Source organism: Phalacrocorax aristotelis, chromosome 3 (assembly GCF_949628215.1).
Source record: "Phalacrocorax aristotelis chromosome 3, bGulAri2.1, whole genome shotgun sequence".
Lineage (NCBI taxonomy): Eukaryota > Metazoa > Chordata > Aves > Suliformes > Phalacrocoracidae > Phalacrocorax > Phalacrocorax aristotelis.
This window is the reverse complement of record NC_134278.1, coordinates 115526739-115666238: the sequence shown is the minus strand read 5'-3', so window position 1 is coordinate 115666238 and position 139500 is coordinate 115526739. Positions and strand designations below refer to the sequence as shown.

Below are 139500 nucleotides of genomic sequence, written 5' to 3'. Positions count from 1 at the left end.
TCATCTTTGTATGAAATTCCCTCCTCTCTCTTCTGGTGACCTGCCTGCCTTCAGTGCATGCTGTGTCTGCCCAAACCATTGTCTTTTCACAGTAGCCTCTGTGGTTGGAAAGTGCTCTTGTCCACATCCTGCAAGCACATGGACTGCGGCAACAGCAGCTGATGGTTTCCCCCTCAGGCAACAAAGAGGCAGTGGTGAGTCTGGATGTCCAGGCATCATGTCCAGCCTTTGCTGTCTGGTAGACAGCCCAGAGATAGGTAGAGGACTTGAAGTGGACTGGAGGGTATTGTAAGAGTAAGTACGGGAGACACAGGAAGGGAGTTACAGCATTGCGATCCAGTCATTGAAAACCAGGCTTCAATAACTCTGCTGCTCCCAACAGACTTAACTTCACTTACTCAAGCTCATGTCTCAGTGCAACAGCTGCAGCTTTACAGGAGACCATGCTGGTCTTCCTCTTCTAACGAAAATACCCTCAGGCCTGCTTTGAAGTTGGAATTGAACAAATCTTCCTTTAAGCTGCTTTATGTTGCATCTAGTTCAGGCATCAGCAGGAAATTCATCTGCATTGCTGCGTTACTGTGCCAGCAACCAGGAACTGCAGCAGCATCCAAAGGTGAGGTCTTATGTCTCTACCCATGTCACCAACTTGCACAACACCATAAAATGGTACTGTGCCACAACACACAAGGGGCCAAAAGAGACAGAGCGCTTCACTGTTCTGCCCAGGTGACAGGCACTATTCATACAACAGTGTTCTTTATAGGCTTTGCCTGAGCCACACAGAGCCTCCCACAAACAAAGGGGACTAGGCAGATTCTGACATGAAGCACTCAGCATGTAAGGAGACAAAAGAGTGATGGGATCAGAGAGAAAACAAAAAGAAAGCATTTTTTTTAAGATCACAGAACAGGTCAGCAGCATTAGGTAACACAATGCCGTACTAAATACCCAAGTGCAGGTGCGTCCTGTAGGACTCCTTCTGTAGATAATCTAGTCAACTTGAGCAGGTTTTGTTAGAGAAATATTTAGGGAGATGCTCATTGCTTTGATTTGGGCTCACAGGCACATCAAACATAGCATCTGTATATCATTGGAGGTGAAATAAGCAACTGACAGTGTAGAATGGGGCAATCTGTCAAACTCACAAACACCTTTTTTGGGTCCCATTTCTAAGAATAAAAGAAATATTTGTGCAATCACATAAACTGCTAAACATTCTCGCATCGTTATGCTGTTAACTCCCTTCTGTACCAGACGGGAAGGACCATTAGACCTTTTTCCAATCTGATTTTTGATAAGACTCTTTAAGACCCCTGTAAATCTTGTCAGAAAAGGTATTTGGCATTTAAAAAATTGCTTAGGTGAGAGAGGTGGAATGCGGAGTGGTGTTTTATGGAAAGAGCCTGCCCTCACTTTCTGGAGCATTCAGTTCATGTGCTACTACATCTGCCAAGGCAATTCCAGGAGAGATCACCCTGTTGCCCAGTTTCCAAAGCAAATGTCAATTAAAAAAAAAAAATGCAACTTTTCTTCTATTTATCATTCCACTAAAATATTGAGCTGGAATATCGTGAACAGATGCATGGATTTTGCTCTAGTTCTTTGCAGAGCTGTTCACATCAGCATCATTGTTTTGTCAATAGAAATGTAAATCACAGCCGAGCCAGTAGGAAAGGTGAGACATCTAAGATGGCAGGAATCCATTGTTTCAAGCCATTTTCTCAGAAAGCTTTTTCTATTTCTTTTTCTTGACATCTCATAAGTTGTTTTTTGCTATTCTTTTTCTTCCCCAACACATAATTAACTTAATCAGATTTTTTTTTTAAAGGAAGGAACCCAGAGATAGGCTGCAGCCCTTCCCAAGCGCCTGCCTGTCTGGGAGGAATCCGAGTCCCAAATATTGAATGTTCCAGTCTGGCACACTGAATGACACACAAATATCAGTTGTGGTACAAGTGAAATGCTTTGGTGACTCATTGGACAGTGCCTGAGGCTGCTAACAGTTTCGTTGCATCCTATTGTTACATTAGCAGCCCTGTTAAAAAAACAGCCTGAAACTTATCCAGTGTAAAAAAAATGTAATAAACTAATTTAGTGCAGACCTCCTAAGAGTAACAAAACACACCCTAAACCTCCTATTTAAGATGAACCATGTTATTTTTATAAACAAGTAGACATAACTGGCCTTTTTAAGGGTTCAGAATTTGCACCCTGGGGTAGAGAACCACTTAAAAAATGGAAAACTCATTGGGCTTTCTCTGTCTACACTTTATACCAAATTCACTTAGCTGCCTAGGTTTTTCTGTGAGCAGAGACGTTCCCCATCAGATAGCACCACTTTCATCATTTCACCGTGAGGCTCTCCCCACTTTCCCAACGTGGAGATTCCTGGGGAGGAGAAAGGCATTGTTGCAATCACTCAGGGGATCATGCAAGAGCCGGGATGTGAACCTGTGCCTCCTGCTGAGCAGTGGGATCACAGTACCGTCTTCTAAAATGAGAGAACACTCAGGCAATAACCAGGTGGACTACACTCCCTCCACAAAGAGGTGCAAAACACGCTTGTTCAAAAATCCAGAACAAGAGTTTACTGTGGACTACACATGAAAGAGAAGCAAGTTTCTGGTTTAGAGGTTGCTGCTTAAATGACCCAATATGAAATGAAAGAGACTGCCTTTGTCAGAAAGGCAGCAGCAGTGTGTGTGATAATTTTTTTTATTTTAAGGCCAATGAGGGCTACGTAGTTCAAAACAGACCAAAGCACCTCCCCACAAAGCAGGGACTCAGTTATATCCATACTTTACAGAATCTTGTGCTGTGTTGGCAGGTAAAATTAATTTAAATAAGGGAGAGGCATGGTTGGTGTCTGCTTGAGGCTAATGCAATGCTTAAACTTGCACATACGTAAGGAAATATAAGCCTACTGAAGAAATTGCGGAGCTGACACAGCAAGGTGGCTGCAGTCTTGGCTCACGTAGCCAGTGGAAGCTGACGCGCAGTAAGAAGGACATCTGCAAAGGAGTGGGGGATGAAGCGATGTTCACTGGCACGTGGGTGTCTTTCCATACATGGCTTATTCAGTCCATTTATTCCATGTTGGCTGGTGTCACATCTCCCCAGAAGTTTCAGGGCTCTTCTCTGCCCCAGGGTTTCAGAGTGGTTTCAGCTGCAGAGTCACCGTCTACATTCACCAGGCAGCTGCAGCTGCCAGCCTGCAATCAACTGCAGCATCTGTGTCCCTGTCAAACTCCTCCAAAAGCATGGCCAGTCTCTTCATTAAACAGCTTCCCCTTTGGACTGACACAATGTCATTTTTCCTGTGCCTGTCTCTCCCTACCCAGCCAGGGTCCAACCTGCTGCAGCCGGAACAGGGGACCTGGGACCTGGGACAACCTCCAGAGCTGGCACAAAATGGGTGCTGGTTCAAGCAAAGCCAGTGAAAATATTGTAGTTCACACCACATGGAGAGACCCTCCCCCATTACTCTTGAGCTCTGTCCCTTGCTTTATCTGTGCCCCACCTTCTTTCCCATCTCACCGTTTCTTCAACCTCCATCATGGCACAAACCTCCCCAGCTGGCCCATGCTCTCACAAACAGCTCATGTCAGCAGCACCCTGGCCACAGGCTATATTTTTAATTCAAATATTTTTTTGTTTTATTAAAATACTTGCAGTAAATACATTAACTAGGAAGATAGAACAAGTAGGAAACACAAAGTGGTATGGAGAGATTTGACCAGCTATAAATAACAGATAGAATAAACAGAAAACTGCAAATTACAGGCTGCAGTGCTGGGCTTAGCGTGGAGCCAGCACCTGCTACTGGAAGACTTTCACCCGTTTATTTGTTTGCTTTTAAAATAAAAACTGTTTACAATGATGAACACCAGGCTGACAGATTTACGACATTCTGGGAAAATATTACCACTTAATGATCACTCGCAGGTGTTTTTCCTACCTGCTGTGCGGTACTTGCCCAACTCCACATGCCAGAGCCAAGGTAGGGCTTTTGGCACAGAATCCCTTTACCCCAAACCCTTGTGGTGTGCCGGTAGCCTGGGCAGCTGCCTGCAGATTAGCAGGACAGGTCACAGCTCATTAGCTAAGCTTACAGGAGACTTAGGGCGTTTCACAGAAATTAAGTTTGGGAACAGGCGGCGTTAGATGACGGGAGAGCAGGAAGGGCTCTGCCCTTGGGGGTGCACAACAAGAGGGGACCCCAAAAGGCCTGTCAAGGGAAACATGCACTGATGCTATGGATAAGCCTTGGAAACGTTTCTGAGCAGGGGAAAGAAAGGATGCCAAGGCAGAGGCTTGTCCTGAGATGTCCACACAGCCTTCATGGAAAGGCTTCCTGGGCAGCAGGGACAATGCCTCTGAGCAGCCCCAGCACGAGCAGCTGGAAGCACTTATGGGATGCAGAGGCTCAAGCATTTTTTCCCAGGAGAAAAGGTTGTCATGGACAGGAGGGATCACACAGTATGGCTTTCACAGCAGTTGGTCAATGCGTGTGAGCAGCAGGCATGTTCCCACAGACACCTTGATGACTTCTCCTGGACCCAGGCATCTGCTCAAAGACCATTGCCTGCAGCTGCTTCCATGCAGATTAACCCCGCTTTCCCCCAGGTGATAAAAGGATGCACACTTCTCTCAGCTGTGCAAACACCACATCATTTTGAAGGTGACTGCGCTCGCCACAGCCCTGAGACAGTTGCTATGGGTGAGGTGTTTTGGTAAACAGCGTATTTTTAAGTCAAGCCTCTGCCTGAATGAAGAAAAGGCAGGAATTCTTAACCTGACTAATGCTTTGCTGTACATTACTGGATGCTGAATTTCAGCCATTGCTGCAGTTAAGCTCAATACCTTGTTTTTATCTCCCAGAAAATCAGCCTGTCTGGACACAAAGCCGTTAAGAGATGGGGAGCCCCAGACCCCGCCTGCTCTGTTTCGATGTGTGCCAGCACCCCCTGTGCAATGTGCTTCATTTCTTATTTACATTTGCCTGGCTTTAAATTGCAACCCCTGCTGCTTGTTACGCCTCTCTCTGCTAGATTAAAGAGCCCTAAAATGTCACCCTTTCAGTGTTATCACCTGCCCTCTGCTATTACTGCCTCGCAGTAAATAAAAGGGACTTCCCAGTCATTATTTTATACCCCACAATCACAGTGCTTTTTTAGATCAATTAGTTTTCACTCCTCTTATCTGCATTCAAGCCTCACCTCCCTTTCAGTGTTTCCATTGCCAACTCAGGGACCTCTCCTATGTCTCCTCTGACCTCTGGGAGAGGAGCCGAGCTGACTCAAAAGAGGGGCTTGGTAAGAAGACATCCGATCTACTTATGGACCAGCTGACCTAATGTTGAACACAGCCAATGCTTTTGTGCATGTCTGAGCTTCTCACTGAGCATCCTAGGAAGATAACGTGATTGCTTGCCTGCCTGTAAAGTTACATCCCCTTTGGCACAATCAGCTTGTACAAGACATGTCAGTTTGCGTGACTTGGTACTTATCTATAAGGACTTTCATCTTCTACCATGTGCCCAATTACCTTTCAATAGGATGCTTTTAACTGAAACCATTTATTTTATACATTCTCCCTTTCTTTCCCAGAATACATAAAAACATCAGGGCAAAATGCTTTCTCCAAACAGCTGCAAAAACTAACTTGACATGGGGTGCTTACTGGATTTTCTTCCTCCCTTTTATAAATCAGTATGGTTTCATTTTGGCAAGAACCCATCCAGTTCCCCAATCACTATTTGATAATACATGGGAACCAGAAATTAATCTTAAGAGGGCCATACCAATTTCATTGCCCAGCTTGAGAAAAGTTTAAACTATCAAGAACACATAGTTAAAAGCACATTGGAAGCCATTGCAGGCCAGTTTGTACTACATGACAGCAAAATGTTTTTTAAGGGCTGGTAGGAAATTGTTTAGCTTTTAAATATAGCTTTTTCAATCCCTGGTATGGCTTTACGAGACAGAGGCAGCATCACTGTTCCCCAAAATATCTTAAACACATGATATTAGAAACAGAGCTTTACTACTTCACTTTGTTTCCTAGTTACCAACAATTTTTTTAGCTTAGTAGTAGAGATGAGCAGTGAAATTTGGCATTCAGACTGCAACTTCATAAAATCTTTTTTTAAAATCTTGTACCTATATATATATATACAACTGTAACAATTACAGTTGCTCGAATAGTCACTCTTTTCAGAAATGTTTCAACTACTAACCTTCATCCTGGACACCCACTCATTTCTGTCCCACGGCCCCCACCAGCCCTGCCCCAGATCCCCCCAGCTCTGCCTCTGCCCCACAGCCCCCTCCAGCCCAGCCCCAGCCCCCTGGCTCTGCCCTACATCCCTTTCCCACCCCAGCCCCATCTGCTGTCGGAGCACTCTCTCTTCTCTCCTCTTACCCTTCCCAGCTCTACCAGTCCCTTTACATTCATCACATTAAAGAAAACATTTCATGGTCCTCTCTTTTATCTCCTTCAGTGAACAGTTAATCAGAAAAAATGCTTTCATGTTGCTAAATCAGGGCCAGTGGGCAAAGCCAGGCTGACAAGAGATATTTTCCTCTGCCACTAACCTGTCCTAAATAGTATTAATTACAGAGGCTGGGCTTTGATTGCTGGAGTGTGGTGGGGCTGGCAAGAGCTCTCTCCTCCCCCTCCACCCCCTCCCACCACAGACCCACACTGCACCTCCCTTACCTGCCTGCCCTTTGCCACGTCCCTGCCCCTCGCTACAGTACAACTGCAAGTGGGATCCACTAGGTCTTCATCTGTGCTGCTCAGACAGCATCTCTGGGAGAGTCAGGTCCCTGGGCTGGAGGCTGGGGTATCTCTGTCCCTGCCTCTGCCACCCCCGTCTACCCAAGGAAATGCTTTTTTTCAGGGCAGGGACTGCTTCTTCCTACATGTTTCAGAGAACCTGAAAGAAGAGCTGGGAGGCAACTCAAGAGACATCACCCCATCCATCATTTCTCAGCCTGAAGACTGTGGGCCTCAAGTGGTCTTTCAGATATCAAAGGGACTGCAAAGTGACTGCAGACAATTTGGGGGGACAAGCACACCCATCCTCGCACATGCCAGAAAAGGAGAAAAGATAGCCGGCAGTGGAAATAGAAGGCAAAGAGAGGGCAACACGGTACAACTCAGCTCTCTGCGCAGAGGTCCAAAGGTGTTTATTGCTCTTTCAAAGAAAAAAAGGTCAAGAAACACCAGGCCAGTCTAGCCCTGCAAAGATGAGCAGTGCCCATCTCTGTGCATCTCCACTGATATTGTGAAGGAAATTACAGGAGCTGGACATGGCTTGAAGGCTTTGCTCAAGCCTAATGCTGTGTCCCTCTCTGTGTTGGCAGTAGCAGCTCCCAGGTCTCCCAGGTGCGGGGTGGCAACCTCGCATCACACCAGCAGCATCAGCCAACAGCTGGTTAGCAATTCTGCTGAACCGCCTTTCTGCAAATTATCAAAACAGGCCAAATCCCCAGACACATGAATCATGGCTGAAACATGGCTGCTCTTTAAAGGTAGAATACCACTAACTGCTTTCCCCGTCCCTCTCTGAGCTGAGCAGGGGTTTATGAAAGTGACCACAGGAGGAATCTCCACAGTGTTCACTCTCTGTTTCAGAGACCTTTCCTTGGGATGGGTGGCACAGCCGGGTGCCTGAGTCAAGAAGTGGTTTAAGGTGACAATTAAGGTGACTGTCCCTGGTGACCCATGGTGACAAGCTCTGCTCCCATGCAGCTGGTGGGCAGTATGGTGTGAGCACAGCACTCCAGGCAACAGGCAGCTCCAGACTCACGACAAAAATTGGCTGGAGCAGCCAGGGAGGCCAACACTTTAAAATGTTTTTTTCTTTGTTTTAAGTGTTTGCTGCTATATACCAAGACCTGTTTCTCCAGCCAGCACCCCAGTGTGGTTATAGCTGCCTTTCCACCACATAAATGCCCTTGGTGTGAGCTGAACTCTGTGCTCTTTGCAAGTCAGGATCCCCTCTTCCCATCCTATGGTACTGTAGACCCCAGGTCCTTCCTCTTCCTCTGTGAGGCAACTGGTTTCCACAGGCTTACCCTGCCTCCCGAGCTGATGCTTCGCTCTACTCTGCACAAGCACAGAGAGAAGCAGAAGCAGTAGATCTACTCTATTTTGCCCCAGTCCACATTTTGATCTTCTATATGCTCTTTCAAAGTAGACACACACCTGGTCTTCCCAGACAGCAACAACAGGCTGGAGTCTTCACCAGGGCAAACAAGAACAGGGCCTTGGAGGCCCGCTGTCACAGTCTAACCACTTAGTCCTGTTTGCTCTAAAGAGCAAAGGATTCGAGAAGTGGGAAAACACCTAGGGTGGTCAAGGCCCAACAACCAAAGTCAGGTAAACCTTGATATACCAGTAGGTTGCATGGACCTAGCTACTCAAGGCAGGTTTAATCCAAGTTCTTTGGGAACGTGGTCCTTTGGACTATCTGGATCTCTATGGCAAAAGATCTCATGCTTATCAATAGCTTCATTCACACCTTCAAATTGAAGTGCAGCAGTTACAGGATGAAATACACAAGTAAGTAACCCAACCAGGCAGTTGTCCCCCTGCTATTCTTTTTGATATTCAAATGTATTTTAAGCTGACAGTGGTGTATTTACATCATACAGTACAGCAGTTACACGCAAACCCCTGGAAGAGCTGTTGGCTAGGAGGGCAGAAAAGAGCCTAGGGGATAAGCACATTTTCAGCCAACATACAGCAGTGAAGAAAGCTAAGGCTTGAGTTGCCATTGCTGAGTTTAGAGTTAACAACATCTTGATATGAATGACAGTTCAGAGCCCTTGTTGCAGCATACTACAGACCACAAACAATGCGGTTGAAACTTTTTGTATTAGCTTCAAATATTTAGGGTTGTCTTCATTGCCAGAAAGACACAAAACTTTTCTTTTTTTTTTTTATTTTTTCCCTTTTTACAGTAAAATGTAGAAGATAAGAATGGCCGGCTTGGATCAAATTAAGTCTCCATCTAGCCCAATGTTTTCTGGTGGGCCAGTTTTGGTTACTTCTGAGAGAAAGGCAAGAAGCTTTGCAGCAGTCGGATAATGTGCTTGCCAAAAGAGTTTCTATCTTAGAAGTTGTCTCTCCTGCTTAGAAGTTGTCTTCTGCCTTGAGGCAGGATGGTTTGTGTCCAAAGCTACTTGATTTGACTTTGTTCTTTGTTTGTTTTCAGTTCTTCAGGCTGTCACTATGAATAATGGGTCTTCGGTGCTGGAACACAATTCTCAGACAAATATTGGCTTCCGTGGTAAATTCCAGGGCTGCTGAATTGCAGAATAAATCTTCCCTCCATTGAGTGGGTGGCTGGTATCTTTGGGGAAGGTAGAGGGTGCCGGTACAGCACCTCCCAGTCAGTCCACAGAAGGTTATATTTCCTCACTGAAGTTCTGCATGTGGAGGGCCAGGCCATCTTACAGCCTAAGCAATGAGCTGGGCCTGCTTGAAGCTCTCCTGAGCTCCACTCTTGGAAATCTGCTGCCACATGGTGGCATCCACTCTCTCTTCCTGGCCCTAGGAATCCTCCTTGGCTTCCAAGAGGTAGCATATGTGGAAAGAGCACTTCTAAGCTCTGTATTGTAACTACCCCACTGAGTTTCCAGGGACCTGTTCTGGAGCTGCTAGAAGCTTTTCCAAGAGCATTATTTCCTGTTTGGAGCTATACAAAAGCATTATGGATGCTGGCAAAAATTCTGAGAGGATCTCAGGTGCTTTGGGGTCAGTGTGTACAATTTGTAGATGAAAGACCTTTACCAAACCTGACGGCACTAGAAGTATTTTCATGAAGCAGACCAAGGGCTGCATCTGCCTGCTTGCATTTCTGTTCTGTAGCAGTTGCAAGGGCAGCACCACACACAGAAGGAAACTATCGAGAACATTCCTGTTCCCGATAGAGACTGAAAAGCAGTTGTCACAAGAGCTGGTGGAGAGCATCAGTATCTCTGGTGGTATGCAGCACTGTGAGTTCTCAAGGCTGTATTTAATTTCTTGAGGCCCACAGGTTGCTTTGTCCTCAGTCACGCAGCCACATGCAGTTCAGAGAGGATACATTTACAAGGCAGCTGCTCAAAATAAGGCTGGTTGCTTCCTTCCAGATGGAAGGTTGCACCTGTGGATGGAAAACCCATGGGAAGTGCCCTGGGGCCACCTTTTCTTTGGGGACCCTGAGGCAGTATGCTCAGAGCCTGCTGTTCCCACCATGCTGCTGGGTACACTACTGGAAATGGCAGCTTTAATCAGCAGGCTTGCCTGGCTGGGAAATACAAGGAGCCCTCCAGCTGAAGAGGGAAGGTGGCAGGGTAATGGACCTGCCCAATGGGTCACCTAGGTAGGGCCACTTGGTTTGCAAAGGACTGTGGGGAACCTGGGCCAAACCAACAATGCCCTGAGTCTGGAGACAGAAGTCTGACATCTGGAGTTGACAGCATTCCCTCTCTCCTCCATGTCAAGACAAAGTTGAAGTCCATTCAGCAGCACCTCCTGGATGCATGAAAAATAAAGTTTCTGTGAGGATGGCTAGTTACCATGGACCTTCTTCCTATGTCATCACATCCCATGCCCAGTGGCAAAAGCCACACCTCTTTCCTCTTCCAGCTTTGCCCCTGCTGTGGTCCTCCAGCAGTGACAATAATGCAGGGCAGCATGCTAGGCTCCATCAGAGGGGAGCAGCGCAGGATGGACATGGTGACACTGGGAGCAGTAAAGCCTGAGAATAAAGATGAGAAGGTATGACCCCCAGCTAGGGAGAGGGACTGTCCAAGAAGCAGAACGGGGAGGGGGAAAAGGAATAAGGGTGCTGTGGACAACGTATTAGGAAACTCTGTGCCATGGTAAGATCTGTTGGCAGGACACTGCTGCCCAGAGGCACTTAGTACTCAAGCTTGCAGAGCAGGGATTCAAGAGAGCATCTCTCCAGTGGGCCAAGAGGACATCTTCATGACACATAACAGAGCTGCCCCATCTCCTGCCTCTGCTGTTCCTCAGCTGCCCGAGCTGTAGGGGAGGAAGAGGTGGCCAGGGAAGGGGATTTTGTAAATGTTGACACAAAATAAGCAGCAAAGCTGTTGCAAGCTCAGCCACTGTCATTCCATATGGTTTGGTGTCCTGTGGCAGTATGTGCAGATAGGAAGGAGGCTTTGAGATCACCAGTATCCAGCTGTTGAGCATGTGGGTCCCGGGAAGAGCCCTGTGTCCATGCTACAGCCTGTGCGGCTGCAAGCAAGCCCACTCATCTTCAGCTGTGTTTCTCTTCCTCTCCTGATGGAGACTGGCTAGCCCTCTGCCCCAGATCCTCTCTCCTCATTGCTGTTCTCTGCCCTTGCTTGCTGCATCTTGTTTCATGGAAGAGGATTCACTGTGTGGGTCAGAGACCACGTCTGTGCCCTGGGGGGGTCCTGTTCTGCCTGGGAGACCTCAGATATTGGGGTAACCAGTCTAGGTAATTAATAGCAGTGGAAGGTGCTGCAAAAGTGCTAGGGCTGATTAGACACGCCACAGCAGAGGCTTTGGGTGAACACATCAAAGGAGGTCTCCCTTTCATCTCGCTGCTCCGAGCAAACGGCTCTGAAGCATCTCTTCCAAGGACAATACAGGGGAGAACTCTAATAACCTTACAGTGTGGAGCCCTGCCAGCGCTCCCAGCAGCCGCTCTGGTGGCGGCTAAAGGGGCGCCTTCTCTGCTTCCACCCTAATTGCCCTTAATTGGCTCCTGCCTGCTGGCAGCAGAATGGCAAGGGCTGTCCAAGGATCACTGCGCCGGAGTGACAACGTTTGGAGAAGGATCGCCTGCCTCTGCCTTGCCCCACCTCCCTCCTGCTCTCCCCCACCCAGAAGAGCAATACAATAACCTTCCAAAGTATGAGATTTTCTGTCTCTGTGTGACTTTTTCTTTCCAGGCCCTGCTCCCTGCTTCTCTGGAGGAGGCTTTTTTGGGCAGCCAGGGCAGGGGAGCAGTGCAGGGTCTGTGTCCTGAACCCAGAGGGTTGTGTGCACAGTGGCACAGAGCTGAGGGGGATATAAACGTTTTCCCTTCATGTAGAACTGAGACCATCTTGTGCAAGAGCACACATCAGTGCAATGAACCCTGCTGACCTGCTGCTTGACAGGGCTGCCTGTGCAGGTGACCAGAGCTTTGAGGTCCCCCATGCAGAAATAGTGTCCTGGGGGACTCAGCCTGTCCCATCCCACTCAAAATCGCATTTTCTCTAGGGAGAGGTGCCACTGTCCTGGGGCAGCCAGGTGGGAATAGGACTGCATCCCAGGGTAACCTCCTGGCTATGGCTTGCACTGTTTTCCCTGGGGAGTGGAGAGGAGGCAGAGAGGGGACCTTTCTGCCCCTGCTTCAAGTCCCAGCACTGGGTGAGGGCACGTGGAGCAGAGGGCCCCTGCTGCCCCCTTCCCCTGAAAGGGTTCTCCGGGACACACTGGCCCTCGGTGCATCTGGCTCCGGTTTCCTGTGGCAGACCTCCCTGCGCTTTCCCCTCTCCACTTGACACCCGCACAAACCGTTCCCTTGTGCCAACAGGAGGGTGGGAAGCCGCAACATGAAAAGCACCTTGAAGGCCCAACCGGGCACATCCCTGCCAGGCTGCCTCCCCACTCCAGCTCCCAGCCAGGACAAACTCTTGCTGCAGCAGCAAAATATAGCCAAGCATCTTCCTGGACTCTCGTGGTTGCCCGCATCCCAGCCAGGGCCAGATGTCCGCAGGCAGTAGGCATCACATGAGCGACATGCTCAGCAGTGAGCTGGCAGGGGCACGGGAAGGCAAACATGACACAAATCCAATTCTGATGGAGGGAGCTGCGATGTCTTTCCCACTGAGGTTATTTTTAAACTGTTTATCAAAGGCTTGCTGCTCTTGGCAGTGGGGTGGTGGGCTATTTTTGGATGCCTGCTTCACCTCTCCACAGAGATGGGCTGGCATAGGCTCATCCCTTCTTTTGCCTGGCACCCTCAGGCCTTCTGAGGTCTCTGAGGTTTGCCCTGCTAAGGTCACTGCTGTATGCTTACTCACATGCTGAGGGGCTTTTTAAGCAGGAGGTCTGAGGTCGGGCACAGCCTCATAATCAGTCCTTATTAGCAAAACTCCTCTCATCCTTTCCTGCTATCAGTGGTGACACAGTTGCTTGGGTGTGGGCAAAATGCACGTTTTCAACTGCTATGGTCCTTCAGGAGGGTGACATTTGTCCTGACCAAAGCCTGGCACTCTGGAGCTTTGCATTCAAGTGATGTCCCTGCTACTGGCTCCCCACTTGCTGCCATCATGTCACTTTGCCAGTCTAGAAGAGCAAGGCCATATTTCCCTGCTCCACGGGGTGGCTGGGACAAGTAATTGGGGCAGGATGACTGAAAACTCAACACTGTCCTCACAGGGCTCCTTCTGTGTGGATGGGTGAAGGACATGACAAGTTCTACTGAAGTGCAACATTGGGAAAGGTGGTCAGGTAAGATGGGGCTCCAAGCAGTTGCAGGGATACAATAAGGATGCATGAAAGCACAGCAGCTGTGTGTTGGAGTCAGTGAAAACGCAGACTAAAATGGCAATGCAAAGCAAGCCATCAGGCTTTGAGGTTAATAATAGGCTGCCTCAGTCCTGACTGTGTAGAAGAAAATCAGTCCTTAAAAGAAGCTCACTGGCACAGTGCTTGGCCCTTACATAGATATCCACAGGAGTCCGAAAAAATGACTGGGCTCATTACTGACCCAGAGCCAGAAGTATGGCTTGAGATACTCTGGGCTCACATAAAGAAATCAGCGCTGTCCACACTGTCCTTGTAGTACCGGGGGAAAGTCTTGTTTCCCAAGAAGTTTCCCAAGAACATCAACAAAATCAGAGATTTCCTTTTGCTAACAAAGCACAAATCTTCTGCTGAAGTAAGATTGTCTACATTCAAATATGACGTTGGAGAGCCAAAGGTGTGTGCAGGCCAGGAGAAACTCCTCCAGGAATAAGGACAGAAGAAAGCCAGTGCTGGCATGCGCAAGATTTTGGACTCAAAGAGAATGGACATGTCTTTTCTTACAGGAGGTGACTGGATGAAAAGGGGAATACCACTTTCCTTTAAAATTGGCAGGGCTGGCTAGATATCCTTCAAGATATACAAGCACACACAATTGTACGCTCCAGCCCTGAAAGTTACTGGACAGACAGATTTCCCTGAAATGGGAGACTGGTGGGAATCTAAAAGCCTCATCAGCACATGCACAGGAGAAAATGAGGGGGAGCCCATTGTCACCTGTGACAACAGTCACCCCTGTGGCCTAGCTGGTCACCATCTCCTTGGACAAGATACTCAGAGAGCGCTGATAATGCTGGGAGGAGGAGGTGGGAGATCAACAGCAAAGAGCTCAGGGGGAAAACCCCTGGGTAAAGAACAAAGGGGTAAATGGCAAAGGAGGAACATGGGTGAGGGAAGGGAGAGCGCCCCCATGTTGAGGACACACAGCTATATCTAACAGCACCCACCAGTGCTAGTGTGCATGTAAGACAGCTGTGCCAGCACAAGGCAATGTGTCTGGGGAAACAGTCATTCACATTTCTAAGCAAGTTAGGAATAAAATGGGCAGGGTCACTAGCCAACTCCTGCAGACATGCACCAGGGGAGGTGACCACAGCATGTGGCTGGCTGCAGGAGCCAGCACTTTAAGCATGGCCATGGCAAATCTGCTGGGACGGACGTGCTCATGGAGTGAATCTTTTGGGTGCATTGGGGCTGCTGGCACAAGAAAACGCTGGCGTGAGGCCTTGCTGAGGCGAGTTGCCCCCTGACATCTGTGGGCATGTGGATGTGAGCAGACATTCCCGTGGTGAGTAAAGGTTATGCCATGTAGCACAGTAAGACAGGAACGTTCACCATGAGAGAGTCCAAAGGAAAAATCGTGCCCTTGGCCATTCCTCTTACGAACAGGGAGGGAGTGACTATGAACAATAGGATGATTGGGAAGTCTAGGGCAGTGACCACAAGAACCTGGAGCCTGCCTAGATGAGGGCTGAGTTCACTGTTCCCAGTTAGAGACCTCAAGCAGACAGACTTTTTGGGAGGGGAAGAAGGGGTGGGGGGGAGGGGGAGAAAAAAAATATAGCACCAAATGTGCTATTGCTGTGAGCAAGATTTACAGGTTAATGAAAGCAAAACTCATCCTGCCACTCTGAAGATCCCCCTCACACCTGGAGTCAGCTCACCTGGTGGCCTTCTGCCATGGGCCACCTACCAAAGAGAGATGGAGGAAAATGCATCAGAGGGCTTTGCACAGCACTGTGACTAAGAATCTGCCGTAGGACCTTTGTCTTTCTGGGGACATGACAATACAGGAGTAGGTTTCCCCAGTATCAGTGCAAAAACCTCAGGCTGGAAAAGCCCTGGGTTAGAAAGCTGGGGGAGAAAGGACTTGGTGCAAGCTGGAAAAGAGCCAGGGATCTGAAGAAACGTTGGGGAGATGGGCATCATTTCAGCCGTCACAGGGAACACTAACAGACATGAATGCAAGCAACCTCTGCACACTATGTCCAGAAGCATCCTGGTGTCTCCACACCTAGAGAGGTCCCTTTTTTTCCTCCCTCCTTCCTTTAAGCTCTCCACACCAGACAACATACAGGCCCTGCAAGCTTCATCTGACAATGTTTGTGCCACAGAGCTCCTTGTCACCAGCCACTGCTGTGTTCTGTACAGTCTCCTGATGGTTTCACCACATAACCCAAAGCCTGGCCCGGACTACCCAGCCCTGTGTGTCAAAGCAGGACTCTGAGGTGACACAGGGAAGGAGGAGAGGAGAAGTGACAGCTTAGTTCATGTTGGAGAGGCCCAGGGGTCCCAGCCCCACCAGGCAGCAGTACCCCTCTGCTTTGGGCAGCGGGAGCAGGGACCAAGACACACTCCCAGGCACAGCAGCTGCTCAGAGAGCTCCCTGCCTGGCATGGAGGTTGTCCTCTCCTCCTTTGTGGCATGAACAAAGAGCAGAGGGAGGGAAGGAAGTGACTTTTCTGGAAGCGATTGTGGCAGTGGGATGAGCACCCCTCTCTTTCCAGACAGATGGAGGAATGACACCCCCAGCTTTCCTCCTGGCCTTTCTTGCCTCCCATTCACTGCTGACATCCCCTCTTTCTCCCCCCTTTCCCTCGCCTTCTGCAGTTTGTGAAACTGGGAGAGAGGAAAAATAGAAGGGAAAAAAAGAGAGAGAGAGAGAGAGAGGGAGGAAGCGGATCCGGGGCACTGGCTGGCAGGCAGACAAGGAGTGCTGCAGGGGCGGCTGGGAGCCCAGGACGCGCAGCCGCTGCCAGGGCCTTCTGGGCTGTGGGGCATGTACGTGCGGTCAGCAACGTGCGAGCCGGTGTGTGCCGGGGGCCGGGAGGCACGCGCTGCTGAGCCAACGGCCCGGGCTGGCAGCCGGTGCACCCGTCAGCTGAGGCTCCCTGCACGCAGCCCCCATCAGCTGGCAGGCAGCAGGGCGGGTGACTGGCGACTGACAGCTCATCCTTGGCCTCCCCGTGCCCGGCCAGCCCCAGCGGGGGCTGCACCTGCCCCAAGGGCAGCACGTGCCACCCCGCACATGTCCAGCAGCCCCACCGATGGCCGGTGCCATCCAGGTAATCACAAGTTTCCAAGCAGGCGGGTATGCTTTTCTGTCACAACAGCCCACCTGCCATTTTTGATCTAAGAAAGAGCAATCGTGACCTCTGTCCCAAGGCCACATGCCTCTTCCTGCTGGCTCACGGGTGATGCCTTGCTGTGGATCACGCTGCTGCTGCTCCGTTCTGCCCGTGTCAGCAGTTTCAGAATGCTTCCCAGCCCAGTGCATCTCCCTCACCCTTGAGGAGTCCACAGAGCACTGAGGCTCACTCCCTCCACTCAAGCCCCTGTAACCTGGCCACACTCCTGCACCCCCTTTGGGAGCATCCTGCTGTACTCCCATTTCTTACCCACCAACTCAGGAGCAAAAAGAGGTCTCACTTGTACCCCCCCGCTCAAAAGTGTCTCCCCAGATGCACCTAAAATTCATATTCCACACTCAGACACAATTTCCCCTGCATTCATATCAAATTCACACAAAGGGGAAGGGAAGGGAAGGGAAGGGAAGGGAAGGGAAGGGAAGGGAAGGGAAGGGAAGGGAAGGGAAGGGAAGGGAAGGGAAGGGAAGGGAAGGGAAGGGAAGGGAAGGGAAGGGAAGGGAAGGGAAGGGAAGGGAAGGGAAGGGAAGGGAAGGGAAGGGAAGGGAAGGGAAGGGAAGGGAAGGGAAGGGAAGGGAAGGGAAGGGGCAGACACACTGGAGCATTTTCTAAGACGTGGTTTCTTCAGGTACACCTGTGTGCGTTATGTCATGGGCCAGCTGGCAGTGAACTAAGTCTCAGTCTTCTCCTCCTCACCTCCTGAAAATGAACGAGGTTTCCAGCTGTTTTGTAGACCAGAGAACAGTCTCCAGAGCTGGAGGTGTGCTGAACCTATGAGTCAGCAGCTGTCGGTAAGGGTTACACACACGTGGGTGACACCACTGGGGTAGGAAAGTCCCTGTAATATCACGCACTGGACAATAGGCACGTAGTAACTTGGCTACTCAAACCCATCTTTGGCGTGACTAAGAATATATCACCACTGCAACCAAGGTGTCACTACGTCCCAGAGAGCACGTACAATTTCACCTCTCTGGGGACGTAGTAGCAGCACAGCTATGCATGGATAGACCCCACAGCAGCCTCTGTGGGTCACACCTTTTGTGCCAGTGGCTGTCAGCTGCATTTCACTGCCATCTGCACCTGTATTTGCTCACTTTTGGTATATCCAACCCATTTCAACTGCTCCTCAGAGTAAAGCAGACCTGCTGAAATCCCCTGAGAAAGATGTTCACCCCACAGCAGACAAACCCAGAGGGAAGTGGTAGCACATGGGGCTGTGGGGAATGGCTGGTGCCTTTTTGGGGTACTGAGATGCTCCTGGGCAGCAGGTTTCTTCCTTTGCTTGGTGTCACTTGCAGAACAGCCCAGCAGGGCATTACTGCAGAGTCCCAGCCAGCTCTTTGCATGGGAAACATGAAAAAGGCTGCAGGCAGGGAGAGGCAAACATCATGGGGAGGCAGGAACACTAGCTTTTGAGCTCACACCAGTTGTGCTTGTATTTTATTCATTTCTCAGTTATTCACTGTAGCAGGCCACTATCTAGCCTCTGGTTATCAGAGGTCAAAAGCATTAAAGAGCATTAAGTGTATAAGCAGGCCTGACACGTAACTACTGCTGCATGAAGGCAGCACTTTTCATCTTCATGTCCTTACCGCAGGTTGCTAGTCCAGCCCCAGGCCCCTGGTTCTGCCCCTGCCCCTTGCTCCTGCCCTGCAGCATGCCTGAAAGCCATTTAACATATTGCATATACAGCGGATTTGTAATTTATACTCCCAGCAAAATATTACCTTTCGGGGGGGGTGTTGCCAAATAATAATCTAGGTTTTCTTGAAGCAGATGAGTAATTACACATCTATAAAACTGGATAAAGCTAGATTGGCCATGGGCTTCCATCACACCCCTTAAATAAAGGAGGCAGATGAGGCAGATCTAATCACGTCCTTCACTCACCCCATTGTGCAGACTGCCTTTGCAGTGTTTGCAGAGGAGGGTGGGCCTTTGATCCAGGTAGCCTGAGGTGAGCAGCTAAGATGGGTAGAGATGCAAACAAAGTCCATGCCCCTGGGTCCAAACCAACCCTAGAGAGCTCTCCAAACATGGGAGCTGTTCAGTGTTGTGCTTCTAGAGGAAAGGCATCTTGGCCTGTTGGCCAAGGCATGGCAACATCCAACAAAGCATGTTGGACTTCATTTCAAACCACTGAGCTCAGCACTGGGATGACGTGACAACCTCTTTGCCCCCACGGGCTAAGTGAAAGACCTTGCTCTCCCATACATCTCTGCCTGTCCCATGCCAGGTGGTGGCTGGCTGCAGAAAGCTTTCCAGCTCTGTGCCCAGCACACTCCCTCCCTTCCCTGCTCAAGCTGTTGAAGATGGGCACCACCAGCATTTCCTTCCTCAGCCTCTTCGTCATGAAGAGCATGACCAGGTGAGCTCAAAGCCTGTGTCAGCAGCAGCAGAGGAAGCGGGAAGTTCCCACTCCAATATCCAAGAGCCTGTGGCACGTGGGCAATGTTGGTCACTGCAGAGACTAGTTTCTGGTGTCTGTGGAGCAAATTCAGCGGCGCGTTGCTGAGACAGGAAAGCGGAACTGCAAAGAACCTGCACTCCCATGTTCTCCAAGATCCAGTTCTTTGACAGTTTTGTGTTTTTCACCCTTCATGGCAGAAAAGGTGGGCGCTTACACCAAGTGGATGTAAGAGGAGGTTTGGTTCTTCCTTTCTGCCTCTGGAAACCAGTCAGACATAACTCTACTGGGAGCTTTACACCTGAAGGCAGGTGAAGGGATGTGGGTCTTGCTGACAACACAGAAAAAGGAGATGCAAAAGATGCCAAGGTTGTCAGTCCAGCCAGGTGAGGGGGGCAGATCCCCACCTGCTGTCAGCTATCGTGTCTCCCCCATTGCCAGCAGCCCTTTAGCAGGCACAGGCCTTCCCCGGGGCAGTGTTGCTGGGAGGCTGCTGTTTGCCGTAGGAAATGGGAGCAGCAGCTTCTCTGACTCTGTCTGTGTGGAGACCTCAGCCAGAGCATTGTGCTCCAGGCTTATCGCCTGCCCCGCTGTTTTCCTGCTTTTCCCAGGGGATAACTGAGAAGAATAGAAGGGAAGAAGCTGCTCAAAGGCAATTACCTGGGACAGAGACTGCCTCCATGGTTGCCCAGCCTCTAGACATGGATCCCAAATGAGCAACAAATTAATAGATGTGTAAATTCAAAACAGAGCTGAGAAGGGAGATGAATGGATGGGAATTACCAGCATTCCGAAAACTGAGGAGACATCCAGGCCCTGAAAAGCAAACATAGAAAAGAAGCAGGAAATGCAAAAGCAGCCAGGTCTCTGCACTGAAATCCCTAACGCAAGGAGGGAGACTGAAGGAAATTATGAAGCCGAGCTGGCACACTGGGAAACAACCTAGCCCCGCCATGTACTGCCAGCACTGCTTTGGGGGAGCTTAGCACCGAAGCACTCTGTTTGGGAAATACTGCTCTGGAAATAGCCCGCTTGGTAGTGAGATCATTCATTCTTCTCAGCTGGAAACCTGACCCTGTCACCAAACTTATTTTCCAGACTAGAAGCTGACGTTCATGGAAAACTTAGGCCCCAAGGGCCAAATAGTGAGATCCCGAGCTTGTCGGTGCTGGGGTTCAACACCTTGGCAGGCTGCACAGAGATCTCAGAAGTCTCTCTGGCCTTGTTACAGCCTGGCTGATGGCTCTGTTGGGGAAGAGGAACACAGCCAGCATGACTTGGTGGCTAGTCACGCTCCGCATACCATGACCAGCTCCCAGGCAGCCCGTGGGCTGGCTAACCTTGAGTTTGCATGGAGTGCTCACTGGCTGGTCTTCAAACATATTTTACAGGGCCCAAAGCCTGGCAGTAAGTGGCAAGGGCATAAGAGGGCTCAAATACCTGGTTTGATATTAGGCATCCTGGCTGCTATTAAAGGGAGTTAACTCCTCCTGGATCTCCAGCAGCGGGAGGGGACATGCTTTTGGAAGTCTTTTCTGGCTCCAAGCATCACATGAATGAGTGCGGATATGTCAAACACTTTCAGTCATGGCTTTTGTCACGGAGTCATGACTCTGCCAAACCACCATCCTACTTCTGAGGTTTTGGGCAACTTCCACAGCGCCATGCCGGGGATATGAGCCATTGCGTCGGCAGGGCACACCCCCACCCCAGCTCTGCACTACCTGCCATCCATACTGCTTCGGCTGCTTTTCCATAAGCAATCGGCCCCGATCCAAAGAAAACAGCAGCAGCAATGCCATGCCATTGCAACCACCTGCAGGAAAGCCAGGCCTGCTGCAGGCAAGCAGCCTTCATGGTGCTCAGAGGGAGGCTGGGCATGCTCCAGGCCCTGTGCCTAATGTTTGCCGTGACACCCAGATAATATTTCTGTGCACTGGCAGGTGCTCACCTCACTTTGTCTGGGGCGGTATTTGAGTGTGTGGTGAAGGTGTGAATTCTACTGTTTCAGGCACTGTGGAGCACTTGAGGGACAGCCAGGGCTGCAGGCATCTCCCCTGCCTCCAGCCTTGGTTGCAGGCAAGCTCCTGAAAAGCCCTCGCCTCCCTGCCTTGCCTTCTCTGCAAAAAGCACCAGCCTGGGAATACAGATCAGCCCCAGAACCACCTGGCTGCTTCACTCTCAGGCACCCCAAGGGGAACCAAGGGAAGATGCTCCTGAGGAGGAGCCAAATTTGGAGAGTCAGGAGCACACCAGTTGGGAGGCTGGAAGGAACCAAAATGCCAGGTGTCCGGATGCAGTGGTGACCCTGCAGGGGCGAGAGTCCCTGCTCCCATTGGCAGTGAATAACCATTATCCAAGCTGCCTACAAAGGCTGCTGCCTGTGGGCAGACGTGATTGCAGGCACAGCCTCAGCTCCCGCGTTTGTGGGAACCGGGCGGAAACCCTCCTGGTTTCTCCTGGGCTCGGCTCAGCTGCGCTGGGAGATTTGCATTGGCAGCGGGGCGGCAGGGAAGCTTGCCCGCCCCTTGCCCCCACGCTGTCAGTGTCCTGCCAGTGCCGGCAGCCTTTCGCCTCTGTGAACTTTTTGTCTCTCATGTGAAAGAGGACCATTTTTCAAAGGAATCATTTAAATATTGGCATCTTAATTAGGAGTGGGTAAATGGAATGAGGAGCCGTACCTTTGACTTGGAAGCACACCTTTGCCCATGCATTCCTCTCTTGCTTATAGGCACCCCTCTCCACCACAAAGTCGCCAGGCTCTCAGCTGGCCGAGCCCCTCAATCCACCCTGGCAGCCTGCACTGTGCCCGCAGCCCCCCACTGCCCTCAGCCCAGCTGCCCGTTACACATGGCTGGGTCAGTGCCCCCTCTGTCCCCTCTCCCAGCCTCCTGCTGTTCTCCCAACCCTAGGACCCTGCCCCCTTCCTGCTCCCTCCCAGCCACCCCTTGCTCCTGACCCTCATGTCACCTATAGCTGCAACAGCTATTCAGCCTATATCCATTATTAAATGAAGAATTCTCTGTGAAGCAGCGGAAAAGCCCCGGCTGTACAATGCAGACAGAGTGAAAAGGGAAGGCTGTTAACACTACTTGGAAAGGGGCCTGCATTTGACAACAAACACAGCCAAGTTTCGAGCTCCTTGCTAATTAGTCTGTTAGCTATATGAGCAGAGAAAGCTTCTCACCATCCAGCGCTGCTCAGCTCTCGCGCTTCAGCCCCGTCACCTCAGGAATCCCCTGCCCCATCTCTGTGGTGCGGTGCTACGTAGGCATCACACCAGCGGCTGCCTGGCCACTCGCCTGCGCCTTGACGGGAGAGCCAGCCGGAGACAGTTCCTCACCACCGATTTTCTCTAAGGGACAAAAGCTACTTAAAAAATGGAGCCAAAGCCCCAGGTGCTGCTGGGATGCTGGGCTGCAGAAGCAGAGGGCACCCTGCAGTAACCCACAGATCTGTGCACCCACAGGATGGACACCTCCAACATGATGGCTCTGGCAGGAGCTACTGGGAACAGTCCTATGAAGATGGTGCAGGGGACAGCCTGTCCCCCTGCCACCTCCCGGCCACGATTGGGTGCCAGCAGAGCCAGCAGCCCAGGGAAGAGGTCACTCCCTGGTATGCCTTTGAGTGGGCAGTGAGCAAAACCATCGCTGTTCCCGCCAGTGCATGAACCCACATGCCTCTGCACACCCAGCCTTTTAGCCCCTTTCTGGCAACCCAGCAGAGCCCCAGTGCTTCAGCAGCAGCTGGGGAGCATCTGTCTCTCTGTCTGTCTGTCCATCCATCCATCCATCCATCTGTCTGTCTGTCTGTCCGGGGAATGGGTTAAACAGCCCGTGCCCCACCCTGTGAGGCCAGCCTCGGCTTCCAGGCATGGAAGGGAGAGGCTTACAGCTGGGGCTTATTACGGGGCAGCCATAAAGAGGGTGGAGGCGCTTCCTCCCACACTGATCAGAGAAGCTTTGCAACTGTGTGCCCTGGAGCCAAGGGATGAAGTCCAGGGCTTGTTTACCACCTCCAGTGAAACGGGAATTTTGTCCACGCCAAGGAGAAAGCTGGCTAATCCCACCAAGAAGCAATGTGTTATGTGCTCTCCAAAGCGAGGGGACCACTTGATGACCACCTGGTCTGCTTTGGCTGATTTCTACAAATCAGGAGGGCCTGGTTCAGCTGGCCTGCCTTAAGATATTTATTCATCTAATATTGCCTGCACCAGGAGATGAGAGGGTATACTGTGTTCCCAAACCTTTTATTGAGGATCTCCTGCTGACAGAGCCTGTTGATAAGCCATGGGGACATATGCATCTCTGTTGCCTGAAAACATGGAGCTGCAGCAGCAAAAGGACCAATTCACTCCTGCCCTGTGCAGGACTTTCAGAAATCAAGGGAAAAGAAGAGGCAGCCTTTCTGACTTGGTCACAGTGCACTGAGGGATTGACACTAAAGTCTCCAGATGCTGAGCTCTCTCCACTCAGACTGTCCAAAAGACATGGAGAAATTTAGCTAAATCCTAAGGGATGCACTAATAGCAGAGGAACTAAGCAGCAGCCATTTTGTCCTGGGGATGGCATGTTGCCTGGCCATCAACAGACAAATGGAAACCCACAGACCAAGGGATGCCGGAAGCACGGCCTTTTCCCTTGGAACGATGAGGAGCTCCACATGAAAAATGGATGACTCACTCTCCCGAGCACCACATTCAGATGTGGAGGGGAGGAGGTTGTGGTACTCCTCCAAGCTCAGTCCCCAGAACAAACTTGCCAGATACCAAAATGAGATATTATGAGATATTTGGCTGGTGTGGCTGGTCTCCCTGCTTCACATCCTTGAGCAGCAAAGCTGTGCTAGCTGGTAGAAGTAGAAATCAATAGTGTAGACATAACCCCCTTTGGTTTCCAGTGAAAGCTGGGAATGTCTGGAGGGCCAGTTGTAGCTTCTGAGGCTTTCTGGGATGGTCATGTACCTCTTCACCCAGCAGAACTGAACCAACTGCTGGGGCAGTTTCATCTTGGCTGAGCAGGACAGCCGGAGAAGGTACTTTCCAAAATCTGAGCTGTGTTACCCACTGTGACCCCTTTCTCCACCCGCCCAAGCGCAGGGGGTTTTGTACTCCCTGTGGGATGGCCTTATCAAATGCTCTTAAGCTGCAGTATGAAGTCTTGGAGGAAGCTATTCCCCTTGGTTTCATCCTGCACAGTTACACAGGGGCAATTCAGCCAAGGAGTTTGGAAGCATTTTTTATTAATGGGTCATGAGATCACTGAGGTCACTCATCTGTGAAATCACTGATGAGCAGAAAATGGATCATTGGCCTCAGGTCCTTGAAAATCATATAAACCTGTGGGGAATGCCTCCGTTCCAACCCTCATCTGCTCTTGACAAATGTTTATACCACAGTGGCCTCTCTCATCTCAGTGCTGTAATCCAGGCAACGGTTAGCCCTTTCATTGCCAATGCCTCCTTTAGTGTGTGTGGTAGGTTGCCTTTCCATTTCAGTGAGGCTTAGGGTCTAGATTTTTCCATGCAGCCTACACCCAGCCTCTGCGAACACGCTTACCCTCTGGCAGAGGCACCCATTTGCTTGAGCATTTGAGTTTGAAGGGGCAGTTTGTAAGCTTCAGCATGGGGCTGGACCAGCAGAGCCATAAGACTATGGCACCAGGTCTGTGTGAAAAGGAAGGTAGCTCAGGTCTGCTCTGAACAGCTTTCTGCAGAAGTCTGGCACAGCTCTGAAGGGCTCCTGTAGGTTTGCTTTCCCACTGACCCCCTGGAGGACTTTCCAGCTTCAGTGTGTTCTCCTGAAGGACTGCTGCAAGGTCTAGTGGAGACTAGGTCCTCTTTCTCCTGCTGTCATGAAAGGTCATTCCAGAACTGATGTTTACTCTATGCTTGCAGCTTACCCTGGATTAGTGGTTTAACTTCAGCCACAACAAATGGAGGCTTCATCCACCACTTCTCCAAATCTTTACATGTTATCTAGCCAGCACCAGATGAGGGACCCATTCAGGAAGTCTTCTCATCTGATTCTTGTAGACAGGAAAGATGTAATGAGCCTTTCTGTAATGAGCCAGTTCTGCAGAGTTAGGAGCCTCTACAGTGCAACTAAACCACTGCATTTCCCAGCAAGAAGCAATAGCAGCCCACTGTCCTCCATCTGCTGAGGGGTAGGGTCGTCTGAATGGAGAGTTAAGCTTCATCTGGACAACTGAGAGCTTGCTGGTGTTGTGCCATGTATCCTGTGAGGCTATCCACTTTTTGAAACAGGGAATATGGTGTGGTGTCTGGACAACACGGCAATGTGAGGAGCATCACTGTTCATTGATTGTCAGCTATGCCCTTCTTGTCGGTCTTAAAAGACCAACTCACTCCTGGAACTGCATGGCTGCACCTTACCATGTAACAGTGCATGACCAAAACCAGGGCACCTGAAATGTCATCTAGATGTATCTCTGCCAAGGAGGGATACCACTATCTAACCATGCCTGACACATATTTGTAATACCTTGCTTTTGGATATTTCTGGAAGAGGAGGTTGTGTGGTCTCTGCAAGGGACTCTGTCCTCTGTCTTAAGAGGACAGGAGCACTTAAGGGCTTAAGGAGCTGAAAAGTTTTTCTGGATGTCTAGCCTTATGTCTCCTGGACATGAAGAATAATCCATTCTGTTCCTTTTTCAGACACTTTTTTAAAATTTGAAGGTTGTAACGTTTCCCCTTCCCTCTTCTCATAAGCAGATAAAACAAATGCAGTTCTTTCAATCTTTATTCATAGGTCATGGTTGCTAGGGTGCTGATCATCTTCCATGGACTCTAATAGGTGTAAGATTTTATTGAACTGCATTGCCCAAAACTGGATACCTCCAGAAAGTATGAGGCTTTCCTAATGCTGCATAAATTAGAATGATTGCAGCACACATGGTGCTTGTGACACTCTTGTTTATATGGCCTAGTAGGGACGTTTGGTTTTCTTTGCATCATGTGTGTTGTCAAGCCACTCAGCAATGTTACTCATCACAACAATGACACCCATGTCCTTTTCTGAAGGCCTTGTTGCCCCCTTGTATATGCATACAGCAAATTATCCTGCTGTGGCTTGCATCTGCCCTTATGAATTGCATCCTGTTTATATCCATTTCACCAACATCACAATCTGCCTGAACTCCCACCCTGATCTCCAAAGTGCCTGCAACCACCATGTGGCCAAACGTTGGCAGCAAAGGTAATATGCATCTTTGAAACCAACACCCAGACTGATCATGTAAGTAGCTCACAGCATTAGAGCCAGGATACACCTTCCTCATCTCCTGCAGCCTTGCCCTTCAACCCTGTTGTAGAAGGAAATTAGGCTGTTGCCAAATCCGTGTTGTCTCTTACTTTTCACCTTGCTATCTTGATCAGTCTTAGAAATAGAACATCTGCTCCAGGGCCCTTGCTGGCGCTGAAGACAGCCTGGTAGGTCTGCTGTCCTGTGGCTCCACCTCCTTTACTCCTTTAAGAACAGGTACCTTCACTCTGCCTTTTTTCCGTAATGATCTGGAACGTCACCCCTTCTTCACAAGATAATTACTACCACATTTGAGACCATTTCAGCCAGTATTTCAGCAGGGCAGGCTAATCTGAAAGGAAGGGGGAGAGACTCATCTGAGGTCACCGGCCAAAGGATGAGGGAAGTAGCGCTTCTGCCCCAGCCAGGGGGCACGAGGCTCCAACCTCTCTGCCCAGCTCAGAGACCCACAGGTGCAAGTCCAGCACCTCCCGCAGTGTGAGAAGGATACGTGAGCCTGCAGACAGCATCCTGCAACATCTGGCCTGTTTACATAGCAGGGAGCTTTTGTTAACATCAGGAGGTTAGCCAATGAAGGGAAATTTTACAATTGCACCACACAGTTCTGTTGACTCAAAAGGAAGAGTTAGCTTCAAAGCAAAACAGACTCCACGTAGCCAGGCTCACGTAGTCTGGCCAGCTGCACAATGAGGCGTTTCAGTGGAGGGCTGGGAGGCTGCTGGATGGATGCACAACATTCACACGGGGCAGATAGTGGCTCTCGCTAGGCAGCTGGCAAACGGGCAGCTCCCGGGAGCCAGAGAGCGCCTTGGGAAAGGGGCAGGCAGAGGGGGAAACAAAGGCTGCTGGGTGACTGCGGGGAGGCTCTGGGTGCAATGCTGACATCCTCTCCGTCAGGCAGGAGCTGGCAGCTGCCTCTGGGTACCCGGGAAGGGATGGGGGACGAATGGGCTGCTGAGTTCCCAGGCCCCATGGGGGATGCGACAGCAGTTGCACAAAGTGCAGTTCTGCGCATCAGTGAAGGGGGCTGCCCCAGCATTGTGCCCCCTGCCCCAACTGTGCTATTTTCCATTTCTTTTCCCAGACAGGAGCAACCCAATTCTTTGGCAAACCCTTTTGCCTTGTCCATACCTTTAGCTATGAATGAATTAATTCTTTGCCCCACTTTTTGGTCCAGCAGTTTTCCCAGCCGGGCAGTGAGAAAGGCAGGCGGGGAAAGTGCTACACCCACCTCTCCCTCGCTTCTCCCCTGCCTGCCGCAGAGCCAGGCAGTCCTGCATGCCGTTAATTACAGGGGACGGAAATGCCCTGTGCCCGATATCCGGTGGGGCTGAGTGATGACAGCTCACTAATCATTTCCAGAATTTGTGACTTGAATTAAAGGGCTGGGTTCTCCTTCGGCGAGTGTGGGTAGGGCAGCTGGGGGAAGGGAACGGCCCCTGTTCGGGTAGGGAAGAGATGAAGCTGTGCAGGATACTGCTGCGCTGCTGGAGCAATTCAGGCACTGGCCAGCTGAGAGGTGATTTATGAGCCTATGGGACAGCCACAGATATCCTGTGGGACACCTTATGATAACGAGCAGTTACAGTTTTGCCAGATGCCAGCCTTCCTCCCCATCTATCACACGCAGCACCTCTGCTTCCAGCATCCGCATGGTCCTCCACACCTTCTTAGGCTCCTGAGAGAGAGCAGGTCCTGCCTCCACTCTGCCAGCCCTACCAGGCGATCAATGCTGCCTGCTTGCCTGCTTTCGCAACAAGCACCTGCATGTTCTCTCCCTTCTCACCCACTTGTGCCTGGGAAAGGCTTCCCACACACCTTCTCCAAACCACTTTCTTGACCATGGTGCTGGAGAGCGTAGGGAGCCCAGCCATTTGCTTTATTCCAGCTGGGGACTCACCCCGCTGGATTCCCTGGTGCGCCCCACCTCCCTGGTGGCTGCTTGGCTGCCTGCTGTGGGAGATGTACATCCTTGGGAAGGAGCCATCTTTTGTAGTTTTGTGGCTCAGCAGGACCAAGCAGCACCCCAGAGACCCTGCTTGCATGAGGAGTGCTTGGTCAAAAATGGTCCCATTAGCTCCTGTACTGCAGACACAAGGTGTGGCCCAGGGCTGCAGGACACCAAAGGCAGCAAAGCCTTTCATTCATGTCACCAAGAGACAAGCACTCCAGAAAAGAAATAAGTCTGTGCTTGCTGACCTGGCTCATTGGCCTGAAGCCTCTCGTCCAAAAGAAGCCCTGGGAGGGCCTCTGAGATGCTGCCTTTTCTAAGCACAGATGAGAACTGTTTTCTCCTGGGAACAAGGCACTGCCCCCATTTTCCTCCATGCCCCTTTTAGGGGCTTCTCACATCTTTGCCTAAAGTTACAGGTCTGGGCTATAAGGCAAGGAAGACCCCTGTGGTCTTCCCATACATCTCCACCCTGGGCACAAGCTCTGAAGCTCTTCTGAAGGGAGACTCAGGACAAAGTCACGTGGAGACGTGGAGACGAGCCAGAGTGAGCTGTGAAAAGGGAAGCCAGCAAGAGGGTGGGACGCCCGGAGGACTGCAAAGAGACTTTTAAGTAATTGTGTCAGAGGAAGAAGTGATTGGGCTGTGGAACAGAAATTTAATGAGCTGTCTGCAGGGCATGTGCAGGATAGGCTGGAAGCCTTGGGAGCCTCCTAGAGCTGGGCGGCCAGCTCCTGCAAGAGGGACAGCATATGTAACACCCTTGTGCCAGTGCTACACAAGGAGCTTTGGCAGCAAACCTATATATTTTGGGATAAGCCTCACTGCCTGACTTCCAGATAAGGATTTTACAGAGATTACTTGCTCCCAATTTCAAACTACTGCAGATGTGACATGTTTCCAAGCTTCTGGTGGCCACCTTTCCTCAGCTGCCACAGGTAGGGCTGGGACATCCTTCAGCAGATGTCATCAGTACAGGAAACTCCTTCCCTGCCTAGCCTGCCAAATGCAGGGCATTTGACACCTTTCTGCAGACCCCATCTGCCCTAGCAGGGCAAGGAGTATCTTTGCAGAGAGCCTGGGATGCAATCACAGTCTGGGAGGTCTCTTACTCCTCTTTGCAGCCTTAGAGCTGAGCTCGGTGCCCAGCTAGGATCCACTTTATGAGCCATCACTGTTTGATGTGAAGTCTCCATCCTGAGCCCAGGGCTTGAGATAGATACAATTAACAGATCTGATGAAATAACCAAGATAAAAGAAGGTGTCTGTTGGATGCTGGGCCAAGCCCTGCCCAGGATCATGGCAACGCACACATTTTGGAGAGCAAACATGCATCAGGAGTGGGAATTAATTACCCAGGCTCGTTTATCACTGCTCTCCCTCCCTGCCTCTCACAGAGGCTCACACCCCATCTCAGTGCCAGGCTGCACGTACAGTAGCAGGGCTCTGACTAAGGCTTGCCTAGGGATCCCAGGCAGCGCACTCCCATCTCCACACCCCAGCTGCCTCTGGCCCCACTGGGCTGGGTGCTCACTCCCAAGCCTGGCAGGCAGGGCAAAGCCATGGGGCAAGCCAGGTGGGAGGGTGGCAGCCACCGGCTTGTGCTCTCACCTGTGCCCATGGGGCCTGCTCCGAGTGGGTGCCAGCTTCTTGCAGGTGACCATCAGGGATGCAGCTCGCTGGCTAATGGGCTGAGCAGGGCTGGGGGACGCCGCGGCTCTGGGGCAGTGCTGCTTAGCTTCCAGGAGCAGGATGGTAGTTGCTGAGGGCCAGGGTGATGGTGGGCCTCGGGGCGGGGGGTGGGGTGACGTGGAGAAAAGAAGACCTGGATCAGCCCTTCTCAGACGGAGAGTGAAGCAAGGAGGGACCCCAAGGGCCAAGCAGTGGCACTGCACACCAGGAGTTGGGACAGGCCTGCAGTTGCATCCTGAGGAACAGGGATGCTTGGAAGTCAGGCAGGTTTGCTCCACTCTGACTGCCAGGGCCACACTGAGGGAAGTTTCCCCCTTCCAAAGCCTTTAGTCCTGCTTCAGCATGTCCCTGAGCTCACAGCAGAGCTGGCACACAGGTACCAGAAGAGGACTGTGTGCCTGCGGCAGTGGAGGTGGTGAGGGGTGGGGGAACCCAGCCCAGACCTCCCTGGATGCAGGGCACCTCCCCCAAGCTAGTCCCATCTCCTGGGCCCTCCCCTGGCTCCTGATGGGCTGCATCTCCCGTCACCCCACGGTCGCCTCTTCCACCATTGGCCACCAAGAGCTGAGTCCATCGGTGTTGTTCAGATCAGCTGGTCCCAGGTTGTTCCCCCCAGGGATGCTACTGACGAGCTGGAAACAAAGAAAACCCCATACCACTTCCGCACGCACTCTGAGCACAAAACTGGCTTGTAAGCAAGATGCAGCCACTTTTTTCGGCTTGTTTAGCAGGCAGCACCCTGTGTTCACCCTCCTAGCACCCCACTGAGGGGTTAGGTCAGTACTGAAACAATGAGAAGGTGGTATGTCACCGATGTCTTCTGGCTAAAGAGCCCCACAGCTTTCTGGAACGCTTCATGCTCTGCATGCTTACAAACTTCTGCAAGCACCGGCCACAGTGGGACTGCAGCTTGCAGAATAAGAGGGCTCGGATCTTAAGGAGAACTTGGATGGTGTTAAAATCTTGGGAGACAAAAGACCAGGCTTGGATGTAAAACACTCCAAGGAAGAGAGAAAGCTTGTAACCAGCTCAGGGAGAGCAGCTTGTGGGAGTACAGGGAGCATGCTCCAAGGGATGGCACGGTGCAAGGTCTGCACACACAGAGCAATTCCTGCGTGCAATGAACTCTTGGATCAGGGGCAGGGAAGAGATTCAGACATGAGTCAGATGGGCACTTACTTAAAGGAAGGAAACAGTCCAGAGGACAAACACCAGACAGTCAGGTGGAGAGAACGGCCACCACCTCCTCTCCTGAAATGCTCCTCCAGCCCTCACGTACCACAGGTTCCTTCAAGAGGAACCAGCAGCAGCATCTGGGGGAAGGGATTCACTCCATCTGCCTAGTTCAGATCAACATGGGGGAGCTCCATGATGTGCTGGCTAACAAAACATACAGCAGCCCAGGCACTTACCTTGTGAACGTCTCCTAAAACACCCTGCCCACCACATGCCCCTTGCCCTCCAGTGACATCTGCATGTGGACTCAGCATGGCCACACCAGGCAGCCCAGACTGTGTGTGATATGAGGAGTAGAGACAAAGGACCAAGGCAAGCTGGTGAGCTGCCCTATGCAAAAATTACCACCTTCTCCCCACTCCATGTAAATTTATTGACTCCGTTGGTATCTCCCTCAAACACACATACTGATGGAGAGGATAGGCTCTTGGGCTCATAGGATATTTGTTCCAGAGAGCATATGGGCCATCCTTGCAAATGACACAGCATGCTGCGAAGGACTCTCTATCCATCCTGAAGGAAGTACCCAACCTAGCATTAAATCTAGCTGGCTTGAATGCCAAGAGCAACAAATCTCTGATCCCACAGACTTCAATATGAGTCATTTACCCTCCACACGGAGCCTGGACCATGTCCTTGTCATGACTAACTATTGGCACCACTAGCTCAGAGGTGTCTATATATGTTCTATAGCTACCTAGCTCTGTCCTTTCCTAGAGCAAAGTCATCCCCCTGCACAAACAGCCCTTGGGCCCTGCTGCTAGTGCCCTGCACAGGTCCTGACCCTTCACACTGGCTTGTTGCTGGCCCTTGCCTTGGCTGAGGGCAGCATAGCTGTGTTGTGGGTGCCCCAGTTCTCCCTTCCCTGGTGCTGCAGCCAGTCTGTGGGGACAACGACTCTGTCCCAAGACAATGATGATGGCAGAAGTCCTTATAACACCGCCCACAGGCACTGATGTTAAGCTGGTTGCCACACTCAGTTCATGACCCATAGTGCCTGTTCTTTCTGGGTCCCTGACATTTTGTTTTCCTTAGCACGGCAGACTATACCAAGTGTTGGCTGTTTAAGAACCCTTCCCAGTCAGCACAAGGTTTCCTTGGTCACCCCAGTCCCACCAGCTGATGGGCATCTCACACAATCAATACGCACAGTGTATTTGTGTTCTGGCCCCAGGTTGTGAGCAGGATGAGCACAGGGCTCTTCTCCAGGGTTTGCCTGATGGTTTCACCCTCCTTAGCTGCTGGGAAATAATATTCCATTGGAAAAGTGAAGGAATAAGTACCCTTGTGTCTCCTTGGTGAGCAAATCAACCCCAAGGACACCGACCAGACTGGAAGGCAGAGACACAGGGGACCCCCACAGCTCTTCCAGCTGGCAGAGGAGCAGCACAAGAGATCTCAGTCAAGCCATGACTCCCAAAAGCCTCCTTTTCTCCCCTTGCTTCCCAATACGCCCGCCAATGTCCCCCACTCTCTCTCTCCCTGCCCCTGCAGGTCAGTCTGGCTGTGCTTGCTGCGTGATTCAGTCATTTCCTGACATTCAGCACCGTGCAGGATGACCAAGAGCAGATGTACATAAGCAGAGAAGAGTGGGAGCTCTAACACCACATTGAACAGCACACACTGACAGCGTGTCGGGCAAGGGAAGGGGAAAAAAAAAAAAAAGGGGGGGGGGGGAACCACACACAGCTCAATACTTTCCATGTGCTGCCGCTAAGGAGGAAATCGCCTCCATTTGCTACGTGCAAAGCCGTGTGTCTGCACAGCGGGCCGGGAAGAGAAGGGAGCCTGTTTCCCAGGTGGGGAGGAGGGGCTGCCGGAGGATCTGCAGAAGGGAGGAAGGTGCCTCCCACACCCACGTGGGACAGGGACGACAGGCTGAGCTGCAGGTGGTGGGGGAAATACCAAAGGTCGGGGGCTGTGTTGTAGAAGCGCTTTAGGAGGAGTGCCAGGCTAGGCACTGCCCGGATTTCCCCATCGCCTGGCGGCTAAACAGGCAGGAGAAATCTGGGCGCCTGCTGCGCTGCGCCGCTTTTGGCTCTGCCCAAAGGGAGGCAGCCTGAGGGAAGAGGCAGCAGGGGCTGCCTGGGGTCCCAGTCCTGCCTGCTCTCCCAGCACTGGGGGCTGTGGGAGACCGGTTCCTTATCCAGCACTCAGTCTTGCTTTTTGAGCTGGGGTGCCAGCTGTGCCCCCTCCCCCCCACCCCCAACATGGGGTACCATGTGCTCTCTCTCACCCCTCAAAACAGGTGCAAGGGGAGATGAGGACAAATTTCTCACTGCCCTGTCTCGCTCTGAACAGCATGGGAGGGTGGGACAAAGGCTACGATGTCCCCCTCCCTTCCCATGACTGCAGCTCTGGCCTCTGTGCATGCTGGGGTGCTGCCAGCCTTCAGGGGCAGCTGCCTGCTGCTGTGCCCTGTCCCCTCCCTGGGCTTCCTGCCCACCCGCCTCTGGTAGCCACTGCCCCCACACCTCATCCCAGCTGGCAGCCTCCTCCTGCACCCCCCACCCCTGGCAGCCATCTCTTCTGTGGCAGGAGGGGGGGAAGGATGCTCCTGCACAAGGACCCTGTCGGAGGCGCACCCAGACTGTTGCCTCCAGGACGATGGCAGAGGATGCAGGACTAGAGGGGCACCGAAGCCCCCCAACATTTATAGGGCTTATCCTGTGAGACACTCAGCATTCTCCTCTGGAGCTGAGCACCTTAGAGGATGGGGGTTCCCTCTCTCCAACCACTCCTTCCCCACTCCCACCACCCCGCCAATGCAGCAGCTACCCCTCTTTCACCCACATACTCGTTCCCAGGCTGGTGCCACAGGGTCCATGCTCCTTGTCCTACTCCACAGCACAGCAAGACGTGCTGCAAGTAATCAAAACTCACCCCTCCTTGCCTGCCCCCAATGCCAGGGTGGGTCACCCCACATGCTGGCCTTGCCAGGGCAGAGAAAGCCTCATGCCGGGGGATGGCACCATATTGCCTCCTGCACCCAGACCGGGAAGCAAAGTCCCTGATTAGAAAAGGTCTGACACAATCACCCCTGGTCTTTTCAAGCCAGGGGAAGTCAGTGGACTACGAGATGAGCAAGGTAAGGTTGCAGAGGAGTTAAGCTGGGGACCAGGGCATGAGCCATCCTTCCCCTCCAGCCCCAGGCACCCCAGTGAAAAGCAAGGGGGTCTTTGCTGTGACAGCGACTGTCTTGTGCCTGAGCCCCTGCCTGGCACAGCCCACAGAGTGCATGGGCTTGACATCTCACTGGGAGACTCTCACATCTGAAACATTTCTCCAGCTGTGAGTAGAGACCTCCAGGAAGACTGGGAAAATACCTTCCGCTGTCTCCAGCGTACACCTCGTCTGTAAACTGTAAAGTCAGCCTGGTTCTGCTCCAGCTGCTTAAACGCTGGCCCAGACCCCTCGAGCGCCTTCCCCATTGTAGCTGCAGGCTCCCAGCTGCTGAGGAAGTTACAGCCCTCCCAGCCCCTCGCTGAGAAGCCACTGCTTTGTCCCGATTTGACCTGCATCCCTGGGGCCTTGTCTAATCTCCCTTGCACAGGTGTCCCACAGGTGGGGAACCCTTGGAGTCCACAGATCCACATCCATGCCAGCTAAAACAATCAAGCTTTAGGCCATTGCTGTTCCCTGGGAAAAGACAGGATTAATAGGGCCAAGTGATGGGAAATCCAAATGTACCCTTTCAGAAACTGGGTCTGCTGCAGGAAATGCTAGAGTGGGGGAAGAATATTGTGAAAGCTGGGGGGTCTTCATCAAATTCATCTATCATAAAATGCAGGTAAGCAAGACAGTCTGCTGCACAATGCATACCATTTTGGCTGGTCCACCCCTTTTCTCATAGCCCTGCTCATCCTTGGAAGACCCCATGTGATGGGTGCCATGACCTGTTGCAGATTTTTGTGGGGCACACTGGGGTACAGATCATTTGGCAAAGCCTTCTGTGATACAGAGAGGAGAGCTTCAGACTGATATACCGAAGTCTCCAGCACCCCAGTGAAAGAGGAAGATGGCACTTAAGCTCTCAAAAATATCTTAGTTCACCTCCCGGCCCACAGGACTCTCTGGGGATTATGATGTCTGCAGGATGCCACAGGAATCAGGATCCCGGACAGTCCACCCTGAGGCCCTCCCCAAACTTTTGCAAAGAGCAGAACTTACCTCCAAACACCTCCTCACACATGGGACTCTCCCCGTTGGGATATCTCATAGTTCCCTTGCAAGGTGCCATGGCTGGAAACCTCCTGTGAACCTGCTGCAATGAAGTAGGCTGTCAGGAGTAGGGTCACGAGGTTGTGTTTCTTAGCTCTGCAGCTGCCAGCCAGCTCCCGCAGGAGGGGCTGCCCAGCTCTACGGTGGCTCTACAGGCCATACTCTGTAGAAAAGAGCTGACGGTGTCTACTGAGGAAGGTCTAGTCCATCTATTTGCAGGGCAGATGGCCCCCTCACCACATGGAGAGAGCAGAAGAAGACCCAGAAGCAGCGGAACTGGGTGCAAAGTCATGAGGCAGTGGCTCGGTTTCTCTCAGGTATCAGTGCGGTGCCCAGAGGAGCTAGAAGCCCCCAAGCAAAGCAGGGGGACTTCCAACAGGCACCCCAGCTCATCTTCCAGGAAGGTGTGGGGGGATGACATCTTCTGCTTGCTGGTGGTGAAGGCACAGTGGGGATAATGGCACACCACACTGCCTGGGGGGAAAACAGGTCTGAAGGCGGACATCCCCTTCTACCAGGCATCTCTCCTTCTGTTGGTTTATGAATTTATTTATCGTTTCCCTCCCTCCTCCTCTTCCTCCTCCTTCTGTCCCCCTAATCCATGACAAGGTTCTTAGAGCTAGAAGAGAGGCAAAAACCAGCACAGCTGCAAATTTGATCAGCCACGTGCTGGCAGGCACACACGCACAGCTGGGAGAGGGGAGCATGCTCTCATACACACAAAGTAGCACCAAGAGGAGCATGTGGATGAAGGCCAGCAGAGGCTGGTGACTCACATACCCCAGCCTCCATCAGCTTCAGGCCGAGGAACATCAGCAGATGACCGAGGCTGGCAGGAGACATTGCAATGCCAGAGCTGTGCTGAGCAGCTACTGGCCACCCACGTCAAGGATGGGCAAACTCTCCTGACCTCAGAGGCTGCTCAATACATCTTGATGGCATCCAGATGTAAACCACCGTGCTATCTTCTGTGGATCTGAGTCCAAATATTTATTTCCTTGTCCAGGTCCTGACATGTCCCTCCTCCCTCCTTCCTTTGTCAAAGCTGTCCATACCACCAATGGCAAGAGGTGCTTAAATGGAAGAGAGTGCCTGGTGCCACACAACTGGCAGATGCGCAGAAAGGAAAGTGCAGCTTGCTGCTAGCTGGGCACTGACGGGATGTGAAGAGTCCTTCACATGGCAGAGGTGGGAAGCAAGGAGGCTGCTGGTGTGCAAACTGCAGCTGCTGCACCATGAGCTCTTGCTTTTGGGATATTCTCTCCCCTCCCCAAAACACCTCAGCAACACAGCAGCGCCTGCAATGGCTGCCAGACTGTCCTTGCTCAGAAAGTATTTAGTCTCCCAGAGAGGAAAAAGCATGATTACGGGAGACTCTGGCACCTTTGCCAAGCAAAATCAGTACCTCTGAGGACATGGAGCACCTTTGCAAAGGGCAGCACTGCTCCCCAGCCCTGCCTGCACCCACCGCAGCACCACCACAGCTGGACCAACTTCTTGCCTTCGTCACCTGCAATGGCAGTGGCCAATGCCAGGGCACAGCAGCAGTGCAGGAGAGAGAGGAGGGAAAAGGGCCCTGTGCTGATTCAGCATCCATACCCACCTCTTGTTGCACAGTGCTGCAGCAGGTGGTGCTAACCAGGGACTTCAGGCTTCTTTCATCCTCTTTAATGCCTCCACTGCTGCAGTGCAGCTCTATGCTGTTTGTATGTATGTATGGCCCAGCTATACATCCCAGTGCCAGTCTCCTTGCCAGTTCCTCCCCATCCTGCACAGTGTCACTTTTATTTGGGATGCTGACTCCACAGTTTGAACGAACACAGGCACGCATCAGGTGGGAGACTGCTGAACCACCATTTCATCACACTGCAGAAAAGTGGGAGAGGATCCTGTACGGACCTGAGCCATGGTACAGCCTCACCCAGCCCTGCCTGTCCTTGGAGCCCTCATCTTCTGTGATTTCTTCTTGCACAGCCACACTTCCCAGCACATCAGTCTGTGACGCCTAGCTCCCCTCTCTCCTCCCCTCCTCTCCTTGCTGTGAGGACCACACAGCCTCCCCTTGTGCATGCAGGATGCAACACTGTTCAGAACTGCCATGAGGTGCAAGTTTGAGATAGCTGGAAAGCACTGGTATAAGCTGAGCAACTCTCCTGTGCATAAGCAACCATACCCTGTCCACCCTGAGCTACATCTCCAAACCAAGGCTGGAGCCTGGGTACCACTCGCAAGTTAAAGATTGGGCACTACCATTCTGGCCTGGAGGGAGAAAGAAAGTGAAGGCAGAAAAGAGTGGAAGTTTTAGGGTTTTCTCATACTTCCTTCACCCCAGCAAAGCACGATCTCCACTCCAGCAGCTCTGTGAAAGCAGAGATACAAGGGACAGGCATTGCAGGTAGGTCCACTTCTGCCAAACGCTATAAACATGCTGTCACTCTTCCCATGCCAAGCGCCAGTTTTCAGTCGGTTTTAACTTGGCCATACTTAAACCATTTGGGCAGAACTTAGTCTTGCTGGTTGGCTGCCTAACACTGAACCATCTATACAAATATAGATATAAAATATATAATTTCAGCCAAAATTATTCATCTGCTTCCAAGAACATTGTAAAGGGAAATACTTTGGTTTCTCTTGCTTTTGTTAAAGAGAAATCTGATGACCTTTTCTTTGAAGAGCTCTTGAAGCTGCATGTTTTTGGCATGCAGACTTGAAGTTTGGCAAAAGGAGAAGCAGGGAAGGCCTTTGGTTTAGTCCAGATGCACCCTTTGCTGCCGCCAAACTTAGCTAAGTCTTTGAAATATTCCATTTCACATGTGCTCCATTAAGACAGCCTTATAGTGCTCACCAGCTAAATTCCCTGAAACTTTTTCCCTTTCAGGATGTGCTCCAGCCAGGGGCTGAGCAGGATTTCCAGATAAACAAAGCTGTAGATTGCTGCAATCCAGACCACAAGTCCAGTCCCTCCCTGAGATCAGGCAGCTCCTGCCCCCTCACATTCCCTGTCCTGGCCCAGGCAGCATGAGCAACGCATGCACAGGCAGGTGGAGAAAGGAGCCAACCGGACCGAGAGACATGGCCACAGGAACTGCTGGGAGGATTGAGGATTTGGGATGCGGATCTGGCTGAAGGGAGATTGGACTGAGTCCAGGAGGGGAAAGGAAGGTAAGCCTCCATGAGAAGTCAGCATGAAGAACTGTGACCAACTGAGAGCACAGCACAAGAATACAGAGGATCCTGCAAGGATGCAAGCCTGGAGAAAGCCAAAGTATCCTGGGAACCTGATGAAATGAAGAGCGGGGCAGCAGGAAGGGGGCAGCCAGCTGCTGAGGATCACTAGCACGAAACGAGGCAAGGGGCTGGGCAAAACCAAAAGATCTTGGACAACATCACAGGCAGAGGTGACAGGCAAAAGGTGCGCAGGGAGCATAAGAGCTGACATTTGGGGTGTCAGGACAAGACCACATCTGCAAAGAGTTTTTTTTAACACAAAGCATGGAGGGGAAGCTGCATATCATGGAAATATTACTACAAGGGCTCACCCTAGCAGGGGATGAATCAGTCCTGCACCTTGACATCAGGGTCCTGCCCTGCTAGTGGAAATCAGCAGAGCCCTGCTCTATGTCAGTGTGAGCTGGGGGTCTTGTAGAGGTGTGCAGGCTCCACACTCTGAAGACAGAGGAGGGAATTCATTGGAAAGTAATAAACTGTAAATCGGGACATTGCTTCCAGGAAGGGTGGGACACATCGTGCTTAGTATGGTGCAAATGAAATCCTCCAATGTGGCAGAGGCTCAGAATAGCTCCATTTGTTTATTTATTTTCATTGTGATGCTCTGGTTTTGCTTGGAAGCAGCTGCACTGAAACCTTCGCAGCTCCGAGGTCTCCGACCTCAGCTCCAGCCCAAAGGAAGGCAGAAGATTTGGAGACCATCCAGGCAAACATTTGAAGCTTGTGAGCCTTGCTTTGCACTAGCATTAAGAGCACCCTTCACAGTCATACTTCACTAGCTCTAGGCACCGACACAAAAGTCTCTCCATGGACATTGGCTGGCCTTTCATGGGACCGCTGTTCTCCACGGATGAGCAGTCAACACCACCAGTGTCTACTTTTGCTTTATTCTTCCTTAAGGAGGAAAATTCTCTTACCACTTTCTTAAAAATAAAAAAAAAAAAACCCTAACACAATAAAAAAATGAACTTACACTCACAGATCAGCGATAACGTTTCATTTTTCACCCACAGGAAGCCCAGGCCAAACCCTGCCACTTTTTCTGAGGAAGCACATCTCTTCTTCCTCATTTTATACCTAGGCAAGAGCAGAAAGTTTGCATTCAGGCTGTGTCAGCAGTACGGGGGTGACTCGCCCATCTTCCAGATGGGGTGCCAGCCAGTGACTCATCTGTGATGGAAATCAGGGAGCATGAAGCCGAAGAAGAATGGAGAAAGCAGTGGTCCATGTTATTGGGTGCATCACTCTGCCAGGAGATGTCTTCTTGCGCAGACAGGGTCACAGGCCCTGGCAGACAGGATGGGCAGAGCCGGACCTCAAGCTGTGGGGAAACCTGCAGTGGAGAGTGATTGTGCATGTAAGTGTCCTCAAGAAAGGGAGTGCCTCTGGGCAGCTCTCCACTTAAATACTTCCTATACAGAGCGGCTGGAGATTATCTGTTGGAGCTATTTCTTTGTATTTAATCTCTTATTCTGTTTTAAGAGCAGGTTCTGGATTCTGCAGGGAGCTTTTACTTTCTAACACAAACCTGAACTCATGGAAGCCAGGTAGTTTGGCCAAGTGCACTCCCTCTCCCAGGCCTTGACCCCAAAGCACCGGGGCTGCCTCCTGGTCCCCAGGCCCTGCCTTGCCATGCTCTGCCCTGCCCTGCTGGGTGCTTCCCCATCCTGCCATGCTCTGCCCTACCATGCCAGGCTCCCATCCAGCACTGTGGTCGCATCACCACATTTTGTTAGCAGGGTGCCCTGGCGCACAGTGGGATCTGAAGTCCAGCCAGGGTGATGGGCTTATGAAAGGGCAAGATGGGCATGAGCCACCTGGACTGCAGCTCCCAGCAGACAGAGCAGCATCAAGAAGTTGCAAGCATGACTTTTTTCTTGACAAGTGCTGAGCAGCTGGAGAATGAGCGATGCTCAACCAGCTCTGCGTTTTATCCTCCCTCTCTAGAGGAGGGCCAGGCAGGCATCCGAAGCAGGGTAGTCCTTGGAAACTGCACAGCAGAAGTGGCTTCACAGGAGCATTTGGTGTTGGAAGAAGGACCAGATGAGATTTGGCTGCTGAAGTCCTTCTGCCCTCAACTTCTGCGCAGCCTGCCTCCTGCCAGCTGTTCCTCCCTCTCTTTGCCACAGCACTGCAAGCTTTGGCTAAGCTGAGAGACGAGCCTTTCCAGCCTCAAAGCTAGGACCCTGCCAAGGGGAGCTAGACCTTAACTGAGATCCTTATCCTCACAAATTGATCTGAGAGCTCCTCCAAGGGTCAACGGCACCGTGGAGGAAAAGAGTGCACACCGTCTCTCTCCGTCCTCATCCACAGGTGTCTGCAGTTCTCCGTGACCTCGGGCGTCTGCTCCAGTTTCTGTGGGAGAGACAGCCAGGGCGCTTCCCTGGGCACAAGCAGCTCCCACGCAGCGGGCCAGCGCTTGGTGCCAGGGGATGTGTGTGCAGAGCCAGCCGGAGAAAAAATGTGAGCCTGCTTTCTCTGAGACAGCCAGGGCCAAGCCCAGAGGAAGAGGCGAAGAAAGCCTTTGCTGTCAGAGTCAGGGTTTACAACCAGCTGTAAATGGCCTTGGTCCCTAAAGTTCCCATGGTGACAGTCATGGTGGGAACCAAGCTGTCTCCTCTGTCCCGTGTCCACCAGCCCTTCCCCGGTCAGGGGGTGCAGCTGCCTGGCACAGACCAGGTGAGCGCACCCAGCTCCAACACGTCCTGAGATGGGTAATGAAGTGTGGCCCCAGCTCCAGGGGAGCAGCTGCCAGGGCACCTTGTGTAGCATCCCTCCAGGGCCAGGCTGCAAATGCAGCAGCTTTGGAGTTTGCTGCTTCTCATTCGGCTGAATGTGGGGTTTGGTTTTCACCTCCACTCAGGCTCCAGAAGTCAGAAGGTCAGTGATGACAACAATGGATGGACCAGTTCTTCCTGGGATGCAGACACAGAGCACCTACCCCTGAAGCCAAAGGAAAGCTTTCTGGAGAGAAAGGCTGTTTGCAACCCACAATCTCTGCTATCAGCTCCTCTTGAATTCACCTGCTAGTTTTCTTTGCTGGTGCCTGGCTGACTTGGCTTACAACTCTTCCAAGCACACCATTTTCCCCTGTTTGTTACATCAACTTGCTTATTCAACACATTCACACGGGGGAAAGCCCACTGCAGAGGCACCAGTGTGCAATGCAGACCTAAGTTCTCTCCCAAGGAAGGCTTCCCTTTCACCTGCTGTGACACCATGGGCAAAGCCCTTAATCCTTCTGTACCAAAGATTCCCATGCATTAAAAAAAGACATAGCTCTTCCCCTGCTCTTGTTCTCCTTCCATTGTATTAAAGAAAAATCTCTTTCCTTGTGGGGGTGGATGTATGCTCCACACCCCACCATGGGAGCTGCTCCAGACTCCCTCCAAGTGGGCCTGGTCCCATCAGACTATCCCCAGCATGGACACTGTTGCATGAGGTAATTACCCCAGGCTCCCCATATAGCTGGTAGGAAGAAAAATCACCTTTAGGACTTGATGGAGCTTACCCATTTGAGATGTCTACTTCAGGATGAAACAACTGATGCTGTGTAAGTCCTGCTGGCTGCTCACGAAGCCCAGGACATCTTGGTCACATTAGATGTCTCCACTGCAGAGCCTGGGACGTGGTCAGACAACTTGTGCTGGCCACAGCAGCTGCAGTTTGGACACACAGATGGTGTGCCCCTCGTGAGTGAAAAAGATTACTTTACCCCAGTCATCTTTCTAAGCGTAATTCCTCTTAAGGCAAAAGGCCTTGCCTTGGCTGGTTACAGCATCGCTGTGCAACGAACGTGAGTCACTTCTGTAACAAGCTGAATTACGACTCTTTGCTTGCTGAGTTTAAAACAGAGGAAGGCAGCTTAAGCAAACGGAAGGGGCTAAGCATGTGAAAAATGTTCCCTTTTCAAAACTGCCATTAGCCAATTGAAAATCTTTGTATTTGGGCTGCAAGTCTGTGCCAAGTCTCTGTCTGAGGCTCAGTTCAAACACTCAGGCTATATAATCCCTTCCAGTCTGGGCTCATAATGGAAACACCAACAGACCGTTAAGCACAGCGGTATTGCCAGGTTCTACTATAATTAAACACACACAGGAAAAGGTATAAATAACCAGGTTAAATTAAAGCAGGGGGCTGTGATTGAAGGGATCTCCAGGAAAGCCTGCAGTCTGATTGTGTCTGACCAGTTCAGGGGTGGTCGACCAGGGACCTGGGTTTTGCACCTGGCCCAGGTGAGCCCTCTCCAGCAGATGCTGTATATTAAAGCAAAGTCAACTGGCCATGATCACCTGCAGAGCATGATGCCCCAGCCCCCAGCCCTGTGCTCCTGCCCTCTGTGCCTTGCAAAAAGCCAGGTGAAGGGGAAAACAGGAGCTTCCCTGCCTTCTGAGCCACACTCAGCCTTGCTGGGTTTATTTACCCCACTGGGGTGACTTGTTTCTTTTTTGTCACCTTGTCCTCATTTCCACAACAATCAGATAAGGTGGCCTGAGAAAATTATGATGCAGACACCATAGATGATAGAGAAAAAAAAGCTCAAAATACAAGAAAGAAAGAGCAGCAGAGGGTGCAGAGACTTCTCTTGGGGATATTGGGGATCACTTTATCTGCAGCCTTGGGGTCCTCCAAGGCAAGCACCTCTCTGCAGCATGGAGGTGTTGCAAAGCAGCCAGAGGAGACATAGCAGGTCCCACTCTCTCTGCTCTGCAGGTTGTTACTGCTTCCATGTCCTGGTTGTCTGACAAGAAACCCTGCTGCATGTATATGCTGGGGAAAGGTGGGAAACAGTCCTGGCTGTACCAGCAGACTAGTAAAGCCAGGAAAAAAGTCACTCACAAGCAAAACTTTCCCATGCCAGCCTCCTTCCTTGTGCTGATGGGTGCAAGGAGTAATTTCACCTCAGTGCTGTGGGACCCTCAGGTAAGGCAGTGTGGGCTGCAAGACTCTCAGATGCCACCACACAGTCCCATGCTTGCTCAGGACAGCAGCGCTGGCTCCCGAGCTTTTCAGCAGGATCAGCTGCACGCACACGTCCCTCCTGGTTTTCCTCCTATGACTCCCAGCTTGGTTCGACTGAGTTTTCTGGGCCAGCCCTTCTAAATTTGTACAAGTATCCAAGGAGCTTTAGTAAATAACACAGTAAATATTTGTTTTCAATAGCCCTGACACGAAAAGACAACGAGGCAGCAGCCATGCAGCCACACACAGGGACAAAGCCACGCGTATGACCCTGGGCAGTCGTGGAGCACAGCCTGCATCAGAAAGCTGAGGCTCACTTTTCCCTCTGAAGAAATAACTCCACACGATTAACGTGAAAAAGACCCCCCCTCCACTGAAACCAGATACACACATGCTCTAGCACATATGTGTATTTGTGTATGCTCGTATATTTTTCTGACCGCAGTCATCAAGCATCAAATCTTGCACTTTCCAAAAAAAGAAAACGCTCATTTCCAGCCTGCAAGACTGACTGACCTCAGCCTGTGCTTCCCCAGCTGAGCTAATAATGCTCCCAACCCCCAAAATATGGAGGCAGCTCAGAATGGAAATGTTAAAGAGCCGTAATTCCAGAGGATGTGAATGGCTAATTCTGTACATTCAAATGAAACAGAGGGGAAATATACTGAATGGAGCCCATGTATAAGATCATATGAAATGTAAAAAGACTTGTTGTTCAGCGCACACACTGCCTCTTCAATCTAGTTCTGTTTAAATGCCCATTCTTTTCGTTTGGCATCTCCTTGTCCCTCGATGGCTGAATCAAAAGAGGAGCGAAATAATGACACAAAGATTTTAAAAAACTCAGCCCCAGCTGCAGCAGGGAGAAGCCTGAAGCGAAACGTGAGAGCGTACGGCTCTTTGTTAAGGTTTCCTTGGCTATAGAATATGGTATATGAAACGCCTGGCGGATCCCGTTTGGTCCTATGGAGGGAGAGCTCTTAAGGTGGCTCCCTTGGGTTTGGGGAGGGCTGCGGGAAGGCTTCCCCACATTTGCAGGCAGCAAGCGTCCCACCTGTGGAGACCCCAGGGCCCAGCTGGTTCCCCCTCCAAACACCCTGGGGGTCTGGGGCGCTTTCTCCGCAGATGGTGGGTGGTCCAGGCTGTTTTTTGTCTTTTTCATCATTGTAGCTGCTGCTTTATAGCGGGAAACCAAATTCAGCGCTTCTTCTTGGGAGATGGTTCCGATTTATATAAATTTCAAAAAAACACATATGCTTTTTTCTGCACCTCTGAGGTATTTTGTGCATGCCCATCCCCAGCTGTGGAGCCATGCACACAAGCAGCTATGAGGCATTGGTGCCAGCGGTGCACAGCCCACACTCCCTGGCCACAGCCTTTTCTAAACTGTGCATTTGGAAGCTGATGAAACAGTTGACGCCCTGATGACTGCAGGGACCCCAGTGTCACCAGCCCAGCAGAGCCAGGGCAGAGCCGGGGCAGGGCTGCCTGTTGCCTCCCAATCTCCAGCACACATGTCCATGGGAAATTTAGGCAGGTCCTCGCACCAGGTGCCCCCACCACAACCTCCTTGTAAATGCTGTAATGCCTTTTTGGAGAGGGCATCACCCAGAGCATCCACCATCACCCAGCCACTTGGCCAGTGCCTCCAACAGCAACATCGAAAGACGTGTAAGTGCGTGCCACGGTCACCAGCTCCCCATAGCTGAGCAGCTTTGAGCCATATTGTTTAATCTAAACAAATGTTCTGTGAACCTCAACATAAATTCATTCTCTGCAGGCCACACAGTTTTTCTCTCAGAGGCTCTTCCAGCAGCTGCAGCTGATTTCTGCTCATGCCTAGCATGTCATCCCCAGGACCCCCCACCTTCACGGTCACCAAGGTGGTTCTCAGCGTGTCCCCTCACATACCCCAGCCCTTGGGACATGCTGGGACTGGGGTCTTTCCATGGGTTTCCCATGGGAAAACCCAGTGATGCTCTGAGCTAGCACTGGCCCTGAGGGCCACCTGGATAAGCACAAGTGAAATGAAAATTATTCATTGGCATTGATGGATTCTCTGTATTGAGTATTACTTGGGACAGACTCGGGCTGTGCAGTCCCTGTATGTTGTGCCTACCCTGGGCAGAGGAAGCCTAGATACAGCTCCTGTAGTCCTGCTCCAGCATCTCTCAAAGCTCTTAGCCATGGCCAGGCTGGACCTCCCTGCTCCTGGGCACCCATCATGGGGCCAGCACAAACGAAGTGCCCTACCCAGCCAAGCAGAAGGATGCTTCCCCACAGCAAGGAGCACAGGGCTGCTCTGCTCAGCTCTTTTCCTGGCAGGAGGGCCTTTGCAAACCACTGGGGAGACATTTCCAAAGGCATCAGGTCACTCCAGCGCCCTTGGCTAAATCCCAGAGAGGAGGGGTGCCACAACCTCCACTCTCTCCTGCCAGGGCTGCACCCCAGCCTCGTGTGCTGCCGGCACATCAGGAGACTTTTCACATGCCTGTCCCCAGGGCTGGTGAGGAGGAGCACGTTCCTCCATGGCCACTGAAGCCATCGCATGACGCTCACATGCGTGGCTGCCAGGAGGCTGGCGTGGTGCATGGGAGGACAGCCAGAGTGGCCATGTGATCCCCTCGCTGCTACTCCTGGTCCCTGGGAAGACTGGAGGACTGTCACATGGAGTGAGAATCACCCAGCTGCAGCGTCAAGCCAGGTAAGTCCAGCTGCGGTGACAGCAAACTCCTAATTAGTTCATTGCATCAGACTGGCCAAACACTCACAGTCATTACCAAAGGATGGCCTACGTGCCAGGCAGGGTGTACTCCCCTGATCCCTGCTTCCCAGAATGGGAGCAGGAGAGCCAGACTAGCTCACCCTGGAAAAGCGACACGCTGTGTACTGTGCCCGACAGGCCAACCAACTCCCGCAAACCACATGGGGAAAAAACAACGAGACAAAGTGCCAGGCACGCAGCAAATGGCCTGAGTGTGACTGTCCTACACGGTGAGGTCTCATCCTGCCCCATGCATGGATGTGGAGTGGGTCTCTCACCCACAGCACCAAGGACCAGGGCACAGGATGGTGGGGCACACCAGCTCCCCCATGCTGCTTCTCTGAGCCTGGGGCTGTAGGCAGGCATGACCCACTCCTTTCTGACCGCTTCCTAAGGATGGACATCCAGGTGCATGTTTGGAAGCCCCTCAACACAGCCGTAGCAGGGCGAGCTCCCCATGTGCTCGCTGGCAGCTTTGCAGAGAGGTACTCTGCAAGATTGCCAGCTGGCGGGTCAGAGCCCTGCCACGCACAACCCAATCCCAGCAGCATCGGAGGGCAGCAACACCGCTGCCTCAGAGGTAGCACAGGCAGGTTTGGCAGGGAACTATGTATCTTGGAGCTGCTTTCCCCGCAGCGGTAGCTGGAGCCAATTCTGAATGCTTAGCTGTTTTAATATGCAAACAAAAATCCCTGGATTGTCAGCTCTTCCAAGCAAGGGACTATCCGAGTGCTTGGCAAACACGCAGTGGGGAGCTGTGGCAGCCGAGCAGCAATAGCCAACGCTGGTCACAGGGCGGAGGTGAGAAACTGCAGGCCCAGCCATCATGCTCGCTCTGAAGTTTAGCTGCTCTCCTTCGCTCAAGCCATGCTCACACAGGGTGGCAAGGCATGCCCCGATCCTCCCTGAGCTTGATCCCCATGAAGGTCTGTGCTGCTGGTGGCTTCGAGGCGTTGCAAGGTGCCAAGCCAGGCGGGGACCTCCTGCCAAACATGAGGTGGAAGCACCCACACCACTGCAGGCTCTTCTGTCCTCCTGTACCTGCTTCTGGCCCCAGGACACCTCAACCCGCTGGTTGGAGAGTCCCCCTCTCATCTGCCTTCTGGATGAAGGTTCCTGCAGGATCCAGGATGCCGCTGAAGCATGAACTCCTTTAGGGTGGCACACAGTAACCACCTCCCAGCACACAGCAATCCTACCCAACTGGTTCAGACAAGGAGTAATGAAAAACACTGAAACCACTGTGGGATTTAGGTCAGGCAGGTGCGATCACCCAGACTGGAGTGGGACCAGTGGGCAGGAACCAGTGCCCAATCAGTGCCAAAAGCACTACCAGATCTGCAGGATACCACCCCTGAGGCATAGCTGGCCACACTGGGGGGTCAGTGCTGCAGCACCAGCCTTGTCCATTCCACAAGTAACACGGGTGCTGCTGAGAAATGGGGCCCAGCCGCTGGAAGCACCGTGCTGGGGCTTTCTGCAGGGTCCCTCGCCTATGCTGCAGACTGGCTCTGCTCCTGCGCTGCGGCATGGGGGTGGCACAAGGGTAGGTACCCCCAGCAGGCACCTGATCAATGTGCTGTTTGGAAAACCCATGTTAGGGCTTCCCTCCTGGAGAAGCGCCGCTCTTGGGGGCCTCCTCCAAAGCTCCCGCTGAGCATCTCTGCACCTCAAACGCTCCCCAGAGGGAAACTCAAGCCTCACCAATGCAGGCAGTCAAAGCTGCCTCTGCGGAGGAAATTTTATCCCCCAGGTGGCAGAGTGGGCAGGGTGGATGGGAAAGCAGCGATTCCCTCAGCTTGCTACCTCCAGGGAACAGCAAGGGCTGTCCATGTTGTGCTGCAGGCACAACCCGCACCTGCCCGGGTGTTAGAGGGAAGGCTCTGGGGCTGTGCGCAGTCACTACTACCGCTGTTCTTTCCCCCATCCCACAGCTGTGCCAGGCATGCTAATGTCCCAGTCCCTAGAGTGGGAAATCCCAGCTGCAGCTGGAAGCGACTGACACATGCAGTCCCAGGTGATTCCTCAGAGGCCCCAAAACAAAAAAAAAAAAAAAAAAAGGGGGGTGTGTGTTTCCTCTCCATATCTCAAAGCACTGAGCACTTGTCACCCCTAGCTTCTCTGCCAGCAAACAGCAGGGAGTTACTCAGCTTCTTCTCCCAGCTTTCCCCACCAAAGGGGACCTCTGATGCAATTGGGAGGTCATGGGAGAAGCGGGTGGGAGGCTGTGAACATCCCCAAGGCACAAAGAAGCTGCAGGGGTGGAGGATGTCCTGATATTGCCTTGTGAGGCCAGGCATAGAAATGGGCAGTGGGGAGAAGGGAGTTTGTTGACAGCAAAAGGCAGCTGTGCCCCGCAAAGCCCAGCCTGCTCCCAGACCCACCCCAGGGCTGTCAAAAGCTCTCCAAGGGGTGCATGGAGAGCATCACTGGGACATGCCAAGGCCCAAGATCACAGTCACAGCCTGGTGTAAAACCTATAGGGCCACACTCACTCCAAGCCAGGCTCCACTCGGGGGGCCACCGAGGACCCTGGTGCAGTGGGGTGCTGGTGGGTGCTGGGCGGGAAGTGGGGGGATGCCGGCATCTCCACGAGGACACCTTAAAGTCGGTGCCTGCGGGCTGCCTCCCCGCCGCCCCGCTCCGCTCCTCGCCGCTCCTCGCTGGGAAGCAGCTGACTCGGGGCGGCTGCCAGCGCTGCTGGCTGCTGGATCCGGCCGCTGCAACGTGCAGCCTGACATGTAAACCCGGGCAGGCCTATGCTAATGGCTGGGGGAGGGCGCCTGGCGCAGGGGCGAGGGGGAACGGAGGTGGAGGCCGGAGCCCAGCCAGCAAATTTCCCCCCCCCACCCCTTCTCCATCACCACCTCCCCGCATCCATCTGCCTCCCCTCCTCCTCCTCTTCCTCCTCCATTCATAAAATCCGGACGGCACTGCCATCTACCGTAGCGTGCAACAGCCAGCCTGCCACCCCGCTCGGCCCACGGGCAGCAGCCCCCCCAAGCCCACCGCCCAACCCGTGCCCCTGACCCATGCCCGTGGGTCCCAGCCACGTCGTGAGTCCCCGCCCCCAACAGCACTCCCAAAGCCCCCACCAGACTCCCCACAGAAAGGCAATCCTGTCCTTGACCTTAATGCCAAGTTGGGGTCCCTCCAGCCCCTCACCCCAGCCTCAGGCCTGCCCCAGCTGTATTTGGGGGGGTCTCCTTGCCACCCTCTGGGGCAGCACAGCCAAGAGATGAGTGGTCAGCCCCACTGCTGCTGACCAAGCAGCGAGAAATCAGACAGCAGTTTCCTACCTAATGCTGTCTGGTCTTCCACCCTTAGGAAAATCTTCAGCTCCTGTTTTCAAGCACCTCCTTAAAACCACAAAGTCCTCTCTCAGCACGGGGAGATAGGGGAGATAAAAACCCTGCTTCTCCTGTAACAAGCCATGGCCTGAGGCTTTAAAAAAAAGATGAAAGTAGCATGTGCCCACCAGGAGAAGGGTGAGAGTTAGCCTTCAGCCATAGTCCCTGCTTGGGAAGAAACCCTTCCAGGGCCAGGCAGCTCCCTCCATGAGGAGACACTGAGGGGCAGCCCCTTTCCCCTGGTGATCCCTTTCCAGGTACCCGCTAGTGAGGGCCTGGGCTCCCACCCCCCTCTGCTTACAGTGTGTTGTTCTCCCTCCTCAGCGTGCAATGGGGCAATCCCACGTTTGTTCTTATTCCATGTCCCTTTCCTTACTGTCATCCACAGGAATAGTCTTGTCCCCTCCCACCTCAGGGGACCCTCCCCAATCCCCCATGCCCTTCCTTGCCTCCCTTCCCTCCCCTCGCTAGGGAGGGTTATCCCCAGGCAGCAAAGATGGCAACCCCACACGCCACCGTGAAGCGAGAAGCGCTGCGGCGTGGCCGGGGCTGGACCTCCAGGCTCACAGCTGGGCAAGCAGGAGCAGCCAGCTCCCTGCCCGAGTCTCCCACCAGCAACATCTCAGTTCATACCAGCCTCCCTCTTTGTTCACCAGAGCTCCCCCCAGGACTGAAGCCCCAGGGGACTGGGAGAAGGGGAAGGTGGTGAATTTGGACCAGCCCAACAGAACAACCTGCAGGCGGGTCAGCGTGTACAATGCATGTGCAGGTGGGAGACCTCACGCTTGAAGCTGAATGGGGAGCACTGTCTGAGCATCTCTACAGGGAAGAGAGAGAGGGAGGGAGAGAAGGGAAAAAATACTTGTGAGTGCAGCATTTGCAAAATGAGCTGGCGGTAAATAGCTGGAGGATAGACAGCGTCTCTGTACGTGAGGCACAGCACGGATTGCTGCACCTGAGCGAGGCTGGGCCACTGCTCACTTCGGCATCACACGTCATTTACTGATGCATCCTCCCCAGCCTGCCCTCTCTCTGCACTGGCTCCCCCGCCTCCACCACGAAAATGCAGCGGGAAAAATGGGCTCCCCTGCCAAAACCCGGTGCAACCACAAAACAGAGAGCTGGGAGAGGCACAACTGACCTTGATTCAAGGTCCAGCTCGTGCCTGTACCAGTTCCAGCAGGCATTCAGCAGCACGAACCTCCTGATCCCCTTTTCCCGCTGAGGACCCACAGCCCCCTGAGCTCAGCCTCTCCCCATGCCCCTCCTCAGGCGCTTTCCTCCCCGAGCAACAGCAGCCGTGTTGCCAACACTCCCTGCGCACAAGTGTTGCTCTTGCTATCCAAGTCCCTTTGTTCCCCTCGCTGGGCAGCCTTCCTCTGTATTTCGCAGCGAGAGGCTGAGGCCCAGTACAACTCATCTCGCCTGGGGTGTTCCAGGCAGGAGACCACCTCCCCTCCTCCCCCCGCTGTGAAAGACCAGGCAAAATTCACACAGCACCTGAAAAATGTGGCACACTTCCTACGTGCCGTAGGAAAAGGAGCAGAAGCCACCCTTCCCCTGTAGCAAGGCGCCCTCGGGTATCGGTTACAGCAAAACCAGCCAAGTATTCGCAATTTTCCAAGGCTTCCTCCCGAGGCCCACTGGGTTTGCTGGTCCCACAGGCGTTAGCGAGCGGTCGGCACCCCGTGCTCCGTGGGAAGGCCGGCACCCGCCTGACACCGTGTGGCCGCCGCCCGCCTTGCAGGGACGCGGGGCGTGGGGAGGGGGCCGCAGCCAGCCCGGGGGTGGGGATGGGGATGGGGATGGGGACCGAGTCCGTGGGAAGGAGGGGAAGGCTGCGTGGGCGTGGGCACAGAGGGTCTCGCCCAGACTGACCCTTAGCAGAGCAGGAGCGGGGAGAAATTGCAGACCGAGCGCATGCCTGACTCCTGCCACCCGCCATCCAGGGATAAAATGCTACATACTTTAATAAAGCAGCACACATGTCCCGGCAGTTTCCATAGGTGCCCATGGATTCAGCTCAGCACGTCCAGAAGGAAAAGAATTTTAATTTACTGCTAGCTGATCCCCCAGACCCATATGAGTGCACAAGACCTCTCGCTCTATGGGCAGCGTGTGACAGCAGGGCTGTGCTATGATAATGCCTCAACAGATGAGAGGCCTCTAAGAACATCCATATGGGTTTCAAGCCCCTCAGAGAGTCTTCCTCATTGCACAGCAGGGCCTTTCCCCTGCCCTTCCACAGCTTTGCTCACCTCCTGCCGGAAGACTGAATTCCCACTTCCCAAAGCACAAAGGTTTGGGTCTCTGCAGGGGCTGCAGAGGAGTAAAACCCAGTCACTTGCACCCCACCAACCCCACAGGGTGCCCATTTGCTGCACCCACCTGTGAGGTGTGAGGGTCAGAGCAGCCCTGTATGGCACATGTCCCACACAGGTCGGGGTCGGGGACACGCTCCTGGCAAGAGTTGAAACACCCCAGCACTTCCCACTGCTCAGAGCTGACTCTGTGGCATGCCTGAGGCACCACCAGCAACTACGACACTGGAGGACCCCAGCCTAGGGAAGCTCCAGCAGCAGCTGGGGCTGGGGCTGGCATTCACCCTTCCTGGGGAGGTGGGAGGAATGGCTCCACATGGTGCCCCAGGAGAGTTACTGACCCTCAGCATCTCCTCCTGCAGGGACAGCTGAGGTCTGCCCTCATCCCTGGAAAAGCTGCTGGGATGCTGCGGGCAGGGGGACATGAAGGTGTTTGCTGAGAGGACTTGGATAGCCAAGCCACCTTGGAGCAGGCAGCCCTGGTGCTCACCCAGGTACCCAAGTGAAGACCTGCAACCTTCATGGAAAAGCTTATCTCCATTTAGTAGGGGATCCTTTGGATACCCTTACTTACCTGCCTCCCTTCTCCATTTTACAAACCCCAATGGATGTCCCACCCTTACTACTCTCAGGGCCTTGGAGAGACACCTCCAAATCCCACCAAGAGCTGAGCATGGCCACCAGCTTGGTTCTTCTGTGGGTACATCAGCCATGCCCAGCAAGCCGGTGACCCCTAACCCTGCTGTACTGCTCACAGCATTCACAGCCTCCCCCAGGCATCCCCAGCTCTGCACACTCCTGCAGAGACAGAGACTGTTTCTCATTCCCAGGCCTTCTTGGGGCTGAGCTTGCCCTTGCTGTAGAGCCTGTTGGCAGCAGAGTGGTGCAGCTATCAGCTGCTTTCTCTGCTCCAACTTCAGTTTCTCTAAACTGGCTGCAGTTCGGAGAGATTTTGACATGATACCCTGCCCCAGCACGTCCCTCTGGCCGGACCCCAGCCGGGAGAAACAGAGACATTCAGATGGCGCATTGCAGGGGGACCATTTTAATTAAAAGCGATGCTCTGGTCAGCAGGGCACAGGCTTCTTTAGGGACATTAGGAGGAGGAGTGAGCTGGGTGAGTGACACAGGGGGCAGACATGCCTGCTCAGGGTTAGGTCTGGACTCGACAGCTTTGCAAGGAAAGCAGTAGCAGTAAGCAGCAGGATGAGCTGGTGCTTGCTTCCCATAGGCCTTATCATGGGGTTGGTGCTCCTGGCAATGCTTAACGTACCGTGAAAGCTCAGTGCAAACTGGGGGACTCCCTCCCCCAAACTCAAAGCATTTGCTGCTTCCCAATACCAATCCCTCTCCTGGCAGAGAAGGAGGATGCCTGTGTGCTGTTTAGGGATGTTTGGGGGTACAGGGGCCTCATGCTGGCTCTCCATCTCTGCCAGAAAATAAAGCTAAAAGCTCCAATGGTCCCTTCACCAGGTGGGTTATTGCAGCATGGTGGGGAGCCACCACAGCCACAGCCACAGCCGAGGAGATCCATCACTGCCAGGGATGTGCTAAGAAGACCAGAGATTACTTGCAAGGGGGAGTAGGGTTTGAGGAGGAATTAGGCAAGGGGATTTTTCTTCATGTAGAAGTGTGGGATCCCCAGGGACTGGGAGGCTTGGGAGAGGGTCAAACCCTGGTGTCTATCCTAGGTTAGAGCCTAGTCCGCCCTGGGTAGCTGTGATCCTCCCACCTTCACCCAAGGTTCCTGGGCTGCTCTGGAAAAAATCTCCCAAACACCAAACCACATGGCTCTAAATCACCAGCAATGTGTCTCCCTCCTTACACCTGCCAGGCCTGTTTTCTGCTCCCGGGACAGCAGTGGAAAGCAACAGCTGGGCCCTGCATGCTTCCTGCAGCCATACATCTGGAGGATTCAGAGGTGGAGCAGCCTCCAGCCTGGCACAGAAGCAGCTGCCGTGATGGTGAGCAATGCCACACTCCTCTCCCAGCAAGGACATGTCCCACCACCTCCCTGCCTCAGCTAGCATCAGCCTGGCCACGTGAAACCACAATTATATTTCAGGCAAAGGGAGGAGCATTTCTAGCCCCTCGCTGCCAGGCACTGTGAAGAGCCGTATTTGCCAGTCAATGCCAGTGAGATGGAGGGAGCGTGGCAGGAGGATGGCATGGCATGGAGTTGGGGAAGCTATGCCGCCTGTCCTCAGCAATGCCTGGCGAGACAGCAAGGAAAGTGTGGAGAGCGACTACGTGATACTTCGCAGGGAGAACTGATCTTATTAATAAAAGCTGCTTCTTCCCAAGGTCTTAATAATCTCTCCTGCTGCAGATTATTTACAGCTGTGGAATTTAATACTCCAATGAACAAAGCTCTCTGAAGCAGAGAGGGAGCGAGCGGTCTGTTAACCCTTTTGCCTGGCACCAGGGGCTTTCAGCTTGGGTTTGATGTGTCAATGCAGCTGAGCTACAGGCTGCCACAGCCCGACCAGATCTTAGCACCTATGTGGCCAGCACCCAAGCCAGGCCAATGCTTGGCAGAAAGCCAACCCAAAGCACATTCAAACACCTGGATGGGAAGACCACCTCTTAATTAAAAAGACAAGCCAGTGAGTAGTGCTCGGAGGCAGAGTCCACATAGCCCATGTAGAAAAAAGCAGAACTATCACAGAATTCAGGTGGGATCTGCTATCCTCTCAGTCAGTAAAACCCCGGCTCCTGAAGCGCAAGAAACACAGAGTTCACACACCAACTCATGATTGTCTTGGGATGGTACCCTCTCTATTTCTCATCAGAACCCAGCCTTTCCGCAGTGCCAGAGCGGCCTACACCTGCCCTAAAACCACAATATGTGCCTCCCAGGTTATGCAGCCCCTTTGCTCTTGACTTGCAACACCCCTCCCTACAGTCCCCCTCCTACTCAAATGATGCCAGCTGGCAAGGATCTCTCAGGGCTCTTCCCTGTCCCCCAACCACATCACATAGGAGGAGCTGGAGGTTGTAGAAGGGAGCTCAGCTCAGCGTTTGGTGGCCCAAAATTTGCACGGGACAGCTCACCAGCTCTGCATTTCCCCTTTCTTAAAAGTCTTTAGGTTTCCTCAACTTTCTGTAGAAACACAAGATACCACTTGCCAGCCACCACTCTGCGTCGGCAGGGCCTTTTGCCATTGAGTTTGCCAGCAAGCAACACAGGCTGCTGTGAGCACATTGTGTGGAGACACCAGCAGTGAAGGGAGCCCAGGGAGCAGGGGAAGGACGGATCCTACCCCGCAGAGCCCGACAGATGTTCGGAGACCCTCTCTCGCAGGCAGGAGGCCGGCCTGGCTTCCCTCTTCCCCCTGCCCCAGTGCCCGAGCTGCCAAGCCTCCAGGAGGGAACTGCCTCCATAGGTCTGGGTTTGATGTCCCAGAGGTCCCCATGTCATCAGCTCACCCTGCTGCAGGTGAGGCCTCCTGGGGACCTAATGCCTCCTTCACAAGGCAGAGCTGAGGCAAATCAAGGGCAAAGCTGCAGACTTGTGAGGACAGTTAAACCAGCTATTTACTGCTGTTAGCATCAGGAAACACAGATTGGAGGCTTACTAGAGATGTCTAGGGCCTTCTGGAGAAGGGCCAAGAGCTGAGCATCAACTTCAGGAAACAAGGGCAAAGATAACATCTACCACCCTACCACCTCCTCTCCTCACTTTATCTACCACTCTCAGCAATGACTTTTGTGCCATCAGTGAACTGGAGCCTTTCCCATTACTCTACAGATGCACATGGTGGATCTTGGGCCTTGTTTTGAAGAGGAACGTAGACATGGTTAGGAGCAAAGCTCAGGTGGCTGGGCAGCATGCAACTATTTTCTCTGCTCCAGGCATGCATAAATGTAGAAGGCCAAAAGCTCATCATGCAGAAGTAATAGTCCCTCCTGCAGTGGACATGGGTACCGCCTCCCCAAGCCTCCTGTGCATCCCAGACAGCTTGGACCAGACCATGGGCAAAGTGTAAAAGTCAGGACAAAACAACACCAGGAGGGTCCCAGGCAGGGCTCCCCTAAGGATGGCCTGAAGCATAGTGATAAGAAATGCACTCTGGCCTGTTCAGCTTTTGCCATCCCCAGTGAATCAAGAGCGGTCTGCTGTCGTCAAGTGCCTCCAGGAAGCTGCTGCTGGGCCAGCAGTGTGGGTTGGGCATCAGTCACCCCACTGTATCTCCCCCTGCCCCATCCCAGCATAGGATGCCTGTTTGGGTGAGCAGGACCAGGTTTGGCAGGACTAGGATGTCACGGACCACCTGAGCTCTTCCTACCTCTCAGATGCAGGAGGTAGAACATGCTCCCCAGCAGTACATGCCACCCCTAATGCTCTCTCAACCCACAAAATATTCCTCGTTTCAGAGCTGAGAAGGTACCACCATGATTTCCAATCCCTGTATCACATTGTCCCAGAAATGGGAGGAAGGTTTACTTTTACTTCCTCCAGGGTCAGCCCCCCATCTCACAAGCTAGAGCAACAAATCTGTTAATCTCAAGAGACGCATCTAATACAGGAAACCACATTGGGATGCCATGGTCACTGCTGGGGTCTATCAGAGGAGGAGGTTTGGTTCAGAGTCTGGGCCATATGGACATGGTTGTGAGCTCTCTGATGACCCTCTTTGGCCAGGGGTAGATATCACAGGGTGATGTTAACATAACTGGGAGGTTTTAGCTCTGAAGGGTTGAAGGTCAGCCACCATCCACATTCATACTGGGGAGTTAGAGCAACAGTGAGGACGCCCATCAAAGCATTGCCCTTGGTTTTAGTATGATTCTGTGATTCTGTGATGAGGACAGCCCCAACTGAGGCGACTGCTATGCAAGGGGTAGTAGATGAAAATTTCCTTGGGGTGCCCCAACCCTGCCTCATTCTTTTTTCTGTCCTGCCCTGGTACATCCTGGCAGAAAGAGCAGCTGGTGAGCTCTGAATGCAGCTTCGCCTCCTCTCCCCAACCTCCACAAGCAGCCTGGGGTACAGCTGCTGTAGGTCACCACTGGAAGCACCCTGGTAGCCGGGACAGGATGCCTGCCAAGCCCTTCCCAGAGCTGCAGTCCTTCAGCAGGCTGAGACACTGGCAGAGCTCACCCTATGCCTCCAGGCAAGCAGAAGACTAGCCTCACCATACAGGAGACCAAGGACTACCGCATCCTGGCCTTGGCTGTAGGAAATACTCACCAGTGCCCCCCTCACTCCATACCCAAGTGCTACGAGGCGATAACTATGAAGAGCAGCTCATTTGAGCTGCAGAGCGAGAAAGGTCTGGGTCTTATACCAAGTGACCTTGGATTTGCTTCATAGGCTCTGCCTTGGTCCATGTTGTATCTTGGGGCTTGCGTGTTTATTTTTAAAGAACCACATTAAGTTCACAGAGTTTACAGCCTTCAGACTTTTACAAAGCAAGCTCGTATTACAGATGCCCAGCTGACAGCCTGTCTTTGGTTTCTACACCACATTAACTGGGCACATCAATTCCCACCCTTTTGGGTAGAGTGTGCATACTATTCATACTGAGCATGCTCACCCTAGCTGGCACGGAGGTGAATGTCCAGGTTCATTTTGAGCTGTATTAAGCAATGAAGTTTGCTGGTGACCTGGAGCAATGAATTCCATGGGGCAACTTGTGCTTTGGGTGAAAGGAAAAATGGAAAAAAGCTAATTTTATTTCGTCCACCAGCCTGTTTGATTGTCACCTCTAGTGCACTCTCAGGTTGAATGTATGTGCCTGATGTGCTTTCTCCTCATCCTTCTTTTTATCCTTCTGTCATGAGCCCTCATTAATCTTCCTTCTCTCCAGGCTAGACACTCATGAGCTTTCCAATTCTATTTTCTTGTTAGAGGGTGTATCTGTGACAGGCCTAGGAAAATTCCTATCCTCTACCCCTGACAGCCTCTGAGATAAGCTGGCCAGACCGGCATGCAGTGGCTCACTTGAGGCTCCACCACTGATTTACACAACAGCATTAAGACTACATTCAGTACCGTTCACCACCCCATTTCTTATCCTGGAGAATGGGAGAAACTACTCAGGAAAAAAGTTGACAAGGCTGCACTCGGTGCTAACTCACTCATGGGAGAGCCCTTTGGGCAGCAATCACACAAGCTTTGACCTCAGGGCTCTGTCCTGGCAGTGGTGCCAGCCCCAGCTTTCTCCCCTCATTCCTGGCTCTTCACTGCCTCCAGCCACTCTGGGTTTCCCAGTACAAGTGCCCAGCCCACACAGTCTCCCTGATGAATGCTCTCCCCCTGCCCTTGTCTACCTTGAACAGTAGCTGCAGGATATAAACAACCGAGGCCCTGGGTCCAGCTGTTTCCCGGTCCTCTTTGCTCTCCCTGGGTCATGGGGATCCTAAATGGCACAGCCATGTCCAGAAGAAAAGCAGACAGCTAAGAAAATTACAGCCCTCACTTGCCTCATCAGAAAGGCTTGGCAGGGTCTTCCCCCTGCCTCTCCATGAGTGGCTGGGTGGAAAATGCTGCTCAGTCTGCAAACCCTGCTCAGCGCCTGAGGCTTGGCAAGCCTCTCCCTTAGGGAAGGGGATTTGGCATCTGTCTCTAGGTGAAAGGCCCCAGCAGGGGCTTTCAATGCATTTTGAGTGGTTGTTTTGCATCAGGAGAGTGGCCCAGTTCTGGGCTTCCTGAGAGAGCCAGGCTGTGCCTCTCTGCTGCCCACCCTTGACCCCTGCTTTGCAGGCCCCTGCCATCCATGAGTCAGCATCCCACTGCTGGGCAGGGCATTGTGTCCCTCCTGTCCCTGCCACAAGCAGCTACCAGCCCTGTGGCAGTCACAGCGCTGCATGCAGACCCATCTTTCCATTGATTTCCCTAGCCCAGCTTGCCCTTATCTAAATGGGATGGGGGTTAGATGTGACCCTGCTGCCCCCCACCACTCAACACCCCTCCATGGAGACAGGGCTTAGCCCCAGTCAGAGCTCCCTGGCTCTTGCTGGGTCTTTCCCCAAGGGACCAGGTCAGGCTCCATCGTTCCAAAGTCTCCATCTTCCCCCTCCTCGCTGGCTATGGCTCCACTGCCCTGCTGCAGACCGGTGGCTGGGGAATATGCTGACAGAAGGAGATTTCAGCTCCGGTGTGTCAATCAGGCTTAGGGGCCCACTGCTCCACTGCCAGGCACACCATCACACCCACATTGCCATCTAGCCTCCCGCTCTGGGATGTGCAGCTCACCACCCTCACCCCTGCCAACCAAGCAATGCTCACTTTGGGCCAAAGTCTAGCCTCTGGCTGCATTGCCCCTGGTTCGGCCGGCTGCCTCCCCCTCCTCCCAGCCCCCAAAGTCACTAGCTGCCTCCCCCAGATCTGTGGTCCATCCACCCTGCTGGCACAGGGCCATGAGACAGGGCCGCCTGTCTCCCAGCCTTGGCCTCCAAACAGATGGAAGACATCAGCTCCCTGCTGCATCCCTCCACGATAATCTGTCTCGCCTGCTTCCTTTCGGGGACACCCCTTCTCACGGCCAGCTAATCCCTAGTGTTTGCCTGTCTCTTTCCAGACCCCAGCCCTCACCAGAGAGCCCCACTGCATGTCTTTTTTGGGCAAGCAGCTCCCCAAAGGCTGTCTCTCCCTGTCCATGCAGGATGCCCTAAAAAAAGACCCCTCTCCCCCAATTCCCATGGAAGAATGCCTAGGCACGAAGTCCCCACCATCGCCAGGGGAATAGGTACCCTCTTGGGAGCTTCATCTGACACAAACCCCATATCTAAACACACGGGAACGACACTAACCCAGGGACCCAGTCGGAGCTGACCAGGGAGGCGCATTTGTAATGGGGCAAGAAGACCCTGGGAGGAGGACTCTGTTTTTGGCTTCCCTTTCCCTCTGCAGTGGGTAACAGCTCCCCCAGAGGCTGCACAGGAGAGAATTCCTCCTAAGCACCATCTCACACTGGGAAATTTTCCCATTTACCATATAAAATCATGTTAATGACAGAATAATAAACACAAATAGGGAGCAGGGGAGACTGACCCTCTGGCAGCAGCTGAGGTAGGCAGTGTTTTTGTTTTTCTTCCCTCCTCTGAGGGAATCCTCCTACCAGCCTGCAGCCATTCTTCAAAAAAAGGACACTTAAGAGTTGCTACCCACAGAGGGAATCACATCTGATTTCCTAGCAGGATGGATGCACAAGGAAAAGCCTCCCTTCTGGGGAGATGTCAGTCTCAGGCAGATCCCAAAAAAGGATGCTGCAAGCTGGAGCCCAGGAAACCCAGAAGCTGTTCCTGGGACGTCACCGCCTCACTGTTCAGAAGGCTCTGACACATTCAGACCAGAGCAGGGGCCAGCCTAGAAGTTGAGAAGAAGCAGGTATTGTCCCCTGTGCCAAAACAAAAGAGAGGACCTGGAATACAGGGCTTGCTTGAAAGAGAGAGAGACCAGAGAACGTACATCAGCCTGGGCTGCTGCTAAGGCGCCACCCATCTACTCCTGCCTGCGCAGGCTGTGCCACCAGAGCAGCACCGGGGCACTCGGGCTGACCATCCTGCAGCCATGGCGGGGCCAAATTCAGTGGGACAGGTGCAAGCAGGCTAAGGGCTCATCCACAAGCCAGGCCCTTTCCCCTCGGAGAGATGCTGCTACAGGCAGCGCCTGGAATTTGCCAAGCACAGAGCTGTCACCATGGGCCGAGGATTTCTGCTGAGGCTACCTTCCTCATTAGGGAAAGATGGGTAAAAGCTGCAGGAGATGCTTTATGGGATACGCTTAGCTTAGCTGTCTGCATGTCTGCTTATTAAGCTCCGAGGTTAAGGATTTAGTTCCACATATCAGTTTACTTAGAAATAAAGCATCGCATCCCATTTTAATCTCAAGTATGCTCCATTGTCTTGCCTGCTTCCTCTCGTGCCCTCTCCCCACGACCTCTTCCCCAGCAAAACACTGGAAAGTTATTAGCAAATATTCTGTGAAATATTTAATATCCAAACAGCAGGGTTTGTGCATCCCATGAGAGACTCATAGCCCTTATGGCCAGGACAAGAAAAACAAGGATTGTTTGCAGACCCCCAGGTCCTACTGGGAGATACTTTGAGGCTGGAGTTGTTGCCAAGCAAAAACCTCACAGTGAAGTAGCCCTTTAGATGGGTTATAAACCAGGCTAGCTGGGACCAAGGGGTGGACCCCACCTTCCACTGTGCCCACAGACTTTGCACAAAGACTAAATACCCCATAAAGGTGCCATTTGAAAATGTATTTTCTGGCCCTATGTTAGTGGAAGCCATCTTCCTCTTTGTTCTCAAAAGGTTTTACATCAAGGAAATCTGAGCTCCTTCTGTCTGCAGGAAGGACATGACAGACATGTCAATTGGCTTATGATTTGTTTATAAAAAAAACCTATGAGAGTATTTGTTTATGTGTTTATTGGGATTGGGGGACTTTCAAAGGTTGCAGAAGGTTTTCTAAAGCAAGACCGCAGAGCTGTTATGTGGCATAAACACTTTCCCTAAAAATACATAAAAGCATACATTCTTTTTCTACTTCAAATACTTTAGCCTGCTGCTGGAATGAGCTTTGAAAAAGCCAGAAAACACACCTGAAGTGAGCTGTGAAGATTTATCCACCAACGGCAGGGTACAATGCTGACTTTCCCACCCCTGAATCAGATGGATTCAACACCCTGCACAAGGCCTCCCTACCTCAAAAGGCCAAGATCAGACCTGTGCACCCAGAACTCGCTAAGGCCCCTTGACCTTAAGCAGAGTTTAGCCAGCTCCACACCCCGGGCTCGACTTTGCTCCTGAATCCAGGAGACACTGGGGCTGGGCAGGGTGCTGCCAGGCACGCCACTCCCAGCATCGGTGTGTCCACCCGCACAGCTCCTCACGCGTGCAGGGCAGGCACCAAGCATCACCAAAGGGCTGGGAAGCCACTCACAGAATAGCACTCAACCCCAGAAAGAGCGCCAGGAGCACCCCACGCTGATGCGGGAATACACTCAACCAGAGGAAAAAAAGGTGGTGAGCAGTACCTGAGCACTCAGGCCGTGCCGTGCCCGTGTGGCACAGAGGCAAAGCACACCTGAGGGAGGGAGACCTGTCATGCTCATCGCTGTGACTGGCACGCACAGTTCGTTCACCATCCTGCTTAGCAAAATGGCATAAACATCACCTCCAAGTATGGAAAGTTCCTCCTGGAAATCAACTGCACTCAGATGGACCAAAGGACTGACATCAGCCAGCAGAGGATCTGCTCCACTGCTGTGCTGGCAGGCACGCACCTACAAAGCAAGCAGGCTGAGGGCTTAAATGCAATGCCTGCAAGGTTCAGGAGGACTCAGAGCAGCTGACCCTCTGGCCCGTGGACAACAGCAGTCAAGGAACACGCTGCCAGCAGCAGTCGATTCTGCTTTCCCACAGAACTGGGAAGCACATAGGCTTGGACCCCTCCAGTTCACAGGGAAGTGCCATTTCTTAAAGGTTGAGCCTGAATTTAAAGTATCATCTTATCTGCATTACCTGGAGTAATGGACAACGAGGCGATCCAGGGCTCACCTCTTCCATGGACAATGTGGATTCCACAGTGGGGAAGCATAGGGCAGATACATCTGCCAAGGAGTAACTAGTTCAGGTGTGGAATAGCTCAGCACTGCAGTCTTCAGATCTACACCCAGGCAATGCAAGGCCAAGGTAAGCTTTCCCAGCAGAACAGGGAAGGGAGGTGGAAGGAGAAGGTACAGCCAGCCACTAGTCACCAGACCTGGCTGGAGTTGGCTCAGGGGCCTGAAGCTGGCCAGACTTCTGCTGGTTGCGTCCCCTACACCCTCTTCCCCAGCACTGCCATTTCCAGCAGCGCTCTGCCCTGATGTCCCTGCACCTGCCAGAGGCACCAAGTTTCTCTCCTCAGCTCCATATAAAGGCTCCTGGATCTCAGCTGGTGCTGAAAGCAACACAGTAGCATCTGCCCACTATTGTGCCTAGGCTTAGGAAGCTGGACAACAGCCAGTCTCACCAACCAACATCACAACGTCTGACACAGCCCCAAAAAGCAGTCTAAAAGGAAGCTTCTTTCTGTGGACCTTTCCATCTGAACGCAGCCCTTGAATTACTCAGAGAACACAATTTCCTGAGGTTGGTTGGGAGTAGAGCATAAAAGCTGCATCTCAAACCTACCCCATTAACCTCCCCTTCCTACCTCTGCTTCCCCACCTCTGGCATACCCTGTTCACCCACACACCACTGAAGTTGTAGGCCATCATGCTCCCCCAATTCTCATTCCTCCTAAAGACTTTTCTTAGGCAAAGACGTAGAAACTAATCCTTTTATTGAATATGCCCAAGGCACCAATAGTTCATTACATATCTCTCCTTCTCTGTTAAATGTTTTGTAGACCCCAGTGCCATAGGGCCAAGGACTGCGCTTTGTGTCTTGCTCCTGGGGAGCTGGGAAAGGCAGAAATAGGGAAGAGAGCAGAAGCAGTACAAAACAAGGAGGATTTTCATGTTCTCATTTTAATGATTAGAAACCAAATTAACACCACCAGAGCAGTAAGGGTGACAGACCATTTCCCAAACACACCACAGATGTTCTGTGAAATAAATCAACCTTCTTTTGGAAAAAAAACAAGGTATTTCAACATTTAAGATAGTTGTTTGTAATTCTTAAACAGGAAGAGAGACTCTTGATGAACCTCAAAGTTTTCATGTTTCACCATTTTCTCTAAAAGGACCAAGGAACAGCTACTGTATGGAAGGATATAAACAGGATTGCCAGAAACCTTGCTTAGCTTTCATACAAAGTTGCGGGCAATGGCCAACACTTTGGAGAACTCTCCTTTCTCTCGCAGGATATAGGGTATTGGTGTTTTTATTCTAGTCCCTGTTGGATTTCCATTGTCTTCTATGAGTACCACATTGTTGGAATCAAACCTAGGCGTCATGGTGGGGCCAGGCATCTTGTGCCCTACAATTAAGGCCTTCTTCTTTTCTCCTTTGATAGCCAGAAGGATTTTATCTCCTACTTTTCCAACTCCGGTCTTGTTATACACGTGGATGCATTTTGGTGGCCGGTGGTATGGTGTGTTCCCCAAGGCACTATTGTCCACCACTCGCACACGGGTGAGTTTCTGTATTGCTTGGCATGATCCAGTGATACTAGCAAAAGACAGGAAAGAATGACAGATCTCCTTAATAATCCTTGGGGAGCAAGGGCAAACCCAGCACAGGATCTTGTCATTACACAAACGACTTGGAAGGCACCAGCAACAAATACATACCATATGAGTGACACATTTACTGCATTCAATGTGCTCTTTGAAAGCCAGATGCTACTTTGGACTTTGCACAGTCTTTACTGAATGTCAAACAGAAAATGGCCATTCTACTCTGAAACACGACTAAGAGATGGCGTGAAGAGTGGCTTGCATTTACTGAGCTTTTTAGCAACTGCAGATGATTCCATTCAACTTCAATTTACAAGCAAAAAAAATGTGCTTGCTTCTGCCACAAACAGCCTACAGGAAGCTAAGACTCAAGTCTGATGCCTTCAATCCTCAGCAGATAGTCCCCAGCAGTAACGACTTTCCTGACCAATCTTCGTTTCAGTGAAGTCTATGAGGGTCTCCCATCTTATTCTGCTCTCAGTGAGACCTCTGAGGTCCTGCTGTGGCTGTGCTAAGTTGCCACCAACTAGAATCTAACAGATCATCACCCTCCCCATGTAGGAGGAACCCAGAGAGACGCAGCCTCTTCTGTATCTGTTTGTTCTGTGGGATTATCAGGAGTAAGAAACAACAGACATAAACTGCGTGATACTAAGTGGTTAGATCTGACTCTGAATATACTTAGGAAGAGCAGGAATAAACTGAGAAACAATTCCACCTCCCTCTCAGGGACGGCTATTCTTTTATCCAGTAAGCTCGAATTTAAGTGATTTGTTGCTTCCCTTCAAAGGACACAAACACAGACCATCAGAAAAGCAGGAAGATCCTTTCTACTGCTAAGCAACTGCTTTGCAGTAGGGTACTAGAAACATGCTGGCCAGACAGCTGCAGGAAAGCCAAGCTGCTGTCAGCTGAACTGCTCAGATAGGAATCAACCTAACCATTCACCTTGTTTTGCAGAGCAGAAGCGTGTACAGTAAATAAAGAACAACAGTGGACCACCACCTGCTCTTGAAGATGAAGGACCTGTATTTGCAATGCTGCCTAGAAGAAGAGCAAGCCATCCCCTGCGTATCACACACTGTGTGCGTGGACATCAGTTGAAGCAGACAGTTTTACATGCAGTAAGGGAAAGCCAGCTGGGTCAGTCTGCATTAGTCAAACTGCTCCAGAGGTCCAGTGCTGCCTTTCAAGATTTGTTTCCTGCAGTAGAGGCTACCGCTCCCCCAGCTTTCCCCTACAAGAGGGCACCCTTCTCTCTCAGGAGTCACTCACCTCTGCAAGCAGCCACCCTCTCCCAACCCATCCCCCGGCAGGGACTGTGGTATACCACACTCTCTATCCTCTGCTTGCCAGGCTGTGGCTGCACAGCAGGGAAGGCAGAAGGGAGGAGGCTGGAAAGGGACAAGAGTGTTGTCACAGGAAGGAGAAGGGAAAACCTAGGTGGGACCAAGTCCACAACACAGCACTAGCAAACAACTCTAAGTGTGATTGCCCAGGTACCACTAGACAAGAGTAACTGTACAAGGAGGATGACTTCCATCCCTGCCTTCCTTCATTTCTACCACAGTCTTGGAGCAAAACTCCACCACATCCAAAGCAGGCCCACCACAAAGGAAAGGTTTCTCCATTAAGACTGCTGACATCCTGCAGCAGTACTGCTCACCTCTGTGGACTTGGCCTCCCTCTCACTGTCAGCCTAGACATATCCTTTACACGTCTACCAGCCCATGCTCTCATGCAGCCCATGTACAGACAAAGCCAGTAAGACTTAAGACACCTCCTTGAGGTAGCTCCTGGGACTATCACATAACCTACACCTAAGCACTGTCTTAAACCCCTCTCTAGACCACAGTCATGGGAATGACTATTCTCACCCTATAAACCGAAGCCCTGACCCTTCAAAGAGCTATATGCTAGAGATTCCCCATACCCACACCGAGTGTACTGTGGGATTAGGCTCTAAGCTTTGTCCAGGGCACTGTAAAACATGAGGTCCATAAATTTAAGAAGCTTTAAATGCCTTGAGCCTGGAACAAGGACCTAAAGAAAAAATAACAAAATGGACACTGTTAAGGTACATGGCAATATTTTTTCAGGTTACTCTTGTTCTAAATAACTGACATTATAAACTCTGGAATAGTTTTAAACATGTAACTGGCTTTACGTCAGCAGGGGCTGGCTGTTGCATTTTGGACTTGGCTGAGAAACATAGCCACCTTCAAATTCTGCTTGTATCATCTTCACAGGCCTAAAAGCCTCCTTGCAAGCATACAAAAATGCAGAGTTCAGACCACACTCAGACTGCCAAGAACCTGCATCTGCTATTGTGTTTGTGCTCAGTTCACAACCTGTGAAGGGACAACTCAGATTGTTTTATTATATTATCCTTTCTGAATTAGAAATACTGTATCTTATGACCTACCTAATAGCATCTCTTTCAATCAGGAAATTCTCCCAAGAAAACAAAAGAGGATTTGAAAATTACCTTAAGTGCCGCTGGATCACTGTGCTGCTTAGATGGGTTAAGGATAAACCCAATCGCCTATTCAGGAGAGCCATTTGGATTCTGGTAACCTGCCCTGCATGAGAAACAAGAGAATTACTAACTCTGGAAATTGGACAAACTTTGTTTCACTTCATTTTCCTTACGTGAATCACACACTAGAGTCTCAGCACCTCTTTAGATGCTGCAATCCACAGCACAGAGTGCTAACAGCACTGACAGCACGATACAAAGCAGATCAACAACCCCTGCCTGAATTCAGCAGACAGTGTAATTCAGATGTGCGTACTACAAAGCTGGATTCAGTATCACTGACTGCAGTTTCCTGCACACAGAGGTAAGGGGCCATCTGCGTGCACTGTGAACCATGTAACAAGAAGCAGGTTTGAAAATTCTGGATGTGAACCAATTTAGAGGCCACAGTAACCCGCAAAAGCTACCACAGTTGCTTGTAAAAGCTACCAATGTTACCTATAAAAACAAGCAAAAAGCCAGAGATACTCTGCAGAGTGGCATCAGAGCTTCACGAAACAATTTGCCAGACAAGACACAAGACAAAGCTCCACTGGTGAGGACACGCTCCCCCTTAGCATACACAAGGTGTTCAGCAGCCTGTGTTTAGAGACCAGAATCACACCTCTGCCAATCTCACCCTGTAAAGGCTGCTCAGATGGAACAGTTCCCTGTAACTTTACAGTGCACATTCAACCCAAACCAAAACACTACCCTGACTGCAGCAGAGCTGGGTTACAAGGTTAACCTCTGACTGAGTTTACCACACCCTCTTCCCTGACTACATCCATGGCAATTCCCTAACCTCATTCTGTCAGACTGATGGGGACCAGCTTGGATGCGCAATCGCAAAGGCTTATCTGAACGTGGCTCACTTTGCCAGACATCGGTTTGGGAGTGATGACCCAGGCAGATCCAAGCGAAGGGAGAAAACAACACAAAGCGAAGGGAGAAAACAACACAAAGCGAAGGGAGAAAACAACACAAAGCGAAGGGAGAAAACAACACAAAGCTAGAGCCAGTCCTCTTTCAGGCCAGCTCAGGTAACACGAAGACTTTCCATCTGACTGCAACTACCGCTGTGTGACACTGCTTGACCAGACCTTGGCAATGTAACCACCACATGCTCTGCTTCTCTCCTTTCTAAAGTAAACATTAAAAATACATTGACCACTTATCTCCCTTTGCCAGTTCTGATGAGCTTAGGGCCAAACTGTAGCAGTACACTGTAAAGCCATTTTCTTTTGTATTTTCTTCTGTATTTTAAAAACAAAGCTGACCTAACTTCTCTACAGAGAAAAAAATACCCACAGACCCTCTGACAGATGATGCCACAGCTGTTCTTAATACAACCAAGTAAAGCCCAGGCTAAATCTTCATTCTCTGTTGTTTTTATTTTTCCCCAGTGTGTTTGGTTACTTGGAGATGTATGTATTTTTTATGGTTTGTGGTTGTTCTACAGAGCAAGTGTTACCTGACAGCAGGATGAGAAGTACTGGAGACGTGCACCACAGCAATTTTGTAGCAGTGCTCCCCGAGCAAAACACATGATATGTGTCAAATGGTCTCACCTGTCACACAGGCAGGTTTAGAAGAGATCAGCAACAGCCAAAGCTTACATTTGTTTGCTAAACAAAGGTACTTTTCTGTGGGGTAGATCTCCAAATGAGTTCAGAGCTTCCCTTCTGAACTTGCCTGCACTGTCCCCTCTGAAATGAGATTCCAAGGCTGCTCTGGTTTTGCCACAGCTCCTTACCTAGCTGTGTGAGCCTAACAAAAAAAAGACCCTGTGGTATTTACAGTGCTGCTGGTAATCAAGGTCCAATTACCTGGGCCTTGCTGCTGCTAGGATTTCTAAGCATGTCCAACTATGTCACCTTGCTGTAAGCCCACACCCTGTGCTGGCACGGAAGACAGCCTGCATCCCATTCTGCACTTGCGCATACTGTTTCCCTGTGTGAAACTCAAACCCAGTGGATAATATTGCTCCTACTTCCTCCAGATTTGCACCAAGGTCCCGCATCCCTCTAGAAGACCCCAACAAGAAGCAGCAGCAAGTCACTCTCTCTGTTGTCTTTGACGGATGCTTCCCGAGGAGTCCTGCTCTATTCCTTGGCAGGCACAGTGGCTGCTCATCCTCACCACTACATAAGACCGACAGGAGAGATATCTGCCGGCTCATGGCAGGGCAGGCATGGGTGCATGCTCTGCCCACTGTCAGAGGGACAGCAACGTCACAACCAGCATAGCTAGAGGTGCTCAAGGCTGCATGTCAGAGTCCTAAAGCACTGCCTAAACTCTGAACTCACTCCCCACTCCTGGGAGGAGTCACTGTTTGTTTCTACCCTGTGGCAGCAGTGAAGGTTTGAAGTCACTAAACTACCAGCAGAAGTATCAACAGCATTAAGTGTCCAAGGACTGTTTATTTTTCCAGATGACTCAGCACCCCGTTCTTTGCTAAGAATTGTTCCTCGGCACATTAGGATGTGTCACAAGCTAAGAAACTTCATATGATTATTTGGTATGAACCATCCTGTTAGCAACTGAGTAAACAGGGGGGATGCTTCCAATTAGCAGGAAGGCTCAGGGTGGAGGGAAGAGAAGAATGCATCTGTGGCATGGAGTACAGCATTCAAGGGTGCAAGCAGCTTCACGAACAGTGAATCATATCTTCAGCTATCAGAACATGCCAGCTTCCCTTCTAGAAACGAACAGCCAATAGCCTGGGTCTGTCTCCAGGCACCCCTCAACCAGACCCACTCCTGACTTGCTCCCTCTGCAGCTGTGAACAGGGCACTTGATCTCCTCTGCTCTCAGTTTCCCCCTCTATGGAGCAGCTACTTACTAAACTAAACTCCAAAGGGCACCCAAGCCACTCGCTCTGTCATGCTGGGTGCTGCCACATGAACGCTCCGAGCTGGTGCCAAGGTTGAAGAGCCACTACAAAGCTATGACAGCCATCAGCCCCAGCGCACCTGGCACCTCTCTCCTTCCCAGCACTGTTGTTACCTCACACCAGGAGGCCTTAAAAAGGCTCAGAGGAGGCTGCACTTAGCACAAGCATGGAGAACACGTGTCGCCTGAGTCTGCTTCTGAAGGTGGCTCTCCCCAGATCGTCAGGTTTCGGTGCTCAGAGGTATATGGGAAGGGTACCCCCATAACCTGAAGCACAGGAAAATTTGCAGGAATTCCCAGAAGCCTGCTGTCGGTATTGCCCAGCTGATACAGGGGTGTACCCTACAATACCCTGGACAGGCAAAAAAACACTGCTGCTTAGTACTTAAGTCACTAATACAGTCCTGACCAAGGAATTATCTTGGAAGGTACTTTTGGAGGTCATGTAGTCCAATCTCCTGCTCAAGCAGGATTAATTTCCAAGTTGTTCATGCTAGGCAAGAGCAGCATTTAAACAGACACTATCCTAAAATGAAAGACCCAACACAAAGATAACTATTGATATAGAGTAGACCTCACATAGCTGCACCAAAGCAGTGATAAAGAACTGTGCAGAGCAACCTCTCTCCCAGCTCCTGCCCTGCCGCCCCTAAATTCTAGCAGTGGCTCCATCTCATGGTTAGAAAGACTAATTTCTTAAAACCAGAACTGTAGAGATGCTTTGCTTCTCTCCACTCCACACATCAGTTAAAAGTTAGCACAGACCTCAGAGTAAGATTCAGAAAGGGTGAAGGAGGCTGTTAATCAAATATTCACTAAAATGACCCAATTTCTACTTCACTGAATAAGTCTGAGCACGTAATACCCTGCTGCAGCAAACACTCCTTTCTCAAGGGCCCTTCAGCCATACCCCATTCAATGCAACAAACCAACATCAAATTCCAACACTGCACAACAAAGGAACTCTTCAACAGTTATAAACCTCTGGAAGTCATTTACCCACTGCACCATTTTCAAGTGCCATACTAAAGCTACCACCTTCACCATTTTCCCTTGAGATTAAAGAATTAACTTACGTTTACTGCAATCTTGAGTGGTTTTTGAATTAAGGAGTTCTGGAAAATTTCATCCCAGCTAGAAGAAGCGTGCCCCATAAAATATTTTCATCAAATGCATGCGAACACATGAGTAGACCACCTCAGGGAGCTGACACAAAGCAAGTACATCTTCCAGATAAGGACAGGATTACATACTCACTTTGAACCATCGTCAGGGCACACAGTACCAATAAAGGAAGCCCTGTGTCTTCCCAACACAATTTCTATCACCTCCCTTATGCTGGTTCTAGCATTCATCTTAAGTCACAGTTTTCAGCTACATGAGTTCCCTGATGCAACTCATCCTGGGGCCACACGAATGCTGGTGCAAGTGAACGTGGTGAAACACAAAGCTGGGATTTTTCTTTTCGCTGCTAACCCAGACTTAACACTGTGACAGCATCTCTGAACAAACACCAGGAGAGTTGGGCATGAAAGGATCTCTTTCATTTCAGAAAAAATACTGATGTGCCTCACAAGAACGGTCTGTATGAATCTGCACTGTTAACACAGCCATGGGAGTGCTAAAAAGGTCCGCATCTGAACACTCAAGAGGCCAGCGCAATAGCTTTGATCAAGTTTTTATAAGCGGTGCATACCCTAAAAAACAGTCAAGGTGCCATTCTTACCCAGCCTGCATCCTAGAGTAAACATACTTTTAAATAGTGCTGTTACTTAGCAATCCAGTATTACTTTCCTTTTTGATTACAAGTTTTGGAAATGACACCTGCTCCCTATATTCCCAAGATCTGTACTTCCATTCAGCTTTTTCTTTCCCTTCTTTCTGCTAGTAACTCATGCACACACACAGGCCCCAGGGAAAACCAATGGATGTTGCAAAGAAAATGCTGAGGCCTACTACCCAAAGCCTGCTGTCAAACATACAAAACAAAACAGGGAAAAATATTCTTCGCTTTAATAGTAGTAACCTGATCTGCATAGTCAAACAGTGGGGGCCAACATCCCCTTTATTCTTCCAAGAGACCAAAATAGACGTGCTTCAGGCACCACCAAGATTTGAACTGCATCTGTCATCCATCATTAAAACGCAGGAAATAAATCCAAAACAATATGCATGATGCAAATACCTAAACCCTTACTCTGCCACTGCAGATTTATTTATAGACCATCTGCTAGGGTGAGCTGCAAGAGCCAACTGTGAACTACAGGACTCAATCCATTCACAGCTCTCCTCATAAAGGAAACGATGTGATTAAGGGCTTGTGTGTGTAAAAAATGCACAAGATATTCATTACCAAGACATAATTGGTTTTGCATTAATGACGGCCAGAAAGGCCAGGATTCACAAAGAGGAATTAAGTCTTTTCGATTTCCGTTTATGAATAGGATTAGCTATTAAACAGGATTATTTATTGATCCAAGTTACCAACAGAAACTCATTACAGGTACATCTGTTAACAATTTTCAAGCAAAACACACTAACCTCATTTTCCAGATCACGATCAGGAAATGCAGATAGAGCTGAATATCTTTAAAGGAAAACTTATTTTTGACATTTTAAGTATCCAGGAGTCCCAACTCTAAGGTACTTACGGTTCTTATCGTTCTAGTATCCGGGCACCTTAAACCATTCTATATATTCATATTCACAGCACTGTACTAAAACAGGAAGGGATTATGCCCAGCGGACCAGCAGGAAATTAAGCTACAGAGAGGACAACTTCCTGTGTGAGGTCAAAGGAGACAAGAGGTAGAGCAGGTATCTAATTCCAGAAGCTCTGCTCTGGTACAGTCTGTGGGGCTGGAGTGAAGCCCAGTGAGGTCCTGCTTTGTCCGTGTCTTTTGGAATTCCACATGAATTCTGCGAACTGCCTGCACTCCCATAACTTAGCACTGCTATCACCTCTCAAATGTATCTTTACTACTTCTAAAAGTACTGAGGTCTCAGGAATAGGACAATACGTGGCAAGCCACAAGACCAGATTCTGTTCCCAGCCCTGACATGGATGAGCAGGTCCCAACCACAAGGTGTGATCACAAACCAGACAGCAGTAACCATGCTGGGGGCAGCTGTGGAAGGGGGAAGGACACAAGAACGAAGAAAATATGGGGAGCTGTGGCTCAACCATAACAAAAAAAAAAGCCAGGAACCACAGACTTAGGCTAGTTGTTCACAGAACAAAGGATAGTGGCTCCAAACCTTCCTGATAAAGTTACACTAGAAAAGGATGCCTAATACAGACAGAGAAACCTAACCTGGTGACAAAGACACACTCATGCCACAAGGCAGCACAGAGCCACCTGCAGCTTTGGTAGAATAAGCCTTACTTCTCACTTAAAAACTTCCCTTAGCTCAGTTTCTCTCCTTCCCAGACAAGACCCTCCCTAGGTAATCTTGGAGAACTCTCAAACCAGACAAGCAAACACAGCTCAGATAAGCATTTGTGTCCCGCTTTTAGAAAGGCTGGCTGCCCATGTGCCTTTACCAGGAGGAATCCTTTCATGCTTATAAGAAACCTGTCATGCTGTCTTCTTCCCCAAATTGCCTCCCCTTACTCACTGGACCTCCAAAGAAGTTTTTTTGAGAATAACCAGCAAAGCACAGAGGAGCACCCACACTTCCTGAGTCCCCATGACACACGGGAGCAAATGCCGTGCTTGTCAGGACACAGGAATTTTGGTCCAACTTTGCTGCATGACTACTCGTACCCACACAAGCCTAAGCCCGGCAGCATAGCTCCACGGGATTTCTGAGGCAAATAAACGCTCCGAAGGACACACGTGCAGGAGCATCAGAACAGTGGTTTTTCCCTCCCCCAGGCCAGACTGCTGGGCAAGGCTGAAGGCCCGCGGGTACAACTGCAGCGCCCCGTATGCAAGCGACGCAAAAGCTCCAGGCTGTGCTCGTCCCAGTCCCCGGCTCCCAGCCGCTACCTGGCCCTGCTCAGCCCACACGCCACCCTCGCGACCTGCGCTTCTCAAGTCTCCTTAGAGCAGCAGCCCAGGGTTTAGGCGTTTGCGGCCCCGCGCGCAGAGCGCCAGCGACCCCGGCAAACGGCTCCCTACGAGGGCCGGGCGGCAGGGCCGGTACCGAGGGGAGGCCGGGAGGGCGGACCCGGAGACGCCTGGGCTGGCCGGGCCCGCAGGCGAGCGCGGCAGCCGCACACCCAACGCGGCCCGCTCTCCCCCAGCCCCGGGGACAAAGCCAGCACCCCGGCCGCAGGCCGGCCCGGCGGCGTGACCAGGCCGCCCGCAGGCCCCGCAGCCGGCAGGCCTAAGGCCGCCCTTCGGCGGCGCCAGGGCTCAGAGGAGGCCCCCACTCCGCTCGCTCCCCGCCCTACCCTGCCCTGTCACCGCTCCCAGGCTCGCCTTTACGCTCCGCGGCCCCGCACGGCGCGCAGACCCCGACCTGCCCCCTCCCCCCGCCGCCCCACCGGGCACCTCCGAGAGGAACGCGGGCCCTCCATGCGCATGCACAGCGCCACTGCCGCCCGCAGGCCCCGCCCACCGCTGTGCAGGGCCGGCGCCGTCGCGCCCCGCCCGCCGGGGTCCCGCCCCACCCGGAGCGCAGCCGAAGCGAGCCGAGCCGAGCCGAGCCGTCGCCGGTCGCTCCCGTGCGCGGCGCAGTGTAGCACCCGGCCCGGTGGGGTGAAGCGAAGCGGTAGCCCGGGAAGAGCTAGTCCACGCCTGACACGGGGTAAGCTAGCCGCTGGTGTGACGGGGTGCGGCGGCCGCGGCTTCTCTAGGCCAGGTGAGCCCGGGACCGCAGCCCGCTGCCGCCTTGGTGCTTGCGGGGGGGGGGGGGGGTACCGGCCGCGCCTTAGGCCTTCCTTAGAGCGGAGTGGGCCGGGCGGCGCGGCCGGTGCGGAGAGTCCGGCAGCGGGGTCGGCCTGAGACGGGGGGCGCCGTCTGCCATCTTGGGGCGCGCCCGGGAGCGGCCCGTGGGCCCCCACACCCTGTAAGGCCGGCCCAGGCCGCGTGGGAGTGCGGCGGCTCGGGACACCGGGGCTTCTCGCCCACCTCCCGGGCGCCGGCCTTCGGCTGGGTGATAGGGTTTCTACACCCCCGGGGGTCGCCGACCCGTCTCTGCGGCGTGGCATCGGCCGCCGTCTCTGCTGCGGCTGCCGCTGGGGGTGCGGGGGCTGCTTTTGTGCGTACTCGGTCGTGGAAAGTCGCCCGTTCTCCTCCCCGGCGCTCTCCTGCGAGCACTGCTGTGACTGGGAGCGGCAGGAGGGATGTTTCAAGGGTGGGAATAGCAGGCAAATTTCTGATATCGCCCGGCCTCTCGTAACCTGGAGAACTTGGCAAAGAGCTGTTTGGTAGGGCTTGTGTGCACGGTCATGCAGCCAAGCAGTCCTTTTCTGCTCGTCTTGATCACCTCTCCCTCCAAATCAGCAAACCATGTTTTTTTTCCTCTCATCTTGGAGCGTGCCCTGGATGTCTATATGTAGCTACCTGCTGGAGGCATCATGCCAAGAATCTGTGACGTGGCTGCAGTCAGCCCGATGCCTGTAGAAGGTTTGATAGCTGGATGGAGACCAGGTGTTTGGGGAATTTGGGATTCTGGGCACCTTCCTCCCTCGCTGTTCCCTCGATAGCAGGAGCTGGAAGCAAAAAGCTGATCAGTGCATGCTCAGGGTGTGCTAGTTTAGTTGTGCGTGGTCCACAAGAAGCCCTGTACCGTGCATTAGTCTGTTACTCTGGAAGTGTCCCGCTCCATTGTGTCATGCTCCAGAGTAAGCATGTGAGGAAAGCTCTGGGCTGTAGGGCAGGAGCATCCCATTAGCAGCGGTCATAAAGCCACTGAAGGGTTGCACAGCACAGGTGCCTCTTGGATGGTCCTGCAGATGCCCCACCTGGGTGTGGGACAAAGCCTTCACAAGTGCATTGCAGGGACTGGTACCATTCCCCTCCAAGCACCCATACTATATGATCCCTAATAGCCTTTTATTCTTTTAATGCTTCTGAGAGAGTAGAAAGCCAACTGCTCAGCTGGTAACTGACTCTAGGAGGACTCCATTCAAACCAGAAATAGCAAAGCATTAAGGATGTTTCTTCTAATGACTGCAATTAGCTGGCCTATCTAGGAAAGGTCTTTTTTGTCTCAAGCCTTTTAGTGGTAGGAATATGCTGTCTTTACAGGGAGAGAGGGCCTTTCTGCAGTCTTTACCTGGATACCACAGGAGGAAGATAAACGTGAAAGAAGATGCCTTTGAGAGTGTTGGGAAGAGACTCTGGTTTGGTTCATAAGTATGTTTTGTTGCAATAAGTTTGCTCTATTTTTGTCTGTTCCTGCCTTTAGTAACCTTGGAAGGAACTGAAGCTACTGTATTTTCTGAGGGTGTTGGTTTTCCCTTCAAGAAGGCATTGCTGTGAGGCTTTGCAATGCTCAATTTTCTTCCCCTTTGACTGGAACATGGTGCAACTATCCTGAAATGTCCTGAAGCCATGAGTTGAGCCAAAAAAAGAAAAATACTGAGTGCTTTGCTTCTTGTTTGTTGGGTTTTGTTTTGTGGTTTTTTTTTCTTCTGGGCTTTTAAAATATCATTGGCCATATTTTTTTTTTTAACTTTCTTCAGAAATCTAATGGGCTAGGAATTTGCTTGGGTTTTTTTCATAAATTTTTACATTAAAAAGTCAAATATCCTCATTAAATTGCTTAGTTCTGGGAACTAGGACTTTAAGAAAATCCCAGGTAGCACGAGACTTACGATAAAAGCCTGGGAGCTGGTAGTCTGGAGACCTGCTTTTTGTCTGTTGCTAATTATGCTTTCCTTGAGCCCAGGGTGCCTTGGGTCACAGGGAAGGCTGCAGCATCCTGCCAGCAGCTCCTTTGTGGCCCTCCCCATCCATACCAAGGTACAACCCCAGTCTGTAAGCGTCCCAGCTCCATCCTGGCGGTCAGGGTGAGGCTGTACAATGGGGACCTGAGGGTTCCGCGGGCAGCACCTTCTGCTCCCAGGAAAAGACAGCTGGGACCTGCGTTGTGTGACATGAAGCTTGCACAGCCGTGGGGTGCCTGCTTTGTGCTGGAGGAGGCCCTGGGTGTAGGATACTCTGTGTGCTGTTAATTGCAGACGGTGCTGGTTATGGATCCTGTGGCTGATTTGCATATCAAAGCATCTGAGAGCTCTGCAGTGGGTAACAGAGTCAAGGATGACACGGCTTGCTGGAGGCTGAGGCCAGATCTTTCCCCGGGCTTTTTGTGGTGCAGAGATGAGACCAGACGATGGGGATGTTTGGAAAATGGAGATTGTTTCCATGTCCTTGAATGACAGCACTGTTAAGCCTTTTTTTAAATCTAGCAGCTGCTTTCCAGGGGGTGGGAACCAAGGAGAGAGGGAGGAATCCTTAGTGGCTGTCCCTTGGGCTGCTCCTGCCCTACCTCCTTTGCTCCAGTGAGAGCTTGTCCGGCAGCCCGCTGTGTCAAACCTGGCAGCCCTGTGCTGCCCTCCAGCAGCTGTCCTCCCTGGCTGGCCGCTCCTGTGGCCTGTGTGCGAGCCCGCTGCCTGTTCTCCACGCTGCATCTCACACAAGGAGGCTAAGGTCCTGCTTGGAGCCTGAAGCAAAGGGACAGGTTTGCTGCTGCCTGAGCTGGCTCTGCAGAGTCCCAGGTCTTGCCTGATGGCTCGGGAGGCATTGTGGGGGGAGCAGCAGAGCCTGAAATGGGCCATGGCCTCTGTGGTGTTGCATGAGTTGGAGGAAGGTTTGCCTGTGTCTGGTCTCAGCAGAGCTGTCTCCTGCTCCTCCTGGCCCTGGAAACAAGCCTGAGAAGCTCAGAGGTAGTTTGCAGGCTGAACCAGCAACTGAAATGCAGGTTTCCAGGCCCGGAGAGAGGGAGGGAGTCCCTCTGCCACTTTGCTCTTCACAGATGCGTTGCTGGTCCAGATGCTCTAGCTTTGAAGGACCCCAGCATGGGGCAGCCAGCCTCTCTGTGTTCCTTGTGGGAACGCCTGCTGCCTGAGACTACAGCCCTTGACCTATCTGCCATGCCCTGTGTAGCACAGGCTCTTGTTGGGAAGAACTTCTCATCTCGCCAGTCGTATGGGCAGTTGTGTGCAGGAACAGCCTTGAGCGTGGCCTTCTTGGGAGGCACCTCTTTTCCTGCAGCCCTCGTCCTGTCAGCAGCTCTGCGGCTTGCTCAGGGGAGTGAGTTGGGGGGGGGGGCAGGCCTGATGCGTCGGCTAGAAAGTTGGTTAAAAGGAGAAAAACAAAAATCAAGGAACAAAAAGAAATGCGCATGTGTGTACACACTCTGCAACAGAGAGAGGGCGAGATTCGTGAAGCTGGTGCCAAGCTTGTAGAGCAAAGGCTTGCAGTATGAAATGGCTTTTCTCTGAGCCTGCAGGCCTGTGGTTGGCACTGCCTTCTCACTTCATGTCCTTCCAGCATGGAGCTGGGTGTCTGCCCTCTGCTCCAAATACAGATTAGCTGCAGAAAGAGACTCTCTTCCTAAGTGTGAGGCGCAGAACATCTTCCTCCCTGCTGCTCGGTGCAGCGCTCCCTGCCCTTTGCAGGGTTATCTTTGCACACTCATTATGCGTTCCCCACATGTGATTGCAAAGCAGTGGTGGAAATATTTCTGTTCTCCCTGTGGCTCTTGCATGTTGATATTGCCTGCCTGTCATTCCCCCTCCTCTGCTTTCAAGTCCCTTCCTCCCCATCCCTCGTAAAGCCAGGTGTGGGAGTGGGAATGCTTTCTCAGTATCCCAGTGCTCTCCTTAGGCCAAGCTTTTATAGTGGCTACACAGCTTATGTGAGCAAGATGAGGATCCTGCTGGCATGGCCCACTGTATCTTTTGCGCAGGGTCTCCTGTTCTTGATGTGCTTTGGTCTAATTGTCAATGCCAGCAGCTTCTGCCCACATGGTTATTGTGTTGGGAAGAGAGAGAGGTCTTGTTTTATGCGTGCTCTTTTCCCCAGAGGAATTGGCAGATGGTAGTACGGGTCTGGCTTAAAACAAGGTTTTGAAGATTCCTGTGTGTGTGGCCCTATCTGGGAAGATGTTTGTGCTATTGCATTAGAGAAAGGGGCTGGATCTCTTAAGGGACTGTGTATTTGAAAGGTAGCATATTGCATCAGCACCAGGAGAAATCAGCTACAGGCAGGATTCATGTCTGCCAGTTTTTAGTATGTTCTGCAATTGCTTTCCTGAACCACAACAGCCATGCTGCCTCTGAGCAGCAAGCTGAAGAACCTCCCTGCCTTTCTCTGGCTGGAAGAGCAGCTGCTGTGGATCGTTCCTGTCCAACCATTGTCTGTCATTCCCTACAGTCCCGGACTGAAGCTACTCTGGTGAGCCCCTGCATTGGGTGTTCTCATCCCCTCTGCACCGTGTAATTCTGTGTGTGGAGCAGTTGCTTGCTTTGATACCCCTTCCCTTTCCCCTAGGGATGTTCCCGCTGAGTCCATGCAGGTTGTGTCTCTTCTGGCTCAGTGCAGAGCATCGCCCTGAGGACAGCCAGTGGCCACCAGCAATGTGACATCTGGCTCTGTCATGCCAACAAGGAGGCCACATGGTGTTGCTTGTGGGGAGGTGGTGTGCTCTCTCCTGTTGACCTGCATGGAAAAGCAGCTTTGACAGGCTCCCTCAAGAGCATCCCACTGTCTCCTGATGTGTTGGTGACATGGGTCAGGGGGAGAGTGTTACTCTTAAGTGGAATTTCTTATGAGAGTGCATTTAGTAGGAGAGTTGAGTAGCAGGCCTGGCCCTGCTTTTGGTAATTAAATAGGAGCATTTAGTAGGCTCTGTCTCAGGTACCTTCAAAGTCAGGGGGTGAGACAATCCTGGTATGATCTTTTACTTAGAGGAAAGTCGGATGGCAGTAGGCCTTGACTCCTGTTTGAAATAATTATCAACATTTGATGTCCTCTGCTTGGAGGTCAGAGAGAGCCTGGCAGTGACAGAGGCAGGGGAGGTGTTTGCAGCTGACCTTAGGATACTTGGGCTCTCGAGCCAAAAATTTAGTGCCTCTAGTTCCCAAAGAAGATCTTAAAAGAGATTCATCCCTCAACTCTCTGTCAATATGGTCCAGACTACCTTTGTGTGAAACCATTGAGCGCTGGAGGCTCTCAGGTGATGCTGGTAAAGCTGACATGTTCCCCAGGATGACTGCATATGCAAGTTGGTAATTTGGTTTTGCTGGGCTCTTGTCTGTGCTTGAGGCATAGACCTGGAAATAAATTATTGTGTTTCCGCTGAACTGCAGTAGCTGCCCAGGGGCTCCCTATTACTCACAACACAGAAAGGCAGCTTGAGTTGGCATAAGTGGCAATGTTATAAATCTGGGAGGAAGGAACTGGATTTGTGGTGGATGCAAAGCTCAGTGTGAACACCCAGCTACGGCAGGAGCCGATGCAGCTATTGGATAGAAGAAGGAATTGGCTCCTAGCTGTGTGGAAAAGAGGAACAAATAAAATGTGACAGTAAGAACTCTGCCTTCGCCTTGCAAAGAAGGTCAGGGGTGATGAGGTACTTAGGAGTTAATTTTAAAAAGTGAATCCAAGCACAAGTCAGAACAGGTGACAAGACTAGTTAAGTAAATTAGATGTGGGCAAAGCCTTATGAAATTTCCCTAAAAGTACTTAAAGAATAGATGAAGGCAACTTTTGTGTGGTGAGCAGCCACCTTAGAGAATATCTAGTGGATGGAGATCCCAGTGTCTGATCCCTTGAACTACAGGAAGAAAGAATGGGACTACAACCAGCCTGTCTAAATAAATTGCAATCAACAGTTAAGCAGTTAGTGTTTATCCTGTTAAGGAGGTGGGAGAATATGCTGATTAAAAGTCCATTGGCATGCATTTGTCTGGGATGTACCATGAGAAGTTGGTCAATGCTCTTGCCTGAAAGTGTGGCTCTCCTATGGCTGAGTGGGGGTGATGGATGTGATAGATCATTACTTAAGTCAGTCTGTGTCACTGACCCAAGAGTCAGCCTCTGAAACAAACAGTCAAGGGGTGGGAGGTAGGAAGCATCCTTCAGGTGGACCCACAAGCAATTGAAAAGCTGTACTGAAAAAGGTTCCTGTCTGGTAAGGAGACCCTGGCTAGGCAGGGCACGGGAAAATGTTGGTATTACCAGGGTTTATGAGCAGGATGAGTGAGTGCTTTGCTGGAGAGGAGAAAAACATGAGGCAAGCCTTGTGCCAGGCTGTATGAGGAGTGACACCTCTAAGGTGCAGGAAGCAATTAGTCCTCTCCTCCACACAGAAGAGGTGTTGCTGAAGGACCAGGCTCAGATGTAGATGTAACCCTTGAAGAAGAATGTGCACAAATGAGAGAGTATCCAGGAAAGCAACAGAAATACTTAAGGTCTTCAGAAGTACGGTGTGGGAGGAAGGGTAAGAATAACTAGGGCTATGTAGCCTGAGGAAGATGCAAGAGGGAACTTCATGGTCTTCAAGGATGTACAGCAGTGTACTTCTGGAAGTCTGTGGCTGTGATGAAGACAGGGCAGGAAGTCACTTTACTTGCAAATGAGGGAGTTCAGACTTTATGATTTTCTGTAATATCAGTTGGGATGGTGAAGTGGAAGAGGAGGCTATCTTGAAGGTGTTTTGGGGGGGTTGGGTGGGGGTGGTTGTTTTAGAGCAAATTAGCCAAAAGTCTGTAGGTATGGATGAGTTGCAGCTGGCTGTACCTGAAGCAAAGAATCTCACCAGGTGACCTATTAAGGCTCCTTCAAGCCTGGCAGTTATGTGAAATGTTTGGCACCTGGAAAGGCAACAGTGAGTAGCCCTAGGAATGAGACTTTACTGCTGTAGGTGGTGCTGGGGAGACTGCTACTAAAATACTCTGTCTAAATCCAGTGTCAGTGCTTAGAAAAGGGTGCTGAAAAATTGAAGAGCATGCAGAAAAGAGTTACAAAATAATCTGAGGGGTGGAGAGAAAGCTTTATGGTGAGAAACATAAGGAGATCAATCTGTTTATCTAATCAAGGAAAAGATTAAGGTGGGACTTGGTTATCCTGCATAAGCATAACATATCTTATGACAGTGTATCATTATCTTGGTAGGGAAGAAGTGCTAGGCCATGAAGAGTGATAAGAAAAACCCATGGTGAGGTGCTGGAGCTATGGTCACCTTCAGAGCCATGCAGCCAGCTCTCCCTTCTCTTGCATGGATGGAGGTCCCTGTCTTCACCTGTTACCACTTTCTCAGTGCACCCCTGTTCTCTGGGTTTCAAAGCCCTCCTTTTTTGTTGCTCCTGCCTTGGCATCTGTCAAAGCCCTTTCCTTGAGATTCCTCTACCTTAGGAGGAAGCACCTCCAGTAGAAGAAAGTGCTAGCCTGGCTCCAGCTAATGTAGGGTGATGCCCTGACAAACCTATGCCCACTCTCCATGCACGTGCCTCTGAAATTGTTCCCTGCCTCTCCTTGCTCCACCCTGTCATCCACCTCTGAGTGTTTTATACCATCCCTTCCATTGTGGCACCTAGCTTCTTTGCCAGACAGGGACCTGGGAGCAGCCAGCACCTACCACCTCTCCAAACTGAAGAGTAGAGAGGGAGCAGCCTGGGTCAGTGAAATTGATGAACAAAAACAAATGTCACCCTTGCCTCTTGTTCCTGCCAGCCTGTGGTCCAGTGCTGTCACTTATAGCTGCTGGTTTATTTAGGGTCGTTACACCCATTTTCAGTCCATGAGGTGACGTTTCTGCCTCAGCCTGATGAACAAACCTTGAGAGGGAGATTGGGTGAGATGCTGCAGCAGATGGCTCGCTAAAATCTTGCTACATCCACGACTTCCCTTTCACCCACTAATGCTGTAATGCTGTTAAAAATAAAGATGATCCAGTGTGCCTGACAGGATGTATCCCTTGTAAATCCCTGCTGCCTAGCGCTTCTGGAATCTCACACTCTCGTATCTTCATGTTTTATTATTGCCTGGGGTAGGAGGGGAATTTCAAAGCTAGTAGATAGCTCCTGACTACAGTTGTGAGTCAGGGGAAAGCAAATGCTTTGATGTACTTTAAGGCAGAAGGGGGGGAAAAACCCCAGTCTTTTACTCCTTTACTTTGTTTTCTTTCAAGCTTTGTTCTATTTGGTGGGAGCAGAGCTTTAGTTTGTAGGAAATAACCCTGGTAAGCATTTGTGTTGTCTTCTGGGAAGCCAAGTGCTATAGGGTGGAACAGCCTGAGTTGCTCCAGAAGAGTCTTGTGGAGTAGCAGCCACAGCTCAGCTCTCCCCTGGTGGGTATGGGATGAGGGACACACCTTTGTGAATCAAAGGCATAAAAACATGGTGTGGTAGCAGTATTTGAGCATGGTCTGGGCCATGTCTGTGGTGCATTAGGTGCCTCTGTCAAAACCCCTGCAGCTTCTGGTCTGCTTGATGTGTAGGATTGTCTGTTTTGATTGCTCTGCCGATACATTATTTTGGCATAAGTGCTCCTGCTTCTCAGCCTGGCTTATTCCTCCACCTCAAAACACTGAAGCAGTTTTGCCAGTATAACTGCACCTCCATCAGCAGACTTATGCCTGTGGAGACATGTTGATTGCTTGGGTCTTTGCCTCTGTGTCTAACACAGCTGTGCTCGCAGATGTTCCTGGTTGGCTGGGTGTGAAAGATCAAATAGGACCTCTAGTTGGAGCTCAGAAATCTAGGGAAGGAGCAATCGAAGTAGAGGTGGTGTGCAGTTTTAATGACCCTGTTTTCAAAATATATGGGAGTGACTGATGTACGGGTAGGAAGGCAGTGCTGGAAGTGCATGGCTGGTACATAGAGAACAAAGCAGCTTTCGGATGGCTTGGGGAGAGGGGACTTTGCTATTTGGACTGCAGCGCATACACTCTGTCTCTTGTTTGCACTGCATTTCTTGGAGCAAGAAAAGGGATTTTTTTAACTGGTTTAGTGAAGGTAGACTCCAACCCACCCAAGCAGTGGTGCAGGTAGAGCTGTGCATTGTAGCCAAATGGGTGCATGGACTGGAAACTCCCAGCCTAGTTCTGAAAAGCTACTGCGGGGGGTGAGCCTGCCTGCTCCTCCCTCTGCTCCCTGCCCTTCCCCCATCCCTGCCTGTTTCCAGCCTGTCAATCATCCTGATCAATGTCTAATTGTCTCCCAGCATTTCACAGGATCCCTTGACTTGCAGTGCATTACTGATTGTGAAGCCTGCCCTTCCTAGCAACCTCTCCTTGCAGAGCTGGCTCTGGAGGCTACAAGCAGAGCTCTGGGGCAACACCCTCTCCTACCCCAGCACCATGGCTTGGCTGCCCTGTTATTCCTGCTCTGCCTCCCCACTTAGAGGTGTGTGTATTTTAGTGCCCTATTTTGCCTGCAGGAGCCTCATGCCAAGTGGATTTCAGGATCAATGAGTGTTTGAGACTTGAATGTTGCTGGAGAGAGGTGTTTTGGGGTTTTTGGTGGGTTTTGTGTGTGTGTTTTGTTGTTTGTTTTTTTTTTTTTTTTAATCTACCCCTGCTTCTTCTTAAGGCATGTGCATTGGGGATGGTGGGACAGGAACTTCTGCCTCATACCTAGGTAACCAGGCAGGCAAGAAGGTCCAGGGGGAAGCCCTGCTGGTGCATGCTGCTGCCTGCTGTGCCTGAGGAGGAACCCTCCCGCTCCTTCCCCAGTGCTGCAGCATCAAAACAAGTACTGCAGGGAATAGCTGAGATGCAGTTTCTACTGTCTTAATCTGGCGACTGTGGATGCTAGGGGAGAAGAACAGCGGACCACAGAAAGTGGTCAGGCATAGTGCGCTCTCTGTTGGGATCCCCTCATAGGGCTGGGGATTGGTCTGGTCCTAATGTAAACCTGAAGCCCTTTCCAGTGAGGGACAAACTAAAAGAGAAAAGGCAATGGTGGAGCCAAGCAGCAGGTAGCAGGAGGTGATGTGTAGCAGCTGTGTGAGGCGCAGAATGAGGAGCCTGTGGATGGGGACAGCAGTGGGACAGAGTGTGGGAGACCCAGCAGCAGGTACTGGGGTGAGCCAGGAGGATGAAGCGAGTGAAGGATCATCTTGGGCATGGGCAGCACTGCTGGCACCTGTGCCTTTGGTGGTGCATCGGGTGCAGAAGCCTGCACCCCTACCAAACGCGTGGCTTGTTGATGGGGAGAAACCGTGCCAAAAGGATGGCACACAAGGGCAAGCTGAGAGGATAGCTTATAGCTGAAACTTATGCAGTTGACCAGCAGTTCCTGGGCCCTACATGTGACAAGTCCTGTGTTCTGCTGCTAAGGCAGCGTGTTCCAGGCACGCCTCTGGACTTCAAGCCTTGGCTGAACACACACCAAGCCCCAGCTGAAGCTTTCTGGTAAAGTCCCCGAGATAACCCTCCCTGTGCCTGTTAGGAAAGGTTAAAGACTCAAATTGATCCAGCCTTTTAATGTAAGTGCGCATTGGCACCAGCCTGTTTGGGGCTAGTAAGTGCAATGCTGTAGGAGATGGATCCATGAAATGACAGAGAGGAACAGAGCCAAGAGGTCCATTATCAGTTTGGTAGGGTGGAAGAGATGTTGGCTCTTTGAGGGCAGGAAAGCATAACTTTCTTGAAGATGGAGAGGAAAATGTGAGGCTCTAAAAATGGTCTGGCATCAGGAGACAGCTGGGTACATCCGGGAGGGAGGAATGGAAAATGCAGTGGTGGCTCTGGGAGGAGCCGGGGCTGGCACATGTTGTTTCTCCTGGATGGGCTTCAAGACTCTGATCTGCCACCATATGGGTGTGCAGTTCAATAACATCACGCTGCGTCTGTTTCCAGCCACCCAGGAGGGGGTATAGCTTGAACACCGGAGAAAGTCTGCAAAATTTAAGGACCCCTAGAAGGCACTCATTTCTTGCTTTGCATTACTCAGGAGTGTGTATTTCAGGACAGTTTCCTAAACATAAGACATTGCCATGGGAGCCTAAGGCTGTAACCCCTTTCCCTCCCCAACCCTGCTTTGAGACCCATAGCTTGTCTTTGCCCACTGCTGAAGGCTGGTGTCATTAGTGCCGCAGCAGTCGGATGTCCTTGCTTCATACAGCACCCCCAAATCTAACTCTTCCCAGGGACACCGAGCAAATGCAGTAAACGAGTGATCATTCAGAGGGGAGGCTGGATGAGGGTGAGCAGTGGGGGCTGCCTTTCCACCCACCTGCCAGGAAACCACTCTGGCAGGGTTGTGGTTTCTCCTGGAGACAGGCGCTGCCTGAAGAAGCCCTGTCAAAGTGTTGTAGCAACCAGCAGCCCTTCATTAGGCTGCTGGAAGAGGGTCCCAGGAGCTGTCAGGAGGCTTTTGGAGACATGTTAAATCTGTTTTTCAACACCTGCTGGCACTCAGTGCTTCCTGAGCCTGGAGCAGGCTGCAAGGGGGTGCTGGCTCACTCCTGTGTGCTGGATCTAATCTCACCCTTTCACAGGAATATCTTACCAGAGCTTAAGGGCCTGATGTGTTTAAAAAAAAAAAAGTTGAATGTGCCCTCGAGTCTCCTTGCGTTGGTGAGGGAGCTGCAGGTGATAAGCCAGCCCTAAGTAACCCTCCTACAGTCCCCTCATCTTCCCATGACAGGAGAAAGCTCCCTTGTTCATGCTGCCTTGACTTACCTCGTCCTGAGCTTCCAAAAAGAGAGTGCTTGGTGTTGGTAAACAGCATGTTATAAATAGGCAACCAATGCTATATTGGGAGGAGTTTTGTCTGCTGGTGAGCACAGACCTAGTGGGACCTGGGCCTGGAAGCTGTGAGCTTGGCTGACTGGCATGTGGAGCCACTGGTGACCCCCTCATCAAGGGAATGCTGTGGGCGTGGCTGGGGGGAAGCTGCCTGAGTGCCTGCTCTGTCCCCCCTAGCCCTGGGAAGCCATCCCACAGCCTCCCACTCCTGCGAACATGTGGACGGGGGTGTTGGAGAGGAGGCTTAAAGCAGCTAGGATTCAGGAGGAAGGAGTGAAATGCACGTGGTTGTAGTGGGCTGCAGTTATCCCTGAGGGGCTGCAGGTGTTTTATGTAGGGACAAAGATACTTAAGCTGGCAGTAGTGGGGTAAAACTTGGGGCAGGGTTGCTGTCAGCTTCCTCCTGTTGGAATGGTCCCTGACTCAGGAGAATGTATATGGCCAGCATCTGGGTGACATTCTCAAGGTGAGCAGATGACTATCCCAGGCTGATTGGCAGTGCCCACTGGAGTGATGGGTGAAGGATCTCTCTTTGATTGCTACCTGGTCTCACACAGGCACAGCCCTATGCCTGTGCCACTTGGAGAGCAGGTGTTAACCCTAAAGCACTGCTGGGGCTGTGTATTTCTGATGAGCTGCAGTAAGGAAATGAGTCAGCCCTCAGGTGTGTGCATGATGTGGAGCCTACCAGAGCTCTGTGCAGCAGGGTTGATCCTCAAAGGTCCTAGCATTGACCCTGGTAGGATCTGTCCCCCTGCCACCAGACCGTGCAGTCAGTCCCCAGCAGCCATGCGTGGTGGCTGGCACCACTGCATTGGCAGCGGCCTGATTTCCATACGGGGAGCATTCCTCAGAGGCTTTGACCCGGATACCAGTCGGGTGGTGTTCGCAGAGGGCAGGGGCCAGGGCTGAAATTCCACACTCCCCACTTGCTTATGGGGCTGTGGCAGGATTGCTGTGGCAGGCCTCTGGTGTAAACAGGTGGGCTGGGAGGCAGTGGTGGGATTGGCAACCCAAGAGAAGAGGCTGGAGGAGGTGCTGCCCTCCTGCCTCCCTGTACTTTCCCATTTCAGGCCCTGGAGGAGCTAAGCATGGCTGCCAGGTTTGCTCTGAGGGCAGCTGGGCACCTTCTCCTCTGGAGGCTGGCCTGGGAGGTGTGCTCACAGCCCCTGCAGCAGTGTGGAGAGGGGATGTCCCCACTGCAGGCACTGTGATTCAAAGAGGAGCTGTGAGCTGGCACACCTGGGATGTACCTCCTGCTAGGGTGATGCTTCAGCAGGGGGCTGCTGATGCTGCGGCCTTTCCCCATCAAATGGGAAGGTGTCTGGAGAAGGGAGCAGCTGGGCTTGTGTGGGAGCTCTCGGGAGGGCAGTGGTGGCTTGCAAAGTGCAACCTGAATCTGAATGCTTTTGCAGTTTGAGGAGTAGAGGTCCGCTGCTCAAATAAGCAGCATTGTCTGACCTTACTCTGCATTGTCCAGGTTGTGTTTTAAGCCATGTAAACCTAATGCTGCCTAGTGCTTTCCTGTGAGGTATCAGAGTGGCTCCTCTGAGCTGATTGGGATGCAGTGGAAGAGCCAGGAAAGAGCCTGAGCCTGACCAGCATGTAAGATGAAGCAGTGTAGGTGTGTTTTCTCCACTGATAAAAAGCAAAATGCCCTGTGAGAGGCTCCTGCCTTATCTCCAATGTGTAGCCTATGTCTTTCTACATAGTCATCTAATAATCAAACATTAGGAAGCTTCTTCTCCATCATGTGGTAATGGAAATTGCCCTTGCCCTTGGCATCTGCAGCTCACCTGCCCCAACAGGAGTGCAGGAGGGCCTAGATTATATAGATGTTTGGGGAAACTCTGAGGTACTTGAGTAGTTTAGCACAGGAGACCTTTTCAAAATACTCCAAACAGTGATGGAGATGCAAAGGCCATGTTGGTTTTGTGATATTTGTCAAGAGCCAGGTAAGCCCTGATACTAATGCTGATGATTGGTAGCAAGTCTGGCAACAAGGTTCAGGTGTGTCCCACTATACAAAAATGGGACAACTAGGATGTTTGAATGTTTGTTGCTTTAAATGTGAAAACTGAAGTTCATCATATAATAGTTGACACTTGTCAAACTACTGTGTTTATTTAAAAATAGCTTGTTTTCCCCTTCCACAGTGGGTGGACACCATGGGAGGCAGCTGTGCTGGAAAGAAGTGGGAAGCCGGAGGACAAGCTAGGATGACAGGGTATAGGGGCATAGATATTTGGCCACAATGTGACTGAAGGAGAACTCTTTGGCCTCTCAGGCTATGAATGCAAAGGAGTTGTGCTGCAGAGCAAGGAGACCTCAGTACCATTCTCTTTCTGGCTCTGGCCATATCAGTGCTTGGGTCATTTGGGCACAATAAAGTTAGAAAGATGCTGACCACAGAGAGTGCCATCAGCTGTGGAAACAGTCAGAGGCTGGAAAGGTGTGCTTGGAAGGATGCCAGGTATGCAGACCTTAGCTTAAGGAGAGCAGAGGCAGGTGAGATGTCTCCTGATGGCAAGGGATCTTTAATCCCCTTGCTGAGAAGGGAGGGCAGTATTTTTGGAGGAGCAGCCAGAAGCAGAAGTAATGAAATTTGGAAACAGAATCAGGAGGAATGGCATGCCTTTCAAGCCTGCCAGAACTATTTCCTCATGAAGAGAAGTGATCCTAGACCAGAAAGCTTTCTTATTTACCAGTCACTATGATATTTATTGCAGGAACCTATTTCTCATCATCAAAGAAAAATTATGGTTAAGCTGCTTGATCTTTGCTGCCTCTACCCTGAGATGCCCAACTGGGGCTGGGTTGATAACCAGTGCACACATAGCTGGGGTTCAGAGAATGGTCTTGGAAAACATCTGGTGCTTGAAGTAGAGCACAGTGCTCAAGTCTGTCCCTTTTTAGGTAAACACTTCAATTTAGCCACATAGTTAAGTTATTACGACTTCAGTGAGAGTTTCAAGATAAGTACGTACTTAGGAGCTTTCCTGAGCAGGGGTGATTTCTTTTGCATGAAGATTCTTGGAGAAATATCTTAACAAGCATTAGCCCATACAGCTGCCAAAGCTAGATTTGTGTTGGGAGAAGTATTAAGTGGTAACCTCATCTGGGTTATTAATTAGTAATTACTCTTGGAATGCCATAATTTACTAATAGTTTTTTATACTCCTACAATGTGTTTGGGAAGGCCAGGCAAACTTCATGGCTATAAGGAAATTTCTGGAAGAACTGCTTGCTGTTCTGTTGGGTTGTATTACAGGCCTCAGCTATTGCTTTAATGAGTGATTTTTCTTTTCATGCAATACATGTGGTACATTATCCTGACACAGAAATGAGGTATGGAACAGCATGTTCACTCTCTCCAGCATATGAAGCAGCAGAAACCAGTTTTGTTTTCTGAAAGTACCTAATTGTCTTTGGGGTCCTCTGGCTCCTTTTTATTTGCATGTACTGCCCATCCTGCCCACTTCTGTGATATTGCACTTCACACTGGTCCATGTAGCCAGATGCCCCTTCCATGCAAGGAGAATGCCCAGGAGTGTGTTTTCTTGGTGGAAACGTATGGCATGCTTGGTTCATCCTGCTAATGTTGTGCTGCGTGCTGGTACCTGTGTCCAGGAGAGGGTTAGGGTTGTGGGTACAGGGTGACCTTCAAACTTAAAGGCTTCGATGGAAACACAAGGTCAGAGATGAGATTTCAGCCCGGGCTTGGGGCACCTGGACCCCAGCCATCAGTGCCATCATACTGTTTTCTTCTGGCATTAGAAGTTGTCTGTGAAAGAACAGAGCATGAGGGAGTGCTTTGGGAGGGAGGGTGGTCTCGGGGAAATACAGCCAGAATAAGCCTCCCTCTGATGCATAAGGATCAAGGCTGAAGCACTTAGCCTGGCAGCAGAGGCATGGGAGCAGCACAGTTCTGAGCATGGTCCCTCTTGGGGGGCTGCTGCTGTGGCTCCGATCAGGCAGTTCCCTACTGATTTGTATACTGTTTAAGGTGGTGCTTTCCATGGAAAGCAGCCTCCAGGTGCACAGGCTGCCTTACAGCAGCTGCTGGCCATGATGCTAAGCAGTTCCTGGGTGTTCTCCAGACTCAAGCCTGTGGAAGGCACCTGCTGCTGTTTTCCTTTCAATGCCACAGCCTGGAGGAGCAGAGCCCAGGAGGTGCTGTGGTGGCCTGGCAGGCATGCCTGAGGGGGCTGTCAGGTATCTGGTCTTAGCTCTTTTGTGTGGTCCTGATCTGTCTGAGCAGGAGGGTCCTTCCTGACTTCACCTCTAGCAGACCTTGGTGCACAGTGTTTGGTGTGCTCCATATTGCTTCTGGGGTAACCTCCAAGCCCCTCCTTTGTGTCAAGTCAGGATTTCAGTGGTTTTAGTAGGTGTGAGTACCCTGGCTTCAGCTGGGGCTGAAGGAGCAAGAGGAGCCCCGGTTACCAGCTGCAAGTCTTTACCAGACTTTCATAGGCTTCATATTTGCTCTTGTGGACTGTGCTCCATGAACAAACAGTGACTCAGAGTGGCTTTGCCCAGTTAAAGTACTGTTTCTTTGTCCTAACATTGAGATAGAGTCCAGATGATGAGGCTTGCGCTGCCGCGCCTCACTAAATTCAGTGCCCTCCTCCAAATCCAAGCAGCCACTTTATCTTGCACACCTTTATCTGTGGGTCTGGGAGCCGGGCTGCTTGCCTTGAAGTACCACTTCGATGTTCCTGGTCTCAGCTGGATGCCATTGTCTCTGTGCCCAGTGCCCAATCGGCACTTTGTTCCCTGTGTTCCCAAGCCAGGCCCAGCTCCTCTTGCCAAGTCTCACGGGGTGGAGAAGAGGCCATTGAAAAGAAGAGCCTGGTCAGCATCTCTCGAGTGCTGGTGGCTGGCTGAGAGCCTGGCATCCTCAGCCTGGTGCATGTGAGTGACTCCTACCTTTAGACCCCAGCCCCGGCAGCTGAAGGCAGGCAGAGCTGCCCTGAGAACTCGGAAGTGTTGAACCCTCATTCTTCCCAGCAGGTAACAGTTATTGGGGAGCTGCCTCTAGATTAGATCCCTCTGGCAGCATCAGAGCAAACATCCTGCAGAAGAGTAATTGAGACATCTTTGGGCGCTGATTATGCCAAGTGAGCTCCAGTGGTGTTACCTCTGTAGCATAGATGAGGGCTTGGGGGCAAGGACAATCTCAAGGCTGTGTTTAATGTCTATCTCGCTCTGCTGTGATCTTTGTTATTTATTCAGTGCCCAGCAGGACCTCAAAATTGGTCTCTCACAGCCTCTGTCTCTCTTGTTGGAGTTCATCAGCTGCTGGGCCAGAGTGTGTGACAGAAGCCATGTGCTGTAAAGTCTCAAGGCTTTTCCAGCATCACAGTGCCCTGGTTTGGACATCCTTGGGGCCAAGGTTGCCCTGGTGCTTTTGGCTGTACAGGGTGCTGTGCCAGCCCTTTGTGTCATGCCCTGGTGCTGTTTTGTGGGTTTGGCTGCGCTGCTCTTGCCAAAGCTCTGACTCCTGTTACAATTTCCCCAGGAGCTGCAGAATGCTTGTTCCTAGATGTTCTCCTATAACTGTCCTGCCTTGCTGACTGCATCTGGACCTCTTGCTGTGAGAGCCCTTTGCTGATGTCTGCTGTTGTTGAGGAACAATTGATTTCTTCTTTTCTCCTACTGCTGTAAATGCTGAATCTCTTCTCAGCATGGAGTTGTAAAGGGAGCTCAATTCTGCCTGCTGCAGTTGACCTTTGCTTTCCTGTGCTTTGGGGCCTTTGTAGACCAACCCCACACGGCAAGTGCTATCCTAGGAGTGCTGTAAGGAAGGTGAGGAAAAGGCAAGAATATCCCCAGCCTGCAAAATGCAAACACTTGGAGCTGGAATCTGCTTAAGGACCTTTGAAAAGGATCAGCCTTTATTTGTTATAGGAGGGGTGCAGGTGCCAAGGTTTGGTGTAGATGTTCCTGTTGTTGTAGGAGCAACATTGAGAGGCTGCTCCTGCTGGAGGTCATGTAGCATCCTGGCTGCTTGCCCCCCAGTGCCCACAAGGGAAGGGGTTTCCCTCAAGGCTTTCTGGTTTTTACATCCCATGTGTTTCCTGCTGGATGAGAGTGCCAGGCTGGTGGACCCTTGTCTGCTAGTGCCAATCTTCTGCCTGAAGGAGAGTTTTTCTGTGTGCTGCTAAGTGTTATTTCCAGGGGTGCTGCTCTAAGCAGCCCATGCATCTGCTTTGCCACTGTTCCTGAATTGATGCAGGGTTTCAATTTTCCTGGGCCCCTATGGAGCACTTGCTAAAAGCAGGGGCATGAAGCTTTTCCGAAGTACTGTCCGGGAGAGATAATGCCCCAACCCTGTGTGTGCTGAGTGTGGTGGTGTCAGTGCTTAGTGCAGGAGGACTGTGCAAGAGAAGCTTACCCCCAATAACCTCAAAGTGAACAGCTTGCATGCTGTGGAATAAGGAGTGGGAATGCTCCCAAGGCTGACGCAGTAGGGTATCCTACCAGCCCCTGAAGAGGAACCAGCTGTGGAATCCCAAGAGGCAGCTTGGGCAACTGAGATGGTCCTTGCCACTGTTTGGTGACTTGAATCACCAAGGGTTTTCTTGGTGGGAGGTGCTGATCACACTGTGTAGGTAAGTGATTGTAATCATGCCCAGTGGACAAAATTGCTGTCTTTGAGTGCTGTGCTGCAAGGAGGTAAAGACTCCTGTCATGCAGACGCGAGGAGGAGGAAACGGTCAGTGTGACCTTGAGAGACTAGCTCAAAAACCTGGTTTTATGAGACATACACACATGCTTCATTTAAGAGGAAAAGCTGGGTGCAGATGAGAATACCCAGGCTGTGATAGCTGGTAGGGGACAGATACAGGGCATGAGGGAAGGCAAGTATGTTAATACTCCCCTATGCACAAAAGGATTAAGATCAGAGATAAACAGGAAACTCCAGGATGAGGTGAGCTTACTGATAAACAAAGGTGTCCTGGTTTTGGCTGGGATAAAGTTTTTTTTTTTTCTCCTAGTAGCTGGTATAGTGCTGTGTTTTGGATTTAGTATGAGAATAATGTTGATACCACATTGATGTTGTAGTTTTTGTGAAGCAGTGCTTACACCCAGTCAAGGGCTTTTGAGCTTCCCATGCTCTGCCAGGTGCACAAGAAGCTGGGACGGAGCACAGGCAGGACAGCTGACCCAAACTGGCAAAAGAAATACTCCATGCCGCATGGTGTCATGCTCAGTATATAAGTTGGGGAGAGTTGGCTGGGAGGCAGTGGCCACTGCTCAGGAACTGCCTGGGCATCAGTTGATGGGTGGTGAGCAATTGCATTGTGCATCGCTTACTTTGTATATTCTTTTATCATTATTATTAGTAGTAGTATTTTCCCTTCCTTTTCTGTCCTATTAAATTTCTATCTTAACCCATGAATTTTACATTTTCTTCTTCCCTGTCAGTTTTCTTCCCCATCCCACTGGGCAGGGGGAGTGAGTGAATGGCTGTATGGTGTTTAGCTGCCTGCTGTGTTAAACCCGACAAAAGGGAAAAGGGATGAGAGCTGGGAGAGGTGCAAATCTCCTGCTAAAAATGTGTACCTGTGCGAAATGGACAAGATAGCATTTGGTCACTGAAGAAACAGAGGGGAACATGGGAAAACTCAGAGTAAATAAGGGTTCACCAGGGAGATTGGTCCATGTTTCAGCCAAGCCAGATGTCATGCACATGAACAGCTCTACTTAAAAGCTCCTTGAAAGTTTAATGATATTTGTACAGTAGAGATCCTGTACAAAGAGTCACTCTCACCTAAAAAATGAAGTATGGGAGAGCCAACCTGAGGCAGACTTTCTTTGCAAGACAAGTGCAGACCATGTGCAAGTAGCGTAAGTGCTGATAATAGACACGAGGAGATGATCAAGAAGGCAACCCCTGAGGAACAGCCCATGTGCTACTGGGATCTGTAAAACAGAAGCTGAAAATCACTGCTGTTGAGAGATAGTGGAGTCTCCATCCTTGGGTTTAGTAAATGTCCACTGGGAATTGGTAGAGTTGCTACTGCTGGGGTGTTGGGTGTGATAGGGGAGAAAGCCTTGTTTTCTGGGACTTAATCCTAGCCAAGGCTTGTTTGCCACATGGCCACTGCTCTGCAGAATATACAGCATGAAGTCAGTCTCACCACTCAACTTATTTATGTTGCGTTTGCTGTATCACTACCAGCATATGCCTACAGGAAACAAGGGAAGCCAAACAGTAAGCGATATTTCTTTATAGACTGTAAAGTACAAGCTGGCAGACAAACTTGATTTCTTTCTGATAGATTTACAGCCCAGGAGCTTGAAGGGAAAGTGACAGGTAGATATATTTGGAACTAAAGTGTTTGATTCTATGACTCATGAAATCTAACACTCAAAATTTAATGCAAATCAGGTTGGCTGTGACTCTGCTGTGCAGACTGAGAGCTGATTGATGTGAAGAACTGTTGGATAGGTTTGGACTTTCTCTTGATGGCAGAGGAGACGGGCCCTTGCCATGGACTAGTGTGGGACACATGGATGGGAGTCTAGGGATGTCCATGTGGTGTCAAGACTCCATAGTGTTTGTCAGGAGGCAAACAAGATGGGGCTGTGGACTTCTCCATAGTGGTGCAGAAGTGCCAGGTGCCATGGCTGTGTTGGTTCCTTGCAGCTGGGTGGAGGCAGTCAGGCTGCCTTCTTGGCTGCAGAGCTGCAGCATGGTGTTGCATGGGTGCTGCTGTTCCACCAAACCTCCCTGGAGGGGAAGGGGACACCATCAGCCCTTCCCTGATGGCCAGACAGGGATAGCTATCCCTTGCCCAGGAGCACCCAGTCCAAAGGCTTGTGAGAACTGAGGCAGGAGGGCAGCAAGGTGTGACATTGGAGCAAAACTCAGCAGAGAGACCAAAGAGCCCTTAGGCTGAGGACAGATTAGCTAACCAAGATGAGAGGAGCATGAACCACAGTGTACCAGGGTTTCAAGCCACGGTACAGCCCACTTGGCATGGTACGTGATGTTCAGGGCACAATACGAATTGAAAGCACTACCAGCAGATTGGAGGGAGTTCCTGTAAAAATGAGGCATAAAAAAGACCTAGCTGTCTGGAGCTAAATCCGTATCGCTTGGCAAGGCAGACAGTTTCCAGCGGGCGAAGGCAGCATGAAGGGTTTTGCTGATGTGCAAAGGCAAGGTTTTGTGATTGACTACCCTGGGCCATCTTGAAAGGGACAGAGCTGTGAAGCAGACAGGTTCCCTGACCTTCATGGAGGTTAACGCCCCAAAATTCTTCTTATTATTGAAAATCATGGATGAGAAAATAACCTCCAAGAAAGAAGTGTTATGTGGCCCAGTCAAGGGAGGGTTGTCAAGATATAGTTGGGGAATTAAAATGGCTTGGTTTCACCTGAACCTTGAAGATGATGATGACGATGATCTCCCTGATGTTGAGATTCTGCAGCTTGTGGAGTGTTTTTTTCCCCAGGTAAGTGAGTTCTTCAAACAACCCTGTTTCAAGCCTTTGAAATGAAGGAGCAGCCCAGTACTGAGCGCCAGGAAGTAAGCAGGGATCCCTTCAGGATCACCCTCTACCAGGTTCAGGACAGGATGTTGGGAGGAATTCCCCCCCCTCCTTTTGGGTGGGGAAGCCATGCTTCATTCTCATTTTGCTCATGAAGTGATCTCTGTAAGTCTCAGTTGCCTTTAGGAGAATATCAAACCCAGGTTTCTCATGGATCCAAAGGCTCCTCACTGTTACAGTCTACTTCTATCCCTGCCAGGCACCGCCCCAGCACAGATGAGTCAGGTGGTGGCTGTGCTTACAGCTGTGCTGGGAGCATGAGCAGGGTTCTCAAGCAGCAGGATGTATGCAGCCAGCAGTATGCAGGCTGCTGCAAAGCAGTGCTCCGAGCAGTGTGGAGCTAGGACCTGGCCATGACAGAGATGGTACCTGCCAATACCAGGGCTGGGAGCTGATAAACACCAAAAAAAAGGTGTGATGCCCTTTGCTGGTAGATATTTGAGGCCTGATGCAAAGCCAGCTGGAAGGACTTTGGACCCAGGGCAAGGGTGCACTTAGTTTTTGCTTTGAAGAAGCCAAGTCTGCCAGGTCAAAGCTTTGGAGGCCCAATGTCTGCTTGGCTAGTTCATACAGGCAATGAAGCATGCAGGGAGCTTTTTATATTGACTGGAGGAGATGGAGAGGAGGCAGGGAGATGCAGGGCTTTGGCAGGCCCACCTCCTTCCTGGTGATACAGGACCGATCCCTATTGTATGTTCATTGGTGCTTTGCCCAGGCTTGTTTGAAATGCCCTGGTAGCACCTTTGCTTTTGGATGCTTTTTTCCTTTGGCCTGGAGATCATGTTCCTCCTTGCTGCACCTGGCATGTCCGTACTTCTCCAGTCTTCAGCTGCCTGAAAGCCCCGTGCCAGGTCTGAAGCATGGTGCAGGACAGCTTTCCCACTGCTCTGTCTGCAGTAAGACTGCTATTTACCCCTTTTCTTTGCTGCTATACTCTGGGAAAGGCTTTTGGCTAACTTGCAAGCCCCCTTCTCTCCACCTCTCCTGAGGCTTCTCACTACCTTTCCTGAGGCTTCTCCCTGCTTGCTTGCCAAGAGTCGGACTGTTCTTCCTGTGGTCTGTTCGTGGCTGCAAGCAGTTTGCACAGACCTCTGCTGGGCTTCACTGTTGAGGTGCAGGTAACCTAGGTGGCTGTTTGGGGGGTGAAAAGGTTCCCTAAATCTTGGGTGCCAGCTGCTGTGTGAGGGTCCCCAAGTGCCCAGTGCAGGCAGGTCTGTGCAGCCCAGGTAGGCAGGGGGTCAGGGTGGCATGTCCTCTGGGCTCAGGTCCCTGTCATCATGGTGTGGATCGCCTATAGTGCTTGGGAGACCAAGGGGACCCCAGAGGGAGCAGGTTTGCAAGGTACAGGCCATGTACCCAGCACCCTCTGGGACCAGGAACCAAAACATACCTCACCTCCCTGAATTTTATGTCCTAGAAATTTAGCAAATTTGGGTTGTTTTTTTTTTAATCTGGAAATCTCTAGTATCACCTAACCCCAGACCTGCTGGTATCCAGCTGCCTGTCTCTGTGCCCCCAGCCTGTTGTGAGACTGTCACATTTCCATAAACTAATGTCTCTACCGGAGCACAGTCTCGCTGTTCTAATTACAGATGGGTTATTACCATGTACCGGTGAGAAAATGAATGTAGCTTGTGTGCTTAGGTTGTTCTGGCTGCAAGCAGAGGCATATGCTTTTTTGATTTATATTTTTCTGCAAGCATTTCTCAGGCCACCTCCTCGTGTCTGGCTGACATCAGCTGTGTGGCTGAAAGAATGCAGCTAGACACTTGCACATGTCGATGCCTCTGTCTGCCTATAGGCTTCTGCATCACTCCTGCCCAAGTCCCAGCAGAGTGCTTTCTCCTTCTTTCCTCCTGGTGCCAGGGGTTTGGCAGAGACTGCAGGATGAGCTGCCGAGGAGAATGGGAAATGCTCCCTTTCGTAGGGCCTGCAGCGCTATTTTTATTGCATGCCCTGGTCACACTGTGCCATGGCAGAGTTCAGCGTGGGGCAGGAAGCCTCCGCAACTGGCACCTCCTGGTTCCCTGCCCTGTAAGAGCCCCTTAGGCCTCTGCTGCGTTTCACCCCCTGCCTAGACTGTGGGATGACTCCATGAGCGTCCTGATGCACGCTCTGCAGGCTGAGACACAGCCGTAAAAGGGCCAAGGAATGTCACCCTGGCCTTCCCAGCTTCATGCTGCCTTCTTCCTTCTTTCCCTTTGCGATGAGCAGACGGGATTGCGGAGGCTTTCTTGGCTCCTGCATGGCTGCTCATCCAAGAGGAAAACCCAGTGAGCTGTGCTGACCTGCAGGCTAAGGCAAGGAGGAGGATAGCTCCTGCCCTGCTGGGTCTGCCAAGCCCTGGGGAGCAGCAGTTCCCAGGGCTGTGTTTGCACAGGGCTTAGCAGGCAGGAGCTGGGCTGGAGACTGCGTGCACTACAGCGCCCAGTGGGATGTGCTTTAGGGACTTCCACTAGGAAGCGGGATACCTCTGCTCCTGACACACAGTGGTAGAAACATGGGGTGGTGTGGGTGCGCTGGTCCTGCTGGGCATGTAAAGGCTGTGGTTATAGGGCTGGGAGCAGGCTTCTCTGGGTCTGAGGGAAGCAGGGGGGCTGTTGTTCTTCCCTTCCCCCCTTCCTGCTGCTTGTAGAGAAGTGAATGGAGTCCAATACTGCTGAACAAGAGCTGAAAATGCCTTTTGGCAAGTATTTCTATTCTGTCCTTGCTGTTTTGAGGAAGGCAGCATTAAATGCACAGAGTGCAAGAGTGGAAAGATCTGGGGCTTGCATGAGACCTGGTTCCAATGTTCTGCCCTTACTGTCTCCTTGGCCCTGCTGTGTGCTGTGGTGGGAAGCTGTGCTTATGATCAGGAAAGGGTTGGACACCTTGGGCTGGTTCTCACCACCCCAGCCCTCGCAACAGCTTCCCGCTACCTCCCCGCACCTTGGCTCTTATGCTGACGTTAGCATCTCCACCCAGGCGGAGCCAAGCTCTCCCTGTGCTATAGCCCTCAAGGGGAAGGAGGGACCAGGAAAGGCACCTTTAACCATGTCCTAGTACAGCACGGCCGGTGGGGGTCACAGGGGCTCACTTACCTGCGGTGGTAGCACAGGTGTAAGGAGGTGGCCAGGGTCCTTCCCCAGAGGCAGGCAGTGGGATCTGAACAGAAAGCTTTGCAAAATCACTTCTGACTTGGGTGGAGGCAGGGCATTAGGTGTGTATTTGGGGGGGGGGGGGGGGGCAGTTGTTGAAGTCCCATTCTCTGTCCCATGCTGCTGGAGGGGATTTCCCTTCATAATTGGGAAGTACGCTGCTGCGCTGCCAGCCTGTGCTGCTGTGGGCGCCGGCTTTCCTCCCCGCCTGTCCTTTGCTTAAAACACTGCCCAATGTCAGCGGCCTCCAGGAACAGCCCTGCACCTTGCAGCATGGGACACATTGCAGTGTACCCTGCCTGGTCGAGGAGCAGCCATCTGAGATCAAGGTGCAAACAGCGTGACAGAGGTATAGCCAGGCCTTGTAGGTTGCTTGTGCCTGGCAAAACCAGCCAGACTTCTGCTCAGACAATAGGCTCCTGGGATGAAGGATACTGGGTAGGCACTATTGATCAAGCCTGCAGAGACGATCAGCAAGTTTTTTCTTAGATGCCTAATTCATGTTGTAATCCCTGAAGAAGCTGGACACCTTGGTGAGTCTGACCTGAAGTGAAGTGAGGTCATCTCTAGCTTGCTGCCACATGTGACTGCAGCTGGGAGAGCTGGAAGGGCAGAAGTGCTCCAGACACCCCTGCAAGCTTTCCTAGCCTTCCCACACACCTGAAGCACCTCTGTCTCCATGGGGAGCCCCTTCTTGTGCCTACCAGCCAGGTGTCAGGTTGCAAACCTAAGAATGGTGCTAACTGCTGCTCTGCCACCTGGCTGGGCTGATGAAAAGGCAGTGTAAGCCTTGGGTATGTGCCACAGCTTTTCCATTACTGGGTGTTCTGGCTGGGTTACTGGAGAGGCTAGAAAGGTTTATATCCGGTCCCTTCCAGTCCATCCTGTAGGCTTCAGAAAAAAATATACATCTTTGGGACCTGTCTTTGAAATATGGCTTAAATTACCCATAGGCTTGTGAAGTTTGTCTTGAACATGTAGTGGTTTGTATAAATAGTGATCACAACAGGGTCATAGTCAATGTGAGCGTATGAGCCTCGTTTCTTTTAGAAAGATGACTGGAAAATGGAGCTATAAAACATATACAAGTGAGGTAAGGAGTTTGGCCTCTGCAGAGGAAAATCTTACTTCCCTGTTCTATTGCAAGTACTTTGGTAAAACAGTGGGTAATATACAGCCAGCTTCTGTTACTTGCTTGGATGTTTAGAAAGCCTCTGAAATTCCTCACAAAGACTGTTAAGAAAACTGTCCACTGGAGGAGATGTAGAGTCCTGGATCAAAAACTGGCAGAGGGTCCACAAACAAAGCCTAGGAGTGAATAGGAATTTCAGTGTGACGAGAACAGAGAGGTAAGGTCCTTTGCTACTAATGACTCAGAAAAGATAATGTGCAGCAAGGTACCCAAACCTGCTGATACACAGGGTTTATTCAGATTTGTCACGATGAAGCGAATCCAGAGTGACACCGTGTGAAGCAAAGTGGTGTGAGGGAGTGAGAAAGTGGGTACTGAGAAGCGTGCAGCCAGGTCTACTGGAAAGAATTATTCATTCTGGGACGTGGCTGGCTTCTAAATTACTGTGGCTACTCAGGGCAGCAGCATTGCAGGCTGGTTACAGAGATGCTTTTCCTCAGTATGCAAATGTGCCATCAGAGAAGTAAATCATGCTCGGCCACACGAGGAATGGCATAAGGAGAGATGCTGAGAGCATCAGGATGCTGTTCTGGTAGTCAAGGTCATTTCCGTACCCAGGATATTGTATGCAGTTCTGGTCACCTTTCTGTAGGGTCAAAAGAGAGAATATATTAGGGACACACGGTGAGAGTGGTTAGAGCTGGAAGACGCCTTGTGTCATGGGAAGGAGAGGACACTTAATAGTAGTGAGCTTAGTAGGTCTAGAATAAGCAAAGGCTTTTATTCTTTGACTCTTTTATTATGCTAGGAGAACTGAAGGCTGTGGAGTTGCAGTGGGACTGTAATCCTTTACTCAGTATCTGGAACTCATTGCTGCAAGATACCATTTACAACCTAAAAGTTTACAAGATACCCAAAAAGAGGAATGAGAGGTGTTTGCAGCGAGTCCATCTAGGCTGGCACTTTGGACGTAAAAACAGAGGGCCATAACCATTCACACCCCAAAGCACGACTTTCCTTTGAGTCTCATCCCATCGTTTCTTCCCATCCATCCCCTGGAGCTTACAAGCCTCTCATTAATTCAGCCAGGGTGAATTATCCTTCCTGGATCCCCAGTTGGTTCCCAGCTGTGATCTTGTGGCTTGGCTTTCTTCTCCTGATTTTATACTCCCTCTTTCTGTCAGCCCTGCTCTGGGTCTGTACCTGTGAATACATCTTACCAGGGTGTTTGGTGGCTTTTCCAATTTGGCTGACCCCCAGCAATGCCTGTACCCAGCTGGGCTTTTGCTTGTTGCGGTGCCCTTTGTCATTGGTGCTTCAGCCGGTTTGCAGCTGTGCATCCATACCGGCTGAGCTGGGAGGGATTGGTTCGAAGCTGAGCTCTCTAGGACGTAGCTGCCAACAGTTTGGTGGTCGTTATCTAGCCGTCCTTGTGCTGTGATGCTGATAAATCTCCACAGCCAGGTGGGACGTTGCCAGGATATACCCATGAGCTGGAGGGAAAAGCCCTGAGCCCTCTCCGCTAATGTCACTATCCAATGTGGAGCTAGAAGGGCAGGGCTGGTGGCGGGGGGCATTTCTGGGACAAGAGGCTGAAACCAGCACAGGGTGGTGGCTTTCTCGTGCTTTTGCCCAGCCCACCAGGATGCTTTTCTGGGCTTGGGTAAGCAGCCCTTGAGCATTGCCCAGAAGTGATGCTGTGCCAGCCAGCCTTTCTGAATGGTATGTGGTCATAGCGAAGGATTTGGGGTGGTTGGTGGGTGCTGGATAAGAGGGGTGTTTCGGGGATCAGCAGCCTGGGTAGATCTTCCCGTCTATTATCACTGCTTCCTTCTCTAGCTGATGGGGTTTTCTCTCCCCTGTTCCACAATTTGTTTGTGTTTCTGGTGTAGATTTGTTCTTTCTAGAACACGCCAGTGATTCTCAATTTGCAGTTCTCTATTGCTAGCATGGTTGTCTCTGTGTTTCCTGTGGAGCTGCTCTGCACAGGAGGCATACCTCCCCATGTCCAAGCAGTGATGCTGACCTGAGCCCAGCTGCGGGTCTTGTAGCAATTTGGGGAGGACACTGAAATAAAATATTTGACCAGCTAAATAGTGGAGCCTAAGCCTCCTCTCTGCCCTCTGCGTGGTTGGATGCATTTAGATGCAAGTCAGAGGAAGGAAAGAAAACAAGCAGGGGATGTAACCAGCCCCTGATGGGTGCCCTGGGGGCTGAGGCCTGCAGTGAGTGAAGGGTGGTGATTCAGCCTAATAAAGCTAATGGCATGCAGCCTGGCAAAGGAAATTGTGGGATCATGATGCAGCAACTGTCCTGTAGCAGTTTGTTTCCATCATCCAGATGTGACTTCATGTCCCTACCACCCCACCCTTCTGTTCTTTTCTCTAACTAAACCTTCTCCCTGCTGAGGAGAAGGGGCTGAGGCACTGTGTCCTCAAGAAGAGTAGTCCATGAAGAAGAGGTGCACCTAAATGGTGTGAGAGTCGGGGAACAAGGAAGGGAGCTCTGGGACTGTGCATGGTAGGACCACGGTTGCTGGAGCACCCACACTCTTCCAGCACCCCCCAAACTCAGCAGGCTTCTCCAGATGACCTTGTCCGTGGACCACTGGTTCTCAGGGAAACCCTGTAGCGCAGAGGAGCCTGAGATAGCCGGCAGGGTTGGTCCCTAACTCCAACAGGGCTATACCATCATCCACCTCATTGTGTGTATAACCAGGCCTCTCTCCCCTTTCCCCAGGGAAGACGATGAAGCTGTAGAGATGCTTCCCTACGTGATTGCCACCCTGGGCTCAGCAGGGCCCACCTGCAAAGCTTCCACATGCAACAGCACCAAGGACTACTGCTACAGTGCCCGCATCCGCAGCACTGTGCTGCAGGGGCTGCCCTTCGGTGGGGTGCCCACTGTCCTAGCCCTCGACTTCATGTGCTTTCTCGTAAGTCTATCTACTGTTGCTTCAGCACCTTCTCCCCTAATTAGCTATGAAGGGAGGACTGTGGTCGGGTGGTTAGAGTTGAGGGCCCCAAATGCCATCCTGGACTTTGGCTGATTTTATGGCCCTGATTGTGTCCCTTAGCCCCTATTGACTTAACTCCAATACCACCTCATTTAGTCCATGGAAGGGTATTGTAAATTTTCCAAAGGACATGGGTCAGGTTAGGTCAATCCTGCATCCCAGAACTCTCACTTAGGATGCCAAGTCCCTGCAGCTTTACCCACCCAAAGGCTTTGTTCCTCCTTAGGAGCTGCAGGACCACAGATGCTGTAGCCATAATCTCACCCCCTGGGGACCTGAGGGCCTTTTGATCCTCTGGTTAACTTAGCTACTGTGTTAGCTGAGTTTACCTGGACCTCTTGTTTCCCACAGCCATCCGGACAGTCTGATTTTTAACAGCCTTGGGAAACTTGTACTGTCGCATGGCCTCAGCATGCTGTTAGCTGAGCAGTCCTGTCCCCTTCTACCCTCCCTGTTCCTATGGCTCTGCATGCAGAGGACAAAGACGGTGCTGGTCAATGCCTCGTCTCACAGCAGCTCCTCTGCTCTCTTCCAGGCACTGTTGTTTGTCTTCTCAATTTTGCGTAAAGTTGCTTGGGACTATGGACGCCTGGCCCTGGTGACTGATGCTGACAGGTAAGTGTGGGAGAGGGGCAGGAAAACAAGGCATGAGTGGTACCCTTCTTTGGTGTGAGGCAGAAGGGATAAATCCCCTTGCATGTGTTGGAGGCAGCTGCAGAGGAGAGGCAAGCATGCCAGTTGTATCCACTGAGCTCCAGGAACAGAAAAATCCCTGCTTACTGGCTTTTTTTGTTACAGCATCCTTCTCCCAACACAGGGAGTGGTCCCTGCTGACTCCATATCACTTATGGTCCCTACAGTGACAGAGGTGTGCAGGGGCCCTTACAGAGTAGCAGCAGATGGAGTGAGGGAGGAGAGAGGAAAAGAGATCACAGGAAGGGTGAGGCATGCCACAGTGAAGACTTTGTTAAGCCTCTGAAGGTGTCTTTGTGGCTCTGCTGGGTGCAGTTCTTAAGAGCACCTAAAAGTGGTAGGTTGCGTTTCCAGGTGTGGTACTGCTGTGCTAGTGCGAGTTTAGCTCACATCCCAAGTGCTGATGAGTTGGTCTGGGTATGGATCCTTCCTGCCCAATGCATTCATGGGCTACAGTGTCTGCCAGCAAAAACTGGGGCCCACTGGGGATAGCAGCTCCACAGTGCAGTGAGATGCTATTCTAATTTTTGCTGTCAGAAGCAGGAAGGACAATGATTATTTTCTTCCAGTGCAGAACAAGGAACCCTCCTTGATTTAGCTAGAGGGATTGTGCATGTAGTCTGCCTCTCTCCAGGGGTGGTTTGCTGTGCCTGTGGTGCTTTGTCACATGCTGGATGCAAAGTGTGGCTTCTGAAGGCTAGCTGTGGTAGGTTGTTCTTCCCCTTGATCAGTTGTATGAGCTCATCATGCCCAAAGGCTCAGATGGGGCTGAGCTCAAGCCTCGTTGGTTCCTTTGGCCATACAGATTCAAGCAAGCTGTTCTCAAGCATTCCCTGCACAGTAGTGGAAAGTGAAAGAGTTGTTTTCTTCCAGCACCAAATCAGGAACTCTTCTGGTTTGGGTAAGTGGTCCTAGATAGTGTTAGATAAGTAGCTGTGGCCATGTGGCTCCTCTGCCCCTCCTTTCCTGGCCTGGCTCTGTAAACCAGCAATGCAGGAGCACTGGGGGAAGACAAGAAGGGAATAGCTGTGTGAGACTTCATGGGGGAGAGGACACCAGCTCCTTGGGGTTAAGCTATCTGGACCCAGGCACTACCTCATAGCCACAGGGGCTGCACAGCTCTGGCCTCCCGTGGGAGAGAGGGCTGGCCCTTCTCAGAGGCGATGCTTGAGTGCCTTGGGTGCGAGGGAGTGGGAGCAGTGGCTGTAGGCAGAAAGGCAGAGGGGTGCCAGCTGTTCGAGGGATAGCTGGTAAGCATGGGGAGAGGGACAGCATGGCTGTGGATCACCAGGACCAGGATCCCAGGGAGGAGCCTGTGCTACTTGGCCCATCTGTGGAGTGGGATGGGCATTTTGGGAGGGTGGGATGCAAGTGTGTTGGCTGCTTGTGTGGGGAGGAGAAGCATGGAAGGAGAGCTCAGATGGCAGCTGGACAGCTCCAACAGGCTGTTCTGCCTGGCCCCATCTCTCAGAGGCTCCCTGGGATGCCCATTGCATGGAGCCAGGCCACCTTCCCAGTGAAGCCGGCTTCATTTTAGCTGGTAGCAAAGCATTCTGTCCCTGGGCCAGTAGGGGCTCTTGGTTGTTTTGGCTTGGGGTGGTGCTGAGTTCTGGAAGGAATGGCTTCTCCAGCCTGACCGTTGGCGGTTTCTCTTCCTCAGGATGCTGTGTAGCCATGTCGGGTGTGTAGCTTCCTGCAACAGGAGGAGACCCAGCACCTGCTCCCATGGTTGTAACCTCTCCCTTTCTGTTTCTGTGCCCCCAGGCGCCGACGCTGGCAGACGGAGCGAGAGGAGCGGGAATAGTATGTCATTTTTTCAGGGTCTCGTTTCTTCTTTTTCTTGCTCATACTCTCTCCTTTTCTCTTGCAGTATTTTGTCTTGCTTCTGAACTAATCTAAGTGACTGGGAGTTCGGGCTTGGATTTGTACATTCCAGTGGATTCATGCTCTTCTTTTTCCCTCCCCTTTGTGTGAGCCCCTACCACAGCTGGATTCACTCTGGTTCTCGCCTAGTAGCCCTTAAATGCTCTCTGAGGGCAGCAGTGCTGAGAAGTTCCCGGGCCAAGCCAAGGTGGAGGGTGCCGCATCACATACCCTGCTCTACCTGCCCATGTCCAGCTATCCCACCTTATGATGGAGAAAATAAACCCAGTTGCTTTGAGCCTGCAGCACACTTGGGTCACCCAGGCACAGGGGAGCCTCCTTTGCCTAGTCTCTCTCATGTCTGGGTGCCATGAGTGCTGCTCCCACACCAGCTGCAAGGGCAGGTGGGTGCATGGAGAGGATCTGGCAGGCAGTTGCAAGACTACTTTTTCCTTCACTCCGTGAGGCTGCCAGGACCAGGGCAAGTGTTGGCCCCTGTCCCTTGCCACTTACTCCCAGCTGGCAGCATGCATGGCAAGGCAGCACCTTTGTCCCTTCTCTGTCCCCCCATAGAAGCAGAATTCCTGCCTCAGTGATGCTGAGGGCATCTTCCAGCACCTCGGCAGGGCTTAATGGGCAATGCCAAGCCATGGACCCTCCCTCCCTGCTCTTTCATTTTTCTTGCTGCTTTTATCCCGAAGAAAAGAGCATTCCCTCATGTCTTGCTGACTGGCTGGGTGGTGCATGCTGCAGAGGATACAGTCAGCCAGCAAGACACAGCCTGCAGTGGTCGCTCCAGCCAGGCTGATGCATGTCTGAGACCAGGGGAGCAAGCTGCAGCCTCACTTCTCATACTCCATCACTTGCAAAGCAAGTACCTACCACTGCTACTGCCTTGAGAGGGTACAGGAATGCTCCTGTTTTTGTAGTTGCTTCTTGCCCACAAAGGAGCAGAGCAATCAGAGTGATGAAAACAGAGGTGGTGGTAGCTGTGGTACATGGCACAGACAGGACACCTCGCTCATGCTTGAGTGCTTTACTTAGTGGCTGGCCCTGCTTCAGGTGTGTCTGGCAACTTTTCACTGCTAACACCTTGCAGGGGGAGTGAGTCAGAGGTAGCAGAGCCATCATGTTCTGAGGCTTCTCAGGGGAGCCACCTCACTTTTCTCAGGAGTGCTCATCTCTCTCCAGGGGACCATTTCTTCCTGCTCCCGTTCTTCATCTGTGCGTGCTGGAGCTCTCTGCATGACAACCTCCAAACCTACTGCTTGAGCTGGGACAGTGTTAGTAGCCGGAAACTTCTAAAAGCCTGTGGAGCTCAGTGAGGAAACTTTGTCCTGGCTGTGCTCCTCCAAGGCTGGTGGCACCTTCCCATCGCAGACGTTCTCTGTGCCAGGGTGGGTTAGGGACATGTGGATGCTGCCTGGCACTCCCAGCCCTTGAATGTGCAGCATTACTGGTGCAGGAAGACATCCTTCTCAGATGTGTCCCTTGTCCTGCCCCTTGCAAGGGCTTGTGGTAGCTGTTGGCACTCTTCATTGGTGACTCAGTCTGCACCTCTGTGTGTAAAGGCAGTGATCACACAGCCCTGCAGCCCTTGCCTCCCACGCAGCCACCTCCTGCCTTGTATTGCAGCAAGCTCTTTCCACAGCATGCCTGGCCTCCCCTCCTGGATGGAGCTTGCAATTCCCTTGGCCTGAGGCTAGCTGTGCCTTGGACCACATCCTTTTCCCTCCGTGGCAGGGCAGGCATCAAACCTGGGGCAGTGAGCAGGGTCCCACCTTAATCTTCTTGTGGTTTAGGGCAACCTTGCCTCCACCCACTTGCTTTGTTAGTGCTTGGCTTTAAAAAGCCTCCAGCTAGGTGCAGGTACTGTTGGAGCTCCCTCTTCAGCTTCCCATCTTTGGTAAGGTTTGGCCCTCTGTCTTCTCAGCACTGCCAGTCATCCTGATTATCACCTCTGCCTCCTGCTGAATGGAGCTGACTTAGCCTGGTTGTCTTATAATATGGCTTATAATATGGTCAGTTGTTCCCTCTAGTGCTGCTCTGCTCTCTCTGCTTTTCTAGTACCAAGGAGTCAGAAGCACACTGTGATTGTGCTGGGCTCTCCTCGGGGCTGCGGATAGCAGAAATTCACCTTTGCTCCCTGTCCCCAGCTGCAAGGCCTCTAGGATTTTAAAGGGCTTGAAGGTCCAAGAGCTTGGTTGAAACTCGCTCTCTCCCTCCAGCAGAGCAGGGCATTGGGCTGAGCAGTCACAAGGTTGCACACCACTGTCTAATCTGCACTCCTATAGTCCCATAACCTTCAGCTAATCTCCTTTTCCATTTCTCCATCGCTTCCAGCTAAGAACTCAGCAGGTGCTGCTCTGCTCTGAGGGGGGCCAAATTGTCTCATCCTCTTCCCTTGTGACCCTGCTGAAGGATCTTTGCTTGTTCTCCATCCCATAGTGTCATCCACCTTGTCTCTAGCACTGGTCTCTCAGTTGCTGCTTCTCCGAGTTCTTGTCCATCTGATTCTCCTTGAGCCCGTACTGGTTAGAGGGAGATGGTGTTTTTATCTGGTGGGGTTTTTTTCTTTGCTTCTAGCTTTTGGATGAGCCTTATCTCTTCTTGTACCTCCAAGGTCCTGGCGTGCTGTTGTCATCTTGCAAGTGCTATTTAATTTAGGTCTCTGGACCATTTTATTGTCTCCTTTGCCCGCTGCCCTCTGCCTCCATTTGTAGTGGGGGCTGTTGTCTGCTCTGGATGCTTCTGCTGCAGGCTCTTCATCTAGGTCCCTGCCTGCGTCTGGAGTAAAGTAGTCTGGGATATTCACCTCTCTTGCTTTTCTGCCCTTTAGCCTGCAGTCATTCACTTCTAGCTGCCTGCCCCGCTCCTGCTGGAGGGATTTCCAGGTAGGAGGCCCAGCTGAGGCTGTGGAGCAGGTTGGGCTGAGCCTGGCTCCAGGCAGCACAGCCACTGGGGCTCAGCTATGTTTCTCATCCTCCTGGGATTCCCTGCACTGAAGCACTAAGGGTGGGGAGGACTGGTGTAGCAGGAGTATGACCCACCAGACTCCCAGCTGCCTTCTTCCCTAAGGCGAGTAAAGCCCTCCAGCACAGGACCTGCTGCCAGCACCTCTCCAGAGCACTGGGGCTGCTGCCCTGCCACCTTTGCTGTGTCAGCAGTAGAGCCAGAGGGGCTGCAGCATCCTCTGGTTCCCACCTCCTCTCTGTCTAAACCATGCGCTAAAGAGACCTCATCTCTCCTCCATGGCAGCTGCTGCTAGCCCCTCCTTGCAGGGGCTGCTGCATAATGCACGTGCCTTTCAGAAGGTGCTGAATGAGTAGCATCCATGGTCGAGCCCTTGGGGGGCTGCTGGGCTAGGGTGCTGTCTGAGGAGGAGTCTCTGCTTACTGCTACCTCTGCTCTTTGATCTCACCTCTCTCCATCTCACCTGGGGCAAACTGACCTGAATTAACCACTGATGTTCTGGGTGCTCTTGGTTCCTGGCCAGGCTGCCTTCTCTCATCTTCTAACTTTCTCCCTCGCCTCCTGCTTGTCATTTTAGCGTAGCCTCCGCCCTGCACTCTGACAACCATGACCGCTACGAGCGCCTGACCTCTGTCTCCAGTTCTGTGGACTTCGACCAGAGGGACAATGTGAGTAGCAGTAAGAGTCAAACACCTTGCCTTTGACTGGTCAGGAGCCCATAGCTTTGTCTAAATCAAGGACTCTTCGGAAGCAACACTGTTTGCCCATCCCCAGGCCATAGGTCCCACACCTTGTAGTGTGTGAGTGTAGTTTAGAGCTCAAGGAGATGTAACTATATGGCTTCTAGACATGTGCTTAAATAAGTAGGCTGTACGTCCCTGTGGCTTAACAGACATCTGTCCAACTTTTCATCTCAGTGTTACAAACAATACTGGCCAGGAGAAAGGTGTCTGGCTCTTCTTCACACTGCTGTCTACCTCTGCTGCTGGTTTCCTCTCTAAAGGGGAGGTGCAGTTAAGTAGGATAATAAGGTGTGATGGATGGGTGGTGAAGCTCCCAGGAAATATTCTTCCCCAGGTGTCCTTTGAGGAGCACTGGCTTGGCCCACTCTGCCTTCCCAGTCCCTGCAGAGCTCCTGTTGTCCACAAAGATGGCTGACGTACCTGTATGGTGAATTTTCTGGGTGTCCCCAGGCTTTGGAGAGCTTCCATGCTATAGCCAGGAGCCCATGGGTTGCCTGGGAGGCTAAGCTGCCAGTTGGTAGGGGATGGCCACATGGCAGAGTCCAGCCTGTGTTGTGCCCTGTGGAGTAACGCTGTCATCTCCTTCACCTGGGCTCACCTGTGGCTCTGCACATCTGGGTGCTTGTGGTACAAGGACACTAGCCTGGTCCCCTGAGCCTTTGAAGGAGGGAGCAGGGTAAAAGGGAGCACAGAGTGATGTGAGACTTTCCTGCCTTTTTTTTTTTCTGCACAGGGTTTCTGCTCCTGGCTGACAGCCATCTTCAGGATAAAGTAAGTGCCCCAGGACCTGCATGTAGTACCCACGTGGGGAAGAAGCCGAGGGTGTTGGGACATCCAGCGCAGTATAGCTGTGTGAAATCACTGCCCTTGCTGCAGCTCCTTCTCTGAAGAACACAAGTAACATGCTTGTCCTCTCCAGAGGACACAAAGACAGGGCTTGATGAGGAGTCCTAAAGCCAAAACTAAGGTCACACAGTGAGTCTGTGACAGAAGAGCACCCAGCCCAGGTGTCCCCTGTCTCAGTTCCATCTCAGAAACAATGACTGCTGCTCTGCAGAGATACTCCTCTCCCTGGGACTCCTGCTAGGGGCGCTGCTGTCTAAGGAATGACTATGAAGGAGGGACTGGAGGGTGCAGGGAGACGCCCCCAGCCTGATGGTGCTCAGGACTAGTCTCCTAAGTGCTTCTTGACTTGAGTGCAGTGGGACAGTGTCAGCCATCCTGTATCTCAGCAGGGGAAGCAAGGCCGGCCAGAAGGGTGTGAGGTGGGGTTTGCATGAGTCCAGCTGCTTGTCCCAAGGGGTGGAGGGTAGGGACATGAGGAGTGGGGCTGCAGTAAGCATTGCACAGGCAGGTTTCTGCCTAGGCTGGTTCAAGGCTGGGTGCCGGGATCCCTACCCAGGACCTCACCACAGCTCTGTAGGGCAGAACCAGGGGTGCTGTGTGAGCTCAAACCAGGAGGGCAGCTATGACCCTGTGCTTTTCTCCAGCACTTGAGGGAACGTACAAGATTGCCTGACTGCCTTTCTCTCCCTGGCAGGGATGACGAGATCCGGGACAAGTGTGGGGGTGATGCAGTGCACTACCTGTCCTTCCAGAGGCACATCATTGGGCTGCTGGTGGCCGTGGGCGTGCTGTCTGTAGGCATTGTATTGCCTGTCAACTTCTCAGGGGACCTGCTAGGTGAGAGCAGGGAGCCTCTGGCTGGGCTAGGGTAACTGCTTTCAACATCATGGCCCAGACCACCAGGGAGCAGTAGAGGGCAGGATGGGACTAACACAGACTAACCTTGACTCCTGTCCCACTTTGATCGTGGTGCATCCAGAGAGTCATTCCGGGCAGCTTGGATTTTAGGGTGTGCTGCAGGGGAGATTCCTGCCATATCCCACCCTAGCGGTGCTCTGTGCCACTCAGTATAACTGAATGTGCCTGTGTCTGCCTCTCTCTCTAGAAAACAACGCCTACAGCTTTGGGAGGACAACTATCGCTAACCTGAATTCTGGGTATGTGTGGGAAGGGATTAATTGAGGCCTTCAGGGGGTAATTTGTAAATATCCACTTGCTGCAGAGCCTTACCTCCTTGAAGGTTGCATTTCTGCTCTTGCAGTGAGGCTACTGTCCCTGTTCCAATTTCCAGGCTGAGCTGGAATTTGGTTGCAGGGCATGTGGGTGCTGTGGTGGTTAAGTTGCTCATGGCCCCAGTGCCTTCCGGGCCCGGCCAGTCACATACAGGGTTGTAGTGGCAACCTTGCACTGACCTTTGTGGTCTCCCTTGTGACAGGAATAACCTGCTGTGGCTGCACACATCTTTTGCCTTCCTGTACCTGCTGCTGACGGTGTACAGCATGCGCCGGCACACCTCCAAGATGCGCTACAAAGAGGATGACTTGGTGAGCAGGATCTGGCTGCTCTCCCAGGCACATTTTCCCATGTCCTTCTGTCAAGTCAGGTGGCCTTGGAGAGAGTAATGAGCACCCCACTTCCCACAGTAATTTGGGGCTGTCTTGTTTTGGCTGTTCCTTTATTCTGCCTGGCCAAAGGCAGATCTCCTCCAGAGCAGCAGTCCTGACTGCCTGTGGGGAAACAGGAGAGGTCTGCACTTGGTGAACATGTGGGAGGGACCCCTTGCCTTCCTTTTGGGTTGCTCGAGCTGCTTTTGCCTTCTTGAGGGAACCCCCTGTTTCTGTTCAGGCAGCTGCAGTGTAAGCCCCAGCCTGTCAGTCTGCATCACACCAGGATGCAGGGTGCCAACAGCTAATGGAACCATAGGAAAGGGGGAGCCCTGGGTGCTGGAAGTGATGGGGCTGCCCTTTCCCATTGCTGACTCAGGCCTTGGGAGGTTTTGCTGCAGTCCAGTCCTTCACATCATCCATACCTATCTGCCCTGTTCTCCTTTTTTTTTTCTTCCTTCTAGGTTAAGCGTACTCTCTTCATCAATGGGATCTCAAAATATGCTGAGCCAGAGAAGATCAAGAAGCATTTTGAGTGAGTCTCACTGCATCTCTAATTAAAGGCTGCTCTGTAACAGGGTTGTTTTTATTGGGGTAGTGGTAATGTTACCTGAAGTGGTAACTAGTTTTCTGAGAGCAGAAAACTAGTTAAAATCATTGAACATTCGTATTTTGGGCGTCTCAGTATGTTGGGGTCAGAGGGGTGCCTTGCTGCCACAGTGCCGAGTCCAAAGAGGCTCCTTGTGCCAGAGCCCAGAGGATGCAGTGTTTGTCTGGTGTGTTGCTCCTGCTATAAGGCACAGCCTGCAGGCTCCCCTGATGGTCAGGGCAGGATGGAAGACTTGGAGGCATGGGGTTTGCTTGAAGGTGCAGCCTTTGGTGCTGGGTGTGATGAGCCGGTGCTTCCCATTCACAGGGAGGCCTATGCCAACTGCACTGTCCTGGAGGCCCGTCCCTGCTATGATGTGGCCCGGCTGATGTTCCTCGATGCAGAGAGGTAACCCCTGGTTTAGGGGAGAGGGCAGGGTGGATGGGGACTGTGGGCTCTCCCTTGAATCCAATAATATGGGAGCTTTTTGTGAGCCACCCTCTTTCTCTCCTTCCTTCCTTCTCTTCCCCTCTCCTGTTCCAGGAAGAAAGCTGAGCGTGGGCGAATCTACTTCACCAATCTGCAGAGCAAAGGGAATACACCGTCCATGATCAACCCCAAGCCTTGTGGCCACCTGTGCTGCTGTGTCATCAGGGGCTGTGAGGAGGTGGGGAGAGAGCTGGAGTTGTTGGGCAGAGGGGTGCACAGGGGCTTGGGTCCCTAGGTCTCTCCTCTGATGCCTGTCCCCATGCCCAGGTGGAGGCAATAGAGTACTATACCAAGTTGGAGGAGAAGCTCAAAGATGACTACAAGCGGGAGAAGGAGAAGGTGAACGAGAAGCCTCTAGGGATGGCCTTTGTCACTTTCCACAATGAGACCATCACAGCCATGTGAGTGCAAAGGATCCTATCGTTCTCTGGAAGGTGACCTCTTGCAGGTCTCCCTTTTAAAAAATCATAAATGCCAGCACTAAGGCATCCCCCTTTGCTTGTCCCTGCCAGCCCTCTGTGTCAGCATCTCCCTCTCTCTCTCTTCTTCAGAATCCTCAAAGACTTCAATGCTTGCAAGTGTCAAGGCTGTGCATGCCGTGGGGAGCCCAGGGCCTCCTCCTGCAGTGAGTCCCTCCATGTCTCCAACTGGACAGTCAGCTATGCCCCTGACCCACAGAACATCTACTGGTGAGCAGGTCTGTGGGGCTCAGCAGGCCCTGCTGATGGGAAAGGAGTGCATCCTACCTGTCTCCCTCCCCGTCTGCTCCTCCGGTAACAGAATGAGTGGTTCTTGCCGAGGCCCAGGCTGGCTGAGCTAGAGATCTGATCTGACTTGGAGGGGGAAAGCCTTGGGCTGGTGCCCTAAGTGCTGTGTACATAGGCTGGGCTGTTGTGTGCACGTGAGGCCTGGACCTGCCCTTCTTTCCCATGCAGCCATCCTGATGTCCTCCTTCCCCTTTCCCAGGGAACACCTCTCCATCCGGGGCTTCATCTGGTGGATCCGTTGCCTTGTGATAAATGTGGTCCTCTTCATCCTCCTCTTCTTCCTCACTACCCCTGCAATCATCATCACCACTATGGACAAGTTCAATGTCACCAAGCCTGTGGAGTACCTCAATGTAAGGCCTTTGGAGGCAGGTGCAGGATGGGTAGCATGGGAACCACCCTGAGGCACAACAGCCCCTGCAAGGGAGTGGGTAGGGAGAGAGATTATCAGCATTCTCCAGGTCCTGTCAGCCTGACCAGGAGAGAGGTGCTGAGCCTGGCCAGGGTAAAGTGGCAGCCGTGGTGCTGGGGTCTCAACATCAGCAAAAGCAGCTGTACCTGTGACTGGCAAAAGAGCTGCTGCACCACGTAATACGTGGTCTCTGCCTCGTTACAGAACCCCATCATCACCCAGTTCTTCCCCACTCTGCTGCTGTGGTGCTTCTCCGCTCTGCTGCCCACCATTGTGTATTACTCTGCCTTCTTTGAAGCACACTGGACCCGGTAAGAACAGACAGTGCCTGTTCCTAGTCACACCAGCATGCTGCCTGGTCACTAGACACTTTTCACTGATGTAAAGCTCCAGGCTGGATCTTTCTGTTTGAACTCCTGTCTTCCACTCCAAGCGTGGTGTTATGTTGCACCTCTTGTACACTTGGGATCTGCTGTGGACAGCTGTTCTGACAATTCTTAGCTGCTGCTGTGCAGCATGGTTGCGCAGAGCTTGATGTAGGTCTGCAAGAAGAAAGCTGGGAGGAGTTGGGGCTGGTCACTGTGAGAAATGCTGGTAGTGAGGGAAGTCTAGACCGAGGTTAGTGGGCAGGGGTGGCGTGCCTGTAACAATGTGTAAGTCACAGCTTTTCCAAGGGGAAATTGCCTTAGCTGCTACATCTTTTGGCTGTAGGGAAGGTATTTGAAGTGCAGAGCACTAGAAATGTGCTGCTTGTGAGGCACATTCCCAGCAGGATGTGCGATGTAAACTTTTGTTTTCTGCTCTGTGTTGCAAAGACTGGTGGGGAGGATGTCACTAGCTCTGAGGATTGCAGGTGAAGAGAAATGATTGCAGAGTCCTCTAAAGACATGAGGGCTGGGAGAGACTGTGAGACAAGTGGAGAGGGACTGGGACTCAAGAACAAGCAGACCTTGACACACTGAAGAGAAAGGAGGCATATGCATGTACCAGTAGTAGGCAGGATGAAATTCAAACTGGACACTGGGAAGTGCTTTCTAATAAGAAGGTGATGGGGATATCAGTACTGGGGCTGGCGGGGTGACAGTGAAAGGTCAACGGCCTCTCCTCTGCCCTCAGGTCTGGAGAGAACAGGACAACCATGCACAAGTGTTACACGTTCCTCATCTTCATGGTCTTGCTGCTGCCATCACTTGGCCTGAGCAGGTAAGGCTGGAGCAGGGGGAAAAGCAAGCAGAGAGACCTGGAGCACAGGGAGGGTTAGGATGTGCCCCAGTTGTTCTTTGCTATTTCCTTTCCCTACTGCACAAGTGCCATGGCCACTGTCCCACTGGGGAGGTGGCATTTAGTTCTGGTTGGGGGGCAGGTCAGACCACACACAGCTGGGCCCCTGGGAGCTTGTTGAATCAATCTGCAGCCACATTGATATGTGCCTCAGCGTTACAAATAATGCAGCAAAACTAGCATGATCAGTGGACACGTGAAAAGCCTGTTCATGGTCTGCTGGAGAAGGAGGCACTCCCATGTCTGTGCTCAGTGCACACACCAAATTTTGGACAAAACTATCAAATTCCCCATTTGAGCCAGAACTGAGTAGGTTGCACTGCTTGGCTGGGTGGAATCTCTCTGTGTAGGCTGCAGAAATACTGATCCATCTGGATGTGAGCCCCAAATCTTCCTGCAGGGCTTATAGAAGTGCCCTGTGGCAAACTGCAGTGAAATGTGACAATCAGACAAGCGGACCACTGAAAAGAGGCTGAATACGGGTATAGTGTCAGGAAGGAGAAACTGGGACGTGGGAGTGGGACAGGGGTCCTTACTGTGGTAGAGAGTTAGTTATACATTGCAAGGAGGGGAATCTATACCCCCTAATTCAGGATTGGGATACAGCCCCTCAATGGTGAAGTCAGGCAGCTCTTGAGAATAGAGAAACCCTCTGACAGAGGCATAATAGTTCTCCATCCCAGTGGGTGGCTACAGCACTTTCCCAACCAGATTAAAAATGCCTTGTTGCACATAACCTTACAACCTAGGCAGGTGAATGTTCTTCAAAGGTTTGCATTTTGACCAGATATTGTTAAACAGACCACGCTTCCAAGGACTCAGTCCCCCCGCTGTTGCCTCTGGAGCTCAGTACTCTGCCGGTACCTGAGGTGCCAGAGGATTGGATGGGGTTTTTACATCAAAAAGTCAGAATTGAGGAAAATGGGATTTGTTTCTCCTAAGGGACTTTTTAATATCTGTGTTGGAGGGTACCTTATACCTAACCAGTTTCTTCTGTAGAGTCAGTCACCTCTTCCTTGCATGGATTTTGTGCTCAAACAGAAGGGAGAGGAAAATACTTTACTGATAGGATCAGGGCAAAGGGAGAAGAACACACATGAGAGTGGGAAGCTTTACATCCCTTTTTGAGTGCTGCACTCTTTTTCCCAGTGTCTGATTTACATAATTACTGGTGATACATCCCAAGAGGGAACAAAACAGTCCGTGGTCTGAGCTTTGGGTCTTTCTAGAGCAGCTTCCACATATTTGCATGTGCATGTCTGTATCGCTGCTTCTGACTGTTTCTCTTTTCTTCTTGCCCACCCTACCCCACAGCTTGGATGTGTTTTTCCGCTGGTTGTTTGACAAAAAATTCCTCGCTGAAGCCACTGTGCGATTTGAGTAAGTGGAGATGGGCAGAAGGCCCTTCTTTGCAATGGGGGTACGTTCTTGTTGGCATCCAAAGGTACTGGGGGACTCCCAGCTACTGGCCTGCAAGGGGGAAGCACCTCCTGCAGCCTGCTCTTGCTGTGCCTCCCCAGATGTGTGTTCCTGCCGGACAACGGGGCCTTCTTCGTTAACTATGTCATTGCCTCTGCCTTCATCGGGAACGCCATGGACCTGTTGCGCATCCCTGGCTTGCTCATGTACATGATACGCCTCTGCCTGGCCCGCTCAGCCGCTGAGCGGAGGAACGTCAAACGAGTATGTAGTGGGGCTGAAGGGGTCGGTTGTGGCCTCCACCCAGGGATGGGAGTGCTGCAACGGAACCCCGATGGATCTCACCCAATGCTGTGTGTACAGCTGAGTGTGTTGCACAGCCTTGCAGAGCTCCTGGGGTCATGCTGACAGGTATCTGTTCCCTCTTGCAGCACCAGGCCTATGAGTTCCAGTTTGGGGCTGCTTATGCCTGGATGATGTGCGTCTTCACTGTGGTCATGACGTACAGCATCACTTGCCCCATCATAGTCCCTTTTGGTAAGTGATAGCCCTCTGCCTCCCTGTCTGGGGAGAGCTTGAGGTGGGGAGGCAAGAAGGGTGGGGTGGGGGAGATATTCCCTGTCAGTTAGAGGCACTGGGAAAGAGGCTGATTCACTTCTCTGCTGGCATCCCTCCCCTCTCTCCCAGGGCTCATGTACATGCTGCTTAAGCACCTGGTGGACCGATACAACCTGTATTATGCTTACCTGCCTGCCAAGCTGGACAAGAAGATCCATTCAGGGGCTGTGAATCAGGTGGTGGCAGCGCCCATCCTCTGCCTCTTCTGGCTTCTCTTCTTCTCCACTGTGCGCACAGGTGAGTGCTGGGCTGGGATGCCATCCCCTGGCCTCCTGCAGAGATGTTTCCCTGGCTGGGCTGTGGTCCTGGCAGTCCCCAGCCACAAGGCATGGTCAGAGTCCCTCTGATACTGCCCCTTTGGTTCTCCTTTGCCCCAGGGTTCCTAGCCCCGACTTCCATGTTCACCTTTGTGGTCCTTGTGATCACCATTGTGATCTGCCTGTGTCACGTCTGCTTCGGGCACTTCAAATACCTCAGTGCTCACAACTACAAGGTGAGGCAGAGTGCTGGGTGGGGGTGTGGGACTCTTCTCCTTGGGAGAACAGCTCAGCTGCAAAACAACAGGGGCTGTGGGGGGGGTCCCAGCCTGTTCCCTGGCAGAGCCTCTCAACACTGGCTTCACAGAGGCAACGGTCCCAAGGCTGTCCCTGCTGCCTGTATGCTACTCCTGTAGTGGGACAGCAGATGTGTTGCGCTGGCAACATCTCAATTTCTCCTTTTCTCTCCAGATTGACCACACAGAGGTGGACACCATAGAAAACAGGCAGAATGGGAGACCTGTCACGAGTCTGCCAGCTCCCAAATCAGCTGTGAGTTCCTGTCCCCATCTTTATGCCCTGGTGTACCCCTTACCTGGGTTTGGAGAGAGGGAGGTAACACCTGCAGGTATTTCCTCTCCCCCCTCCCTGCCCCATCCAAGTACCTCATTCCTCACCTCTCTGAGGCAGCACCTGGAATCTCCCAGTAAGGGTGAGAGGCAAGTGTTGGGCCTTGTGCTGCTGACCTGAGCTGAGTAATGAAGTATAACCCCACACACACATGCACACCCCTTTCTTGCTGCTTCCAGCACACTGTGCCTTTACTTTCCGCCTCTCTTGGCCAGGACAGTAAGTCCAGCTGGGTCAGTCTCCCTTTTCCTTCTGCATCTTTGAGCACTTGCCCACCAGCAAAGGCTGTCACCCGCTGGGCTGATTCTGGTGCCAATGTAAAGGGGTCTCTGTAAGCATTGCCTTGAAGGCTGTGAAAGTGCTTTGGGGTCTCTCCCATGCCCAACTCTGAGATCCCAGGGTCAGTCTTCTGAACTTCTTAGCTCACTGGCTCTATTCCAGCTGCTCATTTCCACCATGAGATGTTTCTAGCTGGGGTCTGTGCAGAGCTGTTCAGGGGAGTACATGTAGAGATGGGGTAAAGCAGAGCCTCCTGTTTCCTTAGAGTAATCCAGGCTCCTTTCCAGTTTCCATGTACCTGAGGGCAGTGACATCTCTCCAAAAGGATATTCCCTGCAGGAGGCAGGCACAGCCTCAGAGGGAATGTGTCCACCAGCAAAAAAGGGAGCATAGTCTTCCAGTCCACGTGAGCTCCAAAGTGCTGAGAAGCACCACGCTCACCCAGCCCCAGCTCCCTGGGAGGTGCTGCCTGTCCCAGGATGCTAGGGTTTGGCTGGAGCTGTGCTGCAAGCACCTCTGCTGTTGCAGAGCCAAGCCAGCCCTGCTTTTACCCCTTCTCTTGGTACATCCCGTAGAGTTTGGGCCATTCCTTACCCTCCCAGCATGTCCCCATGTTCAGCCTCTTGCCTGGTGCTTTACCTTTTGTGCTCTGCTGCTACAAGAAGCTCCTCAGGTTCACGTGTGTTTCTGTTCTTTTCTTACTCCTTGCTCACCCTGTGCCTGGCACTGGCAGAAGTACATCGCCCAAGTGCTGCAGGACTCCTCGCCGGAGGGTGACGCAACAGAGTCAGAGGAGCAGGGGTCGCAGGATGAGGAGCTCATCAATGCGGATGGCATGAATGACACGGATTTCCAGTCGTGTGAGGACAGCCTGATAGAGAATGAGATCCACCAGTAGGGACCTCAGAGGAAGGGAGGGGAAGGAGGCCCTCGAGCAGGGCAGGCTGTGTGCACAGAGACCTAGGGAGAGGCACCTGAGAGTGCTGGCCAAGGGTGCTGGCCGCTGCCCTTGCCCACCCACGCCCCGGGGCCGCTGCCTTCAGCGAGGGCAGGGGCCCTGCCGCAAGCTCTCCATTTCCCTGCTCCTCCACCCCTGCACCAGCCTGGCAGCTCGGCAGGCATGCTCTTTACTAGCTACCTTCTTTAAGGTGTTTCCGGGCCCCAAAACCCCAGCAGCTAGGGAGGAGGGGGACTGTGACCCCTGTGGTGCTGCTCTGGACCGGCAGGGAAGAAGGAGGCTGGGTGTTTTGTGGGGAGGGGTGCAAGAGGAGCCTTTGGGGACTCCTCAGCAGGCCCTTCTGTCCCCCATCTTCCTGATGAGAAACACTAATAATTTATTAGATTTACAGGAAGGTGACAAACAAAAAGCTTTAGTCAGTGTATTGGAAGCCCCACCCCTAGGGAGGGGGGGTGGGTTTTGTTGCACCTTCTCCGCGTGCCCTTTCTCAACCCCTTGCAGCATCCCCTTGGTGTGACATGCCAGGAGCTGGGCCAGGTGTGGGGTATGGTGACAGAGACCTCCCTGTCATGGGGAAGGTGACAGCCTGGCCTTACAGTCATGGGTGGCATCACCCTGGAGGAGGGGCGCAGGATTGGCGTAAGCTGGGCAGCCCCTCGCAGGGTGAGGGGCTGCTGAGGGCATTTCTTGTGGGCAGGAGGAGGCGCAGGCAGCCTCTCCCCCAGGTCCTGTCCCCTCCTCCTCCAGGGGCACAGGCATGGGATTGCAGCATTGTTTTAAGTGTTTGGGTTTTTGTCCACATTTTACTCGCCTTTCAAATAAATCAACCCAACCCCGATGTGATACCTCAGCCCCTTTTGCCCTGTGTCTGCACAGCAGGGTCAGGCCTAGGGGTGGGGGTCTGTGCTGGGTGTCTCCTGGGTGCTAGGGAGAGGGGAGAAAGGGTCCTGGACCACAGGCCCTTTAGCACCCTGTGGGGTTGGTGCTGCCTGGTTGCAACGGGGCCCCATGGGCTGCCTTCCCTGATCTGCTATAGGGTCTTCCCCTAGCTGAGCTGGTCAGAGAGGAAGGGAGCCCTGGGAGAGCAGCCCCTGGGAGCCCTCTCTGAGCAAGACCACCATCTTCAAGAGTACAAAAGCCTGTGGGGCTGTGCTGACTTTCTTCACCTGCCCTGACTGGGTGTAGGCTCCCCTGGCATCACCCAGCCTGAGAGGGGGGCTGTTCCTCCCCTACCTCTGCCCTTGCCCCCTCCCTGGTGATAGCCATGTCCTAGAGGCAGGCAGGGGACAGGATGGATGAAGAGGTGGACTGGAGCCCCTGGCAGCATCAGGGAGTCTGACCCTGTTAAAGGCTCTTTGTGAGGAGGTTTCTGGTCAGGATCAGTTGCCCTCAATTGCTTCCCCCCCTCCTCTTGTGTAAAATGTAAAGGAAAATAAATCTCCCTGTTATTGAGCTATATTTATTTCCCTCAAACCCCTGCCACCATCCTGTTTGGTGCTCATTGCGGACGCTACCGCCCTCCCTTTGCCTGTCATCTGTGGGTGCTGCACTGGCTCGCTGGGGCCGTGCCCTCCAGGGTCTGATGGGGCCAGGTGGAAGGGGACAGGCATTTACCTTCTCAGTCACCCGTGCTGGCCCTGGAGCTCCAAGCACTTTAATAGACCTGAACAACTGAAGCATCAGCTCTGCCCAGCTCCGCTTGGGGGAAGGGCAGTCACATCCCATGGCTTTTCTCCCCCTTGCCTCCTATTAGAGGAGGGGAACTGGACACACAGAGCAGGTTTAGGGCTGCTCCAGCAAGGACTTAGCTGACTTTCCTGTACACCTCTCTATAGGAATCCCAGGCCTGGAGGAAAAGGGGGATGGAGAGGAAGAGATATGGGTCTTTGCCTGGGGAGGGCAGGCCACCCCAGCTCCCAGGGCTTGGCTGGGGCTGGAGCACATGCAGGTGTGGAGCACCGTGAGTGTCACCAGTCCCCTCTAGGGCCAGGCTAGAAATCAAATGAGCATGTGAGCTGAGGACTCCTGGTCTGGTCCCAGGCTGGGGCAGGGAGGATGTTGATCCTGCTTCCCTATTCTTGCGGCCACCAACCACCCTTGCTCCCTGTCTGGCATGCAGGCTGGGGTGCTCCAGTCTCTGTAGGTATGGCCGTGGCCTGGGGCTGCCTCTGCGGCTGTTGAGGCTCTGCCCACGGAGAGCTGTGTGTTCTGAGTGGCACTGTCTGTGTAGAGATGTGTATAATACCCTGTATATATTTGTGTACAAAAGAAAAAAAAAAAAAGAAAAAAAAAAGAAAAAAAGGAGCTATTGGTCTTGCAGTCTTTCCTTTGTGAGTGGGCTGGGGGCTGGGATCTGCGAGGAGAGGACCCCAGGTGCAGCAGGGATGCAGGAGCATGCATGGTGCAAAAGGAGGAGTGGGGGGTTGTGCTGTTCCCCCTGTGAGTGGGGGTTGTGCTGTTCCCCCTGTGTGAGCAGACCTGCCCTGCTGCTGCTGGGAACCTAGCTGTGGCTCATGGGCTTGCCCAGCTGAAGTGGGCTCTCCTTCCAGCTTACAAGAGGCATCAAAGGCTTTGCTGCTAAAAGCACGTGGATGGGGAGCTGGATGCACTGAGGCTGGGATGGGGGAAGATGCTTTGGGCATGGGGAAGGTGCTTTGGGAATGATGTGGAAGGGGAGGGGAGTTTTGCTGGTAGCCCCACTGGCAGATGTCAGCACAACCCTGCAGTCCTAATAGCAATTTACATGGCTGCTCTTGCTGTCTCCATCCAGGAACGTCTCTCCTAGCCTAGTTTGGGTGGACAGCTAAAGCCTTTGGGAAAGGGTGAGGGGCACTGGACCCCTGGGGCACAGCTTGGCAGGGAGCGCTTTCCCGCTGTGTGATGCTGCTCATAGATCAGCCATCTCTTAAGCAGAGGGACAGGTACCAAGCACCCAGCCCCCAGGCCTGCTCCCTGCTGCTCTTAGGTGCAGGCTGGAGCTGGGGTGGTTCCCAAGCAGCTGGTGCACGCTCAGTGACTTGTGTACTGTGGCCATTGCTTGGAGGATGGTGCAAGAGAAGCGAGGTGTGGGGCCTCAGAGACAGATGAGTGACCCAGCTCTGTTCCCACCTCACTGTGCTCAGGCTCTGTGGCTTCAAGTGCCAACAGCACAGCGTGAGCAGGGGACAAAAAGCTCTCCTTCCCCTGGCAGCCCGTAGCCAAAGGACCAGGAAGAGACAACACCCAGGCACAAAGAGAACCAAAGACGAAAAGAACAGTGCCTGCTGCCAAGTCCCTGCAGGCACCACTGCAAAGAGAAGCTCGAGGGAAGGGAACAAGGAAATTGCGCAGGTTATTTGTGCAGGTGTTTGAGGGAAGCTGCTCCCAAGCACAAGGGCCTGTGTGACAGGATTATACAGGATTGTCAGCTGTGAAAGCAGCTTTAAAAGCCACTTGAGGGATAACGAGGTAAGAGATGAACAGGAGAATGGGGTCACAACAAGGATGGGCACTGTCCTGGGTGGATCTGGGTGGGCAGGGCAGTCAGGGGTGGGTCAAGGCCAGAGGGAAAAATGGCAGAGCCCTTCAGGCAGAAGCCCAAAGCAGGAACAAGCCTGGCTTTGCAGATCTGCTTGCTCCTTGTCTGAAAGCACACTGCTGCCTGCAGCTCCGTGCAGAGCTGGCTGGTGTCCCTAGCAGGGACCCCTCTATGCCTGCAGCCTGCAGGCAGTAATGCAGCTGCCTTCTGGTTGAGGATAAGATGGAGCAGCTGCTGTGGCAACCCAGAGCAGGGCACCCCAAAGCCTTCTCTGTTCCAGGGTGGGTGGAACAAGCTGCCTGTGGTAGGCTCTCCTAGGTGAGAATGGGGACAGGGCTGCTCTGGTGGATTCTGGCTAGGGTCGGAGCGGTCCATTGAGGGTGTGGAAGCAAGACCGTGCTACAGCTGTTTTTGAATGTCCTGGTTGCCCTTCTCTTGGGCAAGGGACACAGCTCCTGACCCCATGTGCAACCTGCTCCCTGCTTAGCAAGTGTTTGCCCTCCTGGGGTAAGAGAGGGTGGGTTAGAGAGCAGGTGTTCTGTGAAGCCTGGGGGAGCAGCCAGATGCCAGCTCCTGCAGTGAGGTGGTAAGGGCACAGCTTCCCCAGCTGCAGGCAGGCACAAAGGGAGGACCAGGAGCCTCATGGTTAGTAGCACCTGTTGGGATCACCACGTTCAGCCCTGACACCAAAAGGATGGTGGTGCAGAGCTTCTTCCTGGGGCTGGGCCAGGCCATGCAGAATTGGGCTGAGCTGAGCTGGTCATGCCAGGCCAAGCCATGTTGTGCTGCCCCATGTTGGACATGCTGGGCTAAGCTACACCAGGCCAAGCTGTGCCAGGCTATGCTGGGCCATGCCATGCCATGCCAGATAAAGCTGTGTTGCACCACACTGGGCTGTGTGGGACTGGGCCAAGCCCTGCTGTGGCTATGCCTGTCAGCAATGTCACCACGCGGTATAGCTGTATTGTGAGTCATGGAGGGCATGCACTGACAGCCCTGCTGTGGGAAGCTCCAGGGCAGTGGGACCTGCTTGGGGTGGGCCCTGCCGGCACCCAGCAGTAAGGGGCAGCTGATGGGGTGGGAGCTAGCCACAACGGCCAGTGCTTGCAGTGATGCCAGGGGGTTGCTGGCTATGACTGCTTGGGCTTGCAGGAGAGAGGTGGTGTGGGCACAGCTTCCCCAGGCATGAGGGAAGGAGAAGGGACCCCACAGTGGGTGACACCCGTTGGGACCACTGTGCTCAGCCCTGGTACCAGGCAGTGCAGAGCCTCACCCAGCTAAATTGGTGTGCCATGGGGCAGTGCCATGTCACCCCCAAACCCTTTCCCAGGGGAAAGTTGCTTCCTCTTCTCCTTCCAGACCTGTTTTCCACATGCACCGAGTCCTCTGCTCGGAGCAAAAGTGGAAGGAGCACGCCCAGCCCGGCGGTACCCCTCCATCCCCGGGAGCTGGGAAGAGGGTGACAGCAGACAGGACGGCACCAGCAGCCCCGGTAAATCTTTTCCTGGCAGCTGTGAGCGGTCGCTGCGCCTTTAATTCCCCCTCCCACCGCCCTCCTAGCTTTGCTGGCACATCCTGCCTGCCGAAACCACACCTTCCGCGGGGCCGAGCCGGGCCGGGCCGGGCTGGGCTGGGCTGCGCTGCGCTGCGCTGCGCTGAAACGAAACGGAACGGAACGGGTAGGGCGGTGGCAGCAGCAGCTTCCGTAAGTCCATCCTCCCCTCCGACCCCATCCCCGTCCTCATCTTTATCCGACCCCCAGCACGGGGTTAGCACCGGGGGGGGGGCCCCGCCGCCGGGCGGCCAGGGCTCCTCCGCCTCGGGGCCCGCCGGCTGCTGCCCCCGGGCTCTGAGCTGCTCCAGGCTTGCTTATCCCTCTCTCCCATCCCTTTTGTATTCCGCGGGGATTTTTGCATGAGATAAGGCAGCCGCAGAGACGCGGAGTCTTCCCAGTCAGAGCAGCGAGTACACTGGGTACCGCAGCGATCCGGGATGCAACGCCGATCCCAAGCCAACGCCTCACTCATCTCGTCGAGGGGATGCGGGAATATAAAGGGGAACTTGTGGGAAATGAGGATCTTTGTCACCGGAGGGCTGGGAAGGGCCTGAGAGCTGTTTGCGCAGTGTGGGACCCTATGGGCGGCTGTGGCGCCTGGCCCCGAGCTGAGTATGCGGCGGGATGCAGTGTCTGGGCTTGGCCTGACTGGTTTGAGGAAGGGAGCTCCTCCTTCCTTCGATCTCCAAGAGCAGCTGGCGAGCCAGAGGTCTGCAGACATTTGTGACTGGACTTCAGCAATAATGCAGTCCAGGGTTTTTTTCAGTATGTGTTACAGTGCACGAGATATTTGGGTTTCTGTGGGGACCAGTGTGTCTTTCTGCTCCCACCTGGGAGGGATCAGAGGTGCCTCCTATACCGGAAAGCATCATATTATGGTTGATTGAATGTTGCCTGGTGTGAAAACTGGAGGCTTGGGTTGTCTCTGCAAACCCTTTCCTCCCCCGTGGAGGACCTGCAGTGTCCATCAATATCAGTGGGGGGGGCTGTCAGCAATGGACCCCATTGCTTAAGGCCTTGTGTGGTTTCCACCCCATCCTGGGATCTGAAACGTTTCCCTTGCTCTGCGCTTGCGTGACCTCTGTCTCTCACTAAGTACAACCTTCCTGAGTATTTTGAGCCACAGAGCTAAGAATAACTTGCACAGTGCCCGTGTCTGGGCTGCACAGCTCCCTGTGTCCACGGCCATGTCCAGTGCCGGTAGACAGTGTGGGAGAGGGTTCAGGGAGCCTGGCAGGGGCTGCAGCCAGGAAGGGTTCCGCAGCCCTTGGCAGGCTGCGGTGTGAGTGCTGTGGAGGTAGTGAGGTGGGAGCTGGAGGCTGTGTGGGCAGCTGCATTGGGGATTCCTCCTCCTGCAGCCCCCCTGGGCTATGGGCAGCAGCTCAGACCGGGGTAGCCATCCTGCCAGCTCTGCAGGCAATGAGTGGCTCGCCACTGGGAGAGGCTGCCAGGGTGCTAGATGTGGGGCAGGAGTTGGAAGGAGGAGATGATGGAAAAGGGCTGAGCTCCATAGATTTGGGGCTTTTGAGGAGGAGAGAAAGGCTGGCGCTGCCCTGGAGAAGAATAGTGGGTTTAGAGCATCCCAGGACAGGCGGAGTGATGGAGAGGAGTAAACTTTCTTCCTGAAAAGCTTCTGGTGAGGGCAGCCCCTTGGGTCAGCAGCCAAGTTTATGCCCTATGTACATGCCAAGAGCTTGCACCCTTTTCGCTGTTGCCTGCCTTCCCTTAGCTGTCACAGCACTTCAGGACAAGGAGAGCCGCCTCTCTGGAGCCTGGCTGTACCCTGCTCCCCTGGGATGGGGTGCTGGGGAGGCAGCAGGCCAGCACTGACATCCTAGCCCACTGGTCTGAGTGGGTTGCTGGTTACTGGGTTATTTACCCCAGTACTGCTCTGCTGCCTCTCGTGGAGAAAATTCTGGAGTATTCAGTACCAGCTCTGCCAAGCAGGAGCTGAGATGGCTGGGGAGTGGGGCAGGGGGCAGGCTAAGCCGCAAACTCCAGTGGGCCCATGGTGGTGGCACCTGCCCCATGGTCCTGATGCAGGTGACCCTGCTTGCATGGGGTCAAGGTTTGACCAGATGGACCCTGAGGTTCCCTTCCAGCCTGGGCAGTATGATTGGCACGAGTGCCGGCTCCTGCCATGGGTGCCTGAGCAGGGCTCAGGAGTGCATTGAGCAGCAGGGCTCAGGGAGGGGAGTTGGGGCTTGCCCCACCACAGCAGGTGCAGTGGGGCCAGGCACACCCTGCCGCTGCGTCCTACCGGTTCAAAGCACCTGGTGAGCTGCCAGTTAAACCCCCCCGGGAGGAAGGCCTGTGACAGAGCCTTCACCAGGCCAAAGGACCTGTGTGGCTGGGGGGACTCTGCAGGGTCTGCCCTGCCCCAGTCTCCTGGTGCCAAGGTGCCCCGCTGCACCCTGCATCCCTTCCCCGGTGCCTCTCAGCAGGCTGCTCTGCCACCTCCCAGCGAGGCTTGAGTCACCCTGCATGTGCATGCGCCGGGACGGGCGTTCTGCCTCTTCCTTCCCTTGTCTTCCGCTGGCCCCGTAGATAGAGATTGAGCTGTCTGTGCCTCCTGGGCTCCTCCCTTCCTGGCCCTCTTGACTCAGTGCTCAGGCAGCTGGGGCAGCTTTGGAGGGAGAAGGAGAAGTGCCTGGGGCTGGGAGAAGCTGCAGGGCGGCCGCTGACACCCTCCCAGCTATGACGGGTGAGGAGGAGCTGGGATGAGGGAAGGTCCTGGAATGCTCTGCTGGGAGGAGAGGCTGTCGAGAGTGGAAGTTGCCTGAAATTCCTCTGAGTTTGTCCTTGCTGCGCAGCAGGGATGGGACAGGATGGGAGAGCCACAGCCTGGCCACCAGTGGCCTGCATCCTCCTAGCCGGCCCCCAAAGCCCCTCTGCTCCTTTGGTGTCCCCTAAAGACAGCAGGGCTGTGACGGCTGGGCTGGAGGCCATGGCTCGGAATGGGTCTGCTGCCAGGGATGCAATTTGGGGAGGTCCTCCTAGCACATGGGCCCACCGTGGGAATGCTCTGTGTACTGGATCTGCTTGCTGCCCCAGCATGATGCTGACAGAGAGCATGCCTGCTGTGTGGGTGGTGGGGAATTGGGGATCCAGCCTCTGAACCTGGCACTATGTGAAATGGCTTACATCCCCAAGGGGCTGCACAGGCACCAGGTCCTGCCTCAGCCCAGCCGTGCCCATTTTGTTGCAGGGAGTGGAGCTGAAGGTAGTGCTGCTGGTGCCCAGCCATGATGCCCTTTGGTGGGATGGCTGCTCGACTGCAAAGGGACCGCCTGAGAGCTGAGGGGGTTGGTCAACACGATAACGCCATCAAGTACTTCAACCAGGACTATGAGGCCCTCAAACAGGAGTGCATTGAGAGTGGCACCCTCTTTAGGGACCCCCAGTTCCCAGCCGGCCCCTCTGCCCTTGGATTCAAGGAGCTGGGGCCACACTCCAGCAAGACACGGGGGGTGCAATGGAAGCGTCCATCGGTAAGTGCTAGACTTGCTTCTCCTCGGGCTGGGCTGGCATCCCTGCCCTGCAATGTCTGCACTGAAGTGGTTTGCCAAGCTGCAGCCTGGCCCTGGCCTGCTCCTCTCAGTGCTCAAAGTCCCTCGAGTGCTTCATAGCCTTCTTTCCCAAGGGCCTAGGGCAATGCCCCATGAGCGTGTGCTCAGAAACACATCATGTCTAGCAGGCCATGCTTCCTCTGGGCAGCAGACTGGGTGCTTTTAAATGGGTGGACTATATCACAGCTTCTAGGTGTCATGGCACAGATGTGTCACCCTCCGTGACTGGGGCTTCTGAGGGTGTATATCCCCTGGTGCCATGAGTGCAAGGGGAATGCCATTTGTCTATCCAGCCATGTCCTCCCATGGCTACAGCAGAAGATCTTGCCTTGCCTTACTGTGATGGCCTTGGGATTGCAGTCAAGCAGATTTCCCTGGCAGAGGGCAGGTGGGGTACATCTCTCGGGGACCGTATACCCTTCCTCCCAAGTCAGAGCTGCAGCAGGTGCCAGCCCCCCCAGAAGCCCAGGCACTGCTGAGATCCAGCACCAGCATCTGATTCTCTCCTCCTCCTGCAGGAATTAGTGGATGACCCTCAGTTCATTGTTGGTGGTGCAACCCGGACAGACATCTGCCAGGGGGCTCTGGGTGAGTGCTGGAGCTCTGTTCCCGGACCTTGGTCTGGAGAGCAGTGGCTGGGGAGGGTTGGCGTGGCTGGAGAGGTGTTTGCGTAAGGTTTAGCGTGGACCAGTTTCACAGCATCTTTCCCCAGGCCCATGCAATGCATTTTCATGCCAGCCTCTGTACAACTGTCTCCATACGAAAGGCTCCCTTCCCATTTAGTGCAGCTGAAGCTGGAAGGTGGGGGACACCTTGTGCCTCCTGGTGGCTCTAGGTTAAGGCTGCACCAAATGGGTTGATGTGTGCACAGCCTGACCATGCTAAGATCAGGGGAGAAGCCAGGTGGATCCATGCCTGACACATGCCAATACCAATGCCAGGAGCTGCTCCAAAGAGCTCCCTGCTTTGGTAAATGGTGAGGGATGGCAGCTGAATGGCAGTAACAGACTGAGGTGAGGATGTGCTTGTCATGACCAAGTGCTTGCAAAGCAATGCAATGTAGCAGAAGAGAATTGAGAGGAGAGCTATGGAGTACAAGTGGTGATTTGTCATTTCTCCAGGGGTGTCTCCCAAGGCAAAGGCACTAAGACGAGGAGAGCAGTGTTAATGGGCTTGGTAGGCTGACAGGGCTGGCTACTGGGATTTCATGGTCATTGGAACCAGATCTGGGTACCGCTAAGAGTGTCGTTCAGATCTGGATCAAGTTGAGTACTTGATTGGGAGTATCATGTACCTTAGCACACAGAGCACGCTGGTTTCAGGGCTGACCACATTTAATGCATCAAGTAATTAGAACAAACTTGAGGTGGCAACTAGAGAACATAACAGCCCAGAGCACTGCTGTGGTGTTCACCTGGTCATTAAAAAGTATGAAATGCCATTTTGTCAAACCACAGCCAGATCATGAGGTTATCCATGCTCTAGGCTAAGGTGTGGCAGGCTTCAAAGGCAAAAGAGAAAGGGGAACTAAGGCAAAGAATTTAAAGACCATTGCTGGCCTGGAGCAGCGCTTGTGGTTAAGAGCACTTGGAAGGAAAAGCGCAGTGGTGTTGCTTGCAATTTGAGAAGCCGGGGCAGCAGCATTAAACCTCTCAGTTGATAAAATATATTTTTAAATGGAAAGTGTAATTCTGCTGCAGAACAACTCACTCTCTGAGATGTGGAGGGCAGTCGTACGAATGAGTCCCAGGAGGGTCTAGATAAACGGCTGCAGGAGGGGTCTGTTGGTGCTGACTGTACATGGTGGTCTGGATACAGGCTCCAGGTCAGGAAGGAACATTCCCTGTTGCCTTGAGCTAATACTTCTCTCTGAGGCAGGCTGAACGAGCCCGGCTCCCTGAGATATGTTTTTCTGATGGACCCTCTCTGGTTTCTCCACATGCTTTTTGAGCTGTGGAGAAACATAGGGGATACCCAAATATTTGCAAGGGGAGCGTGCTGTGGGCCTCTACACATCCACTGCCTACCCACACAGCTAGGGAGGTGGTGGGTGCTCACACCATTTTCCTCTCCTTCCCCAGGCGACTGTTGGCTGCTGGCTGCCATCGGCTCCCTCACGCTCAATGAGGAGCTCCTGCACCGCGTGGTGCCCCATGGGCAGAGTTTCCAGGAGGACTATGCTGGCATTTTCCACTTCCAGGTGGGCTGGGGGCTCCTGGCCCTCCACGGCTGGTGGGGTGGGAGCAGGAGGGATGGCGGTGGGTTGAGGGCATCCCTCAGGGGTAGGGATGAGCAAGTTGTGTCATGCTCCGAGCTCACCCCACTCTCCTGGCCACCCAGATCTGGCAGTTCGGTGAGTGGGTGGACGTGGTGGTTGATGACCTGCTGCCCACCAAGGACGGGGAGCTCCTGTTCGTGCACTCAGCAGAGTGCACCGAGTTCTGGAGTGCTCTGCTGGAGAAGGCCTATGCCAAGTAGGTACCCCCGTGGCGGGCACACGGGTGGGTGGGGGACAGGGCACCTCACTGTACGGAGCTGAGGGGTGGGGGTCTTTTCTATCCCTGGCCTTTGTGCTGGGTGCCTGGGGAGCAGCAGTGTGCTATGTCCTTGTTGCCTCATGCACCCATCTTGCTGTCTGGTGCTCAGGCTGAATGGCTGCTACGAGGCGCTCTCAGGGGGCAGCACCACTGAGGGCTTTGAGGACTTCACTGGTGGCGTGGCAGAGATGTACGACCTCAAGAGGCCTCCACGCAACATGAGCCACATCATCCGCAAGGCACTGGAGAGGGGTTCCCTGCTGGGCTGCTCCATCGACGTAAGTGGTGCGCCAGGATGAGGCAGGGGCTCTGCCCCACCGATGGCCAAAGCAAGGCCTCACAGCCTGAGACTGTGTCAGCAGTCCCCTCACTGGGACACTCAGCAGGAGGTTACTTTTTTCCCCTCTTAGCAGAGCACCTTTTCCAGCACCAGTGTGGCATCCCCAGGGCACAGTGAGTGGGGCTGCAGCCCAGCTGCTGGGAATGGACTCCTTTGGATGGAGTTGGAGTGTCCATCTTGAGCATGGGCTGTTGAACAAGGGTCTGCCTATAGCTCTGGCCATGTCTTATGTCAGCATCTGAGAATTATCTGCCTGAAAATTATCTGGAGCAGGGTTTTCCATCCATTCCCTCTCATGAAATCCTTTTCTTGCTTTCTGAAGTTTGGGTCGTTCTTCAGGGTCTTCTGGCTGGGAAACTGTCCTTGCATCATCCTCAGCTGGTACCTGCTGCTTCTCTTGGCTGGAGCAGCGCAAAGCAAGTGCAGTTCTCCATGCAGTAGAGGAAAGGGGTAGGGATAGGACTACATGAATTTAATCATATTTACTTTAGCTTTGCACATTCTTTTCAGATCACAAGTGCCTTTGATATGGAAGCAGTGACCTTCAAGAAGCTGGTGAAGGGCCACGCCTATTCTGTCACAGGCTTCAGAGACGTGAGTTGGCTATATGAGACTTCAATAGCAATAAAATAGCTTGGGCAATGGCATGGGCTCAACCTCCTGTGTCTGGTGGCTGGCAGGTGAACTATCGGGGTCAGCAGGAACAGCTCATCCGCATCAGGAACCCCTGGGGTCAGGTGGAGTGGACTGGAGCCTGGAGTGATGGGTGAGTTGGACAGATGGGACTTCAGTCCTGCTGCTGGCAGGCCAGCGGGCACTGCACACACACAACAATCGAGTGCACGGCACTGTTGAGGGGAAGTTTGGTGTGCAGTGCCCTTTGCATCAGTGAGAGGGGCAGTTGAGGGCCAGCTCTGAAGTGCCCTTCATTCACCTTGAGTAGTCCTCATGAAATTGTCTCTCTCCTGCTACTCCAGCTCCTCTGAGTGGAACAATATTGATCCTGGCGATAGGGAAGAGCTGCAGCTGAAGATGGAGGATGGAGAGTTCTGGTGAGTGCTAGAGCAAACTGCTGCTCTTCTTCAGAACCCAGCCTGGCAAGGGGCAGAGGAAATGGGGAGGGATCCTGTGGTCCTGCTTCACCTGAAACACGTGACCTGCCTTTATGAACTGGCTTTCTAGCGCCAGAGAGCCTGCTAGCATTTTCTCATCTGATCTAGTTAATAATTTTCCTCTCTTCAAGGAAATTCAGCCCAACTAAATGCAAAATAAACATCTAGGAATGGTAAACACCCCTTCGTTCCCAAACCCATCAGCAGGCTTTAAATGAGCCGTAACTGCTCAGGGTAAAAGATCTTGCTGCCACTTAATTCTCCCAAAACATTGGCTGGGTCCAGAGCTGCTAGCGCTCTCCTCCCTCTGCCTCAGCGATGCCCTGGCCTCAGCCTGTGCCTTCCTCCTGCAGGATGTCTTTCCGGGACTTCATGAGGGAGTTCTCCAGGCTGGAGATCTGCAACCTGACCCCCGATGCCCTCACCAAGGATGAGCTCAGCAGGTGGCACACGCAGGTATTCGAGGGCACGTGGCGCCGGGGGAGCACTGCCGGTGGCTGCAGGAATCATCCAGGTACCCCTCCCCCCTGCATCTTTGCTCTTGGCAGTGTGATTGAGCCAGGTGTCTCATCCACATGTCCTCTTCCTCTCAGCCACATTCTGGATCAACCCTCAGTTTAAGATCAAGCTGTTGGAAGAGGATGATGACCCCGGGGACGATGAGGTGGCCTGCAGCTTCCTAGTGGCTCTGATGCAGAAGCACCGGCGGCGGGAGCGGCGAGTCGGGGGCGACATGCACACTATTGGCTTTGCTGTCTACGAGGTAACTCCTGCCCACCCCAATGCTGCTTCCTTGGGACTAGCTTAGCCCTGCCTGGGCCTGGCACCCCAGCCCCAAGGAAACCTTTCCTACCTGCTTTGTCTGGTCTGTGGGTTGATGCCAATTGTCTCATGCCCCCCACACTGTAAGGGATGGGGGCAGGTGCTGGGATTCTGATTTTTTTTCTCCTTTTCTCTCTTCTCTGCAGGTTCCTGAGGAGGTACGTCCTGAGCTGCCAGAGCCTACCCCCTCTTGGAGGAGAGCACAAGAGTGGGCAGGAATGGGTTAAGGCACATGCATGCACACATGTGCATCCAGTGTTGTGGGAGCAACCACCACTCTGGCAGTGGCTAGGGTGCTAATGGGAGCTGGGCACCTCCATGTGTGAGGGATGGCTCATGCTGGGATGGGCAGGGTGGGGATGTCCTGCCTAATGGGACTGGCTTTGGTCCCACCACTCCCTGTGGGTCCCCCCCATTGCAGGGCTGTGGTCCACAAGCACGTTCATTCCCCCAGGCCCAGGGCAGCCAGAATGTGCATTTGAAGAAGGACTTCTTCCTGCGAAACCAGTCACGGGCACGGTCTGAGACCTTCATCAACCTGCGGGAGGTGAGCAACCAGATCCGGCTGCCTCCTGGCGAGTACATCGTTGTGCCCTCCACCTTCGAGCCGCACAAGGAGGCCGACTTCATCCTGCGGGTCTTCACTGAGAAGCAGTCAGACACGGCGTGAGTCCCTGCCTGGCCAGGGGACACCCTGTGTCTGTGAGTGGTGGGACATTTCCCCACTGCAGGCAGCCTGCTGGCTGGGGACCCCGCTCATTACTTTGGTTTCCTCCTTTCTTCCCCCAGGGAGCTGGATGAGGAGATCTCGGCAGACCTGGCAGATGAGGTAGGAGCCGCTGCTTTGGTTCAGTTGGTGCCGAGGGTCTGGGGCTTGGGAGAGGGAGCTGCAGGCAGGCGGTGACTGCCTGGGTTTGGGATGTCACTGTGGCAGGAGAGGGGCTGGCAGGGTCAAGGTGATGGGGATGTGGGAAGTAACAAGTGAGAAAAAGAAGAACTTCCCTTCCAGTTTGGGTATGCTGAGCCTAGGAGGCAGGGCAGAGCCCAGGTTTGACCACTAACATTTTCTTTCTGGCCTGCATCCCCCCAGGAGGAAATAACTGAGGATGACATAGAGGATGGCTTCAAGAACATGTTCCAGCAGCTGGCAGGGGAGGTGGGTACAGCTGCACTGAGCTCTGTGTGGCCATGGCCTGGGGAGGGGATGGGATGGGACCACTGGCTGTGAGAGCTCCAGCCCACCCCACAGTCGCTCAGTCCCATCCTGCAAACAAGTCCATCTGTGCTGTGGTTCAGCCCAGCTGACTCCAGGGGTAGTGTGATGGGAGCAGATTTGGGGAAGGGGCATCTATCTGTGGCCTGAAGTCTCCTGGGCATGGTGGAAACGCAAGGGCACCCTGATGTTTTGTGACTGAGGCAGAGATGTTTAGGCAGGAGGGGGGAATGGCCACAAGTGGGGTGGAGAGCAGGCAAGGGTTGCTGCTAACTCTGCTCCTGCTGCAGGACATGGAAATCAGCGTCTTTGAGCTCCGGACTATTCTGAACAGAGTCATCGCTAGACGTAAGTGCTGTACTTCCCACCCCTTGCTCCCTGTGGCCCAGGCCTGCTCAGCAGGTTGGGTTTTGATGCACATGCTCAACCTCATCCTTCCTCCTCAGACAAAGATCTGAAGACGGATGGGTTCAGCTTGGACTCCTGCCGCAACATGGTCAACCTGATGGATGTATCCTCTTGACACTGCGGGTAGGGACCAGCTTCCCTGGTGCTCAGCCTGCTGGCAGCAAGACTTCCATGGGAGCTGGGGCTTGGCTCTTTGGCCATGCCGAGGCTGCTCATTTGGGGGAAGGAAGGATGGATTGGGTCCTTGTGTCTTCAGGGCCATCTGCCTTAGACCCCTGTGCTTTAGCAGCAGGTCTTTTGGAAAGGGCCATCAGTTCTCCTGCTTGCTTTGGGCCCTAGCTCGCTGCCAGAAGCTCAGCCCTGCCCCACTCACACCTGCAACCTTCCCCTCCAGGAGGAAGTGTCCTGTGCTTCCCTTCCCTGCAGGCTCCCCAGCCTGACGTGCCATGATGCCACCCAGCCTTTGAGGCACTCCTGGAAGGGAACAAGGTTTGTTGGGCTTCTTTCCCCGCAAACCATTCTGTCCACCAGCTGAGGATGAGAGTTATAAAGCAACAGGAGCCATTGCCTGTATTCTTGCATGCACAAGGACATGTAGCTGAGGGGTCCGGCAAGGGTAGAGGAGCAGCTCCGAGCCCTTCTTCAGCCTGGCCCTGCAGCATCCCCTTTTGCTGCAGGCCAGACCAGTTTTGCTCTGAGGACAGCACAGTGGTGTGCTTCCTTCAGCAGCAGCGTGGCTGCTCCCAGGGAGTGGCATGGCAGCTAGCTTAAGTGTTGCACTTTCCCCGCTGGGTTGCAGGCTCTGATTTTGCTGATGCTGCAGGACAGAGTGGGGAAGTTGGGGGAAAATTGGGCAGGCCAAGTGTGGCCAGGCTTTTCTTGACTCAGGTGTCTGGGATCTGATGGCTTTGCCTTTACGCCGCCCCCTTTTGCTGGCTTCTTTCTCCTTGACCCTCTGCTCCCCAGAAAGATGGCAGCGCCCGCCTCGGGCTGGTGGAGTTCCAGATCCTGTGGAACAAGATCCGGAGCTGGCTGGTGAGGAGGAGCAGGGGGCATGGTGCACTGCACAGGGGTAGCACCCCTTCTGGGGCAGCAGAGTGAGGGGACAGCCAGGCTGGAGGCCGCAGGAGAGCCTGCCCTTCACATCCTCCATGATGTTTTTGCAGACGATCTTCCGCCAGCATGACCTGGATAAATCAGGCACCATGAGCTCCTATGAGATGCGCATGGCTCTAGAGTCAGCCGGTAGGTCTGAAGAAGGATGGGGCTGGGGAGGGGGCTCCTGCTGTTGGATACCTGTCCCAGGTAGCTGGACAAGGGTGAAACCAGCCTATAGTGCATGCTTGAAGCCAGCCTGTTGTGTTAGTGAGATGTTGCCCATGCCTGCGCTGGGCTCTCTCCATTCCAGCTGTGCCAAGTGCTGAGGCATCAGGGTTAGGGATGCACACAAGGTGATCCCAGCCTCTGTCCTCCTCTGACGTTCAGGGTCCCATACTGGTGAAGCAGAGGCCTGGGGTGGATCAGTGAGCTAACTAGTCATGGTTCCGGGGAGAACATCCCCTCTTCCTGCTGAGGCTGGAGTCAGTGCCCTTCCCTGGGTGGGTTGATGGTCCCTTTGGGTGGGGGCATGGACTTTCATAGTTACATCCTGCTCTCCTGCCTCCCTGGGGTGCTGACTGCTCTCTGCCTTGCAGGTTTCAAGCTGAACAACAAGCTCCATCAGGTGGTGGTGGCCCGCTATGCAGATGCTGACATGGGCGTGGACTTTGACAACTTTGTCTGCTGCCTCGTTAAGCTGGAGGCCATGTTCAGTGAGTGCCGGCCCCGGGGCAGGGAGGGCAGGGACAGAAGGACAGGTTGCTCACCTTGCTCTTGTGCCCTTGCAGGGTTCTTCCACAGCATGGACCCCGAAGGCACTGGCACTGCCGTCATGAACCTCTCTGAGGTGAGAGCTCAGCCCGGTGGTGAGGTGGGCCCAGAGGTGGGGTGGGAGACAAGGGGACAAGGCACTAAGGTGAATGGTGCACCTGGGATGGGTGGTAGAAAGCCCTCCAGCCTCTTGGGTAGGGAAAGAACCCATAAAAGATAAAGATGAGAAAACAGGATTGCTTCAGGCTCCATGTTTCTTGGAGGGCTGTCAAAGCTGACACATAAAGGCATGTCAAAAATGCACCAGCCCTGACTCATCCCTTCTCCCTCTCCTTCCCAGTGGCTGCTGCTGACGATGTGCGGCTAGGAGCCACGACAAATCTGCTGCGGCTGGGAGACCCCAGTGGGCCAGGTCCTCTCCAAGTGCCTCCCCTTGGATCTGTGGACATAGGATACTCTTCCCCCCCTTGCTCCACCCCATGCTGAGCCACCAGCCCTGCCTCCCACCAAGCCTCACACCACCCTCTCCGGTGAACCAGGGGTCAAGGCAGGCAGGGGATCCCCTTCTCCTCTCCTGGGCTGGGCTTCTTTCCACTCTTCCCCACCGCCTACCCCAGAATAGGAGGTGGGCAAACAGCATGGGGTACACGTGCAGGGATGCACCGAGCTTGGTGAGAATGAAGGAGCAGGCTGGGGGCCAGATGCAGACCAGGGAGAGGCAGGAGCTGCAGGGGGAAGAGAGGGAGAGACTCATATTGCTTGCTTTAGTGCTGACCCATTCCCGCTGGCATGCATTGCCTGTCTCTGCGCACACCTGGGAGCATCAGTAGGTATTGCCTTGCTCAGGCAGAGGCGGTGGGTTCCTGGGGAGCCGGAGTGGCCTTCTGGGAGGAGTAAGGGCCATACTCTTGAAGCCTTTGCACTGCACTCATCACCACTAAGCACAATCAAAGCATGGAGCCCACTGGCTCTTTCTGTGCGGCCTTCAACACATCCCTCCCACCTCTGTGCCCCTGCCTTTGCCCCACCACTGGGTCAAGCCCTGCAACTTAAGCACTGAATGTTTGGGGGCTCCCCTGCCACGTGAACACATGCCACCCTGTAGTGCAGCAGAAGCTCCTCTCTTCCACATGGGTACAGCAATGCTACTACCATCACAGCGTTTTGGCCTCTCTTCCCATCCCTGGGAGTGCCTGGGGCATCTGCTGACCCTGCTTATGGCCCACAGCAGGGCTGGGGGGGCCAGCATCCAAGGGACGATGCCTTCCCCCAGAGAGGAGGGGGTGGTGGTTTGGCGGGGTTGTTCTCCTGCACACAGTTACGTTTTTTTTCCTTTCCTTTCCCTCACCCTCCCACTGTGTTACTCTCCTCTTCCCTTGGGCTCCTTTCCCCAGGGCAGATGGGCTCTAGTGCCAACATATTTGGACTTCTCTGTGTTCCTCCACTCCTCTCACCTTCTTCTGGGATAATGGGGTGGCTCTAGCTTGGCGGTGGGTGATAGTCCCCCCACTTTGCCCTGTAGAGGCAGGCAGGCAGTTAGCTTCCTCCAGACCCCTATCGTCGCTGGAGGATGCACCTGCAGCAATAACCACTGCTGCCCACCTGCAGCTCTGCTTCCTTACCCTGCTCACTGCGCACTCCAAGAATAAATGGAGATTTGTTCGATGTGTGGCCCAGGCAGTGACCTGGGAGTCATGTCCTCCCTCCGCTCACCACGGCCTGGGCTGGGGGGATGAGGAAGCCAAGCCCAAGGCACACTGCTTGCCCAGCCTGGGCCATGGGTGGAGGAGCACCACCAGGTACAGGTCTTACCATGGGGATGGGGGGGAGAGTCCATATCCCCTAGGATTTTATAAAACTCACCTCTTTCTTAGCAGGAGGGTCTTAGCACCAACACATAGGGGCAGCAGAGAGAGGTTTAAGGGAGCAATGCTCTTCAAAGAGAGCAAGCAGGATGCTGTTAGCAGGGCTGCTTGGTTATTCGAGGGATTCTTCAAGCGGAGGAAAACCCAGTGCTTTTTTCCCTGGTGTTGCTGGAAGGAGGATTGTGTAAGTGCCAGGCTGGGGGCCTGGTGCAGCTTCACCCCAGCCTGTGCTGCTGCTCAACTAGGGGAGCCCTGGGTCTGGCCACTGTGTCCCACAGGCCTCCCCAGGGCACTACTGCGTACCTCTGCCATGCAAGCAGCTGGAGTAGTTTAAACTCACCATCCCTGCATTACTAGCAGCTCAGCAGCTGCTGAAGGCAGCCGGCAAGGCTGGTTTTGGCCCCGTGGACTTTGCACTGGGGTGGATTAACATTGATCATGGTTTGCTGCCCTGGCTGGCCCCTTCCCAAGGTCTCTGCTGGTGGCAGAGCTGGGGTCTGCTCTTAAAGAAAGGTGTCTTAGGGAGGTTGGGGAGGGGAAAGAGGGTTACTTGGATAGGATGGAGATAATTGTGAAGCTGGTGGAAGTAGAGGGCAGCCTGGAGCTCTGGACCCTGGAAAGGGACCACATGAGGTATGTGACCCCTGGATAGGGGCCATGAGAGGCCGGTGTTTTCCCCTGCTTCCTTTGAGGCCGTGCAGCTTACAGCTGGAGGCAAAAACCTACCAGGAAAACAACAGTGGAGGGCTGGGTGGTGGGGCTTTTCACTGCATGGCTCAGAGCAGGACTCGCTGTCAGTATGTGCCTCCTGCCCCTTGCTGACACCCCACAGATGCATCGCAGCCCAGCCAGCCCCAGGGGCGCTTGGCATTTGGAAAAGCAGTGTGTTCACACACCTTATCCCCCTGGCATCTCAGTATTCCTCATGTGGGTGCCCTTTGTGCCAGCACAGCTCTCTGGGACCGCTCTCCCCATGGTGTGGCAGCACCCAGCTTGGAGGCAAGCCAACGTGGCTCAGAGCTCAGAGAGGAGCTGAGGTGCGAGGACAGCTCCAGCGGGAGGGAGCGTGCCCCCAGCTGCCTCCCCAGGCTGCCCTCCG

The 139500-nt window shown here is 52.6% G+C and overlaps 3 protein-coding genes across 9 annotated transcripts; 2 read left to right on the top strand and 1 right to left on the bottom strand.

Annotated features, from left to right (window-relative positions):
- Positions 1-63588: 63588 nt before the first annotated feature.
- Positions 63589-74251, bottom strand: MRPL14 (mitochondrial ribosomal protein L14). 2 transcript variants are annotated; one of them, XM_075089197.1, is made up of 3 exons: positions 74172-74251; positions 66748-66841; positions 63589-64251 (listed from the first exon to the last, which is right to left on the bottom strand). In XM_075089197.1, exons 2-3 carry the CDS (start codon positions 66819-66821, stop codon positions 63888-63890), a joined length of 438 nt encoding a protein of 145 aa, XP_074945298.1. In that variant the 5' UTR covers positions 66822-66841; positions 74172-74251; the 3' UTR covers positions 63589-63887. The 2 variants fall into 2 exon arrangements, with proteins under 2 accessions (XP_074945298.1, XP_074945299.1); XM_075089198.1 differs by having other exon boundaries at positions 74100-74210.
- A 37-nt stretch (positions 74252-74288) lies between these two features.
- On the top strand, positions 74289-121858 carry TMEM63B (transmembrane protein 63B). Of its 4 annotated transcripts, XM_075089193.1 has the most exons (25): positions 74338-74427; positions 75873-75980; positions 102897-103092; positions 103709-103788; positions 105631-105669; positions 109280-109370; positions 110179-110216; positions 110986-111128; positions 111397-111448; positions 111727-111835; positions 112360-112430; positions 112812-112892; positions 113028-113151; positions 113241-113374; positions 113525-113662; positions 113940-114093; positions 114357-114463; positions 115269-115355; positions 116748-116813; positions 116954-117116; positions 117284-117389; positions 117540-117707; positions 117848-117963; positions 118199-118279; positions 119370-121858. In XM_075089193.1, exons 2-25 carry the CDS (start codon positions 75937-75939, stop codon positions 119532-119534), a joined length of 2553 nt encoding a protein of 850 aa, XP_074945294.1. In that variant the 5' UTR covers positions 74338-74427; positions 75873-75936; the 3' UTR covers positions 119535-121858. The 4 variants fall into 4 exon arrangements, with proteins under 4 accessions (XP_074945296.1, XP_074945294.1, XP_074945295.1 ...); XM_075089195.1 differs by lacking the exon at positions 75873-75980 and having other exon boundaries at positions 74289-74427; XM_075089194.1 differs by lacking the exon at positions 105631-105669.
- Positions 121859-124548: 2690 nt separating this feature from the next.
- Positions 124549-138201, top strand: CAPN11 (calpain 11). 3 transcript variants are annotated; one of them, XM_075089189.1, is made up of 22 exons: positions 124697-124816; positions 127875-128157; positions 128754-128823; positions 130317-130435; positions 130576-130709; positions 130882-131050; positions 131623-131706; positions 131793-131878; positions 132090-132164; positions 132578-132738; positions 132818-132987; positions 133193-133204; positions 133501-133712; positions 133836-133875; positions 134137-134202; positions 134550-134607; positions 134706-134770; positions 135634-135702; positions 135834-135912; positions 136362-136478; positions 136554-136612; positions 136877-138201. In XM_075089189.1, the coding sequence occupies exons 2-22, from the start codon at positions 127912-127914 to the stop codon at positions 136901-136903; spliced, it is 2118 nt and encodes a 705-aa protein (XP_074945290.1). In that variant the 5' UTR covers positions 124697-124816; positions 127875-127911; the 3' UTR covers positions 136904-138201. The 3 variants fall into 3 exon arrangements, with proteins under 3 accessions (XP_074945293.1, XP_074945290.1, XP_074945292.1); XM_075089191.1 differs by lacking the exon at positions 124697-124816 and adding an exon at positions 127225-127370; XM_075089192.1 differs by lacking the exon at positions 133193-133204 and having other exon boundaries at positions 124549-124816; positions 132818-132996.
- Positions 138202-139500: the final 1299 nt, after the last annotated feature.

Excerpts from the sequence above, each read along its gene's own strand:
- MRPL14 (XM_075089197.1), bottom strand. The coding sequence starts at position 66,821 with ATGGCTCTCCTGAATAGGCGATTGGGTTTATCCTTAACCCATCTAAGC. Across the intron at positions 64,252-66,747 it reads GTGATCCAGCGGCACTTAAG|TATCACTGGATCATGCCAAG; the intron begins GTAATTTTCAAA and ends GTCTTTTGCTAG.
- TMEM63B (XM_075089193.1), top strand. The coding sequence starts at position 75,937 with ATGCCTTTGAGAGTGTTGGGAAGAGACTCTGGTTTGGTTCATAA. Across the intron at positions 111,836-112,359 it reads GCTACAAAGAGGATGACTTG|GTTAAGCGTACTCTCTTCAT; the intron begins GTGAGCAGGATC and ends TCTTCCTTCTAG. Across the intron at positions 118,280-119,369 it reads TGCCAGCTCCCAAATCAGCT|AAGTACATCGCCCAAGTGCT; the intron begins GTGAGTTCCTGT and ends TGGCACTGGCAG.
- CAPN11 (XM_075089189.1), top strand. The coding sequence starts at position 127,912 with ATGATGCCCTTTGGTGGGATGGCTGCTCGACTGCAAAGGGACCGCCTG. Across the intron at positions 131,051-131,622 it reads TGCTGGGCTGCTCCATCGAC|ATCACAAGTGCCTTTGATAT; the intron begins GTAAGTGGTGCG and ends CATTCTTTTCAG. Across the intron at positions 133,713-133,835 it reads GAGAAGCAGTCAGACACGGC|GGAGCTGGATGAGGAGATCT; the intron begins GTGAGTCCCTGC and ends TTCTTCCCCCAG.